Here is a 144,179-nt window from a genome sequence, read left to right as displayed (position 1 = left end):
ATATTAAGTATTATGTGATTATTTTTTTTATTTAAAATCTATTTTACGCTACATATAAGTCTCTTAAATCTATTATAATTTTTTTTTTCAATAATGCTCCGGCCCTTTAGGCATAGTTATTGTCATATTTATCATACGAAAACGTGTTAATGTCTTTAATCCACACTCTTGGATTTATAAAAATTATAAGGCATAATTTCCATTAGTCGCAGAAATACTAATATATTCAAAGATGAAATCGTAGTTCTATTCATTGTAGTATTTATATTGATTTTATCGAGTTGAAAGAGTTATCATTTAATTTTGGTTTTGCATATATTAATAACGCTACTTTTACATTTTAAAAATAAGTAATACCAATTGACAAGAGAAAGTGTCCATAATTACTGAATTTTAGGATGCTGAATTTATTATGAAACAAAAAATACAAAAAAATCTATATGTAGTACGCAGAAATAACGTAATATACATACACAGGTTGATAGATCATAATCCGAAGCTTTATTTCTGTAATTTGGGCTCAAATTTTGATGTAATTGCGCGCAAAAATTTCTAAATTTATGTAGCGTCAGTAATGTATGAGATTATAAAGTTTATTTATAGATAATTTTATCGTCTATACATAAGAATGCAATGTATTCTTGCATATCGTTGAAGTTTTTTTACAATTCTGATTTAATATAATTAGATTTCAACTTTGTTCTAAATTTAAAAACATGTTACTTGAAGTTTTTGTAAGATTTTTATACATTTCTTAGATTCCAGGCCTGTTCTTTGCAATTTACACAAAGATTTTAGTGCAGAAATAGTAATATACATGCAATATATAAAATGAAGGCTCACTATATAAAATAATGTATGATATTTGATCTATTTTACGACTTTTTTTTTACTTTAAAGGTCATATAACCATAAATTGTGTGCAAGAAGCATTCTACTTTTTATATAATCTTTTAGTTTGGTTGCGCTATTTATTTATATATTTCAAGTTCTTATACTATTCGCTCACAAAGAAATATATGATTTTTCTTTGTGTAATTATTTTTATTTTTAGTTGATTCTGTAGTTTTTTTATAGATTATAACGTATTATCTACGTTGTTTATTCTTTTCTTAGATACAATATCCATTTAAAAGAAATTTTTGATGCTGTATATTGTATACCTAAAACACGAAAGAAACTAAAAAAACTGTAAATAATTAGGTTTAAATCGTTTTTTCATGTAGCTCTGCTATACCATGTACAAAATATACATCATTATCAATTCTATGGTAAAGCATAGCATATTTATTTTACCGCAAAAGTAAATAATTTTACGGCCATTTATAAAATTTTATGAGAAGTGATTAGACCTGTAGAATAGCTCAGTGAAATTATCTTTTTCATAAATATCATTTTTTAATTTATAAAAATATTATAGTTTTAGTAATGTATACAGCAAATTATCGATTGACAGACCAGATATTGATGTAAATGACAAAAAGTAGAATCGCATCACTCTGATCGAAATTAGAGTGTCAAGTATGACAATATAAACATAGTTGAAAACGAAAAATTGTGAAAATATGACCTGCTTGCATCAGAGCTAACATAATATACAAGCGCAAGACAAAAATTATCTTATATGTAAGAACATCTGATTATGTGGCGACACGATATTATAAAAGATACCTGAAGGAACTAGATGTCACAAAACAGGTTTAGGCATATATTCAAACTTTGTGATTGAGAAAAACCTTGAATAGATAGGTTTCGAAAGAATGTGGGGCATTGAAGAATACTTTGGTTTGGAGAAGTTAACGTTTATATAAATACGCTGTGCGTACAGAGAATCAAGCAATCTGTGCCTGAGAACTAAAACTTAAATTACGACTATAAATTTAGCCCATAAAAAAAACAAGTTTTAGTATTGTATTACCCTCTTTCATTTAGCCTTTACTTTATTTAGTTCTCACGCGAGATTTTATTACTTACATTAATTTAAAACATTTTTTTTTTTGATTTTGCTTAAAAAGTACATATAATTGCTAAATGGGCTTTTAAGTATTAAAATCTTAGAAAATGACCAATAAATATGTGGGTGTAAATAAAGATTATGCGACGAAAATTACTAAAAATCTGGAAGTATAATTTTTTTTTGTTTGATTAGTTATTGTTGAATACATTGAAGAATCAAATGCATTGAACAACATTTTTTAAAAAAGAATAATTTTAGAGATACCCTTAATGGTAAAAACAAATTCACTCCTAGTGTGTTCTTATATTCATATATTTAATGTGTAGTTTTATCCCCAAGTAAAGTCGTGTTAGCCTTTTTAATAAAATTTTACTTGTTAGAAAGGTTTATAGGCGCAGAATATAAGATATGACATGCAGAAATATATCATGTGGATAATTTACTTTTAGTTTATGTCTAAATTGTAAAAGAATAACACTTAACTTCTTTAAACAATTTTTCTATATCATATTTTAGTGCCGTACTAAGTGAAAGCAACATAGAATCCTATTAATTATACATCTTGTATGGTCATATGTTTATTGTTGTAAATCGAAAGAAATGGATCCTTTTGAATCTCATAATCCATAATAATGAAATACTGGATCTAGTGAGTAATTTTTAAAGCATGAAGTAAATCTTACGTAACAAGAAAAAAATATTTTATGCTGAATGGTGATGGTTTAATTGCTAATAAATTTGTAATCTTATATTTTCGATATCAAGCAAGAAATATTTTATGAAAAATACTTATAATTTAAACATATATCATTACACTCAGGTTCTTATGGACCCTATATATTACCTATTTATTTACATAAAAAAGTAGTTCGATCATCATCAAAACATGAAATTTCTAATAGATTTACTATATTTAGCACATTTTTAAACAGAAATACTTCGCAGTTAATAGGATATATATTTTTCAAAAAACAAACATTTATTTTTAATTATTTCGATACAGCACTATTTATGTAATGATTCTTAATTAATATCCTATATTATTGTAATATTATACATTCACATGATTTTTGAGGCTTACAATCGAAGGGAAGAGCATAAAATTTAAAAAAACTATAAAATCCATCATTGCAAAAATGCAAAATGAATGCTATTATATACCAAAAGCGATTAGTTATTACGAATTCTAGTTTTAACCCCCCTGTTAGGCATAGAGTATATAAAATAATATGGGCTGGGCTTTTTTAAATTAGACATAACACTTGCAAAATATTGAGGTTTTAAATATTAAACGATAATTTTATATATCTGTAAATCGACGTGATCTATAAGCTATAAATATATAGTAAAATAAAATAAAAGTCACCAAAAAAAAACCAATATGTAAATTTAGGCACACAAAAATTTCAGTAAACTAAATTAATACCCCAATAATTAGTGATTCCAAAAAAAAAAATTATTTTCATAGGACAATTACATAAAATAGCTACAAATTTTTGATGAAATATATTTCTAAATTATTTGATGATAAATTAACGTTCTTAATGCGAGGTGTTGAATTTTTTTATGTTTAAAACTAATTTCAATCCTTCGAAATTATTTTAAATATAAAATTACATTTTTTGAATATGCTATTACGAAATTATATATATTAAAGTTTTGGTTATTAAGGTAGAATAAAATATACTTACCATATGAGACATAATATTAGTACAAAATGAGAGTTGTGTTTGATAATTCATATAATACTTTGCTGCATTTGTTAAATAATAACCCCCTATAATTAAAGTAGTAAGACTTATTAAATTCATAATTACGATTGTGAAATTTTTTAAAAATCTTCTTTGTAATATAAGACAAAAGTATTGCAACTTTTTTGAATAAAATTTATCTTTTATATGAATATTATTCTATTAAGACAAAAAAAATATAATATATATGGTCAAATATTAAAAATATCGAATGCTACATTATATACAAAACTATGTATTTTTATATGGAAATATATTTACGTGCGTTAATAAATCCTTTAAAAACCCGAGACGAAGCGTACGATTATATCTTCTATTTTTTGTCTTATAGAAGTTATTTTACAGATTATATTTTTTTTATAAAAATTTTAAATAATTTTTCATTTGGATATTAATCGTATTATAAACTCAAAACAAATATAATTCAATATTTTTTTGCAGTTTGATTTATTATTACATAATATTAGGAATATTTGGTTAAATTAAATTATACAACGTTTTATATTATCAACATTCTTTTTCTATGATATTAGAATAACATCGTTAAAAAAACTTAGTCATGTGAAATATATTATTATATAATGACATAACTGGTTATTTTCAGCAAATAACGTTTTTTTATTATTTTCAAGATATTATATTATGTTTGAAACACTTATATTTTAAATGTTCATGTTTTTAAAAGTGCGAAAAAAAGCCAAATAAATATTAAATTGTATATCAAGAAAAAGTATCTTTTAACTAGAATATATTTAGAACCGAAAATTGCACGTAAAATATGCGGTATAAAAAACAACATACAAGAATGAAAAGTTCTTTTTTGTAATATTTTTGAGGCAAGCTATATTTAAATTTATTTGTTGATTCTTATAAATTAATAGATATGAGGTGTATGGACTGCGCACTACAATCTAGATTGTGTTTTTAAGACGCTTGAGATTTATCTAGCACATAACTATATAATCCACATTTAAAAATTCGCAAAAATACATTTTTATGTTTTATATTATAACTACCTGCACAAAGTTATGTATCTCAGAATTTTACGGATATTAAATATTTTCTAAAAGCGTAATAACCCATTTTTTTAAACCTTTTTCGTTTGTTTTCTTTTTATCTAAGTAAAACATGCGCTTCGCATCAATTAAAAAAACTACGTAACTTACTTTAAAAGATATAAATCATTTTTTAACGTAGTATGGATAAGAAATTATGTAATAAACATTTGTATATACTTGATGTATATACATTATAAATTGTAAGAGCTTGTGATTTCCAACTAAATCCAGGCATATATTGAAATTCTATGTTCTAGAAAGGCAATTAAACTGATAATCTTGAGCGAAGAGAGAATAACGATGAGGATATAGCAGATGAAGAGATGGTGAAAGGTATCTTAAAATTTGCTCCAGGATTGATCCCATAATCTGTTCAATAAACAAAAATGTCAAGGTAAAAATTTACCCATATATAAAATACAATGTAAAATTGCTATCAAACAATAAGGTGATTACATAAATTTTTATATTAGAATTATATTGAAATAAATGATGCTCTATAATAATAAAAAGCTATAAATTAGCTAAAATGCATGGCTGAATTAAATACAAATGTTAACTCATATATTTTAAAATTATCTACGGATACTTCAAGAAAGTTTCTTTAAATATATTTGAAATAAAAAAATTTGACCAATAACAAATAGCACATAAAGATGGAAAATGATTATATATACTTATAGTGATATTTAAATGTGGTTTTATTGCTTGCGTTCTCGTAAACTTTTATAATATATAAAAATTGAAATACTTTTAAATTTTTTCTTAATGTGGAAGCAGGCAATGAAACTAAAAAATTTAAAAGCTAAAAATTAGATTTACATGAAACGAATGAAAAACCATTTAGTGTAAGTCTAAGTTCATTATTAAAAACCGAACTTTGCAACGTTATATATAAAGTAGGAGCAAATTTTCGGGTAGAATAAATAAAAAAATTCGCTTATTCAATTATTCTGTATCTTTTATTTTATTTTATTTATAAAGTTTCAATCCTGGCATTTATTATAACATTATGGAATTTTCACTTGTAATTTTATTTGATATTTTTATTTATCATAAAAAACGAAATTCAACCCGTATTTTATCTATCTTGCAAATAGATAATATGAATTCTATTTTTAATCGAAATCTATTTTTTAATACAATAGAAAGTTCAGTGATTTATATAGAATTAAATTTGATTATAACATGATTTATATTTTTTTTAGTTCACTCAAATATGGTTTTAGCTATCGCTCTTATTTTTATAAAGCCTAGTATATGTTTAATTATTTTTCAATATTCAATATTACAAAATTATTTTCGCTTCAGGATTGTAATTTATGCCGTCAGAATTTTTACTGTCTAAATTGTGCAATTATTCTAAAATCCAGTTCTTTATAGGATAAATCATTCTTACCTTTATTTTAGCAATATTTCTAAAATAACGTCACCACTAATAAATATTATGAATTTTCACACAAAAAATTTTATATCTTCTTACTTTGGCAAAATAGAATTCGTTTAAGTTAAATTTTTGATTTTCATCGAGCTCTTCGGTACTTATATAAACTTATTCTTTCATAAAGCAAATTTTGCATAGTATGTTTTTAAAATATATTTATCCCAAAATAAATCTATATGAAACAGTAATATTGATCGAAGCATAAACATAAACATGGCCCTACAAACAATAGGGCTCAGGAAAACACTTGATTTAATAAGACCCAACAAGATATTATGTATCTTAGATTCTGTGAAATGAATGTGAATGAGTTACGTATATTATTCTATTTTATAGGCATTTGCTTGTCTAATTATGTGCAAAAGGTAATAAGATAATTAGAATAGAAAATAAATTTAGGAAAGCTCATGGTGTTTTAATCTCATAATAAATCCAAATATATTTTTTATATCTTTCGCACATAACCATACTTTAAATAACTTGCATATTGTTTATTGTTATTATTTTATGCACAATTAAAATATTTATTACAGATACAAATGTGCAAAAAGCATGAGAATACATATATTCTATTATTTTTTGGAAATGCAAGATAAATATATGAAAAAATAACAATGATTAAAAAATAAAAGATCCTAGAGAAATGACTAAATATATGCCTACTTTATGTTCATAGCATTATTTGATTTTTAAAATCAAAATATTGTGATTTATAATATGTTTGTAACGAATTTTTGACTTTAAGTTTATACTTAAGTACATATTTATTCTAATTATTAAGTGTACTTGATTTAAAATTTGTCAGGATTCATTAGATCAACTTTTTTAGTGTGACAGAAATATTGAAATAATATTCAGTTAAACTATTGTCATTTGCTAAAATTGAAACGCTATTACTGATATGCATGCATCATATACTATTCTGAAATATATTTGATTAAAAACTAATTAATTGAAAGCCATAATAATTATTGCCAAAATGATTTATCCTTCCTCTATATGATAAATATATAAATGTTTCAAATAAAGGGATTCAAGTAATCAAAATTTAAATGAATATTTCAGAAGAAGGCAAAAATAAATACGAATATGGGGGAAACTTTTAACATAAGGTTTGAGAAAGATACTTCTACGTGAATAAGAGAATACAAAATAAAAAGGGCGTATTGCAATCTTTTTATGTGTATAATTTTAAATGGTCATTTAAAATTATGTGTAGTGCCATTATAATATACAATAGCCATATTATTACATAAAAATATAAGACTTTCATTACAAGCTGTGTTGTTGGATAGCATTGTTTCAAATAACATTTAGCGTAATTTGTATTGGTACTTTATTATCGAGTTTTCTATACAGAAACATAGTTTGAATCGATATATAGATTTAATACATGTTTTATTTGACTTAAACATAAAAAATAAAAGTTTATATACTATATCGTAATACAAAAAAGAAGTAATAGAGTGAATAAATTTGCACGTTTTAATCTTTATGTATTCTATATTTATGATTTGTAATTTTTTTTATGTCGAGAAAGTTTAAATCCATATATAATGACTTGGGATTTTGGTGGTTACAAAATTAAATAAAAATATATCTTAAGGAGTTAAAATACACAGGTGAAGTAGAAGTAACTATGTAAGTTCCTCTACATCGCAAGGCACTTTAACTAATATAATTTGACTGATTAAGAGCGGATACCGAAATCGATCAGAGTAATATGTTAAAAGATGTATAAAGTGTTGTGTAATATTCTTAATCAGCTATCTACATCTCGGTAGAATAATTCATAAAAAGAAGGAACTTAACCCATAAATTAAATCTGTAAATACATCAAATAAATTAATGCAGAGATATCATTTTTTCTTCCATTATAAGGAAATTTATAATTCTTAATTTGAAGCATTTTATAGACACTTGCCATAAAATTCCCGATATTTAATTACATTTATTTAAAAAATGATGTTATCGAATGAACCTCGGGCAGAAATGAACTAGTGTATGAAAATTTAAGTCTTGCTAAACAGAAATATATATTATATTTCAGGGTATTTGGTGAATTTTATGCCAAAATTAAATCGTCTCTAACAATATCATCCTTTAATCTTCGAATTAATTTTTGTGGTGGTAAATATATAATAGAAATATTTTTTTTTCTGTAAAAATATGATGAACAAACTACATTCTTAGCAGTGGTAATATTATTTTTGTGTAAATATTTGGCTTGAAATTTATATTTCAAATTGTTCAAGCTTCGAATAATTTTCACTAAGGGCATCAAAAAATTATCAAACAAGTAATAAATGCTGCCTAACAGCAAGATATACAGCAAACAGTGTTAGATAGAATTGCAGTAATAAAATCTTACTCAAAAAAACACATGATCACTTCGCTGGAGCAAATCGAATCAATTCCCGAACGTAACCTATTGAATTCTGTTTTATTATATTAGAGATGTTTCCTGTAGCATTGACCCGATTTACATGGTCAATACTGTTAATATTCAGCTTAAATAGAATTTAGACAAAAGCTTCAAGATATAGTTTTTTAGAATTTTTAAATAATGAATGCATAGAATTGTTGGGATTAGAAGAAGATATATTTTCTCAAGATGATCCATAATTTTATGCATAATGATGTAAAATAAGAAACACACGTCGTAATATACAATTTGATATATATATAAGACCTTAGTAAACATATCGCCTACAATAAATTATCCTATTTCGGTAAATAAATAAATTTCTTTTATGCGTCGAAGTTATTTGTAATATTATGTTCCTATGAATATTTAAATTTTAATATATATATATAAATGCTTAAAAAAACTGTTTGTCATAATCTTACAGTATTCCTAGAAAGTGTAACATTATATGGTTATATATGGCGCAATAAATATTTTATTATTATATTATTTATAGTCAGGAAAATCATTTATTCTGAACTTTAAAAAGTATAAATTATAGATGTATAAATGTAATAACAATGATATCGTACGCAAATCAATAGCATGGAATTAATAATGATGAAATGTAAAATATAGAAAAGAAAATTGTGATGGATTTACAATGTCAAAAGTGCATGTGTATTTAATCCTGACAGATTTCGGTTTTTATAAATCTAAGTAATATGCAAAAAAACACACTTGATAAACAAGTATATATAAGAATAATATAATTGATGCAATATATAAAAGTCTTTGAGGCAAAGACTACCAGTATAAATTGCTTATAATTCATACTGTAAATAACTTGGAAACCGATTCAAATCACAAAATATGTTTAAATTTAATAGCCAAAACATCGTAATGACCATAAATACCAATACTTTTTTTACATAAAAGGGTGAAGATCTCAATAAAACATTTTGGTGTCCGCGTATGAAGTCATTTTATAGGAATTGAGACAGCTATATGATTCCTATGGTATTTAGAGATTCTTCAGTATTACCAAATTTTGGACTTTACTGCATCTTGTTTGTTTCAAAAAATTAATTATTATAGCTAAGTGAATCGATGAAATATATTTTTTGTGAAATAATAGCAGATTATTTTCAAAATTTAAGATTCTACCCGGTAAGAAAAAGAAAGTTCTAATGTATGTATGTTTACCTAACAAATGATAAAAAATCATAATACGTAATAATATTATCAAATCAATCTTTTTAAGAACGAAATTATTCTATTAAGATGATATAATCTGATATTTTATATCATATATACTAAAAATTATTTTATGAAGCAATTTGTAGATATCAGTACATCTGGTTAAAAAAATAAATTTTTGCCATAAAAAATCTAATATTGATCCTATAAAAATATAAATTTTGCATCATATTTTAGTTGTCAGCAATAAATTTAGATTTAGATATGTTATTACAAGCCTGTATATTTATTCAAGGCTTCTTTTAATACTTCCACCTAGCATTTTAAATTTCGCTGTTTGTTTATAAAATAAAAAAATAGTTTATCTTCACATCCAAACCACATCTTTTATTAACACGGAATATTCATAAAATTCAACCCATTTATTCAAATATCTAGTTGATCTAAAAATATCTAGGCTATAAAAAATCATTTTTTAAGTTTATTTTATGCTATAAAATGTGTTTTCACAATGATTTATACATTAAATATAGTATTTTTCTTTTTAATCACATTTTTTTAAGTAAAAAGGTATAATTTTATGATAACTTTCCGACTCCAGCTATAATAAAAAAAAGCAGTGTTATTAAAAAAAGGTTATATTCAAAATGTATGTATATGCGTATTTATAATTAATCGGGAATAAAGATAATAGAAGCTCTCATAAAAAAAGACCTTTATTAAAATTGAGCTAATATTCTAAAATTCATACAGAACAATATAAAATGGCATGATTTCAAGATTATAGTATCTTATAAAATTACAAATTTATAAATAGTCTTTGCTATAATTTCATAGATTTTCTTTAAACCATCATTGTAGTATATACATCTCTAATTGTATTTACACTTAGATTATTTATATGCTATGATACGCAGATTGGAATAAAATAATCAATATTATGATTCTATGAAAGTCAAATACCAATCATATTTATTTTCATAATTTCTGTTTTATGTTGAAAATTATTTATAAAAAAATATTGTATCTATAATTAAAGTTAAAATCCCCAAACGAAATAGAAGCATACATGCAAGTTCATACGTTCGGAAAGGCACTTGAATTCAAGTCATTTGAGAGAAGAAGAGCGGTTGATGATGATAGACCAGATTGGGGGTTAAAAGATGCATCAAGTAGTTGTGCAATATTCCCAATAGGCTGACCACGTCTAAATACATAAAATTGATAAAAAGAAACTTATCCCATAAATAAACAAAAGTAATTATATAGACATAGAATTTATGGGAAAAAACCGCAAAACGGCACGAAACATATAAAACTTTGATTTTTAAACTGTAAATTAGAATAAAATAGACATATTTAGTTTGTGTGCACTCATCATAAAGAAAAAAAAACTGTTTTATGATATAAAATATCATAGATAAAGCGAAATAATTTAAGATCTTCTTATTTCACTATTAAATATAATCTACTTTAAAGAACTTATCTTAATGACACAAAGAAATTTTTACAAAATTAAGTACCTATCATAACGTGAAAATATCGCATTCAAGAGAATTACATATAACGGACGTCTATATCCTAGATATTCTTTTAAATTTAATATAAGGAAGTTATAATAAATGCAATAAAAACCATGTATTCATGTTTACGAATGCAATTTTTCTACTATAATCATTTCTTAATATCTATATGTATCATATATGACTGGAATAAAAATGTATTTTTAACAATCTATTTTTTAAATAATTATATGAATATTTTATATTGTGAATTTTTCTATATATTATAATTTAAAAATACAACCAAGAATATTTAAGTATCTAATTCTTGCTACAATACTTTTTTAAGCACATGATAATTTTAACAACAAATCTTAGTATGGTTTAATAAATTGTTTTCATATTGATCTAATATAATTATATTAGCGCTATTTTAACAATTGTTATTTACGAAATTATAATATGAATCTGTTGAGAATCATTCACAGATGATTGCATAACACTGCAATCATCTTTCAAAAAAAAACTATTTAAATAAATAAATCTTCTATAAACACTATCCTATTGCCATCCTGTATACACAGCCTAAAAGTATAAACCTACAATAATTATATTGTCTTTTTTTACCAAAAATAAATAAAATGATCAAAAATATTTTATATAAGATATGCGTAATTTTCAGAATTCAATATATACTATGTTTTTTTATAAATTTACGAGCATATTAAAAATCGATCTGATAACATAATTTGGTGTAATTTATTTTCAATCATCGTTAACTAATATTTAGATTTTATTTTTGCTTCTTAATTTACAGCTACTATACATATTTCAAAATCAATGGAAGTAAATTGGGCGAATATGTATTCGGATTTTTGTATATAAAATAAATTTCAATAAAACATCAATGTTAATGATATTATGCGATGCCAATTATTTTATAAAAAAATATAAACAAAAGAATAAGATGTTAACGTTTTTATCGATAGAATTATATTCACTTAATAGAAAAGATTTTGTTAAGACCCGTGTATTATAATTTTTAGCTCGAATTTTCAATAAAAATTTTATGTTTCTAAAAATTATGTAACATAGAGTTATTTCTAGCCAAAATTATATATTGGCATAAAATTAAACTTATTAAATATCTTAAAATTGATGTATAAGATATATATACCAATAGGTTGAAATAAAAGAGAAAATTCAAAATTTCATAACCAGTAATGTGCTTACAGTCTAAAATACTAAGATTAGCAGATAATTATTGTATATTATTTTGATTCCTAAATCAGCGAGAATTCCTTGAAAATTCTTTAAATAAGATGTAGAAACAATCTTTGAAACCGATCAGTAGCTTAAGATATTGAATATGTGTTTCCATGTATAGCTCATGGGACTAAGAAGGGATGTAAATAGTAAAATCCATCTATAATTTTTATTATTTCAATGTATACACATCCCAAGATAATAATCGATCAGACAAGAAATCAATAAATTTATGAATTTATCATGCTTATGTGTAATTTTTATTTAGATATTAAAAAAAGTGTACATTTATCAACATAAGTATAAGTTTTCTTCGAAAACTATAGCTTAAATATATCTATATAAAAATACAATTTACAATGTATCAGCAGAGCCAATTAAATTTATATTTCAGAATTTATTCGTTAAATAATTCTTTTACGGCTTTCAATTAAAAATATGAAAATGTATTGGTAAAAAAATTATTGTTTGATTAGGGAAACAACAATTGTATTATCAAAGATATTTTTCATGGGTGCTAGTTACGCATAATAATAATAAATTTACGGTTTATATATAATTAACATATTTTATGCTGAAAAGTGTATGAACTTGTAATTTGAGCATGAATTAAATAATTAACTAGAAGTACAAAAAAATAAGAATCAAAAAGATTTTATGGTAATATTAAAGCGATCAAAAAAAACGAAACCAATTTAAAGCATCAACATAATAAATATAAAGCTGAAGCTTGGGCCGACGTAAAAACAATAGCATGTAGAATTTAGTTATGTTTATCTATCTTGAAAGAAAAATTAGATTGAAAAATAGTATATTTAAAATATTATTCTAATATGTTATTAGCAAGCCTTTTAAAATCAATATAACTTTTTCACTATGCGCTTTTTTATGGCTAGAGATAATATAAACCCATAAATAAATTAAATACATAAACTTGATTATATTTTTAAAATAAATTATATGGTAATACACAAATGGTCAAGAAAATTTACGTAGGGATGAAATTTTGATATTTTTCAACATATTTACAATAAATTTATTTGAATAATACTTTTTTAAATATCAATTTATGTTTTACAAAGCAAAACTAGTAAGAAATATTGTATAAGCTTATAGCTCTAGGTATTTTTACAATTTAATATAAAGATAATTTATAGTATATATTTCAGGCTGCCGAAAAACATTTTATTGTGCATTTTATCAGTTATAAAAATATAATTGATTTTATTTATTAGTTACAAATCGAAAATTTAAAAATAGGTAAAATCTTTAAAATTAAGAAAATCTAATTATAAGTGAATAATAGTTTGAAAGTATTGGGGATTCATCATACTAATCACAACTGTTCTTGTACAAGCTGAAATCTTTTAACTTTACATTTCATATCTATGATTTTCGCAAAAAAAAATACTGCTTACTTTAAAAGCCTGTATTTCTTAGTGAATTTATAAATACAGTATCGTAAATATCGATTTTTTATAAGCTTTGCTAAACCCTATTGAAAGGATTTTTCAATGAAAAAAACCAATTTAGGAATTTTTTTCTGGTTTTTTATATACATGACTGTTAAATTTTATATTAAAAAATATTTGCATTGAATATTATTAATATATTGGGATATTACACCAGAAAAATTCATAATAGAAAACATTTTTATAAATAGCAAATTAGTTTTTTTAAATAATAAAAATTTCTCATTAGGCAATTATCATTTTGTTACCGGACAGCTTCTACACCTATATAACAAAAAAATGCTCAACAATAAATGTATTCAAAAAATATATATTTTAATAGCTTTTTCTAAATTATAAAGCGTTAATTTAATTATGGCTATGTTTCCACAAAAACATTATTTATTTTGCGAAATTATTCTATGCATAAAAAAATAAATATTAATTAATTTTTTGTAAATTAATATTGATATCATTTTAGTATGTTTTTTTCTAGTTATAGTCGTTATTTAGCTAATTTATATCATTAAGCAATATTGAGTTTGTTTATTTTATAAATACACACAAAAAATCATGAATTCTAGATTATAAACATCAATCTTATTTATGAAGTCATCAAAAAACGTAACTCGAGGCTTAAATTGGCTTTTTCTTCAATTACAAGTAAAAAATAATAGCTTAACTATTTTTTATTTTTTTAATCGAACAGCATGATCATAAAAGTTTCGTAGGATTGTTTGGATATGTTAAAATACTTCATTACTTTTTCATTTATATAAAACACTGATTTTATTATAGTTATAGCATATCTTTTGTGGGGATCGCTTTTTGTTTGTCTTATATAGTTTAAAAAGCTAAATTGTATATTTTTTTTGCTTTTTTTATAAAGATCACATTAAAAAGATTACTAGTTTTGATATTATGTTGATCTCATTTATCAATTTTATCAAGTATATAAATTTTTCCAAAAAAAATTTACACACTGTAGATTAGCTTCAATATAAAATTTTTATTTTCTGAAGATAAGAATCATAATAAATTTTGAAATATGTACAAATAAAAACAAATAGCTTTATTAATTTTCAGTTTTTATATTAAACCTTTGAGCTCTAGATTTAAGCACATCAAATTTTATTTGTAAAATAGGGATCTTATAAAAAGATCAATAAAAATCATGTTTCTATATATTTTATAATAAAAAGAACTACTTAGCAGCATTATTAAAAAAATACGTTTATTTATACCATATTTGGTTTTTCAATCGGTATCAAATAATCCTATAAAACCTATTCTTCTAAATAAATTTTCTTTTTTGCGTCTAAAAAGAAATTTATAAGGCAACAAGCGTTTATTACTTATTATTATATTGATTCACACAAGTAAATCATTGCTAGTTAATATATTAATAACTTTATAACACATAATTTTTCTTTTTTATTGGCAAAAAACATAAAAATAATTCAAAAAATTTGTGATAGCCAAGGGTGGTGCTTATAAAATGCTTTCTTTCATAGAGAAATCTACAAAATAGAGTGTTGTTTTTTGTTTTATTCAAGAGTTTCCGTATATAATTTTTATTTTGTCTGTTGATGATTAGATGCATATTATCTATATATTGTTTATATATATACCAAATTCGAATTTTTAGCTCTTTCTATATTAAATTAAGGTAAAAAACCTTATTAGAAATATATAATGAGATTAAAATTAAACCTTGCCGATATTCAAATGGTATTTGCTATAATAAAGCCATTTTGTTTTTATAAAAAGAAAGTATTTAATTGGTGTAAAGATATAATTGACGCTATATTTTTCTTCAAGTATGTTTTATATGAAAACTTCTTCAATGAATTTCGATTGCGAATTTGCAAACGTTGTGTCATATGCATAAAATTAAATAATATAAATGTTTCTAATAATTTGATAGAGAAATACTTTACATATCCGAGTTTGCTACATAAACATTAAGATGCAATTATGATTGCGTGTTTGAAAAAAATTTCTAGTTAACCAAAATTATACGAATAATCATTTCTATAAAGTTAAAGAGGAAAATAAACACAGAGATGATAATAAAAAAAGATAAGCAAACAATTTGTTTTCTTATTATAAAATATTAGCTTAGACTTCTCTTTTTAACATCTAAAAAGTTTCGAATCAGAAATAGTCTATGAATGTATATATGAGAGTTTCAAATTAATCTGATATGATGTGAAAAATTTTATTTGCTATTTCGATTATTACCGTAAATATTAATTAAACGAGAGTTTTTATTGAAAAAATTGGGATTTTTTTAAATTGATTTTTTCACACCCTAGAAAAAATAATTTTACTAATATTACATCGTTTAATTTATAATACATATATTTTACAGGCTACTTATATGAAAATAATTTTAGATCGTGAATTTTTGATGGTTTTTGGCAACTAAAGTAATGGTGTAACAAGAAAAAATAGTTGGATTCTGACTATGTTTTTAATCAGATGTACCAGATATACATGTACATCAACACTAAGAAATTCATGATTAAAATTTTGATATGTAATATTTCTCACATTTTATAAAAGATTATTACATTGTTAATGAAAATTCTAATCGAAAATTATATAAAATATTTTCCGAAATTACGATACATGTAATAATATGTATATGCAAATTTTACGCCTTCAAAACGCTAAAATAGCACAAAAAGAATACTACATAACACTATAAGGTTAATTTTTGAATTTTTCGTAGCTTCAATGATCTCTATGCAATGCTTTAAAATAATTGTCGCATTTAAAAAAATAAAGAAACTAAAACTTTACGCTATCGATGAATACGCATATTTTTACGATAAATACGAACAAACTGAAACTTATATAATTTGAGAATGAAAGAGCAGATGATGTAAAATGATCAGGGGTAGTGTCAAAAGATGTATCAAGTAGTTAGCCGAAATATAAAATGTGCCAACTACGTCTTTATAGATATAATTGATGTAAAAAACTTTACCCGGAAAAAAAAATATTTTCTATAATAAATTTATCTGAAAAACAATATTTGATTTATAATTCCAGGGTTTAACATATTTGAGTAAAATACGGTGTGAATTATCCTAAACAGACAAAAAAAGGACCATATCCTCTGAATAACGACATCAAAATCATGTTAAAAAAAAAACTATATAATACAAATCACCACATTCATATATAGATTAATAGTTTGTGTAAACGTCTTACTGTATAAGAAAATAAATTTATATATGTATAAAAAATAAAGATGATTAAGAGATCATAAAAATACTTAAATTATAATGAAACTGAATTTAAAAGTTTTAAATTCAAAGAAATAAGAAAATTATTGATTTTGTTTGAGTTTTATATATAAGATCAATGAATTTATACAAATTTTGCTTAGCTGCAAATCTGAAAAACAAAATTTGATTATCGAGGTTACAAAATTCAAATATTTGTTAAAAAATTTATATCTTGAATTTAATATATGATCAATTTTCGCTATTTATACATCAAGCATGTAGTAAAGGTTCTTACAACAATATTTCGGTGTCAATTTATACAAGATAGTAAAATTGATAACTTAAAATAATATATACAAAAGTAATTCATTTATTATTATAAAAATATCCAATAAACCATATCTATAAATGAACAATTATAAATAGTTTTTAACTATAATATAATTAAAAAGTAATTTTGAGAACTTCGGATATAAAAAAATATTAGAAGGAATAAAAATACATGTTTACAAAATTTCTTATTATACAAGCAAATTATAATTTCTAATGGTAATAGCAGCATGGAAAATTTTTGATTTAAATATAATGCGGTCGTTATTTTATAGCATTTAAATGTGTTTTCCATAAGCTTTATCTCCAAAAAAAATACTACTTAAACTTCTTTATTAAACAAAAGGAGTAAAAATACAAAGAATTTATATAAAATACAGATAAAAGATATATAATCTTTTTTGCAACGAGAATATTTCTTCATTATATGATAGATTAATATTGTCAGAATTTCCACCGAATATTTTTCAGAAATAAAGAAACTTCAATTTTGTCTATGTTTTAAAATCTTTGTGCATCATATTCTATAACTTTTACATGAAATATTTTTTTTAATTTTTATTCTTCTTATAAATTGATTTCATATGATATATGATATCTTCCAATAATATATTTCTCTACCATACGAACTGGCATTTGATTCGAATTACATAAAAAAAATTGACTATTTAAATCTACGCAAAATAATTATATAAATTTAAATATACTTTTAGATAGGAATTTTTCATCTCATAGTTTACTTTGAGCAATCGATTCCTATAATCCAGATTTGTATAATAAAAGCATCATATATCTGCTCTATTAGTAAAACCGAAAAATAAAAACATTTATATTTTTATACAATAATGTTAAATACGGTGATATGGTACAACAAAATTATATAATTATATAGCTGAATCTTGCATCCAAAGTCCATTGCGACCACGCTGAAACCAAACTTCGCATTTTAGATCATCAAATAGATGAAATTGGCCTGTAAAAGCTAGATATTTAATTTGGGAAATAGTAAAATTGATATCAAAAAAAAATTACTTGATTTTCAACGATTATAATTGTATCCTGAATATCAATAAATAATATATATTTAAATTTACGAATAATATGATTTCTTGTAGTAATTATTTAATTCTTTTAGTATATATTTAAATGGATACCAACAAGATATAAAAGTCACATGCTTTTACCTTATTCTTGCGACATATATATTTGAAATCATTTTTTTAATAGTGTTTTTATACTATGAAATTTTAGATCATAAAAAATATTAAATTCTAGCTTTATAAAAAAATAAAACATAATTATTCCATTGTCTCTTATTAAATATTTTTATGTGTTCATGATAAAATATACATACTTCAAAGAAAAATAGAACCATTAATTTTACAGAAACATCTTATTTAACTCATTAAATATCACAAATACTACAATTATTAGTTCGATATATTAAAAGTTAGAACAATAACTTTATACGAATTTTGTTAGAATGCTGTTTTTAATAACAATTAGATACCCTTATCTGAATTTTCGGATATTAACATATCATCTTAAAATGCATTTAAACATGTTCAACAAGTTCCTTTTTTTTTCAAGAATATTACAAAATATTATTTTTGACGAAATTTCTCGTATTTTATAAAATTTTATGCCTATGGCAAGTATAAGTATACACTATATGATATAAAAAGTGTTATTTCTTTCGAATTTTTTGTGGCACATATTCCGGATATTTATCGCCTTTTCAATAATTTAAATTAAAAAAATATAAGTTCGAAAAACTAGTTAATTAAGGCAATATTAGTTTATATTTACTATACCAATTTATAGTTTATATTGTATATATGATTAATATCGTGTTTCAAACAATTTTTTTTTGCTCTATAGAATAGATTTGGCTCATTTTTCTGCTCACATCAGAATCTTTTATATTTTCATCAATTTAAATACACCAAATTCTTTTTTTTCATGATTTTCCACAATCATAATGTTAATGCTGATGCTTCCGCTGCAGTTGGTTATCTTAACTCCTTAATATATAAATTATGATATTCTATAACCATGGGTTATCAAAGTTAAACGTATGACAATATTCGAAATTAAAGTTTGTAAATAATGGAGTAATCATTATCTAATATATCATATTTTCTTGGCTTCGCATTTGCAATATTCATCCTATATCAAAAATTGTTATTCCTATTTTTATATACCCATCAAGTATATTTCTACAAATTATCTAGATTTTTCATGTATTATATACCATTTTCATATCCGTATTTATATTTTTATCGACCTTTATGCGCGTAGATACGTTTTTAAAACTTCTTGAACCGAGATATTTATATATTTCTATGATTTTTACTGGTTACTTTTGAGAAGTATATATGTTACCATTTTTTTTTGTAAATGTGTAAGGTAATAGTGAATCATCCTTTACTTCTGGTAATTGTTTTTTCTTCGTTATGTATGTTTCTCTTGAGTGTTGACATTTATAAAATATCACCGAAGAGTAGTCTATATACCGAATGAAACATAATCTTGCTTCATTTTTGTATATAGTTACCACTTTCCAGCCACTTTATAGATCTTGCTTTTGGAATTATTGAATTTTTGTAGATACAGAAATTTTTTTTGATTGATGTTTTTATCTTATATTATATACATATAACTATTTTACGCTTCAACTTAATATATTTCTTGTATAGAATGTCTTAGTTATATTATGCGCTTATTTTTTGTTTCCAGTTGATTTGAAATGATTTATTCACGATTTCTATTATATACATGCCTGCTATGTTTGGTGATATTTTTATATCGGTGGCAAGTTTGTATCAAGCTAAAGAAGCTATTTCAACATAAAAAATTTAGCAAACTATGGTCAAAGTAAAATTTTAGTTTTTTAAAAATATAATCATTACTTTTTATTGGCCGTAATTTATAGATTGTCTTCCTTATAAAATATTTTTTTGATCATTTCTTGCGAAAAAGTATTTTTTTTCTTATTGAAAATGGCTATTCAGTAGTTTTAATAGTCAAATAATGTGCTGCATAAAAAAATTATATAGGTTGCGCAGTTAATGTTGGCTTTAACTATATTTATAATTATCATAAATTTTTTATAAAATCGTGTAAATCTTGTATCTTTTTGCTCTGATTTACTATCTTCTAATACTGAAAGATAATTATATCTGTCCTTAACTAATATATAATACGAACACAATACGCCTAAAATCGTTCGTTGCCGACTTACTTTTTTTGATTTCTGGTCCTGTGCTATCTTTGAAATGTCTTGTTTTTTTGTCTCTTTTTTAGTGTTTTCTGGGTCTCTGATCACAAGATTTATGTCATAAATAATAGAAATGATATGTTTATAGGATTTATCTCTCATTGGATTTAACCAGGGTGTAATACCAAAAGTGCCCAACATAATAGATCCAGCTGAACCCAAATAGAAGTTGTAATATAGTATCGCCTTGCATTACATCCCTAAACATATTTTAAGTTTTTTGATGTTTTTATGCTTAAAAAATTACCCATCTTCTCGTTAACACTCGAATAAAGCTCTATATCTACTCTTGTTTATTATGTTTTGCCAATACTGTCATTAAATTGTAATGTAAAACTATTCATAAGTTCATATTACATCAGTTCGTTTAGAAGTCGGTTTGCTGCTATTTTTCATCTTATTGCAGAGCCAGAAGATTTCTTCATAACACCTTGTATAATTCGTATTGTACAAAATTGATTTTCCGACGGTTATATACACTTTTTGACCGCAATTCTTAATTATCTATAAAATTTCAGTTGTAAATTTTAAGATATTATCATGTGGTAAAAAAAACTACATTCCAAACCAGTTGTAACATTATATTATAAAATGCGATGAGTTTTTTCTTTATAAAGCCATTATTTTTCTTTTTTTTTAAACTTATCACAGTAATATTATCTTAAATACATTAGTACAAAAGATGTGATAATTTTAAATGAAATTTATAGAACTTATCTGACCCTGCAGCCAATCTATAAAGGTAGTAGTTATAATTCTTTATCAATTTTTTCAAAAGTCAACACAGAACACGAAATTTTGTTATTCAAAAAAATATCATGGATATTTATAAACAGCTTTTGTGTTTGTTTATAGCTACTAGTTTGAAAAATCTTGAAATTTATTTTTCATCCGCTTTTTTTTCCTTATATAAAAATGGGCGATAAAAATATCTTGTATTATATCAGATAAATTGCTTGCTGGCTAAAATCATCATTTTTTGTGGTATCTGTCATTCTGTTTGCGCTTTTCTACTTATTTTGTCAATATTTTTATCATTAACGAAAAGTACATCAGATTTTTGGACAAGATTTTGCTTTTATTCGCTTTATCTAACTCATTTTGTGCTTTTTTTGAGCACGTGATTATATTGCTATAACAAAATAACATTACGTTGAATATATATCATTGTTGTTATTCTTCTTTCCAGTAAAATTTTTTTTTGGATACTATTTCTCTTTTTTGGTGAGCTCTACATAAGATAAAAAATTCTCTATAGTATCGTAAAATTTTTACTATATTTTAGGTTGTTATGCACTAGAATTTGTCTATACATCACTATTCCGATATTCTATAACTTATCCTATAATTTGTGAAATATTACTTTCTTTGTTATTATAAACCCACATATCTATTTATTACTAACTCTGGTGCTCAATTTTTTTCATAGATTTGGCTTAATAAAATTCAGATCTTTATCTAATTTTTTGTTGTGGTTCTAAAATTCGTCGCTTTGTATTTTTTACGAAATTATGTAAATAATTTTCGTTTGGTTCCTACCGTCATTTCTGTTGACAATAATTGAAATTCACCGCTTCATTACTTGTTTATAAGATAAGAGCTTTACAAATGAATTGTTATAGTAAGTCTATTATTCTGACAACCAAGGCGTGGCTTACGTTGAAAGCGGGGAAGGAGTGATTTATAAGAATTTATATAAATTTTTTGTGTTAAACATTTTTTTACTTGATTGTAATGAATGAGTATTTACGTTGCACGAAATTTTTCATAAAGTCCTTTCTTCTATTTATTGCTGTCTTATTTCTTTATAAAATCACATCAAATAAATTTGCTACTGCTGTTTATTTGTTCTGATTTTCCTGTTATAATAATTGATTAAACTGTTAAAGCTATGATAATATACATATATAAATATATAAGTCTTCTTGTGTCTTCAAGAACACAATTTTTAAATCTAAGTTTTATTTTTTTAATAACAAATTTATAGATTATATGGCAAGAAAATACGATTCTTAAAAACTAAACACATATCAGTCCAGATAAAGCATTTATATGGTATTAAAAACAGACTATTTTTATTTGAAAAGATCCTTATCCATCATTAAAATTTACATATATAGATTGAGCAATTCTAATTGAATTTACTTTATTTATCTATGTTTTACTTCTATTACTTTTTAGGAAGTTCGCTTTATATACATAGGAACTATTGCTTAACTGCTGCGTCTCTCTGTGGGCCTCCTCCAACACTTCTTTTCACCCGTAATAACCGTGAATTGGGCCCTTTCTCATAGGCGGCAGTCATTATGTGGAGGGATGAGATTCTGTCTACTGTTAATCGCTACAAGTTACAAACACCAACCACACTCTACACTTACCTATATCCTTGCTGAACGGTGTGGGATCTTTAAAATACTGAAGGCACAGTTCAACGGCTTTTACAGCAACCTCCTTTTTCTCAAGGCTTGTCAGTGCTTTATGGTTTATTTTTTATGGTTCACTGGCCGCCCCCTTGGGTATTTTTCTTTAGAGTAAATTCGTTTCAGAAATTAGTGGGGTGGGTGGGAATGGAACCCGCGACCCTTGACTTAGGGGTCAGACTTGTAAACCACATAACCATACTACCCCTTATATGATAATAATAAAGTATTTTAAATTATACGACAATTGTAATAAATGGCTTGTAGTTGACAAGTTTTAAATAAAATTCTATTATTTTCTTGCCTTTTAAGAAATAAAAGTCATTACTTAATAGTTTTCATTTATAAATGTATTCAATATATATAATCTACAAAAAATACATACACCTGTGCATAACAATTTTTTTCTTTTTTCATGTTTTTTTAATTTACGTTTAATGCATGATTCTAGCAACATCTTACATTTATGTATAAAAACTTAAGGAAAAGTAATATATGGTTTCATTTTGTATTTAATTGCATTTTTACTGTCTATGCCTTAATTTAGAATAGAAAAAAAGACATTATTCACATTAAAGCCAGCATGCACTGAAAAATGAAAACAAAAACATAATATCTATAATCTAGTTTTACTAGAAATATCTTTATTACGTTTGTTTATGCACAAAAAAAAAGTATAAAATATATAATACATTGTTTAATAACAAAATTAGTCTTATTTAATTTGTATATTATATATGTTTCTATTTTTTCGCAACAAAAAGCTAATAAATACCGTCTTTATGCATTATGTGGATATGAAATCACAAATCATTAGTTATTTAAAATAAGTAATAGATATGCAAACAATGTTATTTTAAGCATTAAATTACATTTAAATATTTAATAAGACCTTTTTACCTGTCTTTATAGTGCAAATGACCACATCTTTAATATAATAAATATTCTGCACATTTGACATATAGTAAATAGAAAAAATAAAAGCACTTGCTTTTCTGTAAAATATAAATTTAAGCATATGAGAATATATAGGCAACAAATGTATGAAATTTGGTCTTTATTTGTTGCACTTATATAAAAGTTTAAAATTTTCATCGTTAAACGACATTTAGATTATACGAAGGCTCTAACTTAACCTTTTCTGTGCCTTAAGGTGGATTCACAGTATTTATATTTTATGCTATAAAAAAAACAAAATTATTTTAAAATACATTTTTAACTTTAGTATACACATGTATACAAGTATCAAAATGACAGGCTGTACTTTTATACAAAACTTATATGCTTTTTTTACCTTTTATTACAGTACTTTTATATCTTGACAACCTTTAAAATGTAATTCATACAAAAATAGTAAAATGGTTAGTTTTTTCTGTAGGTATATACATAATAAATTTTGAAAACGATTCCTGATGATTATTCAACAGTGTTCTGTGTTTTTTCCGTTTGTAAATGCAACTTTATTTTTTCTTAAAATGTTCTTTAACGTGTTTGTGCAAATAGAATAACTTTATTTGGTATATAATGGGATTTATAGAAACAACTTTTGTTCTTAAAATGCTTTTGTATTTCAACATTGTATAACTGTGATGTATAAAATCATAAAACATAAGAAGTTTTCTTGGTTAAACTTCTTCTGTGTCTTTTTAAGTTCGACTTATTATATTTAGATATGCTTGAGTTGTTATCTTACTATTCTATTTAGAATATTAAATTTATAAACTATATTATACTATAATTTTCTCTCTGTTAAATACCTTTAAATTCGACGAATTAGCAGTTTCAAGTTTTATTTATGAATGAGGAATTAAATTCGTTATAAAAGAATATTATCTTAATATTTTGTTCTTTAACTTATTCATAAGATTTTTAGCGTTAAATATCTACAAAAAAAAACCCTTTTGTCATCAAATCAACCAGAAGGCATTTTCTGATGTAGAATTTGCTGAGTTATCATCGCAAAAATTATAAATATAATGTTATACGTGGTTTGATTTTTTATATGCGTTACATTTTTTTATTACTTTTTATATGCAGATAAAGTTTCAATAATTGCCCTAAATAGTTTTTTGGATCATTCAAGTGTATTTATGACAAATTAAACATTACAATCATATCGACTTATAGTTATTTTAGTGTTTTTTGTTTTGCTATTTGACCCCTTTTTTATAGAGTTTATTTTATTCTGTTCTTCTGTAGAGTGCGTGATATATTTTTATTTCCTATTACAAAAATTAAATAATGGGAATTTAAAATACATTACATCTGTGCTTAGGGTTTGATTAATAGTAATGGCTTTCTGTACTATTTTATGCTTCATTTTATCGTTCTAAAATAGGCACTCTGATTTCAAAACAATATAGCACAAAAATATTACAAGATAAGAGAGAATTGTCTATATAATAATAATTTCATGTAAATTATTTTTCTAGAGTAATGAAAGAGTTCAATTTTATTTATAATGAAAAAATTATATTCAGAATTCAATCGTCAAATAAAATAACATTTCTCTGACACACATACAATTTCAGCTTTTTTTCGGTCTAAATTGGACGATATGCATAAAATGTATGGCTGAAATATGTCCAAATTCTTTGATTCCGAAAAAATTGCTTTTAATTTATATTTAGGTCACATTTATTTTAGTCATAATTTAAAATTACAATTTTAGTTTTTTTCTAAACAAAGTATGTTTGACTCTCATGCGCAAATGTATTTTATATTTCTGCTATTTCTATGGCTCTTCAGTCTGCTTTAGAACCTCTCATCTAATCATCTCTAAATAGTCCAAGGCTTTAGGTCAATTGCAAAGTTTGTATATTAAGCAAGGTCACGTGATTTTCCTCGAGTTATTTTTGTTACTTTATATAATTCTGTGTTACCACTTTTTCTGAGTCATATCAAATGGATAATTTTTTATTAATAATTAGTTAACTTTTTTTTGAAAGGTTTTAGTGCCCTTCATAGTTCGCGCGCAAAACAACCAGTAAATTTAGAAGACAACATAGACATTTGAAAAAAACTAATTGGATTATATCTTTTATCTCATCATAAACAGAGCTCTTACAGATTTTTAAAATATAAAAATTAAGTTCGATTGCCAAAACAAATCGATTTTGAAACATAAAATGTATGAATACGAAAAACCTCTAGAAACTAGATATACTAAAATTTTTATAATCTAACAGCGTTAATCAAAGCGTTTTGCATCAATTGATATGATTATAGACATGCGAAAACAAAGTACATGGTTTTCCGGTTGCATCGATTCTAATTGTAAACTTGAATATAGTCTAACGCAGTGAAATAAGATCTGCGTATTATAAAAAAGATACTCTTTGTTTGTTATTTCTTCATATCACAATAAAACACTTTTTTAATATATGGATATACTTGGAAAATGTGATTTCTGTTAATATTTGCTTTTTAACTCCAATTTAAGTAAGTACTAAAGGAATTAAAACTTTGTATAACCATTAAATATCTAAAACCATCTAAAATACATGGAAACTTGAATACAAAAAACAATTATAATATACTTATATCGTGGTTTATAGTATTTGTACACAGCTTTTGAAAAACGGGCAAAGACAAATATATTTAAGACGCCCATTTTTTGTGCAATTAACTTAATTTAAATATGATATGGTGGATTCAGCAATGTAACACACTTAAAAATTGCTATAATACTTTATCCATACAAAAATTATCAAACATTAAGGAGTAAACGTGGTTTGAATAAATTTTATCTTTTTCATATCCAGCATTAAGCTGCATGTAGTCTGAAATATATATTTTTAAATTCGTTTCTATTTTTAAAAAAAATTGAATTTTCCTCTATAAATTGTTTTCTTATTTAAAAGATAACTTTGTTTTTTAGTCAATTTTATTTGAAAAAAATTGAATTATGAAAGTATTAATTTTATTATCACTGTGTTAACGATAATAGATACAATTTAAAACCTCTTTTTATATATGATCAATAAAAGAATTTATTGACCAAAACAAGATACAATGATTGTCAAGAGCTGTCAAATTTAGCCACTTTGCAGATATTCTGAAAATATAATTTTTAAAATTATACAATGCTTTTGTGATAAAAATCGTAATTCGTTATTGTGTTTATAAGATTTAAAAAATAATCTCTTACGAATTGGAAGAATTGACTTTCATTTCCATGCTTCCGAATTCACCTTTATAAAACAATCATCTTCAAGTGAAATTTATAATGTTAATTGAAGATTCGATATTTTTAAACCAGTTGATATTCAAACTTAAATAAGTTTATTTATACTAAATAAGTAATAAATTTAATTTATGTTTTATAAATTCAATCTAAATATAAAATAAGTCTAAAATTATTCCATTACAACTTTTTAAAATGAAATATATCATATTATAATAGAATGAACTCTCTTATTTGATGTAATACGGGTGAGTATTTCTAATTATAATTTTTTTGTGGCATATAAAAATTACCTTGCTTTTTACAAATGATGAAGCTTATCAATATAAAAAATTTTTGAATACACATGAAAAACTTTAATATGTAACTCAAACACAAAATTTATGAATAAATACTTTTATATATTAATTCTTTTGTTGATGTTCGTTTGATTCATTGATTCTAATTTATACTATGCGTTTCATTTAAAATAAAATGTTACCAAAAAATTAAATTTTAATTTTTACAGATTTGTAAGAGTAAAGATTTCAAAATCATCTATCGTGTTCTTTTAATGAATTTACTAATTTTTGCTCTAAAAATAAATAATTGCATATTGCGATAAATGGTTGTAGGGAATTTTAGATTTAAAAGAAGGAAGAATATAAGATTTATCGAGCTTCGGAAAGAACTGTAGATATATAATGATCAAAACCAATAAATTAACCCTTCGCTTTTTTAGAAATATAGAAAGCGAAAAAAACATTAAACTACGCATAATATGTATATTATAAATTTCAAACACTTAATAATTCAAAAATCAAATATGATTATATAAAATGGTAAAACTATTTTTGAAATTTTAACTAGCTATAAAAAATTTTTACTATCTATTTATATTTTATGCGAAATTTTGTCTTGTTAAAGCTGTAATGACCAGTAATATAGAAATTCTAAAAATTAAAGTATAAAAAATATGTAAAAAAAATCGAGGAAAGAAGTATGCTAAAGGTCAAAGATTTTTTAATAATTATTCTACATCATCAATTTTTGTAAACAAGATGTAAACCGATTCAAAAAATTAGGTGTAAATTTTCTATAAATGTTATATATACAAAATAACTGTTATAAAGAATTTATAATGGTTTTATTACTCAATATATTGGAAGTTCAGATTTTCTTTTTGATTGATCAAATGGGTAATTCAAGTTAATCTCAAAATAAATAACAACGATATTTGAACTCGGTTATGCGATTATTTTTTGTGTGTTAAGTTTTTTGCCTCTTTAATCATAATATTCTTTATTTTTATCCTATTTTAGAAAGAACTATTGGCAAAAACTAAATTTTGGTCAAATATCTTATCTAAAATCGCTAATAAACTTTGTAGATATAATTTTTGGGAAAAATATTAGTTGTCGAAATGCAGGAATGAAAATAAATAAGTTGTTTATATTTATGAGTTGACATAAGGAATAAAAAACGTTATGTATAATATTAAAAATATAAAATTAAGATACCGAAATATTATTAAAGTAGCAGTCATTTTTATATTATATAGCAAATACGTTTAGATATCGATCTTAACGGTACTTTTTTTATTAGACATCAATAATTTACTAATTTAAATAAATATTAAATTATCAAATAACATTATCATAAATTTTAATGGCAAAAAAATTAAAAAAAAGCCTTTAATGTTAAAGAATTAAGAAAAAATGTATACAATTATATGCGACATCATTTTTAGACATCTAAAAAAATTTGACCAATTATTCAGCATTTATAAAAAATTAAAAACAAATTATTTTTCTTATTCATACATAATTATTGAAGCAACATGCATAAAATATAAAACCCTTTGAGAAATACATGGGCATAGTAATATAGGTATTATAATATTTATTTTATTCGTAATTTAATGCTATGATTTTTCTGTGAACTCATTTAGTATAAACAAATAATAATATTTATTAAAAAAATATAGAAATATGATATTGAGCATATTTTTAGTTATATTATAGTTTTGATGGCGTAATGTATTTATTGTACTTACTTATGATCGTAAATATATAATAGCTGTCATTAATATACAAGTGCAAGACAAAAATTATCTCATATGTTATAACATGGAACGGCGAGGTGACACGATATCATAAAAGATACCTGAAGTTACTAGATGGCACGAACTACATTGAAGCATATACTCAAACCTTGGGATTATGTTAAACCCTTGAATTTATAGGTCTCGAAAAATGAAGAGGTATATAGTAACTTCAGAGTAATATAATAGCCGCAAGTATTAATAAGCTGTGCGCACGAGAGATCAAGTAAGTTGTGCTTGAGAACAGAACTTAAATTAAGAAAAATTTTAGCACTTTAATAAATAAGTAATTGATATGTACAGAAGATCTTTATATGTATAGATTTAAGACTGAGTATTTGTATTTTTTGAGAATTATCTACTATAAAAGAGACAAAGCTGCATTATAATATATTAATATAAATATTAGATTATTTATATGTGTTTTGCTATCTTTTACCAATGTTGGGTAATAAAAACTTTTATTAACTATAAATACAAAATGTAGAGTGATTTCTAAAATTTTATACATCACATATTGAATGAGTTTTACCCCAGTTTTATTCAACTCAAAATTGTTTATTAAAGGTATTTGTCACAAATCATCTTACATTGTATTTTAGCTATTCTTTTAGAGCTTAAATTTGAGATATTTTATTACTATGCTAAAATCTTTGCATATAAGGTGAATGCTATCGCGTCTTCTTTTTTTTCGATTGAATTTATCTTAAAAAACATTTTTCAGCTAATTTTAGGGAGTTCAGTCAATCACAATATTTTTAAGTTGTTGATATAGAATATGCATATTATGAATTTGATGTTCATTTTATAAATTTAAAATTAGGTTAGCATTAAATATATTTCTGGCGATGATAACTAATATTCCAGATCCTATGATTCATAAAATTTTTTAGTTTGGCGTATTGAATTTTTATCATTAGATTACATTTACATTAATATCATAATATACTTCATGTCACATTTTTATCAACGTACTTATGCCTAAGAATCGATCTTTTCGTCTATAAACAAGTTTTAATATGGAAGCATAAATGTGGTCCAGAAAAGTACAATGATATTATAATTATATATGAAAATTTTTAAAAATTGACCTTATAAACAATGATCTATAATACATTATATCCTAATGAATAGAATTTTTTTGCATATATTTGTAAACCATATAAAAACTTGTATAATTCTTGTATCATAGAGTTTATTTCATTCATCTAATTGTGTGATAAATATATTTTAATTTGCGCTGATTTTAGTTTAAATATTTTTAAAAAAATAATATATATTGAGAAGTTAGGAATACCAACTGAAGCAGGACATATGAACAATCAATTGGATTGATATAGATAACTCAAATAAAATTCTTGAGAGAAGAAGTTGCATTTAAAATGATGAAAATTATGCTGTGCGGGAAAGAAATATCAGCTAATTCTTTTTTATAAAGCGATCCAAATTTTTGCTTGAACAACTATAAATAGCTAAGAATAAAATTTCCCTCTAGCAACCAAAAAAATTATAGTACCTTATGTCATAACATGGAATAATATCGTTAATAAATACTATTTGTCGTATATTAAGGAATTGGGGATCCTAAAAGAAGCAAAATCATATGCATAAACAAATATATTGAGAAATACACTTGAATGTATTCTTCTTGAACGCAGACGCTGTATTAAACTAGACCGTAATAATAGTGTGCTTACAATACTATACGGTAAACCTGTAATATACAAAAATCTAAAGTGTTGCGCGAGCAAACATGAAAATTTAAAAGAAAAATTAGATCTAAAATAAAAATCTAATTCATTTAGCGTATATTAATCAAAGTACGCTTAACTAATTTCGATCGGCTTCTTCTTTAAGAAATTCTTTAAATTTATTTTGCTTTACTCTGATGTGTTTTATTCTTTGTTTTTTTATTTGCATTTTAATTGGTTTATCTTTTTAGTATTTGATTAAATGCCGGAGTAAATCATCTCTGTGGTGATTCTATTTTTGATCGTATATTTATTATACCTTTAAAACATTTATATTGTTCAGATCGTGCGGATTTGTGTCTTTCTTAGCACTTTCTCTAGTTTTATTGTATTATTTACACTGTAATTTTTCGATTATTATAAACAGTGTCACAAGATTAAATTTTTATGGTTAGGATTGATTTAAAGAATTTTCATCAAGATCTTATTCTCTCGATCCGATCCGACCATTTCACTTTCTTACTTTTGAAATCGTGCGCAATAAGCTCGCTTATGACGAATATTCCTTTCATATTTGGTTTTGTGGGTTAAATTTGTTTTGTAAAGAACTTTCTTTGCTTTATAGAGCAGTACAGGCTAATACTATAAATACTTATGCACAATACATTCTTTTATTTCTTTCAAAATGCCAAATGGATTTCACTATTGAAAATAAAATATTTAATTTTTTCATTTAAATTCTACATCATTTTGTTTTTAACATTCATGAATAAAACCAGTATTATATTCATTTGAAATTGTATCAATGATAATGTAGAATCAGAATTAATGATGTTAAATATTTAAAGGGATGTTATGAAACTTCATACCCATAAACAAATGCTGCAATCGATAATAAGTCCTAGTAAAATAACACAGAAAATATTATCATGCGCGATTTATACGTTCTTTAAAAGACAGTCAATTACAGTAAACCAAGCTAAACTAGAAAAATCGAATTGCCACAAGAAAATAATTTAAATCATTCAAATATTGGTTTAACTTAAATTCATCGTAAACATTTCAAATAAAAAAGGTGCATTTCATTTCCTGAAAATATTTCGGATAAAACAGCATATTATTTTGTGAAATTCTTGCGTTACTTTGCTGATATATATTTTAAAAAGAACTACGTTAACAGAGCCATCGCCCTCGAAACAGTAGCCGCGATTCCTGGAATGGTAGGTGGATTACAAAGACACCTATACAGTTTAAGAACATTTACTGATAATGGAATTGTTATAAGAAAGCTTTTAGATGAGGCTGAGAATGAAAGGCAACATTTACTGGCATTTTTAGAAATCAGAAAGCCTCGGCTAGTAGATTTGTTTTTGATAAAAAATGTTCAGCCTTTTTTCTTTTGGTTCTATATGATATTTTATGAAATATTTCCCAAAACAGCACATAGGTTTGTTGGGTATTTAGAAGAAGAAGCAATGCGATTATATGATTGTTTCGAAGAAGAGATCTTAAAAGGGAATATCTTGAATGTAGATGTTCCCTAAAAGCTCGAAATTTTATTGGAATTTACCACAAAATGCAAGGCTTATTGATGTGGTTAGAGCTGTTAGAGCAGATGAAGCAAGGCACCGAGATTCAAATCATGAATTAGCAACACAAAAATATATTTACCAGATGTATAAAAAATAATTTAAATAAATATTAAATCGTAGATTTTTAAGGACATTAATAATTAAACCTTGTTTTTAAAAAAAAAATGATGAATTAAATATTTGTAGCTTATATGTTATGTTATGTTATATTTATACATTAATATCTTTCGATTTTTATAGAATAAAAAATTATTTTCTTTGGTTGTATAGGACTCAAATCTATATAAATAAAACCATTGAAATTGAAGCATCTATTCAAACTATAGGATTTTGGAAATCTTAGACCTAATAGAAAGGGTCTTAAAAAAAAGATCGGTATCAATGAAGATATAAGAGAAGAGGACATATCCAAGAGTATTGATGGTGTTACCTCAGAAAATCAATCATCCATACTGGATGGGGAAATCAAAAATTACAATGCCAAAATCTACCCATAAATATAAGGATTTCTCACTTAAAAATAATAAATAATTTCAGTATGAATATTTGATACATTAATAAAAGCTTTCGCATTTTATATAAGTGTTTAAATGTTCTTATTAAAAACAAAATATAATTTTGATATTGTATGTAGAAAATAAAATTTGGTATTTAATTTTCTAATACAATTCACAATATAATTAAATTTTATATCTACAGTTTAATATTTAATGAATCTAGAATTAAATTAAAAAAACCCTCAATACAATTAAACTTAGTTTTAGTATTTATTATTATTGTGATTTGAAATGTTTTTATATACAATAAAATCTAAATAAAGTAAATTCAGTTGTCTATAAATTATGTTTCTGATATTCAAAATTTTCATTAGCGTATTTAATAAGATCTGTCCTATTTTCCTATTTTATAACAATAATTCTGATGTTTAAAATCTTTTTTTCTCATCTAATTAATTAAACTGAATTTACGTGTGAATATGCATTGCTATGTATAAGTATACATTTCATATACCTCATTTAAATACACTGCAAATATTCAATTATTTTTTATATATCGGGAAGAATAAATCTACACTATTTATTTTTCAATTTTAGAGCAGAGACACATAAATCCCATTTTCGCTTAAGATGTGCAGGGGAATGTATATTGTATATATTTAAGTAAGGATCCGTTCAATAATAATATTAGCCAAATAATCCTTCATATTTATTTTTAATCTACATATTCAGAAGATTATCACCTTTTAAAAAAAACCTAAATTCATTTTTTTGTTAAATAAATATTTTTTGTGTTTTGATAATATAAGATTAAAAAAATAAGTATCGTTAGCTCAAAATTATGTTATTATCGTATTAAATGTATACGGCTTTAATTTAAATAAATTATGTATATTTTGATATTAAGCAACCAAAAAACAAGAAAATATATAATATAAAAACAGTTTTAAAAATTTTGAAACAATATTTCTTGATATAACTGTTACCAAGGTGATATTATAAATGCTTCACTTATTTTTTTATTATTGCGATCAATATAGCTTTATATAAAGCGATTTATAATCATATGATCATTTTAATCAATGGGAATAATGTTTTCAAACGTGATTAATTGTTATAATACTAATACTTACGTGCTTTCTGCTTGTGTGATTAGTAATAAGTCACCTTTATCGTTTTTTATAAAAAACTTACACCCGCAATAAACTTCGAATTCTTTTATTGCAAAAACATGACATTATTAAAAAAATAAATAACGAAATTTCGCAAAAATATTACACGATTGCTGTATAAATTGGATTTTATATCTTCAGACCAAAAATAACTACCATTTGTAGTTTTTAAAATTAAACCTTTATTTCGCCTTATATTTTTACGAATATATAATTTGTCGTTAATTCTAGCCACAGTTTCGTCTGCACAAAACCCACTACAAATATTTTTTTATGGTATATGTTAGCCCGGAAAAATATTCGGGTAAAAATAGCTTTGAATTCACATATTTTTCGTTATCTTCATAAAAAAAAAACTAAATTCCTATTTAATAAGTTTTTAGCTCATTAACAACAATATAGAAATGTGTATCTTTTTTTATTTGAATTGGCAAGAATATTTCATAATTAATTTATAATAAAGATATTAATTTGTTCATACAGATAGTCGAGAGAATTTTTTTAATGATTTTCTAACCAAATTTCGCACATAATTACATATTTAGCCCCCAGGCAATATTTTTAAGGCTTTTTCTCTGTATTTTAGTATTTTATACTGATTTTATTTTCGAAACTCTAATCTGAAATAAAAAATTATCGTCGAAAAGGGCATAAAAATACCGCTATCAAAATTTTATATGATCGGTGTATTGATTAAGGCGGATTATAAAGAGGAGTTAGATGTACCAGTTTTTTTAATCATAGATTGAAATAATCAATATGTCTCCCAATCTATAAGATTGTTTGAAATTGAAATAACTTGCATTGAATTTTTCTAAAAGCCCGAATTTAGTTTTAGTTTTAGAAAAAATGCTGATTAGTCAAATATGTTATAGGATAATTCTAATTTACTTACTATGTTCACACCCAAAAAAAAACAAAAGAAATAAAATATTAATATTTAATATTAACTTTCTATTGAATGCGGACATGCTTTTTTATACAAACTATTTCGCTCTATGCATTCAAGATAATTATAAGATTTTCCAAAAAAATTTAGACTGATAAGCATTAAATACATTTTCTAATGGGTTCTTTTTATTAACATTGGCGAATCGTTGAATAAAAATTTAAATATTATAGCATCTTATATCCTTGTTATTTGTTTCGTATCTATAAAATATAACACGAATATTTTATAAAAACACGTTACAATAATAATATTTATGTTAGTGTGTTTATATTTTATATATTTTATTATTATTTATTTATGGGTTAATTTTCATATATCGATTTTATCTATTTAGACGTGTTCAGCGTGTTGGGAATATTTCACAACTCCTTGATGCATCTTTTGACACCTTCCTCTGATCTATCTTCATCAACTGCTCTTCTTCTCTCAAATGAGATGAGTTCAAGTGTCTTGCGGAGTGTGAGAGCTTGCACGTATGCTTCTACTTCGTCCGGTATTTTATACTCCTTAACATATTTTTTATGATATTTTGTGACCACCCCATCCCAAGTCATCACATATGGTAATATTCTTGTTTTAAATTTGTAAATTAAGCCAAGTTCATTTGCCAAGATGTCATATTTCCTATATTTTTCATTCTCAACTTCAGTCAAGTTATCAAGGCTCGTTATACCTATTTCGATCAGCGTAATCATATTTTCTTTTTTATCGTATAGAAAAATATCAGGTCTATTTTGTTTGATTTAAATATCTGTTTTAATTCGGGTATCAACTTTTATTTCTGCATTTCCGTTTTCGCAGATCTCTTGTACCGAATGAGTTCTGATCTTTTGTGTATAACTATATTAAATATTTATAAAAAAGGATAATAATATTAATTAATTCACGGAAAATAATATGATGTTTAATTGCACAATTTTGTAAATATTTCATATTATTGCTTTCTTTAGAAGAAATGAACATGAAATCACCAATAAACTACTGCGTTTGTTTATTAATAATTTAAACTGCTGCATTTTGAGCTATTTTTGTCATTAGACGCATTCTAATATAAAAACAGATTATATGCGCAATCATCCAAAAAAAAAACCACATCATTTAAGAAATGAACTAGGTCACGGACTTGGAAGTATATTAAAAAACGGAATAGATTCTCTGCCGGCTACTAAAATTAGCTATAAAGAAAAAAAGGTTCATTTCCAGAAAATTAGCAATGCTAAAATTTAAAAAAAAAACGCGGCACTCCTGGCATTTAAAATGAATTTTTGATGAAGAAATGCAAAATTCAAAAACCTTATCTACCAGATCTCTTATAATAGTAAAAAGTGTTTAGACTGTCTAATTTATTTTAAAACGCTACACAAAAACACTTCAACGACCCATAAAATAGATCGCTTGAAATACTAGGATCTTCATTTCAAGTATAATATAGATCGAAAGTACCTTCGGAAAGTATAGCTTAAGTTTTATACTGAACTGAAATATTTTCTTTTGTTTAAGAATAAGATTCCCACCCTAAAACTTCTTCATAAACCGTCAACCAACTACATAGTAGATTAAGAAAAGGCTTAGTCATGAGTATACAAGAAGAAACGACGACGATAAATCACTTAAATAATGTTAGCACAAAAAACAAAAAATACGTAACAACCCGTATTAGAAATAATAGAAAAAGAATATGTGGAAATAAACATAGATACAAGAATACAACAAAACTCAAATTTATATATAAAGGCTAAATATTTTTGCATATAATAAAAAAAGAACCTATCTTTCTTATCTAAATTGGTGTAACTAGAATTGATAATATAAACATATTGAGGAAGAAAAATATGGAAATTATGATTTCCTAGTATATAGACCGCTATAGATGTACATTACAAGGCAAATTCACAACCATATTTTAAAACTTGGGATATTCGGTGATACAATATCGATAAATAATACCATAAGAATTAAAAGCTACGAATGCTGTCGTTGCATACTTACAAAACTTTGCAATGAAAATGACACATTCAATATAGAGTGTCCAGTAGATTATAACAAGATGAAAGTTAAATACGCTATATGCACAGAAAATCAACCAAGTTGTGCTCTGAATAAAAAAATATTAATAACTATTTTTTTGGACCTAAAAAAAATACATTCTGGTGTATGCTCTGTATGTCATCCTCAAGGTAGATAAACAGTATAAATCTCATATATTTTTATTATGATTGTGTAAATTTTATATTTTTTGAGGCCTATCTCTTTTAAAAGCTTTTTATTTAATTATTTAGTATTAGCTAATTTGAATTTTAACTAATATAATTTGCGATGGAACTTTAATATTGCTTATAGAACAGTTAATTAAGTACACTCACAGCCCTACTATCTCATTCGTCTAAATTTGTGATATTTATGATAAGATCTTATAAATATACGTGTTTTCCTAAATTTTGTGTTTTATATGCGCTTATGCTTTAGCATTTATTTCGAGCTAAAAAAGATTGTATTTTATATAAGATGATCATATTATCCCATGCTATGAAACTTGATACATTAGCGCATAAAATAATTAATATAGAAAATTTTTTTGTGAGAATTATAATTTTTTTGGCTTACAATTTCTAACATGATTCAATTATATATGCTATTCATTCCTATTCCTTTGATGCTATCAAGTTTTTATTTAAATCATAAACACAAACTACCAGTCTTTCATAGGATAATCTGATTCTTTTTGAATTACAGAATTTAAATTTTTCAGCTATATTCTTTTTTGTAATTTTTTGAAAGTTAGCCTTCTGATTAATCAAGATGCAAATATGAAATCAACGTGTTTAAAAAAAGATTTATAAAAATTTTTCCTGATTTTTCTTCGTTTAAGACGTTATAAGATTATATATGCTCTAGTTCTGGGTAGTATGATGTTTTTATGTATTCTTCAATTTTTTTGCTTCTATTTTTCTAAAAACATATTGTTATAAAGTATAAACCAAATTTTAGATTCAATTTGGCTTGGCGATTCTTTATAATTATAAATAAATTCTTTCTGTTATTAAAATCATGAATTTCGTATTGATTATATATGGTGAAAATACAATTGATTTGCCTTTTTGAAACGTAAATTTATGTATTTTATTTCTAATTACATATAAATCATATTTTTATTAGCCAATCGAGATTTTATTATGCTCGATAGTTTGTCTAATACGTGTTTTTTCCCCACCTTCATTTTATTTATTGCTATTTTTCTTTTTGATATTCATTTAAAATGGTAAATAATTTATTTATTTAATGGTCATTTATTCTATCAGAACTAATGCTACATTGCATTCTTTCCAACTTTTCTTATTTATATTACGGTTTTTTATTTAATTGCTGGATATAGAAAAGAATTCTTTCCTTATATGCCTTTTTTATATATTATGCATCTAAGCTAATAATCACGTTTTAGAGCAATTATATAAGAGTTTACAAGCGCATATAACTAAAAATAAACTGAATTTACTTTATTCTTACTGTTAAGAAGATTTAAGCTCAATTTGAAGTCTTTAATACATTCCACCCCAATTTTAGTTGTAATTTGCTGTCTATAGACTAATTTACATTCTCCTATGATATAAATGATATGCAAAAAATAACATAATATTTGGTTTTCGAAGCATTTAGTATATTTTTCAGAATTGCATCTGTTTTAATCCGAATTCGACAAGAAGCTATTGTAAAAAGGATGAAAATCTGCATTAGAATACAAAGCGTTCTGTGATGTAAATATCACAGAACCCACTTTGCAACAAAAGATTTTTAAGCATTAAATATAGATTATTTATAAACAGGAAATCAACTCAGAATTTTAAAATGTACGTTTATATCTTTAGTTTCTATAGGAGTTGATTTTTTGCTCAAAAGATAATATATGCAATAGAAAGATATTTTTAACATGGTTAAGTATCTTACGATTTTTTTGGTGATTTTTATATATTAGAAAAATTATAGCTCGGAATAAATTTTTTTATATAAAAGAAATAATTTTAGAAAATTAGAGTATCTAATTATTATGCGTTCAATTCAAGGCTTATCAATACCTAAAAATGTGAAAAGGCAAAAGAAATTTTTTTTGCTATAAATAAAACCAAAAAAAAATTCGAAACATATTTATAATAGCATAAAAATACGTATTTGAGCTTAAAATTTTATACAACTCTAAATTAGTGTAATGAAACATTGCGTAATATTTAGTGGTAATCGCTTGTTACCTATTTGCGGCAAAAGGAATGTATCGCTTTGCTATAATTTTCATGTATATTTAAAAAAGCAATGCGAGAAAGAAGTTTTAAAACTTGATCTATTATGTTGTTGATGGTATAAATAGACAAGTACTAAGATGCTGTCTTTATGATTTGAATTATCGAGCATCAGATTAATATAAAATCTTATATAATATCTGTTACTAATTTAGAAACAAACTTATAAACTGCGTAGTAGTTCACTGGCTTTTAATAAATTGTACATTTGACAGCTCAGTACCTTGGAAAGGTTCAAAATAGCTAGGGAAGCCGAGTTTACTATTATAATATTCTAAAAAACGGAATCTTTGATAAAAAAATAAAAATTGGAGATTATTTTATCTACGTGACTTTTTTGCATACTTAGTGGTCGCACTTATAAAGAAAAAATATGATAGAATTCAGGTTTTAAAAATAAGATAAACAGTTCAAAAACATAGCTCCTAATACATAAGAATCCTGTTAATCCTATTTTTGCAAAAATATTTTATATAATCGTAAATATAAAATTCGCATTTCATATGAATAGCAGGGAATTAAATAGCTAGAAGCATACAATCACATGTCATACTAAAATAAAAAGAGATTCCGTGGATTTTAATATAAATTTTGACTTTTAGGCTATAAAACTATGAATAAACGATTTTAAGATGAATTAATTGAGCTGATGTAAACTTAGAATCCTTTTGGAACATAAGATTGATAATGAAGAAAAAAACTGTGTGTTATGCAGTAAATCAGGAATTTTGTAGAAACTACGCGGAAATTTGCCTTGAGCAAATAAAACCTAAGATAAAGAAAGTACAAACCATGAAAAAAATATATTTATAATAAAAATTATTAGTCTTATAAAATCATAAAACACATTCTAAAATCTACGATATAATAATTGCATTCTAACACACTTAGAAAAACAAGTTAAGGTGCATATATTTGACCAAATTTAATAGTTATATTTATAAAATTTATAAAATACACAATCTGCTTATATAAGAAAGGTGGTGAAATGACAGGTTATAAGTTATATAGACTTTGGTACTATCACTATATCTTATATTTTTAATTTCCTTGTGTAGTTTTATTTTATTGTAATCAATTATTCAGGCTTTTAAAAGCCACTAGCGTTATATTATAATGCTTTAATAAGATTAATTTTATTTAAAATTTAAATTTTGTATTAAGTATGTGATGAAAAATTTTTAACTTGTTTTTATAATAATTATATTTTTGAATTCGTTTTAATAGTCTGATTAAACGAAAATTTTTTCTGAAATCAGATTTTTTCTTATTTAGATATAATTGTGCAAAATGTATTTTTATTTTTGCTAAGTAAGATAATTCTTTTTAATAAAATATAATCCGTAAGTTATATAAATTAATATAACTGAAAAAATAATAAATTAAAATAAGATTTACAATTCCTCCCTAGGAAGTTTTCACTTTTGATGAAAAAAACTTTCACTGTTACGTTCTGATTTTTTTTATATTTTATTGCAAATTATTTTTATATAAACCGTATGATAGTATATATACATTAATGACAAAATATTAAGCTTAATTTGAGTTTAAATTGTTCCAAGAATTTTTAATCTAGTGAAAACTTATATTAACTGCAAAAATACATTCAATCATTAGATACAGTGCAACTTTTTTTGTAAAAAACTATATTATCTATTTTAAACTAGAAGTATAGGTGTTTGCTTCATAGATAATGTACAAGGAAGGTTTTAGAAAACAATGTATTCATTAACAGCATTCAAAAAAGAAATGTTATAATCGGGAACGAACTTTTACAAAAAGAACTATCTTTATTATATTTCTATCACAAAAAAAATTATTCAAGTTAAAATGAAGATTGACCTCTGAAAAAATAAAATCACAAAGCAATAATTTTAATCTATATAAATAAAATGGAGAAAGAAAACACATCTTCCGCATAATATATACCTTTTTGGTAACTATTACATATGCATATAATGCATTAAATTGATTATGGTGGTTCAGAATGAATGTTTTATGGGCAAAATAAAAAATAAACAATTGCCTCGATAACTCATTAGCATTCCTAACGACTTGATCATTTAGATGGCTGTATCTTGTAGGTGCGTAGAAGCAGGCAATAAAAATATATTGATGAGTATGATTATGATTCTTAATGGATAGGAATAAGTTTTTCTGAAGAAAAATGAAGCATCAATACTGTGGTAAGGTTAGTAAAAAATATATTACTTGCAAATTAGATGTGATATAAAACTTGGTCGTTTGTACATACAGGCACAAAACGAAGTTTCAAGATGAGAATTTTATGTGCTCGTACGAACATTTGACTCTAAAATATCATAGAAAATCGAAAGAAACTAGCTTCAATAAATAATCCTGACTAGAATATATAAACTATATGTAGAAATAGATGAACATCTGATTTCCAAAAGAAGAACTAGATATGCCTGTGCATTATAAAAGGAAAATCTGATCTTAATTTAAATATTAAAAACTTATATCTATAATCTGTTTTTTCAAGATAAATAATCGATTCTAAAATAAGATATGCTACCTAACTTTTTTTTCAAAAAATTTGGTAGTATAATATTTTCGTTTTCCGAAATCCCATAATCAGTGTAAAATAAGTTAACAATGTAACTGGAGCAGAAGCAGCCACGCAATAAATGTAATCTAGTAAAACATACTAGCTCTCAAGTCTAGAAAATAGGGTTGCGTTAAGGAAGACTGATTATTATTTTTGACTGAAAGAAGGTCCAAAAAAAATTTGTTCTATAGAGCAACCAAAATTTTAACTATAAAAATTTAATAACTTAAAACCCAATTAATATATTATTAGAAAATTTAAAAGTAATTTTTTTTATTGGAAATGAGAAATGCCTATAAAAATATCAATAAATCTTATGAAATTTTTTTCTCTATAATTTTTAGCTTCCTTCTGTTAAATGTTCATTTTTTGCTGTCTAAAAATTAGTAAATGCCGTATATAAGACAATAAAACGAGTTTTTTAGTCTAATGTTTACATAATATAATATATAGATATAAGTGCTCGAAGAAAATTAAATCATGTGCCTAAAATTAATCCTATTATTTGTGAGATATTTGAGAGATTGTGATACTTTAAAATATTGATAATCTTTTGAGAAATCCAAAAATTGTATGAATTTAAAAACACAGATGATATTATGCTATTTATAAAACTTGCTAAAGATCAAATGCAACACAGATGTACAAGAAATTTATCTTTCATTTCATTATGAACCAAATTCCAGATCATTTTTATGCAATAAGTAGACCTTTTTGTCATTTTGGCTTCTTTCCATACACAAATAAGATATCTTTTTATAATTCAGGTTCTAATTTTATGGCGTAGATTATATCTGCATTTTGTATATATTATTAGTTTTTGCAATTGTTGTATAAAAAATCATTTTGGTTAGCTCATAATTAAATTTTAGGGGAAATATGTGAAACTATCATTATTTTAATAATTAATATTATATTTAGTGGTTGCGCAAGACACTTGAACTCATATCAATTGATTAAACAAGAGCTGTTGTCGAATGCACAATAAGGAAAAGTGTCAAAAAATATATGTATAAGTTGTCATGATTTTAATAGACTGACTAATTTCAGTAGATAGAGTTTACAAAAGAAAAAACTTAGCCCATAAATAAAAAATTTATTGGACAGTTGCCAATTATTAGCGTACATTTATGTGCATCTGTTTGATATTTAAAAAAAATTTAGGATATATCTATTAATTTTATTTTTAAATAACAATTAAAGCTATATATTTCAATTTATGAATTGTGTCTTGAACTCTTATTTCAAATTTTTTTTAATAGCTGTCCTTTTAGTATTCAGAATCAACCATATCTGATATTATAATGCAGATTTTACACTTAAAATATGACCTACATTTTATCCCACTAATTTTTTTTTTGCTGAAATTGTCATGTAGTTGATCTTCTAAATGAGAAGAAAACAATTCTATAGATTTTCAACGGCTTTTAATAATAAGCTTGTGTGAGAATATTCACCTCGGTCTTATATGGTAAAATTATGTAGGAAATCAACTTTATTTATGTGAAAATTGTGAGTAAGGTTTTTAAATGGAATTTTGTACCATATTAGCGTTTCAATAAAATCTCAGTTTACTTATGTATGTTATCATAATTTTTTGCCTAAAAATTATTATGCTCCAAAATTATGATATTTATAAAAAAATAATTTTACTTTAAAAATAAGCTGCTTATATTACAGCTATAGTTAATCATTTTTTTGTTTAATACATGTTTACGACCAGAACTTACTTACTCTGTATCTTTATTATAATAATCAATACTATGATTTCTTTACTTGAATAAGCCAAAAAAACTTATGGGATTTTCTTCATATTCAATGTGTAGATTTTGCAAAGAAGAAATGATTTATTTGCTAAATTTTCTTGATTTTATTCATACATACACACTTCGTGCTAATCTTCTATTTTTTTCTTGGTTTTACAAAAATCCACTTAGTGTGCCGATGTAATGTTATGGCTATAATATTGCAAGATAAAAGGTATTTTATTCTAATTAAAGTTCCAAAATATATGGTGAATGTATAATGTCAATGCTTAATTAATTAATATTAATTAAATAAAAAACGCAAATTCTATAGAAATGGCTTAATGAAAATCAATAGCTGTAGAAAAGACCTAGATCATAAATATTCATAATTTAATACAATTGCAATTGATTAAAACAAAAGCTTTACTTTGTTCCATACATGCGTACAGAATCTTAACATAGGATCTTTAAAGCTGAAATAGTCTACGAAATTTTTATTTTTGGAAATAATATTCCTAACTTGATTTTAAATTTTCTATATATTTGGACATATACCCTATGATCGGCTTCTCTATTTTAATTTTTAAATCTTAAAAAATTCATCTAATAATGGGACTTTTTAATGCTAAACTTCTTTTTTTATTATTTATAAATTGCTTCATTCGTATTTTTGTGATATTTATTATACAATTTAGAAAATTTAAAAAAAAACGATAAGATTGCCTTAGGTTTAATTTCTGATTTAATATTAGTATACTTGCAGATTAGTCCTATGATTTTTTATGATTATATCCATAAGAATTAATATAATTTAAATGTGTATTTCTTTAATTTTTTTTCTTTGAATTTAAATTTTCACTCGAGTCCCTGTAATATTTTGTTTCATGTTTTTTATTATCGTCACTGAGTGTCAAATCGTAATTATCTATATCGAAACTATCTTCAAGAAATATATCGTTCTTTGAATCTTTTCTATAGAGGTTATTAACATCAAGTTCAAATTTTCTTCTTTTTTTCGACCGACATTACATCCTTCAAACTATCTTTATCGTAGCAACAATTTCCAAGTGCGTTTCCAAATCGCCACAGTGCTCTTTTAAAAGCATCAGTGGCTGCTTCTTTTTTAGCCTTTTCATATGCACATGATTTTCTACGCGAATTTTCGGCGGATCCAAATCCTATATCCTCTCTAAAAGTACCATCTTTTAAGATTATTCTTGCACTTACACTGACGCCCACAGAAAAGGATTTCTTCTCTGAATTATAGTCAAAGTAATCTATTGTGGTCGATTTGATTTCTGTTGACTATCCATTGAAGCCGAATATTTGGTTTGCAAGACTCATTATAAGCCAGCCTTCCACATATGAAAGTTTCATGTTGCCGTATCCTTGTCTGTAAGAAATATATTCTGGCCCTAGTTTTTTCTCTAAACTTCTTGATATCTTGTCTAATTCCTCTTTTTTCCATTCCGATCTCTTTTATTCTGCCATAATTTTTTAAATTCAATGCTGGGATTGAATATATTTTGGATTCAGTCCATAGAAGAGTGATTAGATGATTGATTATGTAAATATCTATGGGTCCATTATATTGAAATATCATGGATAGAAAAATATTATTATAATATATGGCATACAAATATTTATATCTGATTTCAATATTGAAAAATATTAGCTAAATAATTTGTGTTTAATAAACTTTTAAATCCAGAAATGGCTACTTCTGAATTTTTTTGGCTAGATACTTTTTTTAATAAACTATATTTGAAAAAATAAATTCTTTCGCTAAAATATATATAAAAAATATCATAATATTATCAAGCGCAAGACACTTTAACTCTTCTCATTTGAGAAAAGAAAGGCAATTCATGAAGATAGATCAGGGAAAGGTTTCAAAAGATGTATCAAGGAGTTGTACAATATTCCCAATGGGCGTACTGCGTCCAAAACGATATAAACGATAAAAATAAATTTATTCCATTAATATAAATCAATATATTCAAATATACTAGTTTTCTTGTAAAATGTATTTTGTGTTTACTTTTTTGTTTTTACGTCTATTCCCAAATAAAATATTTTTGATAATTATTTTTTACGTGATAAATTTAATCGGATTTTTAAATAATTTCTGTTTTTCTGTCTTAAATTTATGCATCATATATTTTTTTATAAATAATTATATTTTTTTTAATGGTTTTAAGGTGATTTTAGGTAAATCACAATTTATATAAATTTAATTATTAAATGTTGTGTATATTTTCTTTATTAATCTAAATGCGCTAAAATCATGCATTTAAAAATTTTTATCAAATTAGAAGCACATGATAACGATATTTTTTCAAATAAAATAATATATCGAGTTAATCTTAATTTTGAGTTTGATATAAAACCATGTTAATTATCAGCATAAATCAAAATTATTAATCTATAGCATTAGTGTGCTCGAAGAAACCTACTTTTTCGTGTCGTATAGCATAATATTGTAAAATTATTATGTCACCAAATGGCATAATTTATTTTGTTAAATATTTTAAAACAGAAAAAATCTATTTTTGAAAATATTTATGTCACATATAATAGGGAGTTATTTATAATATTTTTATCCTCGAAAGATATATTAAAATAAAAAAATTATAAAAAAAAATCGCTGAATATTCCCAACATATAAATAAATCGGTATATGATGATTTAGAATTAATGGATAATAAAAGAATAAAAATTATTATATTTTTATTGTTTGAAATAATATACTATAAGTTTTTTGGTGAATCCAATCTTCAAATATGTAGTTCATTAGATTCTACAATAAATCGCATATCAATTTTTAGTTTTATTTGCTCTTGTTCTCTTACCACGTCGTAAAATGTGATGAGGTGGATGCATAATTAAAATAAAAGTACCATAAAAAACTCGAAATCACAAACCTATGCGAGGCATACATCCAGTCTATAGGAAAAAAAAATCCTTTGAAATAATAGGTATTACACAAGGGGAGATATCGAAGAGGATATATCTCAGAATAAAGATATAGTCTGCCCATGTAAAATCAATCATAAATGCTTGAAAAGAAAATTTAAAATTACAATACAAAATTAACCAATAAATGCAATATAATAATTTTTTTTTTGTACCAAAATTAAACAAATCTAATAATATGCTGTAATTTTCCAGGTGCCTATCATTATATTCAAATGAGAAAAAACTACTCGTATTCACTCTTATATATTCATACGAATAATAATACTTTTAATGTATAAAAAGAATTTAAATTATTACATCGATTCGCTGTTATATTCTTTAAATTTATTGCAATAGTGCAGGACGTAAATGATGCTCTAAGTTTAGATTCTGTTATTGTGCAATTTATAGTAAAATATATATTAGTTTGTTTAAAATTTCCTCATTTCAATTTAAAACGTTAAAAATGCTTATTTTATTTTTAAGTGGGCTATGTCAATAACAGTGGTATAAAAACCATGCGCTTTATTGTATTTATAGTATTTGAGGAGAGATCGGCAATGGATTTTACTCGAGCTTTAATATACGACATTATATATTAGAATATATAAAATTCATAACAAAATATGCTTTGTATAATTCCTTTACTATCATAAAAATTAAAAAAGTAATGGTTATTTTTATGAATTTACATTATTGAACAAGAATAGCCTTTGCATTTTTTCTACTATTTGTGAAATCATATATAATCAAAGATTTTTTCTTGCACAGAATTACATAAGTATTTTTTTTTTTAATTTTTTTTATTGAAGAATGTCTAAACAAAATTCGGCAAAAACATGAACTTTTTGGTTTTATTAGAAATCTTTATTTATTTTTTTTCAACTTTGGAAAAAAGTATAAAATTTTAGCAATACACTCATTTAATAAAATATAGAAACTTTAATCTATACAAAAACACCTATTAAAAATAAGATACAAAAAATAAAATAAAATAAAGTTGATCCTGTTTATATTGTTATTCTGCAATCTTATATGCAAAATTTATCTAAGAAAAAAGTGTTTAATGATGTATCATATGAAGCGCTTATACTTTATGTATGGTAAAGTAAATTATATATTTAATTATACATTATATAAAGATTAAGGTATTTACACTTTTTGAATGTGGTATGAAAATGTTAAAATTATGATAAATACACTATTATTGAAAAAAAAATTGTATTTAATTCATTTAATGTTTATTCTTTGTAATATTCTTATTTAAAATTTTTTTTTCCCTTTTAGTATTTTGAACTATCTAATCTATCAAGTTTATTTTACTTAAAGTTTTTCTTTATGATTCCCCAAAAAGTCAATATTGTGTTAAATATAATGATATAAAACAAAATGATGCACAAATGGCCTTGTTTTCTATATTTTATTTTAAAATACCAAATATAGTAGGTCTATTGTAATTATTATCGATCAAAAAATATTGATTTTGAAGTATATTATTTTAATGTTCGGAATATCTTTAATTAATGCTTGATTCTGAAATATGATATTTTGCAACGGTGACTAGAATACAAGCTATGCATACTTGTTTAAAGCCTCATGCAGACGTATTATGTATAAATGGATTCTATATGGCACAATATTGATACGTATCTCAATAATTCTTTCCAGTACACTAGTATCATAATTTTTTCTGTCGTTTTAACAAAACATGCTGAAAATAATGTTCATTATGACAAATGGATGATCTAATAATAATGATATAAGCGATTTTGACTGATTTTCATTGATTTTTGTCATTTGATGAATAAATCTTATATTTTTGTGTATTAGAAGTATATTTTATAGTTATGAAATGGATAAAACGGAAAAATATTATGATAATCGCATAATTTATCTGTCCTAATTTTTTTATTATAGGTTAATTTGGTTTTTAGATATTTAATCTTAATCGAGCGAAAATTCGGAATTGTATTTAGAACTTATTCGGAAGTTTTTTCTTATAAAATCGTCATCTTTACAATGTTTATTTATTATTATTTTTCAATTCAGGCTTAAAAATTCAGCCTTCTTCCTCAATCCTAATCTTCGGCTTAACTTGCTATTCTAACTCCTTAAAATGCGACTCATATCAATTTTAACGACAAAAGTCATATCTATGACCTGTGGTACTATCCTTGTTTTGCATTTATATATTTGTTATATCATGTATTTATTTAAGTAAGGGCTAATATTTAATAGACTTTTATGTTTGCTAGCCTAAAACTTTAGATTGTTATAAATTATAGATTTTCTGTGTCTTATAAAGCGCATAATATCCTTCCTGTAATCTAAACACATTTTTTACGCTCAATACTTATACATTTAAGGCTTTTTATAAATAATAATATCATTATAAGATATATTTATGCATAAAAAACCTGTTGATGCACATAATGACTTTTTTTAAAAGTAGTAACTATAAGCCCCTGGTTTTAAGGTTTAAAATAAATCCAATCCTTAGTCTGCCGACATTCTATAATTTTATTATAATGAGTTTCTCCTCATTATGATATTATTTTATCAACGATCATATTTCTGCATTTTTTCTTATTAAAAAAATAGCAATGTTAAAGCAAATTATGACTTTTATTGCAGGCTTTAGGCTTGGATGGTATTATTATTCTTTTCAAACCATTTTAATCGATATTTTAGATATAAATACCTAGATTAGATAAGTGTAGATTTTTATTACATTTTTTAAGACTTTATTTCTTGATTAATCTCTTCTAGAAAATTATAAAAATCAAAAACCATATTTTATTAATCTTGGTTTTCGGATTATAATTTTTTCATGATTTTCCTATCAGAAAAAACCTTTAAATATATTCTTATTTTCTAGATAAGTTATATTTCCATATATTTGGCTAATTTAGAGTATCTACTGCTTCATTGTGCGTGCTTGTATTTTAAATTCTAACCAATATTTTCTTGGGGTTTTTTATATTAATTGGGGTTTTTAATTAAATTACACAACGTCTGTGAAATCCTCTAATTGCAATAACTAGTTCTTAGCATTAAATATAACATGTAATCCATACGTTATATATACTTCGAAGCAATGTTTTTTCTACTAATTAGAGTCGCGCTCGGACAAAGATATCATATTTATCTCTTTAAAGATACTGTAGTGAATATAATTGATTATATATATTGAAATGGGAATTTCTAAAATAAAAGATATCTTAAGATTGTTTAAAGCATCATTTTATATCTCTAATCAAAAAGTAAGTTCTCCATGAGTTACTGAAATGTTTCACTACAAATGGCTTTTAAAATCTTAATTGCCGAATATTCAAAATAATATAATTTACCTTATAGGTTTAAATATAATTTTTCAGACATCTCTTCAAATAAACTGCTAGGAACTGAATTCATATAGCATAAAAAGCTAGAGTTTATTAAATTTATGGGTTAAGTTTATTTTTATCAATTTATCTTTTGTGATGTACTCATTCAATTGTGAATATTGCACAACTCCTTGATACATCTTCGGCAAATTCCCCGGATCCATCTTCATCGAGTACCCTACTTCTATCAAATGAAATAAGTTCAAGTGTCTTAGGAAGTGTTAGATCTTGCATATATACTTCTACTTCTCCAGGGATTTTATACTCCTGCACATATTTTTTATACAAAGCTAGAGATATTTATATTTTATACGTAACTAATGTTTTTCATTTAAAATAAATTTATGTTCCATTAACTGTATTCAAAACTTGAAAAATAATACTAGTGAATACAAAAATGGTCTATATTATAATTTTTATAATTTCATGTCTAATATATTTTGAAATCTTTATTTTAAATGATTAAAGCTCGAATTAACCATCCGCAAAGACATTGATGAATTATCCAGTGGTAATTAATGCCGCATAGCAGCTGTAAATACAGAAAACACGCTCGGCAAAACTATTGTAAATAAATATTTCAGCTTTAACGTACGCTCAAATGAAGGGCTAAATTACTTGACACGATTCAAGAATGCGAGTGTCAGTAATAAAGGCTATTATCGGTATGATGGGGATGTTTCCTTGTGATGGTGGTGTGATTTAGGTTGTCAAAGTCAATTCATAGAAAGTTTTTTATAAATAATCGTAAAAATAAAATTTTCACTTTGATTTATTTTATCTAGATCTGTAAATCCTACACAAAAAAATAATAAGGAATTGATTATATAATCTTTCTAACTACTGAAATTACCCATATATTTAGCTCTTTTACTTTTTTAATATGTAGTTTACTTGAAGATGATGAAATCGATGTATGAAAATATTTTTTTAAATTAAAATTTTACAATCTTAATATTGCTTCGAGAAACTTTTAAAAAGTCAAATATATATCAAAAGTAAATTTAAATGCCAAAAAAAATTAAATTTGTTAATATACAGTTGGAACATACATTTTGAAATATGCGAGTGGATATTTAATGCTTTTTTTGGTTTTATTTAATGCATCAATTGGCCAATATTTTGTAAGGACAAAACTATGATAATTTTGCAAGAACAAATTTTATGTGTGCATAAAGAATATTATATGATATAATTCGTGTCTATATCTAAATAAACATCTAAAAAGGCCACTTGCGTCTTCAAAAAAAAAGTTGCGAAAATATATTTAGATATATTTATATAGCACTTTAAAATAGATGGGGATTAAGAAAAAACAGGAGATGTGAACTACAAAAAAAAATCATTCAAAAACCTATCCCGTAAAGATAATCTATACAGAACACTTTCCTCAACCTCACACGGCACAGGCACTCATAACACGGCTATTCTTACTCTCATAGCAATCTGCAAGAATACACCCGCCGGGAAAGAGCAATGAATTCAAGAGGCTTATACCTCGATCCTAAAACGATATGAAAGAATGCCAAGATCTGGCTGACAAGAGTTTCTAAAGAGTCACAATGATATTTTTAACTATTATATGAGTATGAATGAAATTAAAATATAATCAAACGTTCTAAAGGATTATGATAGGAAAAGAAGACAAGTTCCAAAGTACAAAGAAATAGAAACGAAAGAAGAAAACAAAGCGATAAGATGAAGAATATAAAAGAATAAGTTATCGCATTAACCTCGATAGATGCAAAAAAAAAATCTTAGAGTACTGACGGACTTAGAATATACAGACCACACATTAACCTAGAACAAGAAAAATACCCTATACAAAAGTTAAAAGCGATATAATTGAAGGTTTAATATAGCGGTTAGAGCGCACATTTAAAACCACCGCACAGAAGCATATGCGATATAGCAAAGATATTACAAGTTTTCAAAAATATTACGAAGAATTAACATCGAAGCCTGCCCATGAAGGAATATACTATGCATTAATAAAAGAGAGAAAAATATAAAGTTACGATCAAATAAACACAACGTTCAAATCCTTCGTAAGTTTTATAGGAAAACTTTCAGTTAGTGAGACAAGGCTTCAGAGAAAAATCATGAGAATATAAAACTTATAACTTGACAAAAAAATGATGTCCTTGGAGTGATTAGTAAAAATAACGATAGGATAAGGATAATATAAAAACAGATAGAGCAATATGAAAAACAAAAGGGAGCTGCATTAGAAAATTGCCAGTTGGAGTCAAAAGATGACAATTTTATATGGTAGTGGCAAATACAGTAAAACCAAAAATCTAGTCATACAAAGAAAATAACGTAACTTTCTGCTCCAATATATGCACTAAAAGCACAGAGATTTTCATATTCGTTACTTACCTGAGCAAAGACGCGCTAGAAAACATATGCAAATGGTTTTTATCTCTAAAACAGTGTTTCTTCCTGATCATCAACTATCTATCTTACTGAAAAGCTGTAAAATGTGATGGTATATACAACTTCTTCATCAAAAAAATTACAAATTGCACCCATATTATATGTAACAGTAAAATCTGTATGCGTTGAAAACGAAGAGGTAAAAAGTTTCAACATACTCTGGTATCTAATAGCTCATACCAAAACATGAAGTTTTTAATGGATCGGAATTAAGACCTATAACATATATGTCAAACTTATACGAATTGAAAACCAAAACTGTAATCTTGGTATTACATAAAGACGTTGAATCCCAGATTCAGATATCAGAAAACGAACTTAGGACGGTTAGAAGAGTACAGGAAGCTCAAGAGCAGGCAATGATATACGTTCCAATAAACAGTTTACAAAAAAATAAATTACATGTAACATTTTTCGACATAAAAAAGCATTTGACTCGATCGACCACGAGTATTTTCTGTGTATGCTTAAAAAAATCTTTACATACAAGGTTGGATGATTGCCTTTATATCTAAACTAACAAAAAACTAAAAGTTACTCTAAGATTAGACAATGAAGAAATTTTAAAAAAAAATTAAAAAAGGGATTATACATACGAATATTCAATCTCCACTATTGTTTGTTCTTTGTATGGATCCGCTAAGCCAACGATCTAATGGAAAGTTCATATCAATATTTATTTATCTTATTAAACCCATTTACAATTAATGATTTCCTTTTCGTTGACGATTAAATATTATAGCAAAAGAAGAAATTAACTTAAAACTTATATCCAATGAAGCAACATAATTCTTCGGATGTATCGGAATAGAATTTAACGAGGCTTATCCAGCCACTAGAAATATCAATTGCAAAGATATTGCCACAGATATAGAAGGTAAAGATAGATATAAATATCTGCGATACTGGAAGATTCCAAATCGAGAACTAAACCTGAAACAATAGATAAAATTAGAAAAGAAATGTTTATAAGAGTTAACATCAAATGTAAAAAAAAACCAAATGGTTTAAACATAGTTAAAGCCATAAATGAATATGCAAAATCACACATAAAATACTACTTGGGTTTATTAAAGCTAGAACCAGAAGACTTTATCTGGTTAGAAATTTAAATTAGGCGGATACTAAGAGAAAATGGAATACACTTGCAAATATCTACGCAAGAAAAATTTTATTTTAAAGAAATAAACTAGAACGTATATTGTAAAATGTGAAGTATAAATCCGAAAGTATACACTACAAACTATATAAAACTCAGAGCCAAGAAAAAAGACAATCACCCCAAAAAGCTGCAATATTAAAATTAGAAAATGAAATGCATTACCTATCCATAATAAATATATTCCTTAGAACAAAACACGATCTTCTTTACATAGATCTTCATTGGCTTGAATATAAATAAAAAAGGTGTTTATTGTTAAAAATGCAACAAAAAACACTAGTTCAATAATTCTTTAATGTTCATTAAAATTTGACGCTTGAAATATCTGGATAGCAAAGTGTTACAATATGAAAATATAAGACCATCAGAAGAATCAGGTTCTTTTTTTTGGGACAATAACATATAAAATGGAGATAGATAAAGATCTCAGCACTGTAACGACTTTTCTAAAAATGTTGACCATTTAGCAAGCAGATATAAAAAAAGCTTGGTCATGACCCTAAAAGAAGACACAACGTGATTGTCAGATGTCTTCAAGTTATGTTGGAAAGAAAATATAATTTCAAAAAAACCAAGAAAATGCGCAGACACTCTGTACAAGAAATAATGAAAAATGAATTCGCGGAGATCAAAGTAGATACAAGAATAGAAAAAGACATTAATTTTACGAATTACAGACCTGATATTTACGTATCCGACAAAAAGAAGAACAGCGTTACTCTTATCGAAATATGCGTGACAGGCATTACAGTTTAAACATAGTTGAAAATAATAATTATGATAATATGACCTGCTAGCGTCTTTGCTGACATTAATATACAAGTGCACGACAAAATTATAGCATTTCTTAACACATAGGCGGTGTGGTGACATGATATCATAAAGTTGCATGAAGGAACTAGATGTCACCAACCAGGTTGAGCCATATATTAAAAACAGCGATTTGGATTAACCCATCTATTCATAGTTTTCGGAAGAATGTGTGGTATTGAAGAATTGAAAATACCTGAAAATATAAATACAGTGTTGGCAAGAAGAATCAAGCAAGCTGTGTCAGTGAACAAAAATAAAAATTGCAACAGTAAATTTAGCCCATAAATAAAAAATACAATATATATTATCGGCATTATTTTAAATATATAAAAACATGTAAATGTACACATGATAGTAGAATCCTAGGAAATATTTTATAGCATAAATTAGTAAACAGAAGACATAATAATTTTTTCTAAAATTTTATCTAATTCACAACGAGTATAAATTCTTTATAGTAAAAATAAATGTGATAAATATTGTTCAAAGTGCATGCTTGATTTGTATATTAAAAATGTTGCTACAGCCACCCATTAATTTTTTTAAAGGCTTAAAGGGCATATAAGCTCTTCTCAATTTATTTTAATAAAATGTAAACTAACTAAAAGGTACATTTCTGGCTTTCTGAAACTTTTTAAGTATATAAAATATGCCGTTTAAATGGTTCTTGCAAATAGTGATATAAATAAAACGTTATGAGAAGAGCATAACTGTCTATATTCTAAATTTAAGACTCTTTTCTCTGAAATTTACGCGAAATTTTGGGTGTTAAATTTTTTTTTCGCAATAAATTATTTTTTAAATTGTATTGAAACTAATGATAACTAAAATCCAATGCAAAATTATCTATATTATTCTGTGTCTAACAAAAAATCCGTAAAATTAATTTTTCTTGGTTAAAAACTAACTTATACATCTATTCACGTGTCTTTAATATGTCGGATTATCTTAAGTTCCAGCCATGAATATTAGATGTAAATATGTTTATAATACCCTAATATATTCTCTAATACATAAAATGTTTTTTAAAATTTGAATATAATAATAAATTGATACTAGTGTATAAAAAACGATATTTTTTGATATGCTTTCTATAAATATTTTTTTTATTGAAATTCTTAATTTTTAAGTATTATTACGCAAATATTTTTTTGGAAACATAAACTGTATCTATAAAAAATTTACAAATAAAAATGTTTATTATCTTGTTTTATTATATTTCCTTTATATTACACTTAAATAAATTTCATATATATCTTTTTCTTTATTTCACCTCCTTTAGGTTTACATATTTGTGCATCTGAATTTAGTTATTTATATGTGAATATGAGTAAATTTTTACCTTTAAATTTCTGAATTTAGATTGCGATTTCTATCTTAAAAAACATGGTTTCAGCACCTCCTACTAAATTTCGTACACTATTAATTACAAATTAATGAAAAAAGCATATAAATAAACCCCATAAATTTTCCCATCTCATCGGAATCAAATTTTCATATCATATAAGCTTTTTGGGTTTTCTTTCTGTTATTACACATTATAGGTTTTTAATAAAATGACTAACACATTAAAATGTGTGATTCATTATTTTTTTAGTTTTGAATGCATATAGTAAATGTTTTTCTGTTATAAAAATGTTTATAATATCAAGAATTATGTTTATTAAGATATATTTAGCATTTATTTTAATTTCATCATTTTAAATTGAAAATATTTGATTTTTAATTGGGTTTTCTTGCAAATTTTATGGCATAAACTATTCGTGAATATTTTTTGTTGTACATCGGCTTTTTGATTACTAGAAAACCTTAATTAACCAAACGTGATATTTTTTTTTTTTTTATTTTAATGGGGTAAACTACGTTGATGTGATTTTACGATAATTATTTATGTGAATTTGTTCAATACATACTGCCAAAATTTATAATTTACATGCAATTTAAAAGAAAATGCTAAAGAGATAGTTAATGTGTAGCAAAGAATATATGTTTATAAGAATTATAAGGTAAGTTATATAAGATGGTCGCAATTAAATTGTCAATATGCCAATCTTATTAAATTGTAAATTCAAATATAATATTGATAACTGAAAATTTAGAGTAAAATTATGCATTAAATTTAAATATACAGCGAAATAAGTATTGTATTATAATTTATTTCATATATTACAACCTTTTTTGATAAGTCGTTACTGTATCGTTAGTACATGTATTAAGAATGATACGTAGATGAAACAGCTAGGGTTTAATTCTTATATGAATATACGAATCTTTTTAGTATTAAATAAAGCACAATGATAAGAATTATACAGTATTTCGAAGTAAAATTTATAAATTAAGACATAAAAAAAGAAAAAGGGTATAAATAACAAGAAACAGACAGCAAATATATCTAATTAAGCAGATAAATATATTTTTATGGCTATTTTGATCTTAGTTTAGAAATTTAAATTTGCTGTTATAAATTTATTCGAAAAAGTTAAAGGATACAAATAATATCATATAAATTAAATTCTTATAATTAAAAGTATTGTAGTAAATTTATAATTTTCACTAAACAGATTTCATTGCAAATTTTAATATACTTAATTTAAAAGAAGCATCCTAAAAAATACCAAAAATGTGACAGTTTATATAATTTATTTAATATCGTATGAATTGCATAAAAAAAATTTGCGTATTTATTATGAAATCCTGGCGGTCTTATTGTTTAAAAGGGTGTATCGAAAAAACCGAGACGCGGTATTCGAAATATTAGAAATTTAATGATAGAGTTTTTATGACCATTATATCTTACAAGATCAAACAATTTAGTTAATATAACATGCTATAATATTTACTTTCAAATAAATTTGTTTATATAAATCGCTGGTTTAAATATTTTGAGATAATAAACACAAAAAAAATGATTTTATACGTATTGCTTTATGAGTAAATAATTATTTTAATATCTTTGGATTTTTATCATTATATATAATTTGCAGGCAGTAAAAAGTTTTTAAAAATTTACAGTGATTTATAAAGTTTTTCATCATAATGCTATGTAGATATTTATAATTGAATACATCGAAATTATAATCTTAATAAATTCGATACTATTTAAAAATTCAAATAAAATTTGTAAATCCACATATTAAGCCATAAAAGCCACAATACTCTTTAAAATGTGTATTTATAATTTTTTACGTTTTTCTCATTGATTCGCTTCATTTCTGTTAAATATATTTCTTTTTTATATATTAATAGAACTTTCATCACTGAATATATATTTTAGCGGCATATGGCTTTATTAATAACAATGAAATTTGAAACCAATCTGACAGATTAAATATGTATTTCATTTAATCTTGGATTTGAAAGGGTTATGCTAATTTTTGTATATATATGTGCAGTTTATTTATGAAAAAAAATTATTTGATGTTAATGCTCTACAGAATCAATTTTTAGATGATAAATATTTTATTTTCCGATCATCTTGTAGTCAAAGTTTTCTTAAACTTTCTGAAAATTTATATATTTTATGATATTCGTTGCATTATTGATTTTTTGAATAAAAATATCGATATATTGTACTTGTTTTTTTGTGTTTCTTCTCTTCTTTTAAAATATTTCGCATTGAAAATTCTTTATTTATTATACTATTAATTTCTTGAATTTTTCTATGGAATCAAAAAAACTGCATTCTTAATTGTTTACTATAAACCTATCGTCATTTTTACTTCCAAAAAACATATCTTTTGTTTATGTGATTCGGTCGAGCTGTCTGTGTATATGAAATTTGGTAGTTCGGGTTTCCTATAATAGCATGCTTTTCAGAACTATATCAAATATTTATTTGCTCTCAGTAAAATTCCGATAATGCCATTTTATGGTATGCAATGATAGAATTATAGCTACTCATTTTTTTTCATATACAAATAGGCTATATATTAGATCTTTAATTTCAAAAGAAAGATGTAGTATATTTTTGCAAATTCTATTTAGTAAAAAGAGATTATATTTAGATAACTATTTATAAAAATGGAAGCTAGATCCGAAATATTTGACATGTATGCATATTTCTTAAATATATATAAAATCTGTCTAAAAATGGACATGGAAATTAATCACCATCACATCATTTTTGAACGGTGATCTGAACGTAACTGTATTATAATAAATTGCGCACAATAAGTAAATGATTAAATTTTTAATTATATAATCATTATTATTTTAAACATTATTGCTTTATCTGATATTCTGGACTTTTTTTATTTTAAATAGTACAAAAAGTACAAATTATATCAGTAGTCATGAAACATTTTATCAATGATTTTTTGCACATAAGAACAAATTACTATGGTTTATATGCAGAAAATATATATTTCATTGTAGATTTTAGAATAAAATCCATCTTCATAGAATGTAAATTTATCGGATTGGTTTATTTATATAAAATTTAAGAATAGATGTAACAAACTGTGATTTCATTGCTCTAGAATAGATTATTTATACAAATAAAATTATTTTTATATCTTTAAACAAATTATAGTTTTGTCTTGGTGCGTTTCTATACCTAAAACTTACTTATTTATAGTAGAGAATGATTTAAATCCAAGTTTGCACTTTTGCCAATAAAATGAATCCGAAATTTCATTTATTACTTCGAAAAAAGTCAAAAAAAGGCTTATAGTGACTTACATAAAATTTTATTCATTTATAAATAGCTATAATAAAATTATGATTATTTAAAAAAAACAAAGTCGTTATTTCTATTTTACAAGCGCCTATATAAGTAGAAGCAACTTATTTTTGCATTTTAATATAATTTTGTTTTGCTATTTTGTGGGTTATCTTGTATAATTTCTTTAATGTCGTGTCTATCTCGAAAAAATAAGAGAATATGGCTATAAATCTTATTTTAGACTAACTGGCGTATCTATACAAAACAAATACTTAATTTACGTCAATCTTATGATTTAAATATTAACAAAATATAATACATGAGCCTGCAAGAAAAGATGAATAGTTTTCTTTGAAGACAGATTTACAATTTCACACATTTAAAGCAAATTTTATGATGTAATCTCTAATAAAGAAAAAAATTTCCTAGTCTTTCTTATTAATATTAATTTTGTGGTCTTGAAAGCTTCAAACAGACATTAAATGGGTATTTTTCGTAGACTTATAAAAAAACATACAGAAAAATATACTTTTTCAATATGTATATTTTGATTGTAAATATTTGTGTTCGCGAGCAATATCTACTAAAAAAAGTTGTGAAATGCAGTTCAAACGAACTTTTTGTTGTATATTTTTAATTTAAGAAAAATTTAATATATAACGTATATATAAACTAAACATGACAGAAATATGTAAACCGCACGAGTAGTTTTACTAAATTCTTGTATTACCAAGGAATCATATCGTGACGTTTTAACAGAAGAACTTCTTTTTTATACATCACAACTGAAATATATCAAAGAAAAAAAATAGACATGCAAATACAGTTTGAACGTCATATTGCCTGAAAAAACATTGCCTTTTATGTGTAAAAAAAAAATTTCATTTTATCAATTCGAATATACCGAAGACATAATCATTCTTTTTTGCAAGAATTATTTAGTTATTGGCGCTTCAACTAGTAGCATAAAAAATAAAATTAAATACATATGATTGTGAATAGCTAGATGATAAATGAAATCCTGTATATCGTTCCTTTTTGCTTTATTATCGGACACAAAAATTTTTTAGTATTGATTAACACATAAAAAACAAATGATCTAAATAAGTATTGAAATATGGTGAACTGTGAATGCACAATCGAACGATACTGCTAATTTTTATAGATGTTCCAAATATCTTTATACAGATACTTTCATATAATATAGGATTTCTATATCAATTTAGAAAAAGCATAAATTAATTAATTTGCTGTTAGTTTGACGAAATCCGGACCTAAAAATATTATAAAATATTGTATGCGGAATACATCCAGATAAAATACGAAATTTATAAAATTAAGAGTAAGATATATACTTCACTTCAAAACTGCAGATTTAATGTTTGGTTGGAATTCAAATTTCTAAAATGTACCGATAAAAAAACTATTCATTTATTATTTTTATTCTGTAATTTTAAAAATATTTAAATGGTAGAAAAGCACTATAGATTTCTACGTAATCTATAAGCAGACAGATTTATTCCATAAAGAAATCCTTTTTAGGCAATTCTATATTTAAGATTGTAGTGATGCTAATTTTATTATTTTTGTTGCGTATTTAGCAAAAAAAACAGTAGAAACCAAATTTATACAAAGTTACAATGCGAATATATTAATAATATTCTAACAGCACCTTTACAATAATTATCATATATTATTTGGCAGAAAATATTTTTTCTTTCATGTTCTTTATTGTAATATATACTCTTATTTTGCAAGATCAAAATATTTTTAACATCATTTCTTCAGTTGCAAACAATGTATCAATACGATTGTAGAAATGTCTATACTCGAAATATCTATAGTTCCTGTTTTTTAGAACAGAAAAAAAGCAGTAAATGTATGAAATTAAACGGTATAATATTTAAAAAATAAATTCTTGCCAGATAATAAATATTTTCTACGTGAATGCATTTTTTTTAACAAAAAGAAAACGATACTGGTTTTTTTTTTATTTTAATAACTGTTTAATTCACTTTATAGTTTCAAGATAAAATTTGCCTTTGCAGATATATTTTAAAATTAATCTTTAAAAAAAAATATTTTATCTGTAGTTTTTATGTGAATATTAACACATGCTTATAAATATAATATTAGAAAGTTTTCAATATAAAAAAATAGCAAATTTTATCATCATTAATGTCGGATGCTTGTAATCAGGCTATAATTGCAAACGTATCTTTTATCGTATTTTTTTGTTTCCAGTAATCTGTTTTATATCTTTCTTAACGATAATGAATTTTAAAATGATTTTTGTATCTTTAAAAACACTTGAGGATATTCCACATGCTATAAATAGAAACTTGAATTTCTGAAGATATATATCTGCTTATTTTATTTGAAGATGATAAACTAGTCTTGAATATAAGTACGAAGATGAAAACACATTCCAATACTTTTGCTGCAAATTTGAATAATTCTTCTAAAATATGTTCAATGCATAGAAAAAAATATTGAAATTTCAAATTTTATTGTAATTTACTTTTATTTATAAATTTTCGGAACACATTTCGACTAAATTTTATATTTATTTTATGATCAAACATCCTAAATAGGATTTATATCATACATAATGTTATTACGTTAGTAAAAAATTTATAGTCTATAAAATAGTGATCATTAATAGCACAAAAATTTAAAAGGTGAAAATATATTCGTGTTAAGACATTGGATATAAGTTGCTCATAAATTCTGAATATTTTTACACTTCAGTTATAGATCTTATGAATTTGTAAGCTGATTTGTTAATAAAATTTTCTTAAAATATATTTTAAAATGTATTACACATGTCTTGAATAAATTTTTTGTGTTTGCAGCATTCAAAAAAACAAACTTTTTATCAGTACATAATCGACTATCAGAATTTTAAAAATGTTATCATTTAGATAAAATAAAACAGCAAACCGATTAGAAAATTACCGCTCTTTGTTTGTTAAGATCATTTTAAAAATTTATAATAAGGAATTAAATATTTAAATATATGAAATTGCTAGCTAATCAAAATAAAGACATCGATAAGTAAGATAATAGTATTTATAAAATATTTTATATAATCTTAGTATTATATAGAACGTTACAATATCAGCTCATTCAGATTCAGACTTATTGAAGCCTCATAATTATTTTTAATGGCTAATTTTAATATTGAATTGTTTTTTTGTCTAGTTTAAAAAATATTCAGCGTTAATTTATGACGCCTAATCAAGCTTGAAAAAAGTCTTTCACCGGCCAATGTTTATAACAGCATTTAACAAGCGTGTGGCAAAAATATGTGTAATTTTATAAATCAACATAAAAAAGACGAAAAAAAAAATTTATAAAATAGGAATGCTAGTTCACTTTGATTAAGTATAAAGCTTATTTTACGTGGATTTTTTTAGTGGCGTATTTTAGATATTATTTATTAGATACCAAAAAGGTTATTAGCACGATTTAGTATCAGAATCAAGTTTATTATTATTTCGAGCATATACAATAAAAAAACATTTTTTATATTTTTACACATATACATATGTAGATTTATATAAACAAAAATGCATCAAATGTGGTTTTAGTATCCTAAAAATACGGATTTTGTTGTGTCATATATGTATACTGAAATGATTACAAAAATGTATTCGAAAATAATTTCGGCAATAAAATAAGTAAATACAGCTGATAAGCACTAGTAAACATCTAATAACTAGAGTAAAGTAACGAATAGTCTTTTTTTTCTATTTTTAATTCAAGTGACCAGAAATGTATCTTTTTTAGGCATCGAAATGGTTTTTAAGGCATAAAAAACTACAATTGAACAATAATATTATAAAACCAAACTCATGCGAAATAACGATGTTTATAAATCTACATCATAGTATGTATCCAAAATTTCTTTGTGAAATATTAATACATGAATACAGAATATTTAAAACTGTATAAAAGCTTTTAAAAGATTTGACATTTTTTTTTGCATGCTTAATATGTTTTAATACTCATAAATCTTTTTTTTTTGTAAATTAAGTCATTAATCATACAATAATTATTGCGGATCTTTTCGACTGTATAACTATAATTTTCTATTTAAACGGCTTTGCTAATATTAACTTGTCAGATACTAAGTATACAACCAGAATATGCTATTCTTATATGATACATTAGAAGTAAATACATAAAAATCTTGATGGATCACTTATACTTCAAACAATAATTCATTGATAAAGCAACCTGTTTATATAATTTAATTGTGATAGTTTGTACTTTATTACTTAAAGTATTTTTAGCCTTTGATTTTATTGAATTATGATTTTCCCTTATATAAAAAAATCTTTTTTTGCTTGTTAATAGTTGTCTTCATATTAGATTGAATTTTTACGATAAGATAGATGCACAAAAACATAACTGAAATTATGTTATTTCTAGAATATAAGCCCTAGAAATTATTATATATGGAATTTGCTGTTTATTCTATGATTTTTAGCTATTTATGGTAACATTATAATTTAATTTTGCATTTATAGAAAGGTATAATGACAACATATTGATATAGGTTATAATATAGATTAAAATTATTTTTATGCATACTAATACAATATTTCATTTTTTTTTCATGCATGGTGTAAAATTTATGTATTTTAATTTCTTTCCGATCTATATTTTTTTAAAGGCTCTCTTTTTATATTGTAGACTTATTTATTCTATTTATATTAAGATTAATATATAATGTCATCATAGTCATTCTTTAAATCACAAATTAAGTTTATTTTTAATTTAGCCCCTTAATTATAAAGATGTTTAGTTTGTTATTTATATTTTTCATCAAATGCAAGAATTGAAGTTGAAAAATATCGGATTATCCTGAAATCGGAAACTAAGCCAAAATTAAGTTGACATGTAGAGTTGCTTATCTAAAATGCTGGTTCGCTACGATGGTAAAGATATTTTTTCAAAAACATTGATGACTGATCTAAGAAAAATTGGGGTATAGCACTGATTTTTTAAATTATCATGGACTGAAATTTGCATAGATGATATAAATATTATTTTTAGTACATAGAAATACACTTGTAAAATAATAGAATAATATTATTAGGACTCTAATAAAAATCCAATTTACGCGTTTATTTTTTCTGTGAGCTTCACTGTTCATAATATTACCATAAAAAAACCAAATTCACATAAAAATTACTGAGGCTAAGAGATAATTTTTACTATTCATACTCAATAAGAAAACTCTTGATTGCTAACATGAATTAAATAACCTTTATCATTGTCTAGAAAAGTATAAACATCTGTCTGTTTCTTACTATCATGTTATATATCATTTGATTTTTATTTGTTTTTATTGTTCTCGATATTATGCCATAACAAATTATATCATATGTCATAACATGGGACGGAGTGGTAGCAAAATATCATAAAAGGCAAATAGTAGAGCTGAAGTCACAAACCAAATCGAGGTATATATTTAAATTATAGGATTATATACAATACGGACTGATTGCATATTCTAAAGAGGAGAGGTATCGAAGAAGATTTAAAGAGGGAATATGGTCAAGAGTATAAATATGTGTGTGCTCAAAAAATTAATCAAGTAAATCTGAAGGAAAAATCTAAATCTAGTTTATCAAATTTAAATTTTTAAGTGCAATAGAATAACTTAAAATTTGTTTTCTAGCAAAAAAAAATATACATGTAAATCTGCATTTAAATTTTTTAACACATACAAAATGTGAAATCTTTAAAATTTTTTAGACAAGCATTTTACGGAATAATAATTATAATTTAGAATATTTTTTTTCATAATCCGGGATTATAATTTCATTTATAATATTTTCATATTATTTACATTATTTATTATAATAGTCAAATATCAAACTAGAATTAAATATAAAATTGAATGCAAGACTACTTTTAAAAATCTTGTATAAGTTGCTAAATTAAGTAAAATGAAAAAAAACATTTCATTTTGATATTTTAAAATCAATATGTTTATAGATTATAGATTTTGTGCACTAAAAATAATTTTATGGGTATCATTATATTTCATTGGATATTAAATAAAAAATAAATATTATACAAAGATAAAATGCATATATAATTATATTTTCCATATAATAAACTTATGTAAGTCTGTTAATATGCAAAAATCTAATTGGCATGCAAAATTAAAGCGAAATATCAAATCTTATTATAATTTAAAATTTCTAAAAACTTATGTGTATTGTTTATCGCCTAATTTATAACAAAAAAATATGATAAATTATTTATCTTATAAAATTTATGTGGCTGTTTAGTTAAATATAAACAAAGCATGCAGCAAATAATACTTAAATATATCAAATTAAGCACAAAAAAATAGTATTTTGATCAAAGACGATTTTCATGCAAAAAAATGTTTAAAGATGTATATAAAAACCAAATGCAATTTTTAAGGACCATACATATAATCAAAAGACATGATATCTAAAATGAGTTATTATTACATTTGTACTTGTAATTTATTTATGGGTTAAGTTTTTTTTTATCGATTTTATCTATTTAGACGTGTTCAGCGTGTTGGGAATATTGCACAACTCCTTGATGCATCTTTCGACACCTTCCTCTGATCTATCTTCATCAACTGCTCTTCTTCTCTCAAATGAGACGAGTTCAAGTGTCTTGCGGAGTGTGAGAGCTTGCATGTATTCTTCTACTTCGTCCGGTATTCTTAACTCTTTAACATATTTTTTATGATATTTTGTGACCACCCATCCCAAGTCATCACATATGGTATTATTCTTGTTTTGCATTGTAAATTAAACCATGTTCATTTGCCAAGATGTCATACTTCCTATATTTTTCATTCTCAACTTCAGTCAAGTTATCAAGGCATGTTTTACCTATTTCGATCAGCGTAATCATATTTTCTTTTTTATCGTATAGAAAAATATCAGGTCTATTTTGTTTGATCTAAATATCTGTTTTAATTCGGGTATCAACTTTTATTTCTGCATTTTCGTTTTCGAAGATCTCTTGTACTGAGTGAGTTCTGATCTTTTTGGTTTTCTTATAGTTATATCGTCTTGATAGGAGGAAATGAAGACATCTTACAATTTCATTATGTCTTCGCGTGTAATCATGCCCTAACATTTTCTTGCATCTTGTTGCAAGGTGATCAATTGTTTTCATAGCTTCATTACAGTGTGGGCATTTTATCCTCTCGCCAAAAAACACATTTCTGTCATGAATAAAACAGAATTTTCCTTCCTCACTTGGTTTGATGTGGCAATCTTTTATCCATCTTGATGATCCAACAATAACAACCATATCATTATTCTTAGCTTCAAAAAGTTTTTGGTGTAATGGTTTTTCTTTTATTTTTCACAATAAACTTTCTTGCTGCTTTTTCTCAAGTGTTTAGGAGTCGGTGATATTAGCATTATATTTATTTTTAAAATATTTTTCAATTAGTGAGAGATGTGTCTTGTTATCTTTTTCTACTTTTAGAATTTCGGCCCTCCTCGGTGAACTGTTTTTACTGTTTTCAAGCAGATTTTTTAGCTGGTAGATCATCTTCTCGGCTTTAAATTCGATATTACACAGCCCACGTCCTAGTCCATTTCTCTTTATATATAATCTTTGTTTATTACTAGGCTGGAGGTGAATAGAAAATTCGTTTAAAATATCTCTTATCTTATCATCAAGTTTGATGTATTCTTCTGGTTCTAATTTTAATACGCCTATGTGCTAATTTATGAGTGACGTCGCATGTTCATTAATGGCTTTAAATAAATTCCCGGCATTAAGTTTAGTCTTACATAAATTTCTTATTCGATTTAATATTTGTTCTGAAATTATATCTATATTTTCTTGCTTTAGCTCTAATTTGCTATTCTCAATTACCCTAAGATATTTGTAGGCTGCCGGACCTTCTATAAATGTTGCTACATCTGCACATATTTCATGGTTAGTGGTTATATATTATATATTAGTATTACTGGTTAAAAAAATAATTTTTTTTACCATATAAAATTCAATATTTATCCTATAAAAAATATGAATTTTGCATCATATTTAAGTTGTCTATAATAAATTTAGATATAAAATGTTATAGTATGCCTAAAATATTTATTCAAGGCTTCTTTTTATACTTACATCCAAAATTAAGAATTTCTTTGTTTATTGATAATTTATACATATACTTTTACTATGTTTCCAAGCCACATATATTATTGACATAGAATATCAATAGCAGCCATCCCATTTATAAAAACATCTAGTCGATCTAAAAATATCTAGTTTATAAAATATTCATTAGCATGTAATTATTAAATGCTATAAAATACGTTTTCACAATGATTTATCCAACTATAACTTCTTTTGATTTTTAATCACATCTTTTTTTAAGTAAAAACCTATAATTTTATGATAACTTTCCGCTTCCAACTATATTAAAAGAAAAAAAGCAGTGTTACAAAACAAATAGTCATATTGTAAATGTTATTGTGTATTCATAATTAATCGGAAATTATGATAATAGAAGCTCTCGTAAAAAACAGATTTAAATTAATATAAAGCTAATATTATGAAATTCATTTAGAACTAGATAAAACGACATGAAATCAAGATAATAATATTTTATAAAATTACAAATTTATAAAATCGCATATGCTAGAATTTCATTTATCTTTTATTTAAACATTCATTGTAGTTCATACTTCTCTAATGTTTTAACACTTGAATTATCTATATACTATGATGCGTTAATTAGAATAAATTATATATATTATGATTCTATCAATGATAAATACCAATCATATTTATTTTCAATTTTCTGTTATAGGTTAGAAATTGTTTATAAAAATTAATGGAACTTATAAATAAAGTTAAAAATCCCGGACTTAGTAGAAACATATATGCAAGCTCCAAAACTCCGCAAAACACTTAATTCATCTCATTTGTGATAAGAAGAGCAGTTGATGAAGATAAGTTGGGGTAAGGTTCAAAAGATGCATCATGGAGTTATGCAATATTCCCAATAGGCTTACCACGTCTAAATAGATATTATTGATAAAAATAATTAACCCATATATGTCTAAAAATATTTATAAAGACATCGATTTTATGGTAAAACAACTATAAAATGACCCAAAACACATAAAAATTTGATTTATAAACTATAAATGCAATTTAAATCGACATACTTGGGTTTTTTAATGCTTCGTTAAAAAATTAACTGTTTTTTAAATAAAATTAAATTAATAAACGAAATAATCTTGGTTCTTCGTATTACAAAAATAAATTTAATCTGTGCTATAGAACTATGATAATGGCACAAAGGAATTTTTACAAAAAAAAAGTACCTATCAAATTCTTTAATATATAATATTTAAGATAGTACATATAATAGACATCTATATCAAAGATATTCTTTTTAATTTATAATAAGAAAAATTAAATAAATGCAAGTAAACCATGTATTTATGTTTACGAATGCATTTTTTATACTATAAACATTTCTTAATATCTACAAGTATCTTATGTTACTGGAATAAAAAATATATTTAAAACAATCTAATTTTTAAATAACTTAATGAATATTTTTTGAATGAAAATTGTTCTAAATATTATTATTTAAAAATACAAGTAAGAATATTCAAATATATAATTTTTTCTACAATATTTTTTTTAGCATATGATAAATTTAAAACAAATCTTACTTTGTTTGGTATATTTTTTTCAAATTGATCAAGTATAATTATATTCACGCTATATTATCGATTAGTACTCAAGAAATTATAATTGGAATTCGTTATAAACCAGTCACATATGATTAGATATAAACTAAAAGCATATTACAAAATAAACCATCTTATGAATTAAAACTTCTATAATCACCATCTTATTCTCATTCTGTATACACAGCATAGAAGCATAATTTCTCCATTATTTTATTGTCTGTTAGTAACGAAAATATATTCAAAGATAGAGTATTTTATAACTAATGCGCGCTTATTCAGATTGAATTACATCTGTTTATTTTTTTATAAATTTAAAAGCATAGTAGAAATCTAGCTGATAATAAAATGCAGTTTGATTTGCTATAATCATCGTTAAATAATATTTAGATTTTATTTTTGCTTCTTAATTTACGGGTATTACATATATTTCAGAATCAATGGAAGTAAATCGGGCGAATTTGTATTCGGATTTTCGTATATAAAATATATTTTAATAAAAAAATATCTATGTTGATGATAATATTTCATGCCAATTATTTTATAAAAAATATAAACAAAAGAACGTGATGTTACCGTTTTTATCGATAGAATTAAATTCACTTAATTGAAAGGATTTTGTGAAGACCCGTGAATTAGAAATTTTAGCATGAATTTAGAAATAAATATTTTATGTTTATAAAAAACATTATGTGACATAGCATGATTTCTAGCCAAAATATATATTTGATTAAAATTAAACTAATTGGATATCAAAAAATTGATGTAAGATATATGTGCAAATAGGGCGAAATAAAAGAGAAAATACAATATTTTGATAACCAGTAATGTGTTGTCTATCTAAAATACTTAGATTATGCCATAAGGTATTGTATATTGATTTTATCTAAATCAGTAAGAATTCCTTGAAAATCTCTATATAAGATGTAGAAACAAGCTTTGAAACCGATCAATAGCTTAATATATAGAATATCTGCTATACATTATAACACATAGACCAAAAAGGATGTAAACAGTAAAACATATCCATGATGATGGGTATCTCAATGCATACATATCCAAGATAATAATCGATTAGATAAAAAGTCAATTTATTTCAGGAATTCATCATGCTTATGTGCATTTAAATTTAATTTTCAATAAAGTTAAATTAATCAACTTAAGTAAAGTTTTGTGTTTATAAACTATATCTTATAAATATCTACATAAAATACAAATTGCAATGGCATTAACAAAAATATTTTATTAACGAAATCTAATTCGATGAATAATTCTTTTACGGCTATGAATTACAAAATTTGAAAATATATTGGCAAAAAATTTATTGTTTGCTATGGACTAACAATAAACTCTACTTCTCAAATTTTTCATGGGTGCAAGTTACGCATAATAAATAAAATCTCAACATCATTCGTATATTCCGCGAATTTCATGGTAGAAAGATGTTGAACTTGTGCTTTGAGCATGAATTAATAAAATAAAAAATAGTACAAAAATAATAAACAATATGCAAGATTTAATGGTGATATTTAGGATAATCAAAAATTAAACGACAAAAATATAAAGCATCAACATAAGTAAATAAAGCTGTAGCCGACGTACAGACGATAGTATCTAGAATAAGATTAGGTTACTGTATCTTGAAAGAACAGGTAGATTGTAAATAATATTTTAACATGGCAATGAAATTTGTGGCTAGAAAGCCCATAAAAAGCAGTATACCCTTTTCACTATACGCTTTTTTATGGCTAAAGAAAATACAAACCCTTAAATAGATTGTATGCATCTTATTATTATATTTTCATAATAAAACGTATTCATAGTACACAAATTATAACATTATATTTACTTAAACATGAAATTCCGATTTTTTACAAAGAATCTACATAACTTTAAAATTTTATTCATTTTGATTTACGTTTTACAGAGCAAATTTAGAATGAAAATATTATATGAATTTACGGCTCTAGGTTTAACTACAAATTAATATAAAAATTTTGAATATAATCTTATAAGCAGCTAAAAAATATCTTTTTGGGCATTTTATCATTTAGAAAAGTATATAATCGCTTTTTTATATTAGTTATAAAATCCGAATTTAAAAATAGGTATAATCTCTCAAATCATGAAAGCTAAATTATAAGTTAAAAAAATTTTGGGAGTAACTGGGGATATATCAAACGAATTACAGCTGTTCTTGTGCAAATTGAAATCTTTTGACCTGTAAATTTCATATCTATGGTTTTTGTAAAAAACAATTCTTGATTAATTTAATAGCCTGTATTTGATAATCTGTTTATAAATACTGTATCGTAAGTCAAGAGTTTTTATAAGCCCTGCTAAAGCCAGATGAAAAATTTGTCATTTAAAAAAACAAATCTTGGAAATTTTTTCTAGTTTTTTTATGCTCACCTATTATAGTAGATATCAAAAAATCCATACATTGAATATTTTCTATTTATGGGGATATTTCACGATAAAAAACCAATAATCAAAAACATTTATATAACCAGGAATATAGTCTTTTTTATATAATTAAAAAAATTATTTCTTAAGATAATTTTCTTTTCGTCACATTATCATTTATATATCCATACATAACAAAAAATACATACATTCAATGCCTCAAATTTTTTTCGCTTTTTCTAAATTTAAAAAACGTGAGCTGAATTATGCCACGGTTTCTATCTTTATTCGTAATTTTCTATGTTATGCTATTTCATGGACTAAATAAGTGATGATGATTACTTTATTGTAAAAAAAATTGTAAATCATTTTAACCATGTTTTTACATGCTTTAGTCTAAAAAATTATCATTTCATCTAGTTTGTCTCTATTACAAAGAAACAAGAAAGTTTTTGTATTTCAAGATTAAAAATCGTATTCTTTTCGAACATTTTAAGCGATAAACAAAATTCGAGGCACGAATGTAGTTTTTTCTTTAATTGCACGTATAATCTAATAGCTTTTGACTATATATATATTTTTTTAATCCGAACAGCATAATAAAAATATATTTATAGAGTTGTTTAAAATATAAAAATTCTTCTTTAATTTTTTCGTGATATCAATCGCTTTTTTTTTTTGATTAAGACCCGCATATTTGTCGGTGTCGCTTTCTGCTTGTTTTAATTAGTTTAAGTCTATTTTAAAATCTGGATATTGCTTTTTTAACTTTATATGGTTATACTAAGTTGATTTAGCCCGTGAATTTTGATTACATCTCTTCTTTACATTTTATCAAACATTTAAGTTTTTTTTTGAATTTATTGACGCTGTAGATTCGCTTCAATCAAAAATTTTAATTGTGAAAAAAAAAAGAATCTTGATACAATTTAAAATAATTAGCTATGATAAAATTTTCAGGTTATATAGTAAAACCTTATGGTACTCTTCAAAATACATCAAACTTTTATTATAATATAGAAATCTTATATAAAAGTATTTATATAAAACATTTTACAATAACTTTCATAAATAATAGAACTACTGTGCAGTATTTATATAAGAGAAGCGTTCTTTTATGGAATATTGGATATTTTCAATAGCATAAATAATCATAAAATTCGAAAAACTATTTCTTCGGTTGAAATTTTCTATTTTGCGCTGGAGATATTTTATAAAGCAAAAGGTGATTATTGAATATTATTATTTCAGTTCACACATGTGAATAACTGCTTATAAATATAGTATTAACTTTAAACATAAAATTTTTGATTTTCACGAGTTAACTTATTTTGTTCTAATGTTTCATAGATAATCTACACAATAAAAGGTTTTTTTTTTATTTAAGATACCTCAGTGTCAAATATTTAGTTAATTATCGATGGTTTGGATAAATTTATATATTTTTTTTGTTTTTATATATCCAGTTTCCCTATTTAGTTTCATTTACTGAACTAATTTCATTTGAAAAACTTCTTAGAAACATATATGGAGATCAGTATTATATATTTGCTTATATACTTAATAGATTTACTAATAAAAATACATATCTTTTTTTTATATAAAATGAAAAAAATTCAGGATAAAAATCCTACTTTTACTCTTTAGTTTGCTTTAAGCATGTTTTGAATGCAAACAAATTTAATATATTTATTCAATTGTAAATTTGAGAACGTTATGTCATGTGCAATAAATCTAAATAACTATTCATTATATGTGCATTTTACTCTTAGAGAATTTTTCCGAGATCCGGTTAAACATATAAAAATTTAATTATAATTATAAACACAATATGCATTTTTTTTTATTTAAATACAAATTATACTAATGTTCATTTCAATTTAAACTAAAAAAGAAAAATAATCCAATTTATGGAAAAAGTAAAGAATTGGTAAATAATTTACCATATAAAAATAAATTAAAACATTAGTTATCTCTTCTTTTTTTATTTTGTCTATTGAAGTTCTCATCGGAAATCGTTTATAAATGTATGTCAGTGTATATTTTCTGAATACAATCTGACGTCAAAATAGTAATTTTCTATATTTTTTATTACAGTCTATACAATTAAAACAATAGATGTAATTTATTTGCAAAAAAAAATGTGTTTTATTTAAAATAATTTTTTACACCTTAATAAATTCTTTTTTTCTTTGTATAATTACATCCATGAATGTATAATACAAATATTTCGTTTTCTAATTATATGAGAACTAATTTTAGCTCGTTTATTATTGATAGTTTTTTAAAACTAATGTAAATGTGTAACTATAAAAAATAGTTTATTTCTGACTATTTTTTGTATTCAGTTATACCGACTTAATATGCCCAAAAGTACAAAGAAGAATATGAAATGATACTCAAATTTTTTAATGAAGCCTTATAATTTTAATGAAATCTTTAATAATAACTTTATAAAGCAAAAATATGATACATAGAATAAAAAGGTATGCCTAAAACAGACATAATCACATTTAAAAAGTAAGCTTGAACATATTCAATGACGCTAAAAGGTAAATTTTTTGTTTTTTTTGTGGCTTCAATGGGACTATGTAATAAGCAAAATCATGACCGCATCTATAAAAAAGACAAAGTTAATAAATCTTTACACATACATTATATTCATATTTTTCAGATTTACGGTGGACACTTTCACTCATCTCATTTGAAAGAAGAAGCGTAGTTGATGTAAATAGATGAGGGAAATGTTCGGAAAGATATATCAAGAAAACCGAAATATTCCCATTAGACTATATCATTTCATTATATATAATTAATAAAAATAAATTTAACCCATAAATAAAAAAACTTAAGTTTATCGATAAATTAAGTTAAAGAAAAAAGCTTTGTTTTTGCAAACCAGAGTTTATAACATTGATAAAATATAGCCCTAATCTGTCATAAGAGACAAAAAATGGCAATTAACCACTGAATAATAGTATTAAAATTAGAAAACCAGTTAAAAAAACAACTTTCTTACACAGAAAACCACTTTATTATTTTAGAAACTTATTTGCATTTATTTATTACTTAATTTTCTTATAAAAAATTTTTTGAAATTAAAAATAGATGATAATGCAATGATAAAAATACTTATATTAAAATAAAACAAAATGTAAAATTTTATTCGATAGAGAGAACTCGAAAAATTCTATTTCAAGATGTTTATATATATAATTTTATTGAATTCGTGATAATTTTATTTTGTTGCAAATGCTAGAAAAAGAAGATTTAGATTGCATGGATATAAAATTTAATTTTTTGTTCACAAATATATATTTCCAAATCTAATATGAGATTTATATTTTCTGTTTATTTGAAACATACGCATATAAAATCTTTTAACTATTATTTGTGTCGATTTGCACAGAAATAAAATTTTATATAAGCATAATATACATAAATCGCATTCCACTATTATTAAAAAGTCATACTATTCTAAAAATCAATGCTTTTATAGATTATATTCATAATATTTTAGATGTATGATATTTTATATTTTAAAAATGGTTATATGTTCGCGGATCCTAAAAAAAATATCAGCAGTGGAAAAAAATAGTTTTCCAAAAAAATATTCTACAAGTATAATGTTTATTATTAAATTTTTTTACTGCATGCATAAATTTATATGCCTTAAATATTGTTTTGATACTTAAAGGCTTCTATTCCACTTATTTCATCGCGTCTTCGATAAGCATATCGCTAGATACAATTACTAATTTTTGTTTCTTTGTTATAAGGAGTCGATAAACAGAGGTCATAATATTTTATATATATAAGTTTAGAATTGAATTCTTCAAAAATAATGATTCTGTAATATATAATTGGTAACTATTAGCAGGTTATTTTTAACACATTTTTTCAAAATTAAATATGCTGTAATCCGTCCTAATTTTTTGGTTTTTTTACATCATATTTATTAAATTTTCTTATTAATAAAGTTTTTTATTTTGTAATAATTGAATTCATTGATCTAGGATATCTTGCAAAAGTATATTTTTCTACCATTTGATATTAAATCAAGATAAGAGATTAAGGATAAGTATATTTACTCAAAAAAAAATAGAGATATGATTATACACTTTTTTTATGAAATTTTTCATTTCCTATTTTACTTTATGCAATCAAACCCTCAAATATAGATACGTATGATAATAGCAATATAAAACTGTTTTTAAACTAAATACAAAAAAATCCATAAGTTCTAGACATCTAGATTATATAGTTAAATTTATTTTTATACAAATATGTTCTAATACGGTGATATGCTATAATAAAATCATCTAATTTATATTCGCTTAAATATGCAAAAAAAATACATTATATAGATTAAAAAAAATTACGTTGCTGTTTTCGTCTGTAGCAATATATAATAGGGAGTGAAAAGGCTATTTATTTTTAAGGCAATATAAATTGGTTCTATTTTTCCACGATCATTATTGTATAACAAATATTGATAAAAATAGAACATCTTAATTAAAGAATTCAATATTTTCTTGTCTTCCTTATTTCATTCTATATATTTTTTTGAAGCGTACTAGTGTATCGTAATAAGATAAAAGTCACTTAATTATGATTTTTACTTGACACATGGAAATAGAGCATTCACAACGGTGTGTACTTTTTTATTATTATTACATAAAATAAATATAATTCCTACATTAAAAAAAATATCAATTATTACCGTTTGTATCTTATAAAATATTTCATGTGTCTATGATATTGTAAATATATATACCTATAAGAAACTTTCTACCAATAACAGATTTGAAATATCTTATTTCAACTTATCAAAAATGCTAAAATTCTCTATTTGTAAAATTTCGCAAAAAAATGCCTTGTATGGATTTTGTTAGGATGCAGTATTTAATATGAGGTTAGTTACTGTTTTCAGAATTATCGGATTTTACCAAAAAAAAATTATTATAACATATTTAAAATACATGCATTTTATATTTGGTTTTTAAAAGCATATTACAAATCTTAATATTTTACACAAGTAGGCGTGTTTTTTTGTTATTTTTTACGTATTGGCAATCATAATTAAACACTATAAAACAAAGTAAGAGGTATTATTTTGATTTTTTTACGCATATATTTTGATCTTTATCGGCTTTTTCGAGAACTTAAATTCACAAAGTATGAGCTCGGAGTAACAATTAGATAAAGGCCTAATGTGTTTATATACGATTTTAATCCATAGTTAGATTTAATATTATGTTTTATCGTTGTTCAATAAAAAGTTTGGACTTTTTTATTGAATATATTGGCTAATTTATTTGCTAACATCAGCATCTTTAATATATTCACTGATACATAATTACTCTGGCATATTGTTTTAAGTGTCTCTAACGATCCCATTGTTTGTGCGGGTGCTTCCGCTATGGTGACCTTCCAAACTTCTTCATATACAACTTATGATACTCTGTCACCATGTTTTCCCAAGGCAAAACATTTTAATATTCGTGTTATACATTTGTAAAATTGGATGACTACGTTGTCTTTATAATGAATTATTATAGATTCACATTTATAACATTCATATATTTATCAAAAAAGCTTTTCCTTTTTCTATTAACGTGCAAAGGTATGTTTCTTATCATCAACAAAAATTTCTCTTAAATTTTGTGATTATTAATATCCATATTTTTATTTCTATCGATCTTGATGGGTGCTGGTTCATATTTATTACTTCTTAAATCGAAATATATATAATTTTCTTCTGATTTTTACTGGTTTTTTGTGAGTATACAGTTTATGCATGTTAAAACGTCTTTATACCTTCGACGTAATCTTGGTCAAGTATTCTTTTACATTAGGCTGCTAATTAATCACAAACTTATATATGTTTCCTTACAGCCATGTCATTTTGACTAATCTCTGTTTAATAGTTAATATCTTGAATAAAACATAATCTTGCTTCCTTTTTGGACTTTTCTAATCGATGACCAGCTACCTAATAGATCTGGCTATTGTAATCATTGAGTTGTTGTAGATACTGAAAGATTTTTAGATACCAGTTTTTATTTTTTATTTTTTATTTTATACATTAAACATTTTTTTGCTACAAATTTAATTATTATATGTATAGATTGTCTAATGTTATTTATAAATCAAATATTATTTTAACAATGATCGTTGTTTTTTTCTAATCTTCCATAATGTACATGAGTGCTATGATTGGGTATAATCTTTAATTGTTAGAAAGTGTCTTTTCAAGATTAAAGGTAATTTTATGCATAAAAAATTATAAACAATATAGTCTTATTTTTATCTTACTTTTTTTTAATACTATCGTTATCTTTTGCTTTCTGTAAGCTAATCGATTCATTCTCTTATAAAATTTTTTTTTGAACAACTCTTGTAGCAAAGTCTTTTTTTTCATATCTAAAAACGCCAATACGGTGGTTTTATTAGTATTTTTCGTGCCTTATTGAGTTTTTATAAATTTTTGCTGTTAACGTTTGATTTAACTATATCCGAAGTCTTCGATATAATTTCTCTTAAAATGGCAAATTTTATATCTTTCCCACTGATATACTATCTTAATGTATCTAGAGGTACATAGATCCGACTAATCTAATATTAAATCCGCATATTGAACGTAACTTAAATTGTTTGTTGCAGACTGCATTTTATTTTTTTATAATTCATGCAATCGAATAAATACACTTTTTTTATGGTCATTTATTTATTTACTATGGATTTGGTCACAAGCTTCATATCAATAATAATAAGAAATGATTTTTCTGAAAGATTCATCTTTTGTTTATTTTTCTAAGTTAATTAAACGTTAAGTACATTAAACAATGTATCCATGCAAACGACAAAAAAAAGTTTATATTCACTTTTACCGGCATATCACCTGTAATCATACTTTTTTATTTTTATTTTTTGTTATGCGAAATAAAATGCCCATTTACTCGTCATCACTCTTATAAGGCTGTGTACCCACTCATTATGATCGAATTTTTACATCAACGAAATTAAATAAAAAAGAATAAAGACAACATTTTACCCTGCATTAGTACATTTAGAATTCAGTTTTTTGCAATATTGCGTTTTTATTGCCGTGTTGCGTAGCTTTTTCTACAAATTCTTTGTAAGTCGTGCGGTACTAGTTGATTTTCAGACAAAGGATTACGCTTGCCACATCTAACTACTAATATATCTTCATAATTTGAGTTTCTAATTCATAAATAAGTTTCATATAGGTTTTTGGCATAAATTCCCATACAATTGTAATAGGTTCCTGTGGAATTATATATATTTTTTATTAAAAAAACCATTCATATCAGTATTTACTTTAAAATTGTCAGCAATATTATCGTAGATTTAAAGTTAAATGATGTCATTGCTTTATATAAAATTTATAGATCCCCTCAGGCGATAGTTTTTATATTAGGCCGAAAGTTAATAAAATTTTTGATTTTATTTTGAAAGTCAACGTAAAAACACATAATTTCTATATAAAATAGAATCAAATAGATACTTGGTAACCATCTTTTTTATATTATTTTATTTATACAAATTAGGCCATAGCCCTGCATCAAATTTCCCATCAGATTTTATTGTTTTTTTCTCATATAATAATTTGCGATGCAATATCTTTCATTTTTTTATATTGATTGTTTGGTTGCTAAAATTCATATTTTTATTCTTCGTCTTTGTGCTTTATTTTTATAAGTATTTTTATTACAGTTTTTTATTATTATTAACTTATAGTGCTCTAATTTTTGGTCCACGATTTTGAGATAAAGTCGCTTAATGTAACGCTGTTTATAACGTTTTTTTATGCTGTTGATTCTTGTGCTATAATTAAGCTCACATTACGTTGGATTAAAGCCAGTATTTTTTTAATTTTGATTCTTACACAGCAAAGATTTTTTTTAGATGCTGATTCTCTTTTTTGGTGAGTTTATCATAAGTAAACTGGATTCTCTATAATATCTTGTGATTTACTTACATATTTAGGGTGTTTGCTACTGGTAATTCTCTATACGACAATATTCAGATATTCTTTGACTATCTTATTTATTTCTGTGATATTATTTTCTTTGTTCTTGTAAACATACAAATCTTATGATATCTAACTATAGAGTACATTATATATTTTATTATATTGCAAATTAAAATAATTTATCTGTTCAAAATCTTCGTTGTGGTTTAAAATACTCACGCTTTATATTTTTTTTGAAGTTTCGCAATCGAAATTTCGTTCGGGCCTGCCGTCATTTCTGTCTACTATTATATCATGTCTAGCTTCTATACTTTTTTATATGATAAGAGCGTAGCAAATTATTTGTTATAGTAAGACATTATTTTCTGTCAACCAAGGCGTATATATAGTCAAAGCGTAATCGGATTGATTTGTAATTATCTTAAATAAAAATTTATTTTGGAAAGAGCATTTATAGAGTTGGTCATTTACTAGAAGAGCAAGTTTGATTTTTTAAATTTATTTTCTAAATTATTTTATTCATTTATTGCTCTCTTCGTTCTTTATAAAATCAATTGTTTGAATTACTACTATAGTTCCTCAGTCCTGTTCTTCTGTTTCAACTATTGATTAAACTATCATAACCATGATAATATACATATGTACAAGTTTTAATACGAAGATGAAGCTTTTAAAAACAAAATTAAAGAGTATATGGCGAGAAAAATATGAATATGAAAAGTAAAAGGTAATTAGTTCAGATACAAAAATTTTATATTATATAAAACAGGCTGTTTTGCATTTTGTAATGTCTATAGCAAGACATTAATTTTACATATACTATTGATATAAGAATAATTTATTATAGACGGAAAAGGTTTAAATATATAGGATAAAGATACTTAGTGAAGTAAATTCTATATGAAAATGGAAGAAGGCGTATCACAAATATGTATACCATTCTATAAATCCCTTTCTATGAATTTATATATTCAATTTTTAAATATGGCGTAAAGGCTTGTGGAAATACCAGCTAATAAAAGTTTAAAAGATAATTATTCGACATTATATCTTAAGAAATCATAAATAGATATATATTTTTTTATATGAATTGTATATTTTTCTCAAAGCGTACTTTTATATTTTATGAGGCTTATGTAGACATCACAACGCTTATTTATGTCTAAAAAAAGACAATCAAATCAAGTTTTCTAAATAAGTAATAATATGATTCAAGAGGACAATCAACCCATTTGGATACTAAGTAAAATATTTTTTAAATATCTGCAATGCTCTGATATAATGATACTATTATGCATAAATTATTTAGAAAAATTGCGGATCCATATTTTCTTCCTTTTGTATTATACTATATTAAATTGTTATAATTATTTAAATTATTCAATATCTTTTTTCTATGATTTTTGTTGCACTTAAAGTCTTAGCAATTAAAAACATATTAATATTTAATGATTCTATAATTAATTTTTTTTTTAATAAGTATCATCCTTAGATTAAAAAAATCTAGAATGTTCGTCAAATTTTTTATTTTCGTTTAAAAAAGAGATATATTGTTCTTATAAAACATACAATGAATGTAAAATCTTGCGATATTCCGTAGCATCAATGATGACATGCATTATACAAGAATAAAAAAATTCGGCGATAAATTTATTTTTTAGTTTTTGTAATATAGTTATATTGGGATATCTACATTTTTTATATATATTTACTTCGAGTAATCGGGTAGGTTTATTCCAATCAATCGATTATCAGATTATTGGGACGTTTAAATATATTCTGTTATTCCTCTTTGTTTAAATGTGAAAACGTATTGATATTAGATGTTTTTCTATATCTTTAATTACATATGAATAATTTGGTCTGAAAGTGAACATTTTATTTGTTGAATTTATAATAGTCAAATTAAATTCGTTCGTATCACCAAGAAAGTTTAGTAGAGCCCAAATTCTTAGAAATAATTTAAAAAAAAGATTATCATTATAATTATAATAAACTATGCTTATGTGGCCAACTAAATATTATTTAGGTTCGTTCGGAGCATAGATATATGGGCAATGTATTTTTAGTTTAATCATATAAAATTGCTAAAGAATGTCTGTCATATATTTTATAGGATTGTTTTAATGAATTGTAAAGTAATTTTAATAAAAAGAATTACTTTTCTTAGGATTTGGAATGCATTTATATGTCATGAAAGTTACTATTAGTCCGATTGAAATATTTAAAGTAACGAATATTCGTCTTTTATCATCTTTCAAGCTTAGTACCTCTTTATTTTTCCATATATAAGGCTGCAGAATTTGAGTTTTATTTTATTTGTGGATTTTACAATAATTTATCACATCCGAACTTTTTAGATAGTTAAATTTATTTTATATATTTTTTTTGGTTCTTTTATCCTCTGGATATATTTAAGATCTTTGAATTTAAACAATCGCCTTCAAATTTTTTATTATAATCAAAGACAGTTCAATTTTTGTTTTCGATAATTTTTATAACATTTTATATAAACATTTTCAAAGTCAGTTTCATTATATAAATTTAATTCTAGACCACCCTTTTCAATTAGATTTTTCTTGTGTAATTGGATGTGTTCATAAGCTTACTACGATCAGAAAATTACATGTATTTCATCAAATATTTTAACCTTCTGTTTTAAACATATTACTTAAAATGATGATCTACTTTCATTAGTTTGCAATAACAATTGTGGGCTCTTTGCTTTTTAGAAATCTTTATCACAAATATTTGTATTCTTTAAAATCCAATCCTTCAAGAATAGACGACAAGAGTGTGAAAATATTTCGTAAAGAATAATAAAAAACTACAAACCTGTCGAGGTTAATAAATAGGACATCCCCGTGAAATACTTTCCTGCTGCTGTAAGATGGCATTGGCCAGAGATTAAAGACCTCTCACCAGGTGAATTGATAAAATTGATGAGAAGCTTTGATTGAGAAAATGGGGTGTTACTTACATCATGCCGATACAAATGTAATTTAAGTTTTTTTTATACAACTAAGGCGTGCAAAAAAATTTGTCAGAACATGTTCATCATTTGCTCGAATCTTTAATAAATTTTAAAATTTAATCTTCAATTTTTAAAAATTATATATATAATAATCTTTTTTACTCTACGCTTCTTTCAAACTTTTTTTTATCATTAATCTGATTATAATTATCCAATAAATTTCTAATTATTAAATTTCAAAATAAAAGTCACATCTTAAAAATAAATGAATATATGTTGTTGTGATATGATATATAACATTTAATTTGAAAAATACCTAAAAAAAAATTATTGAATAAAAATATGGTCTTTATAAGCTGGTTTTAACGAATACTTTTTTTAATATTAATCAGAGTTTAAATTATACAGAAAATAATTAAGGTTGCAACTGAGATCATTTTCACAAAAGTATGGATTATATTTTATTAAAAGATTTTTTTTAATACGTTGCTAAATGTAACAAAATAATTTATTCTGTCCATTTATATACCTTACTTTATATAATTATATCCCATGATTTATTAGATAAATTATCCCATATTTATTATAAAAAAATATATTTCATCTGCCATGGCACAAATAAATGCTGTCAAATACAATTTATTATTTTAAGGGTTTATTAAAATCTCGATGTATAAAATAATAACATCTTTAATCAAATATATAAGAATTCCGTTAAAAATAAGAACTTTTTAATAAATTATTCAAAAAAAAATTACTACAAAGCACTAACTACATACCTTTTGATCATAAAAAACCAGCTAAGATATATGTAAAATTTATAATTTATCTTTCCTTTGCGTAAATTCAAATAAATCCCCAAAAAAACCCTATTTAATATTTAAATAAAATTAAATTTCCATGATAATATTTTTGTTTTATTACCACAGCAAAGAAAATATACCGATTTTTGGCGCTATGAATTTGAAGTTCTAAAAATATAAGTAATTCTGGGCTAATATTTTCTAATAAAACATAATTAAAAGATGCAAATAAAATGTAGTTTTTATTTCTAAATCATATAATTTTTTTTAATCTCTGTTATATTATAGTACAGCATTTATTTTTATTAGTATAGTTTTTTCTTCTTAATATTTTTTATGGTTAAAAAACGATGAAGGTCACAATTAAAATATAGCTATTATTTTTATTTTCTAACAGATTGCATTTTTATATTATCATTTAACAGTAAAGATTAAGACTTGCAGCTTTATGCAAAGTTTTTCTGCCATTAATAAATGTTAAATATAACATTGTGCAAAATTTTTAATAGAAAAAATTACATGAGGATAAAAACCAAAAATTAACCTTTGATTAGATTACATGAAAACAAATTGTATGTAAATTGCTGTAACCAGCTTTATTTCATTAGAATTAAATGAAATTTATTGATTAATTTATAGAAAGTAGATCAAAAAAAAATTTACTCAGTAATTGCTAGATATTATTAATGATTTTCTATCTTTAATTTTTATTTTACCAGAAAAAAACGTATATAATTTATACGGAAAATCTTTGATTTCAGTCCATTTTTAACTTATGCTGATAGTTTCTCATTTTTATTGCTTTTTTATATAAAAAACAATAAATTTCAGAAAAATTATAAAATAAACTCTAGTTATCATACTGCATTTTTATATATAAAAAAACTAAATTTATAATTTCAACTGACAATATTTTAGAAATTTAAAAACGTTAGGAAGATAAAATATGTCTGTAAATATTTTTATAAAAATAGGTGCCTTAAAAGTCTTATAATAATATTAAAGCTAATAAAGAATCATACCTGTTATTAAAGACATTTAAAAACATTTTTTATGAAAAAATACGTATTTATGATTTTTATAACAATTATTTATATTAAAATAGATGATGTGATCAATATAATGAAAATTATTATAATCTATATTTCTAGTTTTACAAAACAGAATTTTCACATTAAAAAGTATACCATAATAGTGCTTGATAAAAAATAGTGTACCTTTTGAAATATGCCACAATTATATTACGATGGATACCTGTTTTTCTATATGCTGATATTATTTTTGTTTTTTAATTATTAAATTTCATTAAAACATTTTTTGGATTGCTTTATAGATCAAATAAGGTTAAATTAGATATAAATAATTTTGTTTGGTAATTATTAAAATTTGAGTTATAAACATAAATGCTCGACATTTTAAAAAAAATATTCAAATTTTATGATGGTTTATATATAACAACAAAATATTATTTTAAATTTACTATTAGAAATTAACAAGCATAAAAAATATATTTGGACTGTATTATAGTTATATGTAAAAATCTGGATTGTTCTTTTTGTTATTTTGTACATTTTTATATTCAGAAACAATTATAACTGTAAGATTTATTTCATTTCCGAAATAATAAACACTTTTTATGTAGTTTGATGTGCTCATTGGCAAACAGTCATGGAACGATTGAATTCCATATATCTTTGGAAACAAATTTACAATATCTTTGCCTCTGGAATAATTTTAAGATAGCTAATTAATTATTACAGTCATATGAATAACTTTTCACGTCGATCTACTGTTTAAAAGTACATTCTTTCAAAATAATAGAAACACATAAATGATAAATGTGCTTAAAAAATAAATTCTTTTGTATTTTGGAAGATAAAAACACCAATCTGCGCATTAAAAACATGCAATTATGTAAATTTGTTAAAGTTATACTGTTATTCATAAATACAACAAAATTTTTGTTTCTGTATTTTCAAAGTTTGTTGATCAGCATCAATTATGCATTTATTATTGATATTAAGCTGCGATGGGTAATATAGTTTCAAATACATGTGAGTAATTTCGGTTTTAAAATCTTAAACTTTTGTATTTTCTATTAATCTATAACCATCTTAAATAGAAGAATTTAATTAAAATATTCATCTTTCTGTTCTTAGTCATGTTCAAATTATATGTAAGCGTTGAATATTGCTACAAATTCCATAGCAATATTATTCTTGGTTCTATCTATGCCAAAAGATTTAAGAGATGAGCATTTGTGTTTAAATTGGTCATAAAATCAAAAGTGACACCATCTTATATTATATGATTCAACATAAAATGTGTTCATTTAATCTTGATTCATGCCTTTGAAATAAGTTTTAAGCTTCACCATTGTATTCTAAGTATCTAAAAAGCAATATTCCTTTATTCTGGTAAAAAATAATATTTCTTAGCCTTTCCAAGTTAATTTTGTTATCATTTTTCTTTGTTGCTTCTATCGATGCAATTTACATTTTAGAGTACTACGGCATCTAATCTTAATTTTTTTACATCTTCATATCTAGTTCGCATTTATTTTCTTTATTTGTGGAATAATATTTTCTATCCTGTTCTGTCTTTATATTGGCTTGCAATCCTAAATCTTGATTCATAATTACTTGGGGTTTCCTTAATAAACATACATATTATTAAAATAAGATCACTAATTTCTTTTATCGAAATTATGGAATAATTTAATTATATTGTATACTTATATGCTAATTATCTTCTTCAAAGCTGCAATTTAATCGATTCCAATATATACTCATTATTTACATTGTGCTTCTATCATAATTTAAAAAAAAATTATGTTCACAGGTATTTTAATGATTCACATTGATAATTGTTGGTAAGTTTCTATTGTAATAAGATTTAATCACATTTAAATTTTTAAGACTGATTTGTTGAATAATTTTTTTTTATTCCAATGTCTAAAATATAATTTTAATGCATAATGCACGTTAACAGCTTTTATTTCGAACAAAAAACCCTTTTTTATGCGCAATAATATAGAATTTTACTCTAATTACTAGGATCAGTCATTTAATACTCTGGTTATATAGAACATATTTACCATAGATAGTAAACCTAAACAGCACAAGATCTAAAATTTCCTTAATATAGTATAATATTTCGTATTCTACTCTAAAAAAAATGTTCATGTGAGTTTATAAAACGATAATTCTGAATTATGAACTATAATATATAACTTGAAGGTCCATCTATTTTTCATTTGTTATAATTGAATGTATATACATTTAAATTATAACTTTAGATTAAATCTAGAAGCATTTGTGCATGTTAAAACGTTATATATGACTAATTTTTTTTTATTAAAAAAGGTCACGTAGATTCCAATTTATAGACTTTAAGGGTTTATAATAGTTTCGAATGTTACAAAAACAGTCAGTAGATATTATCAGATTAAAATAGCATTAGCCTATATATTAATAGTTCTTATTAAGTATAAAATATTTAATACCGCACAGAACAAATATGAAATAAAAACTGCGCTGAAAATACCATCTAGCTTTTACTTAAGTACAAAAACCGATTTTAATATTTAACCTGTATCGCAATAAAATCCTTATACACTATTTTTAAATTGTGGAAAAATTTAATAATATTTATAAATCATGTTAACTGTGGCTAGTATTAAATATGAAGCGTCAACAAGTAGAAAAAAATAAATTGTAACTCTTTATAACATCTTTAATATGTAAAAAATCAACTACTTATATACACATCAATGTCTAAAGATTTTTTGTTTTTGATTTAAGAAATTTATTCTTACACAATTTTATGGTTTTATATTACATTCTGCGGCTAAAGACTTGTAATAGGTATAACATCTACGCATAATATATTTTTAGACATGAAATATAAAGTTTTTACAAAATTAATCAAAAAAGATAATTAAAAAAAATTGACCTAAACATATAGATTAAGGTATAACTATATTATCTTTATAAAATAAGATATATATTTATTATGATAAAAAAAAATTTGTTGCTTGATGTGATCTTTTTTTAGCGTGATTTTTTTGTGATATTTTTAGTTATATTTAGCACTAACATTAAAAATAAGAATCTTAATGATATATTAAAATTAAATATATTTTCAAAAATATAAATCATACGAAACAAGTAGTTTTCTTATTTAATACTAAATCATGGTTTCATAAAACACAAATATAAAGCTTATTTATTGAAAATTTGTTGTGAGATCTAGATGTTGTGAAAATATGTTTTTTAAAATATTATATTTGCCTATATAAAATTGAAAATTCAATAATAAAATATAAATACTTATTTATTTTTGCAATATGTAATTTTTATAAGTGTATGATGTTCACATTAAGCAGAATCTAAATTTATGCATATGATAAATATATATTTTCGGGCATACATATAAAAATCCAATATTATATACGCATTACTTAACTATTTTATGATTTATGATATTAAATTTATTGAAATTTTTTTAAAATGGCTAGCATTTAATTTTTACACGGCTTTTAATTTTTTTATCGTAAAAAAATATACCATATCTGACAATCATATTTTAGTTAATAATTTATTGCTTCTTACAAAATATTTTGTAGATGAAAAAAAATAGTTTTTTCTACATAACTTCAATGGTTTCTACTTTTATTTCTTTTTTTTTAAGTTAAAACTATACGTAATGTATAAAACCTCCTCGGGTATTATCCAATTATTCAAAACAGCACAAAAATCACTATATACGCTAAATTTATTTTTTTCTTCATGCTTATTATATAAATCTGAACTATAGATAAATTCTAAATACATGTAACTATAAATATTTTATAGCATTATATTATTGCCGGATCGCGCAAAAAATCAATATAAAAAATTTTGCATTTTTTTTACAAATATATTATATAAAATGCTGAATCATTTTATAAAAATAACGTTTTTTCCATTTTATAGAACTATCATTACCTAAAAATTTCGTAAAAACTTATGAACTATCTTAAGATATTGATTTTATTATATATTTATTATATTTTAGCTTTCTATTGATATTTTCGTCTTTACAAAAACTATCACAAAATAATAATAATAAATCCCAAAATCGCATAAACTTTTTTTGTATGCGTATATAAAATTAAGATATAATTTTTTGTGGTGTATAATTTTACTATGTCTTTTTAGGATTTGAGAAAATATAAAACAGGCATAACTTCCAACTCTAATGCGTAAAATTTATTTATATAGTTCGTAACTAATTTAAAATATTTCATGTACCATCATACAAAATGAATTATATTTTTAGACAAAATATATGCTTGGCAGGATACAATTATTTTTAATCCATAAATCAGGCATTAAAAAGATTAAATTTTGCTATTTTACAACAAAAAAAAAGAAAAATGCCATTTTGTGTTACATGTAACTTTTTTATACTGCATTTTTATGATAATTTTTACCCATCGGACAAAGTTACAAATTAAAAAATGAATAATCACTGATAAAAAATTAGTATCTGTCATAAAATAAATGCTGTACGCTCTATCCGATGCATATAAATCAAAGATCTATTTGATAGGAATATAAAAAAGAACAGTACAGAAAAAACAATAATTAGATATTTTAAATAAGTCGAATCCAAGAAAATGTGCATATACTCTAATGGTCTTTAATTGTTCTTGCATATTTATATCATAGTTGTTAATTTAATATTTTTCTGAAGAACTTTCATATTTTCTTCGATTTATATCACCTCTAGAAGTGAACTAGGTTTAAAAACAATGACATATGCATTTTTGAACTTATGCAATTGCTTTAGTATATGTTTTTTTACGCTCATTGTATTATTATTTAAAAGCATTCAGGTGATCATTATATATTTTAGAATAATAAATTTATTTTATTTACATAAGACAATACATTTATGCACGATTTTCATAAATAAAACCTTTAAAAAACATTCATAAAGACTAGAATCAATCATATAATAACTGTTTCCTATTATAAGATAGAGATGATATTTTTTTAATAAATCATTTCACATAAACATGCAAACAGTAATATATTTAAGAATGAAACTTATAAAGACTAAAAATCCAAACGAAGAAAGATAAATAATTTATATTATTAGAATAAAATATGTGACTATAAATAAGATAATTCATATTATATGCAAAGCCGAATTGTGTATAAATTGAATACATTTATTGAAATCTTACACGTTTAGCTATATTTGATTCCAGCACTTTCAATACGAATGTGAGGGCTTAATTGTTTTAAGTAGATAATAATTAAACGTTTTTGTTGGTGAATATTAGTCATCAAAAATGATTACGAAATTAAAATTATAGCCCCCGATACATCAAATCTGCAATTACATATTTGAAGATCATACAAAAAGACTTTAAGCAATTAAAAACATTGGGTTCGTTTTTATGCAGTCTCAACACATGAGATCGATTTGATAAAATGAGGCGCAGTCAATATGTTACAAAGCTGATATTCTGGGATTAAAAACATTTAAAACAATTACAAGACTTATTTACACTGTAATCATTATAGTCAAACCTTCACATGTGATATTTTTGCTGTAATACATCATTATAATATAAAATTTACATTTAGAAATATTATCTGCCTATAAATCACTGAAGAAGCTATATTCTTTCATTGTCAAAATATAATAAGTTTTTGTGATGAATTATGGGTTGGATTTATTTTTATTAGACAATAACAATAATAAAGTTATATAAATCGATTCGAATTATTATTTTTTGTTTAAACAAATAAATTGATATATAATCTAATTAAAGGTTTTTTTATGTCATCACAACAATTAAAAAAAATCAGAACATTATTTATGTAAATAGCATTGAGATAGCTTATCCGACAAAATATTAGGCTTGAATCATGGTCTATATTTTTGTATTACGGGTGATAATTTAAAGTATAGATTAAAATAATTATTAAATTTAACGTAATAATCAATAGTGAATAGGAAATTCATTTTATTATTTTACATTTTCTAAACATTATCATATACAAAAATGCTATATAAATCGAGTAACCTGAAGTATTAACTTTGTAAATATATATATTATATTTTGACAAGTTCATAGGCATTTTGATCTTAAGATATCTTTTAATATCGAATATTTGCATGCAAAGATTTTGTAACATAAATACCCCTTTCAATCATTAGCCAGATATTGAGACGGTTCAAATGCCCAAACCTAGAAAATTCTCGGAATCCACACATTTACCACGATTTTGAGGACAAATCAATCGATGGTACAGTTAAAAAATATACATAGCTGTTGATAATTTTAGAGGCTGTGTAAACATATGGCAAAGGAGAATTAAAAGTCAACTTAGATGGTGGATATAATACAAATATACTTATATATTGCATAAAATTTTTTTGAGCATGCTTTTACTTTTAACATTGCTTTTAAACGCATAAAATCAGATAAGTAATAGAATGAATGTATATAAATCAACTTTTTTCTTTTTGTTTCATCAGAAAACAGAGTCAATTTTGTATATTTTCAAATAATACTGAAAAACATATTTTCTATTTTTTAATATATATACAAATTAAGAAAATTACAAGAATAATATAAAGGCTACATAAATGAGTTTAAAAATAAATATTAATCCTCCGTGCTAGATGGGTAATATTTTTTTGATTAAAAAACGAAATCCTTCAATAATAAAATAAATTTATCTAAGAAGATACCTAAAGTCTAATATTTGTTTTATAAAAAATCAAATATATTTTGTAATTATATTTGACGTGTACAAATAATTTAAAAGGATTATATCACATATTTATTGCTTCATTTTGTGGTCCAATACATTAGGTTAATATATCGAGCCAAAATATCATCATTAAATAGCATTGAAATGAAATTTCTTGCCTATCTATCATTAAAAAATTAAAAATTGCATATTTACTAGGTATCTTAGCACGAAATTCATGGTCAATGCGTTATTTTACATACTATCTGTTTAAAATTCGAATCTGCTTAAGAGTGAATCACCGATAAAATTCATGGAACATTAAAGCGTCAAATATTTAGTTAGAAAAATATATTTTCTTTTATGTTGTTTTACTTTATGAATAATAATACTTGGATAAATTTATTAAAATACAATATTTTTATGCTAATTTAAAACTCTAGTACATAGTATGTATTTCTTTTTTTGATTATCATAACAATCATGGTTATAAAATCATTATATGACTTTTTAAACAACGAGGATCTAATAAAATATTATTTATAAAAAGGCTCCCAACAAAAAAAAATCTTATGCTGATATTCTCTATTTTCTATATTTGTTTTACATGATGAAACATAATAGCCTTGGCTTTCATTATTTAGATACTTCTATTCGAATAAATATAAAAAAAAGTCAGCTAATTCTATTTTGAACCATCAGTTAATTACAGTAGAAATCCTGTAATATCATCAGTTTTTTTATAAAATTTAATAATAAAAATTTGCTCTGTATGTAAAAACAAATCATTTTTTACTGCAGGACATTGCCCTCTTCTGGATTATAAAATATTATATTAAAAAAACAATCCTGAAAAAAATTTATAAATTATATCTAATTTTTACATTTTATACTGCTAAATAAAGAAGCCTAATATTTTTTCTGTTGACTTGAACTTAGACTATTTGTTACTTTAAATTGGTAATTACATAATAATTGTTAAAAAGGCTTTTTATGTTCTAATACGTAATATGGCGGGCTCATCACAATTTTTTCTGGAAATTTCGTATAATTTCTTATTGAAATAAAATGCAAAGTTATATGATATTTAAAAAATTTGCATCTTTTGCAACGAGATTCTAATTTTCTGCTTCATAACTACATTATACTTCTTGTCATATATCATTTATTTCTTTATTTTCTTTTATAGATAGATTGGCAATAAATGAACGTAATTTAATCGTAATTATTGACTTATACTAGAGGGAATGTGGCATGTAATAAAATAAAAATATAAAAAGTGCACAATAAATTATGGAGAAATGATTTCTTAGGGTTAGTATCTTACTATACAGTAGTCTAATATGTCAATACATAATAAATCGAAAAAAATACAATAGAAAATAGTCCTAGCAGAAAACTTTGCGAAATAAAACATACAGTTTAGTACATACCCTATATTATAAAATTCAAGATTTAATGAAGAATACTATCATTTATATATAAACTACATAAGGATTGTATAGAAGGATTCAACACAATCCTACACAAAGATATATAAATTCCATTTTTTAAAAGTCTAGAAATATATTTTAATAAAGAATATGTTATAGAAAATAGTTTATAAATTATCTCGTCATTTTAAAAAACTAGGTTTTGGCATAAAAAATCTAACGGATTAGTTAAAAATATAGAAACCATTAGAAAATTTAAAACTATTATACAATGTCAAGCTGTCGATTATTTGATAGATATTTGAAAAATATATTATTCTTGAAGGTTAATAAAGCTAAAAGAAATTTTATAAACATTTTAATATGATAATTATATGTACGAAAATACATTTTATGCTTGAATTTGTATTAAAATTTGGTCTAATATTTTTATTGTATATAATCAACAATATAGTGACTTTTTTTTAAACTATTTGCTGAACGACTATTTTAATTAGCTATTTACATTGAAAAAAAGAATTTATAGATAGTTAAAATATGACATAATATAAAAATATAATCGGAATCTTTATAAAATTCAAATATAATGCATCTAAAATCTTCACAATTTAAATGCATATTACAAGCCATATCATTATACTTTATAATAATTTAGATTGAAGTAAATATTTTTTATTTATACGAAATGTGTTCAGCCTATATATATCTTATCTATTTGAATGCTCTGATAATCAAAGATAACGAAACTGAGATATTGGGTCATAGGATAAAGCTAGATTCCACGTTATGTGCAATGGATTTTTTTGGAAATCGTGGTAATACCTCTAATTACAGGCATAAATAGCTTTTTATCGCCTATTAATAATATGATGAACATACTTGGCTCAATAAAACAAGAGAAATCTAGAAATTTTAAATCCGAATGACTTTTTTTACAGAATATTTCAACTTAAAGATAAATGAAATAACAAATACGCTTCAAAGAATATATATAAAACGAACCTGGGCAAAGAAAAATATATGTGAAATTCTAAAATATATTGTGTTGATTTTTGACAGAAATACTTTTTAATCAACTATGATAACAAACTTCATAAATGCATAGAAAATGCAGTAAAATATGCATGATATAAAAGTAAGAAAAAAATCACATATTTATAATACAAACACGTGAATGCCACACATCAATATAAAATGAAGGTTTGCCTACTAAATACAATAAGTCATATATAAAAAAATCAGAATCGTTAGTTCTTAAAGAATTTACAAAAATTTAATATAAGAAATAAATTAGAACAGCATTCGTTTAAAGAAGAAAATCATTTGTAAATATCGCATAGATCATTAGGTGCAATTAAGATTTATAATAATTATCTAAAGTGCAATCTAAGGATTTTTAACAACTTTATATCTCAAAATAAATAAAATATATTTTCATTTCAAAGACATATATTTATAAAGAGTTTTGTAAAATTTTCATCGAATGTTTATGAAAACCGAATGGATTTTAAAAATGGTTTTTTACAATTCTTATCATATATTACATAACCCATAAGAAATTTTAGACATATCCAGCCACAAAAGTGTCAAATTAATACAAGATTTATGTAAAAACATTTTTTTATGTGTTCTAAATTGTGAGCTTTGCACGAAATACGTGTAATTTAATAAATTAATTTAAATTGAAGGGTTCATATATATCTTTAACTACTATTTAGAGGAGACATATATAAGCATGTAGATATAATATTTTTATCAAATCGTTTTAAGTATATGTATTTGAGCCTTAAGTTTATAAAAGCAGTATTAAAACAATAAAAATAACATTTATTGCGATTTTTTTTATTATGTATTTGTGTTAATTAATTGCAATATCTTAAAAAAAATACTTCATACAAATATATTCCTGTGTTCAAAATTTATTTTTTTGGATGATAAAACATTTTCGGAAAAATATGAGTTTTTTTGCGCAGTATCTACAAAAAAGAGTTTCTCATTTATAATGTTTAAAAAATCACGATGACGTAAATTATTTTCTGAATTTATTTTTGAAACAATTAGTATTTTAGTAATTAAAAAAATACATGTGTAACATTTCTAATCTTAAATGCTGTGTATGCCCTTAAAATAAAAATCTGATGCGATTACACCATTAAAACTGAATGAAAACAGTGAAAACATAAATTACAAACTCGTCTATTTTTTCAACGTAATAAAGATAATCTATGGGCTAAAAAGACTATAATATGTAATTGGTGTTTAGTATTCAATAAAACATGCTCCATATGTTTGAATATAATTATACCAAAAAAGTCAGCATATTAAAAAAAAATTACCTTCTATTATGCATATTGATCATATTTACACTAACGCAAGCCGATCGAACCACATGTTAACTATGGGTTACATTATTAGTTATTCTTACTCTCCTTTTTTTTGAAAATGATCATTTTATTTGTTGTTTGTAGTTTTCATTAAATTATATATATTTATTTTTGTAGCTTATGAGATAAAAAATTTAGAAATACGTTTTTTAAACTTACAAATGACAGATTGGATTTTTAAATTTTTATATTTAATTTGAAAGCTTAATTTGAAGTTTGTTTGAATTTTTATCGTTTGATAATGTCAGTTGACTAGGTGGATATATTGTCGTTAAATACTTTATGCATGAATATAAAAATACGAAATCATTTATTATAAAGCAAGAATAAAGCGGGAACGTCCTCTTGTTATTTATAGAGTTTTATTTGTATAATATACACATTCTTTAGCACATTATTATATCTAATAATTACGTAAGTGATAAATTTAAACATGCGTATTATTGGGTTTATAAAACTTAGAGGAAAACAAATATATCTACTATAAATAATATAAAAAATAATAAATAGTTTATCAAGTTGAATTGTTGCGCATTTAAGGGTCTATTCTGACACAAAAGACGCTATTTTTTTTAAAAAATAAAATTTAAAATTTATGTAAAACCACAACATGATTTTAGAACCAATTAAAGCTGTGCATTTGCTGGAAAAAACTAAAAAATAGAGAAAAATGAATAAAGAGATATATATAGTTAGCAAATATGTTCAAAAGTATTATTTTGTAGAGCTTGCGCATCTGTGAATATGCTTGAGAACAAGAGGTTATTCTTTTTATATTATCATTTCTTATATATTAAACAATGACACCTTCAGAGTTAAAAATAAATTTTTTATTTAGGTAAATTATCGAACATATCAATGCAGCAAGTAGCGTGTGATTAGAATTACATGTAACTAATATAGACACGTTTTCATGTGAAATGTTTTAATTTTCGACTTGTAAAAGCGTCTAATAAGCTTATAATTCCTAGTAAGTTTATGTCTGTATCATGTGGGTTCAGTTTAGCATATAATTACAAAAAACTTATTATGTCACCTAGTCTCTTCAGGTTTAAAATACAGAAACTTTTCTGTGTTGCTAAAATGGTTATATGAAATTTTGTTTCTATATGAAAACTATGATTAAATCGTATTTTATTTAGAACCTTTGAGTTTGATGTAGTTGTAACCTTATCAAAATATAAGCTTGAATCTTCCCAGAGGGCTTATAATTTTTTTGAAAAATAACTTTTTACAATGTTTTTGTATGTTTAACATATCATAGTAATTTTTATTTACAATTTAGATTATAAAATTTTTCGTCTGAATTCTTTAATGGACTAATGCCAAAAAATCTATGCGTGATTCAGTGTTATTTGTGATAATTTTAGGTTGTAATGAAAGACAAAAATCCTATCATGATAACAAAAAATAAACGCACATCAATGAATAATTTATTGTTTAATATTGGGGTGTTCGTTCATGGAGAAAGAAAAAAACATATATAACAAATAATTTACTATAATTACAATTCTTTAATAATTTAAAGATTGCTCTCTATTCGAAATTAAAATTTTCTTTGGTGTGCCTTTAAAAAATTTCAGTAAGCCAAAAAATACCTTTTAAAATATATTGGATTTATTTTTTTATTCAACGTTACTTTCTAGCTTTCAATTATTATTTCTTCGAAATCCAGTTTTAAAATACTCATATTAATGTGTTGTAAAGTTGTATTGATTCTACATTGTAATAAAATGTACTTGAGTCAAGCACAATATATTCCTGGGAAAATATATGACAAATTTCAATTTGATTGATGAGATCTCTAAATTTTGATTTAAGGAATACTGATGGTTTAATATTTCGTAGTAAAATATCGTTGTTATTTCTACCAATTCTTCTTTTGAAATGTCACAATAATCACATTCATGCCGTATTCTTTATTTTTTCAATTAATATAGATATATGACCCTTTTTATGCAATATATTTGCAAATTCTGTTTCCTTCTTCGTCATTTCTACCGAAGCGTGCATGGAAGCATCGATTTTTATAATATGATCTAGAAAAATTCTTAAACACTAGATGTATACCAAGATGATGTTTTTTTTATAACTTCATGTAATAATATATTAGATATTGCCTGAAAACAGATAAAAACGTTCCCTTTTAAGGTAATTATAGAATTATCTATAGTGTAACCGATCGTTTTTTTCTTCTATGTTCTTCAAAAAATTTAGGCGCCGAAAATTCAATTATGAGAGTGACTATTACGTAAATTATGCCAACATATCGTGGTTCGATTTTTAAAAATACAGTAATACATTTAATTTTTGATTCTACACTATAATTTATGTTTCAGTTCGTTCGTCATCAGTTTTTTGTTCATTTCTGCCATGTGTGTGTTTTTTATTAATACTTGTACCTAACAGATATTTTTCTTTGGTTGAATTCGTTGTTTTCGGCCTATATTTGTTGCAGTTACATGTAAATAATTCAAGTAAGTGTTCATCTTATCGTATTTTTTCCTTCTTTTGCAATATATAAAATTTCTTTATTGTTTTTTTTTTGATTTTTTTATTTTGAATATTATATTTGATCGAAGGATTAAGTTTATATGCCAAAAATTGCAAAATGCTTTCTAATCCGATAAGGATCTGTGTCTATGTCATTTTCCTCCGCAAATAACAGTTTTATCGGATTTTTACTTCTTTAAGCTCTAGTTTGTCTATAATATCATTGTCTAACTCGATGATTTTCCTTTAGTAAATGTAAAAAAAATGCTAACATCACCGATACCGTTTAAATAATCATACAGAAAATGTAATTTACTTCGGACACCTTAGCGTGTCTTAAAAGATATAACAGATTATCTGAAGGGGTATTTTCACATAACAAGTCATTTAAAATAAAGAAATTTTTAAATTAATTTCATCATCATCTCATGTTGGGCCGAGAAATATAGTTCTTTCGCAGATCTTGTTATTTTTGTATCTTAATGACAATCATTATAAAACATATATTCGAAGCCTTTATATTGGTGTTTTACGGCAATATAATTCGTTTCATCTTTCAGATTTGCTGCTATATACATATGTTCCAACATTTTCTTTTCTTTAAAATATCGATCGTTGACATAAAGATTTGAAAATCGAATTCATATATGATATATTTATAGCAAAGAAATATTTTCAACTGGATAAATTTGCATTAAAAGAGAAGCATTGCATGCGTCTTCATATGTATTTTCAGTTTTGCCTTTTTCAATTTTGTTATTGTTATAATCTTTAAAATATTTAATGTCTGCAGTGACTCTTTTTTTCTGTCTTCATGATCAACGCTTAGGATGAATAGTAATTATTTTTCTATAATGCTCAATGTAATTTCTTTGAGTTTGCAACCTCGGGGTGTACACTCTATTGACATCCCAAAAAGTGAAATGGGTATCGTTTCATATATAAATGTCTCTAAGCTTAGATTAGATTATTCATCTTTGAAATCCAAATCAAAGAATTTATTCCTTCGTTAGACAATAAAAATTGATAAAATATGGTATTTCTTTTATGCTTATACGGTGAAGCATTGGGATCTCGATTGATACAATTATTTTACTTATTTTATAGATGGATTAATTATAATCCATTTATTGAGGAGATTATATTAAAATATCCATATAAAAATTATTGCCGATATTTAATTTGTGTCTCTGAGAAATATTATCATCGCATTTAGAAGATTTAAGATTGGAATATGAAAACCGATTTTTAACGTTTTCTATATGAGAAATGCAACCTTTGCACACCGGAATGACAGAAAAACATTCTTCTATTGTATATATCACATTTTTATTTTGAAATTAAACATCAAGTTTCATTTTTCTTGAACAATAATTAGTTATCCAAAACAGAATAATCAATTCTTTTAAATTAATAACAGATAGTGTATATTTTTTACTACACGTAAAAGCCTTTAATCATCTTTTAAAAAAGAATAAATAATAGCTCAGTGGCAGTGTGACAATATTTCATGTGGCGAAAATGTAATTCTAAATCTATTATTTCAATTTATTTCATAATAAAATCCTTTCAAAGTCAAAATTCTTAAAAAAGTTTGAAAAAATCACAAGAGATTCAATAAGCGCATTATTATGAATAAATATACTGTAACTAGTGATATCAAAAGAAGTTGCTTCATTTTTATAGCCACTGTTTAATGATAGAAGTTTCTTTAATTGTTCATCGTAAGGTCTAATTGCCCCATTTACCATAAGATGCACAAGCAAATGTGCAGTTTCTTTTATTTCGCCCTGAAATTATCCGACTGCAATAGATAATGAGCAGGCGCTATAGGTGCATTGATCATAATATGCAATTAAAGCACAATCCAGTTTTGAAGTTGTAAATTTTCATAATTAAATTTATCGTCTTCATTTCAACATTTTGCTTGCTTCGGCGAGTAAAATTATAGGAATTGTTTTTTGTAAATATTTTGATCTTGATAACATTCTTGTCAACCACTTATTATTTTATAAATTATGGGGTCTTTAAAATTAAAATTGGATACAAAATCGACGAGTCGCAGATCTTTATTTTACGCAATAAATTATCATGATCGTCAAATATTTCTGCCAAAGTTGGGTAAAAATATATAAATTTTCAAATATAAATCAATATCCATATCTTAATTAGAAAAATTTAAAAAGTCCTTTAATTAACTAAGAAATAAAGGTAATTATTTTGAACTCATAAAAAATTGAATATTATTGTATATAGAACATAACTACCAGCAGATATATAAGTATATTTTTAAGGTATGTATGAAACCATTTTCAGATACAAGGCTGAAATTCAAATCAGATTAATTGATTTTAAAAGAGATTTATATAATCAACTTTATACCTCGTAAAATTCACATGTTTCAATTTCATTTACCGCTTATAAACAGAATTTAAAGTAAGCTATTAGAAATAAATAGATATAGTTTAGAAAGTTTGTCTAGACGGCTTCCATGCGTTATTTAATGTCTTTTATGAAAAAATCTAGCGTAGATAAATTTTGTTCTCATTCATAGCATTCTTTCTACGATAATAAAACGAGATTAGCTTACATTTATTTATTGAAATCAATTTTAGATCCGTGTAGATATGGTCTATTAAAAAAAAATTTAGAAACTAAATGATGTACATTTTGCAAAATTCTAGTCTACAATAAATCAATTACTAAAGACATATTTAAAGCTGATTGTCAATGGTGTATTTATTTAAAAACTGGTTTTCTCGAAAGAAACAACGCAAAAATACAGTTCATTAGTGACTAAGTTATAAAGAAACAAAGTGGATCAACATTTTTCCTAAATATTATTTAATTTTTATAATAAAACTGTTTAAAAAGTATAATGAATATATATATATATATATATAATTATTTCTTATAAAGTTTAGACGTAAAATTATGCATTAAAACCAATTTTTTATTTTTAACTGACTAATAATTAGAAAATACAAAAAAAAGATAAAAATAGGCAATAACACACTCAATATCTCATACATGAATTATATGCTATTAAATACAATAGACTATCAGCAAAATTTTATTTAAACCTGTTAAAGAGTCAAATTGCAAGCTTATGTTATTTTAAGATTTGTATGTTTTTAATTTCTACTGGTAAATTTTCTACTTATTTATATGCTTAAGTTATTATAAAAATAGCATAACACGATAAATTATAGAAAATAGTTTTTTTAAATTCATACTGAAATTTATTTCGAAAAAAGTTCTATTATATGTATAGATAAACATGAATCTTTGTTTTGTATTATAAATACAGCGTTCCTGTGTTGTTTGAAATCAACTTATCAATCAGCTGTATTTGTTTTTTTGATATGACAAACCTGTAATATTACATATATTAAAATATAAACCTTTATAAATATATGTGCTAAAAAAGTATAAAATATCAGGTATCAATTAGTTAGTTATAATTTTTATAATGATTCAGGTTTTTTTTAAAACCTCTTCGATTATTTATTTTCCATTTAAAAATCACTATGAATAACGTTATTATAAAAAAGTATATTTTCTATAAAAACAATTTTTTCATTTTTTGATCATTATAATTGTTAGTAGGGTGGATATTTCTTGCAAAATTATAGTTTAAGACTTTTTTTATTGCCTGCTGATTTTACATAATTTATATATTCCACCCATATATGATTAAATCTTGATTAAACAAGGATTAAGGCATTTATGAGACTCGTATATCTTAATTGAGTAATTAAAGACTAATATTGGCAAATAAATTATATTTTTATTGTCGGATTGTACGATCTACTGCATATTATAAGCAAGATTATATGTCATGGTAAATAAGAACTTGTGATTCAAAAAGATTACAAATTTTGTGCAATTAAAAAAAATAACTTATGCCTATTTAAGTAAATCTGAACACTCGACATTAAATCTAGCCTTTACTTACATTATTAAACAACGATTTTATTAATAAAATGAATCTTATAATTATATTTATCCATAATAAAAATTATGATGATTAAATTTAGATGCTAAATATGACTTGAATTTCGATTTCTAATTATATAAAGTACTAATATATAAGCAAGATTTTTATTTTCAGGTGTTATTTAGTTATAAAGGATCTTGTGTGTAATTATAAACTTACATAATAATTAAATATATATTTCAACTCTATATTCTTGTATTAAACCCGATAAATTCATGACAAATATATTTTTCGGAAATTAATCGATTGAAAAAAAATCGATGTTTTTCTCTACTAATTAAGCCTGAGTTTTTTATAATCTGGGCTAACGTATATTTAATCTAAATAAAAATAAGAAATATAATTCGATAGTTTGCTTAGAATTTAGATATATTTTAAAGGGTAAATCGATCACTTGAGAATGTATTTAATGATTTAAATTTGTAATATGCCATAATATTTATTTTTTTGTAGATTTCACTAGGCATGATAATCTAGTCATTATTCCAAGTGACGAAGAGATCGTTTCTTGAATAATAGAAAAGGATTTTCTATCAAAATTAAAATGGTTCTATATAAAGATGTAATCTGACAGTAAATCGATATTTTAATACATCATAAGAAGCAATAATCAGACATGATATATTAGTTTGGATCAAACTAAATTTTATAATAATAAAGTGGTAATGAAGCTATTTAAATACCCTGTCGCATTTTATTATATTTTAATTACATTTTTAGGTTAAAATATATTGCTATAATTGCTAAATTCTAAGGCTAATAATCTCTCTTATTTTTTTATAATATCACAGGTTATATTTTGAAAAGAATTTTTTCAATCGAAATTTTATATCACATCACAATTTCATATATTTTAGATTGTTACTGCAGACATATTATTCGATACTTGTATGATTCTTGTTTTTGCAAATTACAGTTAAATTTAATAAGATCAATATGTCTTTTTTTGTTTTAATTATTAGCTATTTGAATTACGAAAGCAAAAATTTAGTAATCTCATAATAAAAAAAATTGTTTAATAGTTCTTTAATTTCTTTAATCTCCACATTAATCCATAGTTTGCCTTCTTTCAAGTGGTTTCGTTGCGTCTATCTTTATATTTTCGATTTAAAAAAACGCTACCAATATAACATCATCTATTTAAAATCGATTGATCAATTTAGCTATAAATGCATATATTTGACATAATTATAGACTTATATACTTGTTTTAATTTTTGGTATTTAAAGCGATCTAATGTATAATGTTTTTGAAATTTTGCAGCCATTAAATAACACTTTTTTATTAAAATTACATAATAACGGTTAAGCTGTGTACAATAAATAAAAATAAAGACAAGAAACGCATAAAAATAATTTAAATTGTAGAATTATACCTTAATTTCTTGTTTCTTCTGTATATCACTATATTTACTTATATAAAAATAAGTTAAAATTTAAAAATATATTCAAATTATAGATTTGTGAAAATGTATTTAATATCTAAAACTTTCAGTTGAAAAATTTAAAAGTATTTGGTATAAATTCCTCATAAAAAAGACTATTGAAAGTTTGCATTTAATATTATGGAATTAAATTTTATAATTAAAACATAAATGATATATAAGGCTAATAAATAACCAAAGAAAGTAAAAAATTAAGACTATAAAAATTCAAAATCTTCATATCCCTATAGAAACAAAAAAAGGATTTCAGGTTGAATTTTTACTGAGAAAATAAACATGGTAATGAAAGTATATAAACCAGTCGAAATATTCATATATTTTTGTATGCATTTTATCTTCCCTCTAACGACATCTAAATTACTTTTTTTAAAATAGACAAACAAATGAAATTCGAAAATATGAAATAAACCAGGGGCAAATATATATAAGACAATAATTTTTATGTTCAAGTAATGCAAAAAATTACCCACTGGATTCCAACTATACCTTGATTTTCTATTTTGGTTTTTAAATTGTGCTATTCATAAATCTTCTTTTCAGTTCTTGTGTCATCTATATTTATTGTTTTTATCCGTTCATACTTTGCCTCTTCAAGCGTCCCATTGTCGAACATAATAAAAAGTGAACATTAGTTTTTTTTATAAAAAAATTGCGCTGATAACGTTCTACTAAGCGACTGTTTTTATTGCATTCAAAATGACTTAATTCACTTCTAATGTCTATAATTTGCCATAAAACTAATATTTAAATAGAAATTTGATATGTTGGTAGTGTCTATGTTTATATTTCACCATAAAAACTATAAATTAAATTCAAGTTGGTATTTCAACCATTAAATATTATGCAAAACTTGATATTTCTTACATGATTAAAGAATGCAGAAAAAATTTTTTGTTGTTCTGGTTAATAAAATTCTGAAAAGATATAGCTAGACTATAAAAATATTTTCTTAAATCCTTAGAAAAGTAATTATAGCCAATTTTGTTCCAATGACTATAGAAAATTCATTCAAATCAGTGTTTATATATACGAAAGCCGCAGATAGCCGATATAATGATTATAATATAAAAACTTGTTTATTGTATACTTAATATTAATATTTTGTTCCCAGTGTTTTATTAAAAGGAAAAAAATATAGATTATTTTTTTATTATGCATATAATCCTCTTCATCCCACTTTAAAATAAAAAAAACAACAATATTTGATAATAATAATAAATGTAATTCTTTTTGCGTTTTTATAATTAAGCCTGGTTAAAAAAAATACACCTATATACCTTTATTAAGCTGTTTCTTTAATAGAACAGAAAAAACTCAAATAAAATATAAGAATGGTATTATAGAAATTCAAGTTTTTTAATGGTTTGATATGTTTTTACATTATTTTAAATACCTTTTTAATTTGTTTTTATATTTATATAAACAAAAAAAAAGAACATAAGAACAGATTTAACCTGTAAAGACAGTAGTTTTTACATTTTTAAATTAGTTCAAAGAATTAATAACATTTATCTGAAAATATTGGATTTCCCAACACTCTGTGTACGATATTTAAAATAAAATGTGTAGAAAATAAAGAATAGGGATAGTATTCACCTTTATAGGTATATAAGCCTTCTTCGAGATCTCAAACTTAAGCAACGATAATATAACTATATTTTTTTCTTGCTAATTAGCTATACAGCATATCATTTATCTTCTTATATGATAATTTTCAGTTTTGATGGTTTTTAGTGCACAATGATCTTCAAATTTAATCAATATAATTTATTCTGAACTGTATTCTATCTTTACCTAATGTAAAATTCAACTTAGAACAAAAGCGAATAAAATCAAAAAAAAATAATTTCTCATAATTTCTATATTTTATGCTAATAAAATGAATATTATAAAGTTATGGTTTAAAATAAGTGGCAAAAAAGCAAGATATTGTTGCACAATACAAAAGTTTGCATCTGCGTTTTAAACGTTACCTATTTTAATAAATAGTGCATTACTATATATATTATTTTCAAACGTTTACTTTGTGTACTCTTAGCATGTAAAAATAGTAATCAATGCTAAAAATAAAACTAAAGGCAAATAATAATAAAATCCTCTGTAGAATGAATCAATATTTTATAAATTTATAGTATTTTATGACAATACAATAATGGTATAATTTTGGTCACTTAACAAAATAATTAACTATCTTATAAAAAAAGTTTTTAATTATCTTAGATCTAATTTATTAAAATCGTTCAAAGTTATAGTTTTAAGGGTTCATCTTATGTATACATAAAAATATATATTATGGTGGATTTTATTGAACATGTTTAAAAAAATAATAAAAAACCATATATTAATTAAATTTAATTCTTTTAAAACAAGTTATGAATATGTTTATATATTTATTATATAAACTAATCTAATCCTTGGATTATTTATTCAACATAAAAAGTTAGAATAAACGACAAAATTTATTGATTTTTATTTTAAACGCATTGATTACATAACCTAGGTTAAAAAAGGTGTTTATATATCCAGGAACATGTTATGTGACATAGTTACGGCAGCAGGAGTTATTTACGAGTTTTGCAGGACAGAAAGCACAGACCGAATGCTTTAAATATTAGATTTTGAAGTATTGAGATATTTGCTGGTCTAAATATGTAACAATACCATAAATTTCTTTGCCAAACTGAGAAGCCCTGCACAAGCTTAGGTCGCAATAATTTACGAAGATGCACTACAACTGCTCTAAAAATAACCTCAGATATATACTGTCTGTGATTTGACATCAAAAATGATCTATCATACGATCGATAAATTTACCATAAGAGAAAAGATAAAAAAAGAAGAATACGTACAATGCTTATAGAATTCAATCGATTTCTAGATGAAAAACAAAATCGATAAAAATTATAAATAAATTGGTAATAGAAAGGATGCCATCAGAACTATTCGGGCTTTTATTGAGAATAGCTTTAAAAAATATTTACTAGCAGTATATTGGTAAATTCACAGAAAATTTTGAACAATACTATTTTTAAAAAAAAAATTTACAGATACTGATGCAACAGGTGTTATTAACCAAAAGATTATAACTAAACAATAATATTTTAAATATAAAAGGCAAAATAACACGCTTTAAATTATGCATACTACTCGGATATATATGATCATGTCACTCAAGAGTTCAACATTTAACACATCTTAAAAGAAAAGGTATATAATCATGCAAAACTATGTAAAGATACCCACAAAGCGCATTGTAGAATCACAACATTGGTCAAATTTTTTTTGAAAATCAAAAGATTCAATTTTGCTCTGTTTATAAAAAATCACACATTAATTTTTTTTGAATCAGAGTCGATTTCAACAACAAAAAAATTATAGTTTTGATATTTACCGATTCAGATGTACAAAAAATCACAACTAAAAATGCAATTTAAATCAAAAGAAATTATATTTTATATAAAATCAAAAAAGGGTATTTTCTAGATAAAAACGTACGAGTAAAAAAACTTGAAATATTCCAGAAAACTTAAATAATTTTCACGATACATACGTAACCTCATATTAGCCGGAATCAGAAAATTTGGGTATAATCTAAATTTTTAACCAAATTGAGATTACTGTAACATATTTCCAATCTGATACAAAAGCATATAATATACATGTATAAAGAATTACACACATAAACAAATCAAATAGAGAGAAAACAATGTACACAAAAATATTTATAGTATTCTAAATAGATAAAGTTGTGTATTCTACATGAAGTTAGCTAGAAATAAAATAACTAAAGGTAAAAATACCTTTTAAGAAAAATGACAAGAAAAACAATAAATTATGTGCATGAAATTGAAAATATTTTCAAAAAAATATATGAATAAATATAAATAAGAACATCGGACATGAGGATCGTGAATCGAGCTTATTCGGCTACCAGATGCAAGCTTGAGACTTTAAATCGACTAAAGAGAGTAAAAAAGAACAATCAAAATATCATTTATATACTAGAAAATACGAAATAACAGATTATACATCATATAAGTGTGCATTCTGCATTATAAATGCACATTCGAGATCTGTGAAAATCGCAATAAAGTAGAATGACATCTCAAAAACTGTTTTAATTTATAAAAATTGTTCTTTTGAGTTTATAAAGTTAAATGAGTTTTTAAAAAGAATGCTGAAACCTATAAAAAGCAATTAGATAAAAAAAATAAAATCGAAGATATCTAATTATATACTTAAATACTTATTTTATTTTTTGAATCTAATGAACAAAATAAAAAAGACCTCGCTAATGTTGCCATAAAACTTTAATCACTAAAGATTTTACTTTCAAAATATAAAATTATTTTTCTTCAATAGTATTACATATACACACACGTAAATATCACAAGTGGTTTAGTAGAGTGGAACCATCTAAAATCGCAACAATATCAATCGACATTTAACTTATGAACAAAAGTCTAACACGATGTAATTATGAGTGATAAGTATAAATTTGTTTAATTAATAATAGTTCTGCGAAATCACGGCTTTTTTTACAGTAACCAAGGAGAAAATTACATATTGTATACAAATATCATATAAGAAGAACTAGAGTCCTCAATAATAAAGTAATTCTAATTTTAAAAATAACATGCAGAAATCAACCAAATATCAACAAATCATACATTTCAACGATGATGCCTTAACTTTGCAATAATTTCAGTTCAATTGTAAATAAAAAAAATTAAATGTGAAAAATTTCAACAAATCTTCTAGTATTCTAATAAAGCATAAATGAATAAAGTTTTTTTATATAAGTAACTTTGAGTAATATAAAAAGTTTGTAGCTATTTTTTGAAAAAATCGAACAGAAAAATATATGTCTCTTTAACGACCAAAGGTTTTTGAATATATAGTATAAAAATTCCTTTTCTATAAAATTTTTATATAAGTTTTTGATCAAGATTTGTGTTTAGACCAACATATAACGCGATTAGGTAAATTTAGCATAAGTATGTCCGGCTAAAATCTGTAAATTAAATACAAGCTGCAAAGATAATATTGCATGCCGAAAATAATGATTTCATGTAAATTTTTTTTTATATAATAAGTGTGATTGGTTAAAAACAACTATTTGCTTCACAATTTTAAAAAAAATACCAGATAAATATCATACATGAAACAAAAGATTTTTGCAACAGCTATTTTCTTATTTTATATAATAGAAAAATCAATAATTATTAAATTAATCTACGAGTCAACAAGAAATAGAGAGCTTAGAAATATAATCATTAGAAAGATTAAATGGTAGGGATACTACTTTTTAATTCATTCACGGTGTTAGATCATTATAGAAATTTTAATATGAGACAGACTATAAAATGAAGCTACGGACCAACAATCAGAATGACAAAAAAGCTCTTTTTAGATAAAAATTGGAACCTTTAATAGCACATTAACTGATAAAGACCTTTATTCACATTAAAAATATGATTTACATACTAAAAGATCATTACTTGCTAATAAAAAAATGATTCTCTTTTACAAATAATTCAAAAGATAGCTGAAACTGTTTATCAAAAATTACTAATAAAAAAAATATGTTCATACTACGAAACAGCACAGAAAGGAAACTATAAGCAGCAAAACAAGCCACTATTTGTACATAGTATATGAAAAAAGCAAAATATAATGTGTATTTTGAGGTATAAAGCAAGTAATAATTAAGGTTATGCGATAATTGAATTGCTGGAAAACACATATAAGTGTATGAGAAGAGACATTATTCGTTATATAAGCAAAAAAAAACAAAAACATATTTTGTACGATTATCAATTTCAGATTGATGAAGACATAATGATTTATAAAGTTGTCTGACAAAGAAATTATGAAAAAGTGAGTTATTGGATAAAAACTCTAAATAAAAATTCTCGAGAGCGTTTTTGCATTAACAAACTGAAATCAATTGCTTAATTTTAAAATATGAACTATAAAATACATGATAAAGGTTTTAAAAGAATGAAGGGGGTTTTTATGCATATTTATTATTATTTTACATCCTGCGACGATAAAAAATATCTGTCAACAAAGACAATCGTATCTTAATAAATAAAATCAAATGTGGGAGAAATCTAATATAAAAAGAAGAGTAAAACCACTTGATCATAAATTTTTTTACAGAGGCATGTGAATCCCATTTATCGCACTGATAACGAATAAAAAAAGAATGGCTAAAAAATTATAAATTATGTATGTTTTTTACGTATATGAATAATATACCATAATTAACTCTAATTTTTTTACTAGGATTTGTATGATACTGGAATTATAATTTTTGAAATAAGACAGCAGATATAAAAAATAATAAGAATAAATTTTTTCGGAAATGAAAGATGGAAATTAATATATATAATGATGAAAAATTTTAAAATTCTTTAACCATTAGAGCTCTATTAATTATTGTTACATATTCTTCATGCATACATGGTAATAGCTGAAAATAAAAAGCGATAAAATATTTATATTCAATTAATATCATTTTATATTTAATTCTCAATAATAACCTGCATGATCACATATCCTATACTAATTTGAGTAAATCGGTTGCAAAATATTATGATATAACATATTTAGCATCAAATATACCTTTTTACTGCTCATAAAGTGTTTTCTTTCTTACACTACATTTTGTTTGTTTTTTGTCGCACCACTTAATAATAAAGTTTTCCATCATTGCATGTATTTCTATATATATAGACAACCAGTTCAGTCTTGTTACGTATTTTTATCAATATACACAGTGTAAAATATTGATCAAGAATATACATTTTATATATATTTAGATACGTTGTATGGTATGCTAAAAACATTTTTATGCAAATTTCTATGCCAATTCATATATAATTTTATTAAATCTTACATATAGATATAGATAGCGAAAATTTGTTTCTTTAAGTAAAAAAATATATTATGTAAAGGACATATGCAAACGGAAATTGATAAAAATTTTTTTAAGTTTAAATTATATTTCTTTAAAATTGAAATTTAGCTTTTGTATTGCTATTAAGAAAGTTGAATTTTATTTAAAAAAAAGCTCGAATCCTACGATATTATAATATGTGCCATTAGATTCACACAAATTCAGCAACGAGGATATTGATTATAATCAGAATACGTTAGTGGGGCGTTTCTTAGGAGAAACGTTTAAATCATACCAATAATGTTTTTAATTGATTGGTCTTGAGTTTTAAAAACAGGATATTTAATCATTGTCACATTTACTGTATGATTGATCCGAAAGCTTTTTTTCACTGTGTTTCATACACCATGTTTGCTGCATCGCATGTAGATGGGCGGAAGTACTGACCTGTTTGGTAATAAAGAAATGCAAATACTGTGAAGACTATATAAAATAAAACCATAAACCATAAACTGTAGATTATAATTTGAATATCATATCCAATCGAACCCCGTTAATTTTATGTTTTTTTCATTGTTATCTGATATTGTGTGATGACTGGGCTGAAATCTCTTGCCAAAAGTAAAAAAAGTAATTCTTTGCTTTAAATTCATATTATATCAATCATGGCGATTTGTGAGTTTTAATTCCAACAATCGATATATTGGTCTTTCATGTACTTATATTTTCAATTATGGATGGGGTTGAAAAATCATGAAAAATGTAAGCATGATCAGTACAGCAATAAGAAATTTTAGGCACAAGCATTCGACTATATAGCGGATCAAAATTTTAAACTAATTATCTTCTAGAAAACTAATTGACCAGAAGAAAAATTGAACTTTGAACAACCGAAGAGATTTTATGTTAAGTGTTTAAAGAAAGAAAATCCAATAGAATATTCACTAGTGTAACAAACATTCATGGGTTCAATCTATTCATGCTTAAATGTAATTTAAATGGTAAATGGTATATGATTCAAACAGAACAAATGGAAAGATATAAGTTTATTTTATAAAATATAAATGATGCTCGAATTTAATATTATATGTCGGTTATACTAATCATATATTACGTTCAAAATGATTCGGAATTATTTTTTCATAAGAATCTTGTAAATATTTACGTGTAAACATATTTTCCTATTAAAAATATTGTCTGTAAATGATCAAACACTATTCTTGCTGCATTATATTTTTGTGGGTATTAATTACGCATAATAAATGAATCATAATGTTTTAAATATATATTGTAACTGTAGCTGTAATCATTGCAACTCCAAATGAACGTAAAGATATAACTAAAATTACAGAAACCTATGCAATCATTTAGATTTCCTATTATAAAATGCTTTCTGCTTTTAACGAATATCAAAAAGTGCACATAAACACTAAATTAGATAATTTGATGTTTTATTTTGTGTTACAGCTTTAAACAACGAAAAAAGAAGATAACAGAGTACATTAAAAATAACGATTATAATATATTGGAATCTGATTGCTATAATTAAATTGAGACATATCTATTATTCTTATTTTCATTCAATTACTGGCATAGACATATTTAGAAACTAAAATAAAAGACTAATAAGACTAAAATAATAATTGAAAAAAAACCTATGAAAAATACAAAATTCATCTTTATTTAAAAAGAAATACTCTTAAGATCCTCTTCGGTAAAAAGTTATAAATTTCTATATAAAAAAATATATAACTTTAATATAATATAATATGCTTAAAGCTATAGCTATAACTGTTTATATATCGAGTTTTATATTGTACGCTTTGTAGAATTTCCTATTATAAAAAAGCAACAATATTTTCATTTTCTATTTATTGGTTAAGTTTCATTTCGAATTAAATATACTCAAATGATAAATTTAATAAGAAAAATTTACAACTACTTTCACATCTTTTGACACCTTATACAGATCCTGTTTCATCAACTGCTCTTTTTTATTCGTTTGTTATCTGTATAAGTCTCTTGTGGATTCGGGAGCTTGCATGTATACTATAGTTTCATCTAAGAAAGTTTTACTTCTTAGTATGGTTTTATGTAATTTTTAATCCACGAAATCTTAAGTTATGGTTTATTGTTTTATTTTTGTTTTGTATTTGTAAATAAAACTAATTTAATTACCAAAGACGTCATATTTCTTTTATTTCACATTCTCGATTCAGTATATTTTTTAACACTAGTCCTAATTTTCAATCAACGGAATAGTTTTTGTTTCTTATGATTAATTATCGGGTTTATGTGTTTAATAAAATATCTGTTATTATTTTGGCATTTAATTTTTTTTCCATCTTCATATAAGCAAAACTATTTTACTGCGTTGGGCTTTGAACTTTTTGGCATTCTTATAACTATAGCGTCTTGTTAAGTGAAAATAGATATCCTACAATTCCATTGTGTATTAACCTGTGTTAGGGTATAAAATTCACCTAAATTTCGTTACCAGATAGTTGATTATTCAAATATTTCTGTCTTTTAACGTGAAATCTTATCCTATTACCGAAGAACTATTATTCTTTGAAACAAAACTGAGTATACCACCTTTGCTTTAGTAAGATATTTTTAATTTAAGGCATTTTGAAGATCCAAAATGATCAAACATTACGTTTTCTATCTTCAAAAGGATTTTATTTAATTTTGAAAAATAATTAAACCTTACTGATTTTCTACAATGAATTTTGTATATGTTTTAACTACTCTTTTTTAAACGGAATCTTCTTAAATTAGTAGAGATGTCTCTATAAACCTTTTCTAATTTTTTTACAAAGGCTTTTCTATGTAGACAGTTTACTAATTCCATGCCGTTTTTTTTAACTTGTAGATCATCTCTCTGCTTTAAATGAAATATTGCAAAGATCAGTTCGAAAAAATATATCTTTACATATTCTATACCTTTAAAACCAGTTTAATGTTTCATATAAAAATTATCTAAAGCATAACAATTTTTAAAATTGAACTAACTTACTCTTCCGGTTTTTATTTTATTGCGCTTATATAATAATTTATGTGCTTTGTTGCATGTTTGATACGAGCTTTTAATTTATTTCTTGCATTTAATCTAGTCTATCATAAATTACTTGCTGTTTGCGATAATTTTTAAATAGTAATCGTAAGTTTTTGTTTTTACTTTCGAGCATTAAGATAAATTACTGAAAGATAGTATATACAGCCGAGTTGAGCATATATGATGCAAATATGCGCATATTTGATAGTCAGAGGTTGTATAATTTTGTGTATTTTGAGGCCTATTCTATTAAAAAATGTTTTCATATAATATGGCACATGTAAATGCGTTTATAACGTCTATTTTTTTGAAGTTTTTGATCGTCAGAAAACAAAGGATGATTTATTGCATACAAGTTTCTACTGTAAACTTCGCTGATACCGGTAAAAGTTTATATAATTAATGAATAGCTTATTATCATAAACAAAAAATATCAGGGTATCTCTTTGTAGTATTTCTATTTATTTTTTATTTTTTATTTTCTATTTAATTCGATTTAGATATTACCGAGATACTCTATTTATTAGTTTATTTTAGAATAGAGAATGATGTCCTTCTGAAAAGTTTCGTTTTTAGTAAAAATATATGTTTTCTATTTTCTTTCTTGTAGAGTGCTTTTTTTTCATTTACCTCTTTAATACAAAATATTTTTACGTTTTTATAGATCGAAATATGTAAAGTGCCACTTTTTTGTCTTGGATTCGTCTTATTGTCGTATGGTTTTCCACAATAAATCCTTCCTTTTCTCACCATTTATGCAATGTTATTTAAATCATATTTTTTACTGAAATTCTATGAATTGGACATAGAAGGGTTCGGACTTAATTTACTATTTGGACAATTTCTTGCGGTATAAGAAATTTTACCATCGTAAAACTCTCATTTGGGTTGCAATAAACCAAATATATTCACAAATGATTGTATCAAAAATTTATGTAGGCTGGCTATTTTTGTAAGAAACAAACTATAGATTTCATCTGGTTCAATGGTATTAAAATATTTTAATGATCTTATAATTTCAATATATACGAATTCTGTTAACAAGCATGCATTTTCATTTACGGATCGGTGAAAATAGACATATAATCATTAAAATATCCTTTATCATTATTTTACAGACCCCTCTATTGCATTATTATCTTAATTCCATTTATTTGTTCATTTGATGAACCGATTATATTGTTATTGTTTTCAGTCTGACATCTATGGAAAAGTCTTCGATTAAGCTCAAGGTAATTGTTTTCTGTTGAAAAGTACATGTTTTTTTGATTTACTGATCTACCATTTAAACATTTATTCACAAACTATACGTAAACCTGCTGGGAATTGATTTAAAAATATTCATATATATTTTTTTATGATAAACAAGATGATTTCTAGAAGGTTTAAATTTTATATAAACAAACATCGTCAGAAATACAATTATCTAAAATTCATGGTGTTTTTGTTTCATTTCTTTTTTTTATTGTGTTTGATTTGGTGTATTATCATTTTAAAAAAAGAAATACTTTTATCGAGCCGAATTTGTTTTTTAAATATAATTTAATTTTTATTTCCCCAAAATGTCATATTAAACAAATTGTGAACTGTAAAACCAGGATAAAACCATATCATTAGATTTTTATATCTCTATATTGATAAATCCTAATCGATATACCATGTTCTATCAAGACTTATAAAATCGAGTGTATTTCTCGTTCATAGAGTACGAAATGTTACATCGAAACAGCAGTAAAAGTTATTTTATTATATATAAGTTATCTTTTTATATGTACTTTAATATGTGAATTTATTTGATATAAAAAAAAGAATAACCATATTATTATCCTTCTAATAAAAAAAAATTTCATGCTATTGCTACGTATATCTACTTTTTAAAAAAAATTGATATGTTTTCTTCCTTAGATTTATTTTCATGCTAATAAAAACGTTGGTTATGTTTCTTTTTGCAGCTAATAAATTTAAATTATTTTTATTTTGCTTGAAACATAAAATTGATGAAGTGCACATTAAAATATAAGAAATACTATTAATTCACTGAATATTGCACACAATGATCATACCTTACATAATTTTATTTATATTTTGAGTGGATTTTTCATCTATTTCAGTTTATCTGTCAACACAGACTATTTTTTCAATCATAAATATTTACGAATTTTTAAAAAAAAAGCGCCTGTATATTAAATATGCATACTAGGAAAGAAAAAATAGACAATGAAGGAATTGAAAAAAGCCATTAAGCTATCATTCTAAATATTATATTGTAAATAACACTATATAAAATTGTATTTTTTCATAACTAAACTAGCGATTTTTCTAAGATTGCATATATAATATTATAATTTTCTTATATATGCAATATGTTACAATATTTAAGTACCAAAAGTTTTCGATTTTTTCTTTAGATTCAGATAAAATATTCAGTACCGTATTTAGCATAATTTTGTTGATTTTACAATTTAGAAAATCTTTAAACGTGAATATGAAATATTTTGCGACATAATTATTCGGGAACGACGAAAAATCTGGAGAATAGAGAATTCATTGGAAAAAAAAAACTTTTATAGATAAAAAACATGCTAGTTATCTATAACGGCCAATGTGGATTGAATTTATAGGATATTATGCATTAATTTAATATGTATAATGCATTAAGGGGAGGATTATATTGACATATAAACATTAAGATACAATAACACAAATTTATCTTAAGACTAAAAATATGCATATAAAATCAACTCGCCATTTAAGCACCTAAAAGAATTTATTTTATCTAAAAGATTATGTATTTGTATTTATGCCTTTAAATTCAGTATTCTATGTAAGGTAAATAATTGATTTGATCAATAAAAATGGCTCAATAGTATTACATTTACTAACTTATAAAACAATAAAAAATAAACGTAAAAGTTGCCATACCTTTACCAATATATATATATATATACAAATGGCATATAACTTCTATAAAAATCGTTTTTTATTTATTATATACATAAAACAAATTGAGCAATAGTTATATTCCTTTGCTTAAAATATGTCATATTGTTTCAAAAAAACCTAAAATAGGCTTTAAATATTTGCGTATATTATAATAAAAATATTTATTTTTTGACAAATATATACGCTTTAAACGATCGAAAAACAATATAATAAATAACCTTTTAACTTCCGCACTCAGTAAAAAATACGTTAAAATGGACATTGATTGCATTTATAATTTAATGACATTTTAAAATTGTTTTTAGATTCAGAATTATATTTATATAATTGTAAAGTCAAATTAAATAGCTGATATCACGCAAACAAAGCTTTTATGATGTTTGTCTATTACATTTTTTAAGGTTATACGTTTTTAATTCAAGCATATATTAACCTGTAATAATATAGAGTCAGTTTCATTTATGTTGAAAACTTCATCTAGAATAAATACAATGTATGTGTCTATACATGCCGCTCTTGCAGTTTATTTTTTAGTTGTTCTTCACCTGTATTATATTTGTTGTTTATTTTTTTTTTAGCGCCACATAAACTAGATTATTTGTATTTATATTATTTTTGCAGGTACTTTGCGAATAAAATTCATTGTGTGTAAATACGCTATGTTTTAAACATGCCTTATTAACCATCAATGTTTCTTTTATATTATCAGAGATATTATATAATATTAATGACTTCTAAAATTGAACGTCTTTTATTTTTACTTATTTTCTACCACTTTTGTCCTGTTATAAATGATAAGCATTTGATTTTAAAAATAAATTGGTATACAGAAATAGCAAATATAATTAATTTATTTTTTATTTATGGGCCATATTTATAGTCGTAATTTTAGTTTTGTTCTCAGGCACAGCTTGCTTGATTCTCTGTACGCACAGCGTATTTATACTTTCAGCTATCTTCTCCTCTCCAAAGTCTGCTTCAATACCCCTCCTTCTTTCGAGACTTATTTTTTCAAGGGTTTTTCTCAATCCCAAGGTTTGAATATATGCCTAAACCTGGTTTGTGACATCTAGTTCCTTCAGGTACCTTCTATGATATCGTGTCACCACACCGTCCCATGTTATAGCATATGGGATAATTTTTGTCTTGTATTTGTATATTAATGACAGTTCGGATTCTAGCAGGTCATATTTTCTCAATTTTTCGTTTTCAACTATGTTTGTATTATCAATACTTGTCACCCCAATTTCGATCAGAGTGATGCAGTTCTTCTTTTTGTCATATACATAAATATCAGGTCTGTCATTCGATAACTTTATGTCTGTTTGCAAATATAATTAATAATAATATTCAACAATAAATTTTATCTTTAAAATTGAAATATGATAATGAGTCTAAAATTTAATCGGAATTTATAGTATTGTTTATTACATTCAGCATAAATATTTTCATATTTTGAAGCGTTTTATTAATCGACAAAAATAATTTTCTTCTATGGGGATTTGATTGTATTAAAATAATTTTAACGGCCGTAAATAATATCCAATAAATATAATCTACATCTGTTATTTTATAATTTGTTTATATAGTTTAAATTCTATTTAAAAGTTGTAAGAACAGAATTAGAATAAAATTGTAGCCTCATTGGGATCTTTAGTCAAGTATTTTCATCTTTTTATTGGTTTCTTAATTAAATTTACACGTACATAAATTCTGAGATATATACGTAATTTAATTTTCAACATTTTTAAATAGTTTAAAAATTTATCTTGTTTTTTTATAACATTATTTTTTTATTTATGTATTTATATTTTTTAAATTAATGATCTGCCTGATATATATTAATTTTTAAAGAATTCTTGTAGTATATAAATTCCTAAAAAAAACTTTCATTTATTTATTAAGTAGATATTTACATTATTTCTAATTCTTTAATCGAGACATATAGCTAGTTTAATTGATAAAATAGGTCTGCAGGAAACATCTATCGCCATATTTTTTTATTCGCTCTATGATATTATCTATAAATTCCGCATGTGTTTATCCACAGATTATGAAAATCTAGAGTTTTTTAGACAAGGGTATTTTTAGATATTTTTAAGAATACAGTATTTCCTTAACTCAAAAGATCTACATCATCTATATTCAATTTTGAGCGGTATACATTTCGAAATTCCAATTCAAGCCGAATTACACACGATGAGTCAATAATTTACAAAAACATTTATCTATATAATTTTTTTTATATCTGTGGGTGGTTAATATCTCTTCTGTTTAGAAATAATTGAAAAGTATGATATAACTTGCAAAGTCTTATATTCAAAAGATGATTTAACTGTGCCTAATTTATCTAAAGCAATCTTTTGGTTCAAATGTTTTGATGCAATGTCTAAAATTGACAGAAATGTGTTGCCATAAATTCTTATCTGAAAACAATAAGCTGCACTAAAGAAAGTTTGAATAAAATATGGGCTGATTATTGTTTACATCATATGTTAAATGTTTCCCCTATCCTGTAACAGAGCCGATAATATGGAACATACAATTTACTTTATTCATTAATAGTTTTCAATCTACAAGCTTGTTTTAAAATATGATCAATTTATCTAATAGTATCATAATCAAAATATGTGCAAGTTTTAACAGGATATAATCAAATATATAGGTATACGATGTCCTTCTAAACGATATGAAATATAATTTTTAGAAGACATAATTTTGGCATAATCTCTTTCAAATTTTATCAAATGGATCTTTGAGGGTTTTAAAATATATGGATTATATCATTATTTAAATATCACATTCATTAAAAGAAAACTAACGATTATATTTTGTTATAAGTTAAACTATTATAAATAGGGGTAGATAGAATAATTAAGATTCATATACCTACTAAAAATTGTATAAAAAATTTACAATATAAATAAGTCAGTAGTGGGCCTCAATTAAATTAGACAAGTTTCAAATTAGGCTAAATTTTAAAAAAGAAATATTATTACATATTGTTTTTATACCCTAATGTGTATAAAAATTCAGTTTCTATCTATATTTAAGGTGTTGGTTATGTCATAATAATGACTTAAATCAGCGAAATTCGAATCGACATACAGTGAATCTATATAAATATTATATTTCATAATATAAAAATCTAAACAGATAATATTTTCAACCTCCAAGAGTTGGATCTTTAATTTGATATGCTCATTATAAAATGATGATATCATATGATTATTAGTGGATATATATGGATGAAATTAATAATAATTTTCTATACATAAACAGCCAACGAGCATGCATGTGAATTTTCGTAATATTTTGTCGTTCGCATATGAATTTAAGGTGATGTAGAACTAAACACGAATAAAGATTACATTTTTTCGTCATTCGTTTACTAAAAATGCAAAAAAAATTATTATATGCAATTGGTCGTTTTTCCAATATTCGAGCTATATCATATACAAACAGTATATTAAAAGAAGAAAAACAATAATGATGATTAAAACCCTTTTTCGATAATATGGTACATAAATTGAGAATAAAATTAATTTACACTTAAGTTTTTTTTCGTGTATAAAAATTTTGATAGATTTTGCGCTGACTCATTTATAGTAACATTAATAATTTAATTTGAACCCTACTTAAACTATTGATCTTATTGTTTTTTTTATAATAGGATAACGTAAGTGTATTGAATTTAAATTATACAATTAAACATTTCATTAACTGATATACATTTTATAATTCTACATATTTGTATATTTTAATTGTAAGATCATATGATTCTTATCATAAAATTGAAACATTTATTATTTTATCTAGATAAATATTTTACGATTATTATATATATAACATAATTGATATACTATGGGTCTCAATTTATGTAGATATTTATAATTATAAACTTTAATACTATCTTATTGTTATTTTATCCATAAAAACGTATTTTATGAAGAAACCGGTTGCAAAATAGCAGCGATAATTATTCATTGAATCATAATATGTTCATATTTTAACGCCGCAAAATAACGACTATTATATAAGTTAAAGAATGATTTCGCTATTTCTACAAAAAAATAAAAGTTGAACAAATTCAATGTAAATCTATGCATTTACAAACTTTTAAATATTACTTTGGATATAATAAATTATTAGAAAATTCTGAAGGGATAAGCAAAAATTCCAAACCTAAAATTTTATCTTGTAATTATATTTATTTCTAATTTTTAGTTACATAAAGTTTATATCCGCAAAGATAGAGTCATAATATGCCGTTAATTCCATGAAATTCAAACTAAATTGCATTTAAAAAAAAGGATTAATGAATGAACGAAAAATTTTTGCATACGTTAAAATTTATTTTATTTAAAATATGTTAAATTTTGCTTTGTCGTTTTTTACTTGATCTGAAAAAATGTTTTTGAAAGTATTTCATAAGAATAGAAATGTTTAACTAATAAAAGAATAGTGCTTATTCGTGATAGTAATTATTCGTTTTTTTTTTCAGCGTTGAAAAGCGTTTTTATCCTATGTGTACGTAAATAATTTGTTTAAAAATCGAATATGTTATTTTTGACGTCTAATTGTTAAAAGATTTTATGCTTAATACGTAACTATATAAGAATTGTAACAGATGTCCATTAGTATCCCTTTATTGTCTAACTTTAGCATTCTAGTAATAAAAGTATTTTCTAAGAAGATTATAATAAAAATAGGAGCTTATAATTTTAAGTTTTGCTATTATTAGCATTAAAAAAATATTAAAAAAATTAGATACCAGCCCTAATGTTATAAAATATCAGCGATTTTATTTTTTTATAAAATTAAAATTGTGCAAATATAAAACTATCTGCGTATAGCACATCAAAATAAAGTCAATAGAAGAAGGCATATAATCACGCGAAAATAACTTATTAGGAAGTTTTAATATTGAACAGACTAGTTCCTCTATTCTGTAATATGATAAACATAATATATATGCTTTGAATTTTGGAATGAATATTGCTATTATATTATTATATGTATCATTCTAGATAAAATCTTTTCTTTACTTGATTTATAAAAATGCCATCGCTTAGATTTTACAAGCTTTTTTATGATTCAGAATTAAAATACACGTTAAGATGAATTCCCAAACAAAAATTACTTATAACAAAAAATAAGTTTGGGTATATAAAATGCTCAACTGTTTTAAATTTAAGAATTTCACTAATAGCTCTTAGCTTTAGAAATTTTTTTGTGTATAAATACTGTTCTTATTCAATAAAAGTGTAGGATATATTCGATTTGAATTAACATCTAAAAATAATATTGTAATTTTCGTATCTATTTAGACAGCTTAATTGGAACGGGTGTTGCTTTCTAAAAAATTATACATGCAACTTACACTGATATCAAAAAAACCAAAATAATCTTTATTTTGATAATATATTAGCTTCAAATCTTTGTAAATAAACATATACTCTTGGTTTTTAATTTTGGGTGTTTATTTTAAATAATTTAAATAAAGCTTTCTATTTTTTAAAAAATATCAAACTTCAAAAAACAACAACTATGCATGATTAGGCTATCATAAATTAAAAGGATAAGTATTTTATATGCAAGTTATTGACTTAAAATATAAGAACGTTTATAATATCATCAATATGTTATTGCGTATAATTTATTATTCACTCATCTATATTTAAGCGTCAAACGGTACATTTTTTTGTCAGTTGATGTATAATAAAATAAGATATCAAATTATTTTTTATTTCAAGAATAATCTCTTTCTATTTTTTCCATCTTTTAGACAAAGCTAGTTATCGAGAGAATATAATAACTCCTTGATACATCTTACGACACATCTTCCTGATATATTAAAACAACTGCACTTATTCTCTCGAATGAGATAAGTTCAAGTGTCTTGCTAAAAATAAAATTCAAAATATTTTTTTAAACCTTAGATTATTTTGCTAGTTTTTTCACTTTTTATTCAAAAAGTTGTAAAATTTATTTTAAAAAATTGTGAGTTCTTGTCTTTCTAAATTGTTCTATTTCCCGAAAATCATATAGTATGATCACTTAAGATCGAAATTTTTTTTTGAAACAAAATAGAACCCATTTGATTTCTTTTATTGTGGTTTTAAAGTTTCCTATTGCGTCTAAAACTATATATTACTATATTCAATATTTCTGATTTTGGACAACATGTTATTTTTATCTTTTTTATTCTGTAGTATTTTTTTCGATTTTCATTGCCAATATGAAAAAAATTGATGATCATTCAGTTTATAAATTTTTTGTTTTTTTTCTGTAAAAGGAAATAATATCTACCATATAGTGATGTAGCTTTATTTAAAGCCTGATCATATATAACGCAAACTGTTATACATTATTGTTATAAATATAGTAAAGCAATATTATATTACAATATTGTCAAATTTAGGGAATAGAAACAAAATATTGTAATTGATTAAACAAGGAGATTCAGTGCTAAATATATGCCTGTCTTATACAAAAGCTTATATTTAAAAAGACCAAGCACTACATTTTTTTGTATTTATACTTATATTTGTTTTTTTTATTCCACACGAAAATTCTAAATCTAAATTCAATATATCAATAGGATGGGATTTATAATAAAATTGATATCTGTGCTTTGTTAAAGAAAAATAGTATTACGTCGTTTAAATTCTTGGATTTACTATTTCATATTGCTAATCTTATTTTTACATCCATCCGTATGCTTCTTCCTTGTGTTCATAGTTATAATTGTTCAAATTGCACCTTTTTGTGCATATGCAGACCTTGGTATTAAAAACTTGTTTGGTCAACTTTATGCCTTTGAGTAAAGAAATCTTTTTATAAACAAACTTTAAACAGATGGATACATTCATTTTTTTAGATTCTTGTTAAGAATTTTACACATTTAATGTCCAAAATTATACATGTATCTAAAAAATTATGATAGAAATTATGGTTCACTATTATGAAAACAAATCCATCTGAAAGGATTTCGGGGTATAAATTTATATATTTCTCGTATTTAGATACAGGCAAAATCAGTTAAAATATTGCAAATTTAGTGCATAATAGTTTTTTTATGAGCCTTAATATATTATCTAGAATGTGTAAATTGTAGAATATATAGCTTTTTAAAATTTTTAAAATCCTTTGTTGATTTCGAGTTTGTTTATAATATGTAAATTTAGTTTATCGTTTGACGGATACCGAATATTATGAGCATAAAGTAACAGTTAGAATTTAAGGAATTTTAAATAAAATTTGACTTCCCGTAAAAAATTGCTATACAATAGAAACTATAAAGTTTATTTTATTTTGAAAGCAGAAATATGCTGTGTCTAAGAAATTTTTTTAAAGTATTGCATTTATTCATATTGAGGTTTCATCAACTAATCACAGTCAAAACATTTACCACACCTTGTATATAGAAGGTTGTGCCAAAAATTTTTGGTATTAACATAATAAGCTTTGCTTGTATAGTGTTTATAACCTCGTGACACTAGAAGTAGCCGTAAAAGACATCGAATTGTGCAAATTTTATGTATAGGAATTATTAAAGTGTATTAAAAAATGTGAAAATCTTTATAAGATTCTAGATTTCATTGGTGGTATAAAATTTGATCTGTAATCTTATTTATTTCATTATTATTTTTGCGTTTCTAAAATGATTAAACGCTCTGTGAGTACTTTTCACTCAATTTTTTTTTAAAATGTGATTATAAGATACAAAATAATAATGATTACGTAGAAACGTAGACAAAGATAATTTAAAAATCAAAAAAATAATGGCGCAATGTATTATTTTACGATAATATCATTCTTAATTATTTAAATAAAAAATATAGAAATTAAATAAAAAACGAATTTATAATATAAAGAGACAGCAAAAAACAGTAAAATATGTAAAAATTTTTACCTTTTATCATGTTTTTCTATACTATATTAATCTTCGTATTTGTACGTTTAGAAACTGAAAAAAGGTCGGTAAAATAAGTGCTAATCATTGTATATAACTAATATAATACAGTAGTAAGCACTTATCAATCAAAATGAATATAACAGGTGATTAAATATGTATCCCTACAATTTATATTTTGTACGTGTGTAATCTTACCATTTTGATACAATATAATTTTATAGATTTACTATTTCGCAAAAAATGAAGGTTTTTGCAATACTATTGAAAAGTTAATGCGATGGTTTTATTAATAAATATAATTAGATACTTAAATTTTGCCATGTTTTTTATTTTTTATTTGTACAAGGAAAAAACATTAAAGTAAAAACTATTGTTTTCTTTATACCATTTTCGACTGTGCAATATATTATAGTTTATGCTTTATACAAAAATGTATCACATAATTAATTTTTTCAGGTAAAATATATATGTTGGGCATTCAAAACGAGGTTTTTACACAGCGAAAATATTAAAATATTTTTTTACTATTATATACAATTGTTTATTAAAAAAATATATGGAGAGTATCACTTATGCTATGGTAAATTAATATAAAATAAGAATTAAGCTCTGTATAATTAAATAAAGGATAAAGGGCTGGTTTGATTTTATGGAATTAATCGCAAAAATTTATTATTGTGTTCTTAGCTTGTGAAATTATCCTATGATTTTTTAGATAAACATATTTCCTTTATCTTTTTTATTTGCATTATCTTTCTTTAATTCAACCAAATTAAAATATATTGAACATAATTTAAACACAATATCTTAACAATTTCATTATAAATCAATGATTTTTTTAATATTTGATTACGAATTAGAGTTGTTTTCAATACTTATTTTTCTCTTCTCATATTAATGATTTACTGAATACATCCAATAAATCCAATAGTAAATGATTCTGTTGCTATTTAATATATGTTTTGGCTTTAATTGATTTTTCTTGTTAAGGCTTGGCTATTCTTATTGCTTATGAACCATAAATAAATTTTAATTTGATATACGGCCTATTTCACTAAGGGTGTTCCTGTATCTTTCAATCCCCCTATTATGTAATATTTCGCTTAAATGCATAATTTAATAATTGATGCGACTTCTTAAGAATGCTAATTTTAATCAACGCGTCACTATATATCTCTATAATCAAATGTTTTTTATAGTATTGGTATATATTTTTCTTTCATATATATCATATTGATAGTTTATCTATACTGTAAATTTACCAAAAATATCGGAAATCTTATTTGATGTATCTGTATTTTTTTGAAATAAAATGATTATTATAGCTCATTATAATATATAGGGTCAAAAAAAGGTAATAAAATATTAGCTTGTGAATTTCTTAAAATATTTTACTTAAACTTATTAGATATCTTTTGACGTTAGATAAATGGGCTGAAGAAAACTGTTTATTTTTAAAATTCAATATACACCTGATCCTAACTATAATTCAAAATTTGTTTTTTCTCGCTTATTCTAGGTTGAAATAAAATACTTTCCATTTATAAAAATAGCCGTAGAAACAATTCTTGTAAGATTCAATTTGTAAAATATATTTATTTTATTCAACCAACTTCTATTATAAGAAAACAAAAATTTTATAATTATTATATGCGTTGTAAATAGAATTTCATTAACAAAAATTAAGAATTTTAATTTTTTTGTGCTTCCCAATTAAGATTATACGGATTTTTGCTCAGTTTAAGGCATTTATCTGTTTCGTCTTTTTATCCATTAAAATAGATGATATATTCAAAACAAAATTCAATTCGTAATATATAAAATTTGATCTTTTTTTTTGTTGATGTTTAACAAATTGAAACATTAGAATTGTTTTTAATCAAAAAATCAGTTAAAAATCACATAAGATTAAGGAAGAATTGTCTTTTTTGCATTCGTTAATTTAAAACAAAAATTAGACCGGTTTTTTAGTAGCTAGACTTTGAATATTATACATCTAAATCTGAAACGAAGTTTATTGCCTTAATATACATAATGGAACAAATAGTTAATTTTATAATTATATATATTTCTTGTTTATAAAGAACTTATCATATTTTGTTAGGAAATTTATTTGAAATTAATCAAATTTATGCTCTAAATAAAATTTTATATAGATATGCTGTTTTTTTGCTGATTTAAAGTGTTTAGAAGTTTTTAATATAATGGATTGGAGTATTTATAACAATGTCTCATAGTATTTGCGATATTTATAAATTCATTTGAGATAATAAAATAAAAATCATATGTTCCTTTACAATGTTTCAACAAGCGACATTTTAAACTATACGTATCCGTAGAGATTGAACAGATTTAATTGTTGTAATTAAATGACATTTGTAGTAGGTTGTAAATAAATTCTATTTGTCCACAATACTATGCTATATATTCAATCAAAACAGCGAATAATGCGTGTGAATAAAAATTAAGTCGATAATGTAATTACCCTCTTTTATTGGTCGTAAATCGACAAAATCTATCAAAGAAAATGTATGAACGACTTTTAAACGGTGCCTTTTTTAAGTCTTTGTAGTTTTTTAGAAATTTATTTTTATGATAATAAAAATCAAGTTTATTAAAGATTTTGTATGTGCTTTATGGAATTACTAGTTTTAAAGAATTTGCCTTCGAAAAGATGCGAAAAAATTTCATTGCTCTTTTTTAACACATAGGAAATGATCAATTACTTTCGATCGTGATCCTAAAATTGCTTAGTAATTTGCATAAACGGAAATATGTTAACGACAGCGAAACTCCTGAAACAGATAGTATTTGTTACGAATCTGAATCATTAAACTTGTATAAATTATCTTGGGTACATAAATGTTATTATACATATATTCTATATTAAAAGGATGGTTTTTGACGTAAAAAACCATACAAAAATAGTAATATACACATGAATAACAGGAAATATAATATAAGAGAGCCTTTGTGACTATAAAGTCACAAAAATTACATTTTAAAATTATAAATAATCATTGTGGGATAAAAAAGAAATGTGGATGAACGATTTGTATAATGCTATGTCAAATTACGGTTTTTATATATAAATATTGTCTGTAAGCTAGATAACTAATATATGATTTATTTAGTAATGTTACCATATTTTAAAGTTAGATTTAGGCATATAATACTTATAAAGTAGCAATTGTATTAGAACTTTCATCATTGTTTTTTATTTAATGATTACGAACCCACGCAAAGATAATTGATTTGTCAAAAATAAAAATTTAATAATTAGTATTAAATATAATATTATGGTTTAAGAACGGACCTAACGTATAATTTACCCAAAAACGTTAATTTAGAACTTTAATTATATTAAATTATTTTTCAACGAAGATTGTATCATTTTTAAATTAAAATTTACATTACTTAGCTAGATAAATGAATACTTGTGCTTTTTTGCAAATTATATATATAATCGGTTTCAATTAGAGTTGAAACAAATAATTTTTAGATTAAGTGGAATGATGAGAACCATAGAGCTTCTATAATACAATATATATTATATATCATTAAATGTAATATGTTTTGAATTTGTAAAAATTGTCAATGTATTATTCAAGTTTTCATCATTATTTAATCCTATTAAAGTATAAGATCCTGATAATGCTGTCGATTTTTTAAGACATGGATAGATTATTTTAAACCGTCAAAATAAATTTCAGAAAATTTTTTATTTCTCCCGGTTTTGCATTTTTTGATGATGATTTATTAATTATATTAATTCAATGTCTTCATAATAAATTATAGAGTTAGATATTAAATGAGTCAATTCATATCGAAAAGACAATTCTGTTTCTATTTTCGATCTCTCTGTCAAACTCGCGCCGCTTTAGGAATTTTTACTGTTTCAAACGATTTGAATGGATTCATTACGAATTTAATTATACTAGTACAATTCTATGTATTTTTACTGGGGTTTTAATTTTCTTTTTATCGATTTTATCTATTTAGATGTGGTCAGCCCATTGGAAATATTGCACAATTCCTTGATACATCTTTTGACATCTTACGCCGATCTATCTTAATCAGATGCTCTTCTTCTCATAAATGAGATGAGTTCAAGTGTCTTGTGTTGTATGAGAGCTTGCCTGTATGCGTCTACTTCGTACGGAATTTTTAACTCATACTAGTACAAATCACAATAATAAAGATTTAGATACCACCTTTTCTATCTATATGCAGATTAATCAACATGAATATTTTTAACACATAAAAAATGAGATTTCGGACTAATAACACTTTTCTACTTTTGTTAATGGTAGAAAATATATGCTATTGTGATATTCATCTTTGAAAATCAAATAAAATTTCTAATTTATATGATAATAAAAAATACTATTATAGAATATTATTCGGCATATTTCAAAATTTTTTTCATATTTATGCTGGTTTTTAAAATGTTATCCGAGAGATAGAACATTTATATGTTCTAAACGTACGAATAGATGTATTTTCGACAAAAGAGAGAAATTACAGAGTCAATTGTTAGAAAATAAATTTATAGTGCTTATTTTGACCTATGAATTGTTTTTATTATAAAAATACAATATAGACTGTATTATCGTGTTAATTATAATAAATTCAATGGTCATATGTTTAAAAATTTTCAAGTAAGAACAAACTGAAGCCAAATCTAGAAATCGAAGATAATTAATAGAATAAATTACCATACATTTAAATGCACAGTATGACTATAAATAGATCCGTATTTTAATTTTAATTTATTGGAAAAAGTTAGTGGTTAAATGTGTCTTTTCAACGACATATTTTTTAAGCAAAATTTACAATTTATTACAAATCAAAACCATTAAAAATTTAAGTTTAGAAAATTTTGCTAAAGCTAAATTCTTCTAGATCAACATTTTATAATAATATTGTAATTTAAAATAATTAAAATGTGGATAGCATATTGAAAATCAAGATAAAAAGTGGATATAGAGCTTATTTAAATAACAAAGAAAACGGGAAAAAATATGTGTTTTAAATATATCTAAATAATTTTAAACAGAGAAATCATAAATATTGTCCATTAATGTGTTCTTTTTTTCAGGGCATAATTATCTAGTTAGAATATTGCTATAGCAAAAATGATAAAAGCAGAAAGAAATATTAAAAGGTATGATTTATCTGCATCATAAATTTAAAAACTGTAAAATATTTGTTTTATGGGTGAGCTGTTGTGTATAAATATACATCTTAAAATACATATATTGTAATAGTTGTGCAATTCTATCCGCGTTTTCTAAAAAATTGTGCTAGACTATATATAAATCGTATCTTAGCGGTGTAATATGTACATAAAATTGTTAGAATTGCAAGCAATAAGATTTTCTCTCGTATTGGTAGTCATTTTCACAATTAGTATCAACAAGATGCTAAAAAATCTACACATTAAATAGCATAGTATATTAAAAATTGTAAAAACAATAGAATTCTTACCTATAATAGACCAAATGCATTTTTTTACGAGCGGAATATTGTATAAGATAGCTTATGAATAATAGTATATTATATCTCAAAGATATATTGTAAATTCATCTATACTAAGCATAAGTAAAATTATTTATCGAATTTAGCGGTGTTTTACTGCTCCAAAATGCACAAAAACTAGCATATTACGAAAACTTATGCATTTTGCCTTTAAAATAGGCTACCTTATGTTTATTATATAATTTTTTTAGATTTGATGAAATATGCATACATCAAAAAACTTATGTACCAATAATAAATCCCATAGAGCCAATGATTCTGACTTCAATAGCTACTAAAATACGAGAGACAAAATTTTTATCTTATGTGTGTAAAAGATAAAAATAAAATTTTGATACAAAATTCGCACTGTTTATATTTGGTTTAAGATCTCTATTACATATAGTTTATTATATATTAATGAAAAGAGTAGTAAAATATAACTTAATATACATTATATTATAGAATGTAATCTTGTTTAAAATATTGATTTGTGTAATAATATTATTTTAAAGTACATCAATAAAATCAAACATTGTCTTCAGAGATTAGTAAAATCAAATCAAATTAAAAATAGATGTGTACAAAAATATGCGATATTATTTATTGCAAAATCGTGATAAAATTTGAAACAAAACACACCATTATAAATTTAATTAATATACAGTTTTTTTATAAAATTTTCGAGTTATATTATATAGATACCAAACAAATAAAAAGGATACACGATGTTATAATATTTAAACTTTTATTCGACGATGGCTCTGATATTTATAGTAAAAGCCAACTAGGGTATGTATATAGTGCTTATCTTGCAAATTAAAATTCATTGTTAACAAATCTTTTAATTCACTATATTACATTTATGTTTTCTTTTTTAATTTTAATATCTGCACTACAAACCGCCTTTATCTATTTTATTTTATACTTAAAAATTATATATAGCTATTTACAACTATTTCAAGTAAAAAAATTGGCCAAATGGCAAAAAAAATAAAATTTTGTTTTTAATTTTTTTTTTAATTATAGACATATCTACATCAAAATATAAAAAAACTCGTTCGATTGATCTATGATATAATATTATTTTCATATCAGAAACACATAACAAGTTTGTTGTCAATAATATCTTAATCTATGAATTATCTAATTTAATATTTTTAAGCTATAACATATTTGAAATAGTTCAAAATTAAATGGACGAAAATCTTAGCACAATGCTACTATAGGCATTCTATATGATTTTATAAGTATATTACATATGATCTAAAGATACTTTTAATGTAGATTTCAGCAAAAAAATACATAATTTGGTTATATTAATGATAACTGGATTGATATTCTTGCCAAAGCACTAAGAATGTTTTATATATGTAAAAACAATAGTTTTTTTGTATTATTTCTATATATGATTGATAAAATGAAATATAATATATATCTTATGTTATATAGTAGCTGTTTAATTATTTATTATCTCATATTTTATACTTATATATTTTGTCAAATTATTATATCTTTTATCTAAAATGTTTTTTTTATATGTAGGACATAAGCTTTTATACATAATTTATAATCCGTTTTCTTTGTTTTTATATCAGTTTATAATTCAAAATATGTGAATAATATTTTAGCAGAAATATTAAAGGGTCTAAAAATCATCGCACGCAAAACATTATTAAATTTCGAACTCGTCTTATTGTCGTGACTACAAATATACAGAAAACAATATATAGTATATAATTAGTAATAAGATTTTGGCCTTATGTATTTTATTTATAATGACTCTTAAACAACTTTACACATTTTCAGTAATAAGGGAAGGTATGCAGCCAACATTAAAATAATAACGATATTTACTTGTAGCAAAAAACCAATAATATACTCACTATCATCAGACTTGTTTATAACTGAACAAAAAGAAAGAATTTTGTCAGACATTAAATATCCAAAAGATTTTTCTAATCCGATAGCATTATGTTGTAAAAGAAAATTTACTTTGTATAATTGACACATAATATATATTTATATACCTTTCCACGGCACATTTTCAGTAATTATCAACCGGAAAAAGTTATCCAATAAATTAAGAAGATAAGAAGCATTTCAGTCTTCACACTAGATTTGTTTATTTTATTGGTACAATTTACTTGGAATGCGAGAAAATACGACTTTGAACATTTTAGATGAATTTTGCGCATTTTTATATGCCTTTTACAGTTTTATTTCGATTGAAAATAGAAGCCTAGATTTAAACGAAAATTTTGCTTTCCTTCAAAACACAGTTTTTGTAGCGCCGTCAACTAAATATACATAAGCAACTGTCTACAAATATTTAAAGAAACCTATTTTATTTTTAACTAATAAAATTATTTGTAGAAAATAATGAATCGAAGATTTTACTAGATTTTGTATTTAGTTTAAGAATTAATATAAAATATTTGCCATTCAAAATAGAAACTATATCGCATATTGTTTTTATACTAAAAAAATAAGCGAAATAAATCATTAAATACTTGTCTAAAACAAAATCTTTGACTTAAAATTTTTTCAGCAAGAAAAATAATAAAAAATTGAATTAATGATTATAAAATTTGCAAATGATCAATTTGGATTTCCTATGATGTAAAATTGTAATCTAGAATATTAAAGAATTTTATGCCTATTTATTGACAAGTAATTCTTTAAATTATAATGTTGTTGAATTTTTACGTTTTTCTAGATCTTTTATCATAAATATTTTCTGAACGCATATTATATTCTCCGTTATAATATATTAATAATTATCTTCTATACTGATACTATGACAGAGTGATATATTTACATCAATGTTTAAAAAATATTCATATATACAAATATACTCGCATTATATTTTTTAATTTTCTTTTTATAATAATATTTGAATATTTTCTTAATATTATATCATGCTTTTTAAAAACTGAAATTATAAAAAAATACAGGTATCTAGGGGACAAACATCGACCAATTTTTATTATTTGAAATTATTAAGTAAAAATAGAAGAAAAATAAAGAAAATGTAATTAAAATAATATAATTGCATAAAACATTTGATTTGAATATTTATTGATGCACAAGTTTCAATAAAAGTATCATGTATGTCAAGCAAAAAATCACGCCTCAAAACCTTTCAATATACGTCTAAAACACACAAGAAATCATTTTCAAGTATTTTTCACGATAAAAAGTTTATATGTGCTACTACTTATGTTGCCACCTTAAATTCCATTATATATAGCATATGTTATTTAGTAGCAGCAAAAAATATTATATGTCATATGATATTATATTAACGTAGAAAAAATAAATTATCTTAGATGCATTAAATTCAAATTGATATATTATATCTATAAATTCTTAAACACAATATAAAAAAGTTTCCTAGTAGATTTTAGGTTAATGTAAAATATTTTTCTATTTATAATATTGAAAGATTCATAAAGTAATAAATTTAACACATTGAGCATGCAAATAATACATCTATTACTAAAAAAAAATAATTAAAGGCTTGCTAAATTGCAAAAATATAAAATATTGTTTTTATCGTTAGATCATTATATAATTTGTTTATTCTCTTTCGAAATCAGTATATTTGAGATTTTTTAATGAGAATAGGCTGTGTTTTGAGATTAGAATTTAAAAGATATAAATTATATTTTTTGATAAAATCTTGTCATATTATTATATAAAACAAGCCTAAGTGACTTTTTTTTTTATAATTTACATGTATTGTATATCATATTAGTATAAAAATTATACTTAAATAGGTTGTATTTAAATGATAAAAAGGTGAAAAGTTGCGAATTATTTGACATTTGAGTCATTTTAATTTGTTTTGAAAAAGATATTTTTTTGAACTAAAATTCGCATTTTTGTAGCATTAAGAGAGAGATAATCTAATTATAAATAATATATATCTAATTTATTAATTTTTAGCGGCGAGTCGCATTTATAATAGTTTATGCTGTCTATATTATCACAAATTTATGTAAGATGATATTAAAAATGTAATATATCAGATTTTATATATAATATACGCAAAAAAGTATATTTTATAGTATTTTATGTGGTCTTTCCCAGATATACTTAATGTAAAAATTGTTTTCGATTGTATATATTGTTTACAATTTACGTTTTTTGTTGCAAAAAAATATCAATCATGCGTTATATTACTAGTTTGATCATAAAAATGCATTTTTTTCTAATGTTTTTGCACTCTGTTCATGCAAAAACACCAAAAAAAATGCCTAAAGTTACTGGTATGATTAATCTATATTACGGATGTTGTAATAATTTAGATATAAATATATCATTTTTAAAAATTATGGTAATTCAAATCACCCAAAAAAAACATCTCATATAAAGATAACTTTTTAGTATTTGCCCGATAATGTGTAAATTTACGTTTGTAAAATTCTATATATATCCTAGGTATATGAGAAAAATTAACAAAAAGCTAGAAGAGGTAAATATGTAAAATATTCATACAAAATGTCAAAAAATTGAATTTAATCTTATCTTATCTTAAAATATGATTTTATAAAAATATATTTTTTTGCATTAGCGGTTAACTATATGAATTATACATATTAACTCAATACGCAAAGCCTCTTCTTGCAGAGACTTTGTTACTGTCATATTTTTATTAAAACAATCGCAATCAAAACGAGCGTAATAATTATCTTGAATTTAAAACTTTTAAATTGATTTTAATCCAATAAAATTCTGTTTTTTAGAACATAAAACTCGTTTTTTTTTTACAGTGATAGTTAATAGAGGTTTTATATTTTAAAACTTATTTAAAAGACACTTCAAACATAAATAACTCATATGTATATAAAATTACTGTCTTTGATTTTTTTAACTGCAATATGTTCTAATACTGCACTAAACATGCTCAAATCTTAAGAAATAAAACAATTGAGAAAAAATATTTATAATGCATATTTACACAAAAATATAAATTTTTTTAAAACCGTTTTTGTTCTTATGAATTTTCGCTATTTAATTTTGATGCAGAATATATAATGTAATGATGGATATAAGATACAAACAGATCCGTAATACTGGTTTACAATAGTAAAGCTAATAAAAAATGTACAAAAAAAAATTTTAGGTTTTTCATGCTATACTTTTAAAAAAAAGAAATTTATTTTTTCATATATTTTATTGCTAAAAACCATATGTTTGTCTTTAGAAACCTTTTTTTATATTTTCAGTATCTCCACTTCTTGTAAATCTTTTACGAAAAATTTTCTAATTTATAGATTTGTTGTTATGTATTGTACCAATTCATTTTTTTCAATTATTGCTTCTTCTTAAGAGGGTTTTATACTTTATAATAGTTGATTTTTATTATTTCGATTGCGAAAACCTTTTAATTTAGAATTATATGCTATTTATATCTAATATGAATTTATAGCCTGAATTCAAGACTATTATTATATTTTGTAATAATATTATCACAAAGATTGCAACCTTACGATAATCGGACATAAAACTACATCAAAATTTGTTTGCTATATTTTAATCTACATTTTCATACATCATTGTTGTGTGACTACAAATATATATATAGTGTGACAATATAATCTTATATTTAAATCTATAAGCATTCTATTCAATTTATTCTTATCGAAAAAGAGCGTATTAGATGCACCTGAAAAGCACATGTCGATTATTATGTGCTTTATTATATTACTGAAATATAATAATATGTAAAAAATAAGCTTTATTTTGCGCTGTCAAGCTTTTTAATATAAAAATTTTATATTTAATGCCTGTTAATATTTTATAAATTTGTATTCTTTTTTCAGCTAAGTTACTAACAAATATTCAGGTTATTTTTTATTGTGATTGTTCACTGTCAGTATCGCCAACAGTTCTGACATTTTATGTTATTATAGTTAATTGGAATGGTAAAATAAAGTTTGTGCATATTTTAAATTTCAAGCCATTGCCTTATTAATACAAAAAATATAATGTTTAGATTCAATGCAAACTTTTGTGCCATTTTTCTGCCGAAAAAGATTTATAAATCTATCTCTAAACATAGGATCTATACTTATAAACAAATAAAACTTGTATTAAAACTTTTAAAACACAAACTACAAAAAATTTCTGATGAAAAAGGAATTCTCATATTTGCTCGATATATCGTATTGTCTTAAGTATTCTAAAAATGTAAATTTTACTGTTCTTTATAATAATTGATAATTTTATTGTTTATATACACGGTTTAGGTGCTGATTTTGGAATGTATTAGACAAAAATTCAGACTTATATGACGTAAAAATGTTCTGCACTATAACTTTGTATAAACCTATTTTATATGCATAACATTTTACAAATATTTTTCCCTTAGATGATGATTTCTTGTAATAAATACGATATATGCTATCAAAAAATACCATAAACTTGCAAAAGGCTACATAAAACTATAGAGAAGTCCAAATACGCACACACGTCCATAGCCGATCTATGGATATTTAAACGTTTTGTAAATTAATCAATAGAATATATATCGATTTTTTTATACTGATAATTGCAATTTTTCAGTTTATTTTTTTTTTCAAATAACAAATTTTTGCTTATAGAACTAAGAAAAATCTAATATATGCTGTGTCTACACGCGCAAAGGCATATTTTACATGTTTTTCTTATTTTATCCCTAGTATATAGAAAATTACTATTATGTGGTATTTTGTATAACTAAAAATGTGTCATTATATTTCATTATAATTTAAATTCTTGAAAATTCGCAATATCAGATAGAACTACATTTTGCTGATAATCTATACACCTATATTACAATATTCTTTGAAAAAATAATCCTTTATTTTTTTTATAAAATTAGATTAGAAGACTATGCTATTTATGTGTTTTTTTATCATATTTGATAATCCTATTATTCAAAAAATAAAAAAATTTCATTTTTAGCTGTAATATACAATATCGAAAATTTTATTTTTAAAAGATAAAGTTTATTTTAAAGTATTTTTTTCTGTGATATATTGACGAATCTTGCATGATTTGTACATCTTTAATTTTATTTTGCAATTTTATTCTTTTTATGTTAATATGTACGGTATAAAAATCAGGATAAATGAACTACTACTGTATAACCATTAGGATTCTTTAAAAAAAAAATCAAACGTAGAACCCAATTTTACCTATAAAAAGATATAAATTGTACATTTGACTGCCCATCATACACGCAAATCTATATTTTTGAATTTAATCAAATAAGTTTTAAATATTTATATGCTGGTGGACATTAATATTGCCACAAAAAATTATCTTGGTGCCATACAAAAATGCGCTACCTTTTATCTTTTAAGTAATATGGCCGATTTTACATAAGATTACAAGAAATATATATAGAAACTGTTTTTATACGTTTTGAACTTACAATAAAAACATTTTTCTAATGATAATTACCATTGCCTTTATATATATCTCAATCGATTATTTACTCAATCATCTTCGTAATATCTCTCATATTCTAGAAAACAAAAACAAGTATTTATCTTGTAGTTCATAAAACAAAATGATACACCGGATGCTTTTAGATGGCACTATAATAACCAATATTTAAGTTAGTTTATTTGCCGCATTTTTTTGTAATCATAATATTTCTTGACTTACTTTTTTTACGTGATTTAATACACAATATAAATATATTTTTATATCATTAGAACTTTTTATATGATATCTAATTTTTTAAAGTGCTTTTCGATGCTCATTTGTTATGATTTTATGGCAAATAAGATGTCAGAAACTAATGTATTCGGTACTTTATAACTTGTTTTATAACTTTATTATATTTAAAATAAGATTTTTTTAGCTAAAACACACAACATGTGATTTATAAATCTGCTATTTGAAATATATTGTTTGAAAATAATTTTTGCATATCTTACATATAATAAACTATATGTATACTTAAATTCGGCTAATTTATGTTTCATATGCTTCACATTATATTTTGAAATTATAATAATAATAAAACTAAAGTCTTCATGCTTTTACCATTAAATCGTTTTTTATAATCAAGAACTCAAAATTAACATCTATTAATGATAGCTTAAGTCTTAAAGGGCAAAATGATGTAATAAACTTCTTAATACAATATACTTATTTCTAATTTTCAATATTTCTTATATCCTATTACATTTTTACAGTCAACAATTTGGAATAATAATTTTGTGCCCAAGGCTTAGTTTTTTATACTTTAAAATCAAAAAAGTATGCTTTATATATAACCTTCAAAAATTTTTATAAAAGTAAACTACAGAATATAATGCCCTTGAACTCATTTTAAAAGATAAATCTATAATTATTTAGCAAAAAAGAGGCATTTGTATTATTATAATATAGTTTATACACATAAAATCAAGATTTTTATCGTGATTTCTGTAATTATGATATAATGCAATTTCTTTATGTGTGAACCTTCTGATATTTGTTTAGTTTTAAAGTATTCACAACAAAGAATATTATATTTTGCTATTTTTATGTATTTAAGCTTTGAAAATTATTTCTTTTTATTTTTCGTATAATGCATTACATTTTTTTCGCCTAATTGATATATTAAAAGCTACTTGCATATAATAATATCATTTCATTTATATTATAGCTTTTTAGAATCATCAAACTGAAATTATGGCAAAAAAAATTAGTTATAAAATTTAAATATAGTAAAACAATTTAATATTAATACTGTTGAATTTCAATTCTAATAGCACGGTATTCGGTGTATGTTTAATTTCCACTATTATTTTACACTTCTTATATATAAACAATCAATAGAACGTTTATTTTTAGCCGTTTATCGATATATAATTTACATTTTAAGAAACAGCTACAATTATAACTTATAACCGATAGTATATGTAAGTGACTATATGAATATTTTTTTTGCAATAGATAATCAAATAAATCTAAACAAAATGTAAAAAAATTGTGTTTATAAGATAACTTTGACAAATAAAGTTTTAAATACATATTTTATAATATAAATATACAATTCATGAAAATTAAACTAGAATAATATCTTCTGAATGTCGAATGTTTTTCAATAACTAAATAGAATTTTTTATTGAAATTCTTCCATGCTTTTTAAAACATTCTATTTCTTATTTTCTATTATAATTTGTTCATATTTAATGGAACTTTATGGTTTAAATTTATTAAAATCATTCAAAGATTAGAAATCGTAAAAAAAGATTGTTTTAAATATAATTGTATCATTTTTTAATCATATTAAAGTTTTAATTTTGTATTTTATTCAAAATTTTTAATCTTTGCATTTATGTATCTACAATTATACAAAACACAATATTTTAAATAGCGAATCTTAACAAAAGTTTTGAAATATTTTAATTTCAGCAAGTATGCCACATCCAGCTAATAAAATATTGTTCCGAAGTTTTGAATATAAGAATTTCCCAAGAAAAAATGAAAGCAAGTCGAATTATCCTACATGAAGAATAAATCCAATATTTTAATATAGTTAGAAGATATATTTCTAAGTATATTAGCCTTCAACCTCAAAATTTTATATTATTTATGTTTCTCCAGATATGAACAGTCTATTTTGCCTATAATTTGTTGAAAGAATTCAAATTTCTAAAATTTCACGCAAACTAATATTAAATCGAAGAAGAGTCTAAAATTTGTGTATTATATGGAGGTATTTCATGAAAAAAATTTAGAATATATTATATGTCACCGCATGTCATCTACACTTTGAAAATCTATATAATTATAATATGATATTTATAACCGGCGGATGCGGAAAAGGCCTTGAAGCGAAGTATTTTGATAAGAGAAGAGTTTCCGAAAATGATGCATTATGACAGAATATAGTAAATAGTAAGATTTTCTTAGGAAAGAAGAAATATTCTTCTAAAAATTTCGAAAAAAGATAAAATACAATTCCGAAATAAATTAATTATCATACTTTTCAAATCATAAAATGTGGCGTTAGTTTGCACATATCATTGTCAAAATTTACATTTTAGAAATTTTAGATTTATATCATGGAGCATGTGATAAATCTTGTGTTTTATTCACGCATAAATAATGTCACATGCAAGATATTTTCGAAGGATATAAAATATAATAAATCTACTGATGTTTTATTTATATAATAAAACAATATATAGACATTAATATTATATATAGCCGCAAATCTGGCAGCTCTTGTTGAATTTTAAAGAAGTATTATATTTTGACATTTATTATCTGAAAAATACATGTGTACCTGATCCAAGCCGGTAGATAAATTTCAGATTTTAATATAAATCATACATATGTCCACGATTTATGCATCATTTTTGCCGCAAACCATATAAAAATTCTAAAAATAATTTTGAAGCTATAAGATTGAAGGTGGTTGTAGAAAAAGTCTTTTTCATAAAATCTTGTTTCTATATTTGATTTATCAATAAAAAGAATTCTTAACTATAAAACTTTTGCATATTTATATAAAAAATTGTTATAGTATACATTTAGCATATCAATTATCACTAAACGTATTATGTAAAAAAGAATAAAAAACTAAAATGTTATTTGAAAAATATAAATTTAATTATATAGCACTAAATATTAAGAAGCCATAGAGTATTTTACAGATGTAATACTTAATGTGCAATATTTTAACATTTGGTGGCATCATTATGTCAGTTGTAATATTTCAATATAAAAAATATCGTTTCGATTCTTTTAAAAAAACTTATAAATATAATAATAAAAATAAAGAATTAAATTCGAAAACATAGAAATCTGTATAAATCAATAGAAAGTATTTTGGTGATTATAAGTCTTTTCAAGATTCTTTTATAGCACATATTAAATAGAAATAACGCTGTCAAAGCCCTTCGATGCAGATGTTAAATCAACTTTATCTTTTTTAAGGTCATTTTTAACTAGACATGATATATTATAATAACTAAAAAATATATTCTTTTATAAATTTAATAATAAAATTTGTTCATATCGGATATCTAAACTCTATTAAAATAATATAAATACTTAAATTTGGCAAAAACTTCTTTTTTTCTTCTATTTTAAACAAGCTTTATCTTGACAACGATTTTAAGATGTAAAATAAATATTTTTAAAATTCGGATTTTATAATTATCTAATCTGAACGTAAATAATGCACTATTTCTATTTTTATTTCGGTTTAATTTTGTGTTATTCAAAATAAAGCATTTTTTTACCACCCTCATTTTATTTTTCAGAACAATTCGAACCTTCTATTATAATTTAATGATCAAACGAATGAGACTTATTACTATCTTATATGTAATAGATATCATTTAACAACAGAAAGCAATATATTTTTTTTATTGTATTTCTGACTACACTTTATATAACAAAAAATATGATTACTGCCAAGTAATTATATATATCATTTGGAAGTAATTGCCAATATCATACAAAACATGTGACAATATTATATAATTAACGGTTAACTTAAAAAAATATTGCTTATGATTCTTCAGTAATGATATATGAAGCCAAGTCTGTTCATTTTCTAGCACCTTTATTTAAAATAACAGTAAAAAATACATCACACAAAACAAATTAAAGTGAATATAACAAAATAATGCCTAAAAAATGTAAAGAATAACAAGTTTCAGATCTAATAATATGATCTGATCAAAGTATTTTGGCATTGTATTATTGTGCGGCGAAAAACTACATAAATATTTTTTATATGCTTTTCATATGTATTTTCTGCCAAAATAGCTTATGCAAATTGGTATTATTCAGTAATAGTATATATTTATACCTATTTCAATGGCATTTTTACTGTATGTTAAAGCCGTTAAATACAATAAAAATTGCAGATTTGGTTTTTCAAAATTTTATGTGGATCAAAATATTAATTTCTAACGATATTTATATTTTTTAGGTTTGTAACATTTATACATCCGATTTATTGGGTTTAAACAATTTATTATAACATCGATTACCAGTTTTATGTATAGTTTTTATCTTAATATGCGCTCTGATTCGCCTATAAACTAACGGAATCGACTATGGTATGCATTATATATGTTTCTTCCCTTATGATAAAAAAAAAAGAAAAAAACAAATAATAATTAAGGCCTTCAAAAAAGTAAAAATAACATTTTTACTAATATAAGCATTTTAACCAATGATTTATAAACAAAAAGATCTATTCGATAAAATCTGTTTATCATAGTGGAATATATATACTATAAATATGTTGGAATATTTAGTATAGAACATAAAAATATTTTGCTCACTGATACTATTTGAAATGTACCAAAAATCCAATCGAAATACCATGCCGTATTTTTTTAACATAACAGGACAAATATTTGTTTTTTTTTGCGCACAAATTATTCTATTTTTAGTGCATTAAGTTCGATCAAATTTTTAATCAAATTTTTAATTTATGAAACATATTATAGAAACATTCAAATTCATCAAATATGATTTATAAATGTATATAAAAGATAATACGTATCCCATTTAAATATATACACTGTGTTCTACATGGTATAATATTCTTTAAAGAAGGGCACAATCATAATACGCAATAAAAACTGGATAATATTGCTAATATTTATATAATTAAAAACTTACTTAAATAAAAATAAGGTTTGTTAACGTATATTAAACATTAGTATCTCAATTTTTTACGATGTATCGGAGAATTAGTTAAAATGAAAATAAAAACCATCAATATTTAGTTTATTTTCCTAATTTCATATTTTAAAAATATGTTTTCCATTATTTTTTTTTTACGAGATGTGTAAGTCAAACAAAACAATACATTTTTATATCAAGACAATATTTATGCAGCAAAAAAACATATAAATAATTTAATAATAGTAATATATGTTTACTTTAGTAATAACTTTACAAAACTTTTTTATTTATAAAATGCATTTCTGTGATTTGCATCTAAATAACTTAGATATAAAAATAAACTTGTTTCATAAATTTCTATATGAAATCAGATCTTGATATTTTATATAAGGCTCCATCCTTTATACAAAAATTACTGTTTTATACTGACTCAATAATCGAAAACAATATCTTGACTATTTTAAAATATTTATTAAATAAAATCTGGTATTGTTTCAACGCATATGATATGAAGTAAAAGTCTAATTGGAAATACTAATATTAATCTTTGACATGATTAATAAATATCATGGTATGACGATTTTAAGCAAACTTTATATAGTACTCTTTCGTGATATTTTAGTATTAAGTATAGCTATAAACAATAAAAAAAACATTAACATTACTTGCTATATGTTCTTACAGTAACATCAAAATGGTGCAGTTTCAAATTTCCGTATTTTATTTCCGTATTTTATTTTCTATTTTTACTCTTAAAACAATATTTAAACGTAACAAGAGCTTCGCGTTGTATTTTTTTCTCAGAGGCTTTCTTATACATGAAGCTTATATCGGTAGTACTAGAATAAGCAAAATAAAACATATAAAAATTGTATAAATCCTAAAAACTATACAAATTTAATGATTGTTTGAATTTTAGATATTATAATACAGAAATGAAGCAAAAAAAGATTTTTATGATTAAAAGGCATACACAATGCGCAAAAATGAACTTTTATAATTGTATACTTTATTAATGTAAGATTTGTTGGACAAAAGTAAAGTAATTATGATCCTGATTCCTAATATAAATTGTAAATAAAAATTGTTCATATTTTTTTTACAAAATAGACTGCATATTTTAGATCAAAATAATAATATAATATAAATTTAATTTTTCCAATATTTTAAAATTAGTATAACCTAAACTCACATGAAATAGATAATAATTCCATTGAAAATAATAAACATTCATTCCTAAATTTTCTAATCCATGTTTTTTTTCTTGTTATAAAAATATAAAGAAATTAAAAATCAAAGATATTAAAAAAACAAAATAATGAAATCTAGGTTTTTTGCTTCTATAGATATTGTTTTTATAGAATTTTATTTAGTGAATTAGGTCGAAAATTATCGTAAGAAGGGGGCTTGCAATAACATAAAAAATTTATTTATTGGTTGAAGTATTATCAGTTCAGAATAAAAAGATACCCCTATATTGGCAAAACTTTACAATAAAAATAATTTATATTTATTCGGTTTTTTTAATTGATGCAGGTGTCTATACATAAATAAATGTACTTTTTTTTTTGCTTATTAGAACATCTTCAAAAAGTTTAAATGTATATGAATTTGCAAATTTAGATTTTTATATCAAAGGCATAAAGTGTATCTATATTTATACATATCGTCAAGCCTAATTTCATTTTATTTCGCAGTTTCATAATATAGAAGACAGCAAAATTCCAAAAAAAAATTAGCGTAGCATTAGATTAACTTTTTTAGTTTACGGAATAAATTAAATCTATAAGCATAAACACACATATAATCTATGATATATAGCTATACTACATCAATAATGCAATTTAGAGGAATGATATTTAAAGTCTTGTAAATATCGATCTAAAAATATAGATAGATTAGGAATAAATTGGAATTATCGTGGCTTATTGAATATTACCAAATAACGGATCATCTTGTTTTCTATTTTAAAGACGACTTAGTGCTATCTGATTAAAACCGGCAATCTTATTTTCTATAGAAATGTATGTAATACTACATTATGACTGGTCTTTGAAGTATCGATGGCAAGATAAATAAATTGAAGTATCAAATCCAGTATACAGCAACTGTGATGTTTTTATTTTAATATCAATAAAATATAACCGTAGAATAAAGTATATATTGTTTTAATGCAATAATATTATTTCGACCAAGCTTAGCAATCTATCATAATGTAGAAAGCATTTTGGGCAAAAAGTATAGAAAGCCAAA

The sequence above is a fragment of the Rhyacophila brunnea genome, unplaced genomic scaffold, assembly GCF_057557595.1.
Source record: "Rhyacophila brunnea isolate RB1 unplaced genomic scaffold, BYU_Rbru_1.0 scaffold_34, whole genome shotgun sequence".
NCBI lineage: Eukaryota > Metazoa > Arthropoda > Insecta > Trichoptera > Rhyacophilidae > Rhyacophila > Rhyacophila brunnea.
This window is presented reverse-complemented; position numbering follows the sequence as displayed.